The sequence below is a fragment of the Bidens hawaiensis genome, unplaced genomic scaffold (genome assembly GCF_021521415.1).
Source record: "Bidens hawaiensis isolate Kalapana, Puna unplaced genomic scaffold, B.hawaiensis_p1.1 tig00013805_1, whole genome shotgun sequence".
In the NCBI taxonomy this organism is placed as follows: Eukaryota; Viridiplantae; Streptophyta; class Magnoliopsida; order Asterales; family Asteraceae; genus Bidens; species Bidens hawaiensis.
This window is the reverse complement of record NW_027492179.1, coordinates 168,085-310,761: the sequence shown is the minus strand read 5'-3', so window position 1 is coordinate 310,761 and position 142,677 is coordinate 168,085. Positions and strand designations below refer to the sequence as shown.

General features: G+C 34.7%; 10 protein-coding genes, 1 non-coding gene and 5 pseudogenes across 16 annotated transcripts; 8 read left to right on the top strand and 8 right to left on the bottom strand.

Moving 5' to 3' along the window:
- Positions 1-1,711: 1,711 nt before the first annotated feature.
- Positions 1,712-6,738, bottom strand: LOC143544967 (cysteine-rich receptor-like protein kinase 2; annotated as a pseudogene). Its single transcript, XR_013137346.1, has 8 exons — positions 5,958-6,738; positions 5,645-5,656; positions 4,383-4,484; positions 4,173-4,312; positions 3,659-3,869; positions 2,946-3,180; positions 2,710-2,866; positions 1,712-2,068 (listed from the first exon to the last, which is right to left on the bottom strand). The product of XR_013137346.1 is annotated as a cysteine-rich receptor-like protein kinase 2 (transcript).
- A 2,230-nt stretch (positions 6,739-8,968) lies between these two features.
- Positions 8,969-13,031, bottom strand: LOC143544965 (cysteine-rich receptor-like protein kinase 2). Its single transcript, XM_077036935.1, has 7 exons — positions 12,090-13,031; positions 11,307-11,420; positions 11,093-11,232; positions 10,681-10,891; positions 9,916-10,150; positions 9,682-9,832; positions 8,969-9,301 (listed from the first exon to the last, which is right to left on the bottom strand). Exons 1-7 carry the CDS (start codon positions 12,868-12,870, stop codon positions 8,975-8,977), a joined length of 1,959 nt encoding a protein of 652 aa, XP_076893050.1. The 5' UTR covers positions 12,871-13,031; the 3' UTR covers positions 8,969-8,974.
- A 9,837-nt stretch (positions 13,032-22,868) lies between these two features.
- LOC143544938 (uncharacterized) lies at positions 22,869-26,167 on the top strand. The gene is made up of 2 exons (XM_077036911.1): positions 22,869-25,515; positions 25,592-26,167. Exons 1-2 carry the CDS (start codon positions 22,869-22,871, stop codon positions 25,963-25,965), a joined length of 3,021 nt encoding a protein of 1,006 aa, XP_076893026.1. The 3' UTR covers positions 25,966-26,167.
- Positions 26,168-27,327: 1,160 nt separating this feature from the next.
- LOC143544994 (small nucleolar RNA Z103) lies at positions 27,328-27,435 on the bottom strand (annotated as a pseudogene).
- A 641-nt stretch (positions 27,436-28,076) lies between these two features.
- On the bottom strand, positions 28,077-28,218 carry LOC143544995 (small nucleolar RNA snoR137). Its single transcript, XR_013137350.1, has one exon. It is a non-coding gene; the product is annotated as a small nucleolar RNA snoR137 (small nucleolar RNA).
- A 1,699-nt stretch (positions 28,219-29,917) lies between these two features.
- LOC143544988 (D-cysteine desulfhydrase 2, mitochondrial pseudogene) lies at positions 29,918-30,673 on the bottom strand (annotated as a pseudogene). The gene is made up of 3 exons (XR_013137349.1): positions 30,399-30,673; positions 30,186-30,315; positions 29,918-30,101 (listed from the first exon to the last, which is right to left on the bottom strand). The product of XR_013137349.1 is annotated as a D-cysteine desulfhydrase 2, mitochondrial pseudogene (transcript).
- Positions 30,674-47,114: 16,441 nt separating this feature from the next.
- Positions 47,115-49,280, bottom strand: LOC143544987 (putative pectate lyase 5). Its single transcript, XM_077036953.1, has 4 exons — positions 48,959-49,280; positions 47,877-48,617; positions 47,418-47,556; positions 47,115-47,339 (listed from the first exon to the last, which is right to left on the bottom strand). Exons 1-4 carry the CDS (start codon positions 49,156-49,158, stop codon positions 47,115-47,117), a joined length of 1,305 nt encoding a protein of 434 aa, XP_076893068.1. The 5' UTR covers positions 49,159-49,280.
- A 14,056-nt stretch (positions 49,281-63,336) lies between these two features.
- Positions 63,337-70,620, top strand: LOC143544963 (uncharacterized). Of its 3 annotated transcripts, XM_077036931.1 has the most exons (13): positions 63,337-63,432; positions 65,418-65,593; positions 65,709-65,829; positions 66,024-66,197; positions 66,614-66,811; positions 66,925-67,002; positions 67,287-67,627; positions 67,708-67,818; positions 68,166-68,650; positions 69,320-69,488; positions 69,605-69,844; positions 70,053-70,187; positions 70,345-70,620. In XM_077036931.1, the coding sequence occupies exons 3-13, from the start codon at positions 65,712-65,714 to the stop codon at positions 70,477-70,479; spliced, it is 2,184 nt and encodes a 727-aa protein (XP_076893046.1). In that variant the 5' UTR covers positions 63,337-63,432; positions 65,418-65,593; positions 65,709-65,711; the 3' UTR covers positions 70,480-70,620. The 3 variants fall into 3 exon arrangements, with proteins under 3 accessions (XP_076893046.1, XP_076893048.1, XP_076893047.1); XM_077036932.1 differs by lacking the exon at positions 63,337-63,432 and having other exon boundaries at positions 64,977-65,593; XM_077036933.1 differs by lacking the exons at positions 66,614-66,811; positions 66,925-67,002.
- A 1,525-nt stretch (positions 70,621-72,145) lies between these two features.
- LOC143544962 (large ribosomal subunit protein mL101 (rPPR4)-like) lies at positions 72,146-75,886 on the top strand. The gene is made up of 2 exons (XM_077036930.1): positions 72,146-72,469; positions 74,518-75,886. Exons 1-2 carry the CDS (start codon positions 72,230-72,232, stop codon positions 75,760-75,762), a joined length of 1,485 nt encoding a protein of 494 aa, XP_076893045.1. The 5' UTR covers positions 72,146-72,229; the 3' UTR covers positions 75,763-75,886.
- A 1,557-nt stretch (positions 75,887-77,443) lies between these two features.
- On the bottom strand, positions 77,444-79,221 carry LOC143544986 (protein neprosin-like). The gene is made up of 5 exons (XM_077036952.1): positions 79,009-79,221; positions 78,805-78,891; positions 78,439-78,645; positions 77,563-77,727; positions 77,444-77,503 (listed from the first exon to the last, which is right to left on the bottom strand). The coding sequence occupies exons 1-5, from the start codon at positions 79,219-79,221 to the stop codon at positions 77,444-77,446; spliced, it is 732 nt and encodes a 243-aa protein (XP_076893067.1).
- A 656-nt stretch (positions 79,222-79,877) lies between these two features.
- Positions 79,878-93,039, bottom strand: LOC143544961 (alpha-glucan water dikinase, chloroplastic-like). Its single transcript, XM_077036929.1, has 33 exons — positions 92,864-93,039; positions 92,430-92,760; positions 90,739-90,780; positions 90,537-90,637; positions 90,357-90,435; positions 89,831-89,922; positions 89,596-89,749; positions 89,058-89,444; positions 88,242-88,349; positions 88,052-88,150; positions 87,804-87,938; positions 87,605-87,693; positions 86,809-86,943; positions 86,424-86,586; positions 86,236-86,325; positions 85,966-86,151; positions 85,638-85,700; positions 85,131-85,193; positions 84,997-85,056; positions 84,751-84,903; positions 84,580-84,663; positions 83,916-84,092; positions 83,159-83,265; positions 82,871-83,084; positions 82,464-82,567; positions 82,232-82,364; positions 82,014-82,139; positions 81,820-81,930; positions 81,632-81,730; positions 81,380-81,553; positions 81,186-81,278; positions 80,453-80,568; positions 79,878-80,270 (listed from the first exon to the last, which is right to left on the bottom strand). Exons 2-33 carry the CDS (start codon positions 92,712-92,714, stop codon positions 80,066-80,068), a joined length of 4,227 nt encoding a protein of 1,408 aa, XP_076893044.1. The 5' UTR covers positions 92,715-92,760; positions 92,864-93,039; the 3' UTR covers positions 79,878-80,065.
- A 9,006-nt stretch (positions 93,040-102,045) lies between these two features.
- LOC143544937 (cysteine-rich receptor-like protein kinase 2) lies at positions 102,046-106,164 on the top strand. Its single transcript, XM_077036910.1, has 7 exons — positions 102,046-102,808; positions 103,745-103,858; positions 103,941-104,080; positions 104,396-104,606; positions 104,722-104,956; positions 105,033-105,183; positions 105,771-106,164. Exons 1-7 carry the CDS (start codon positions 102,046-102,048, stop codon positions 106,098-106,100), a joined length of 1,944 nt encoding a protein of 647 aa, XP_076893025.1. The 3' UTR covers positions 106,101-106,164.
- Positions 106,165-111,387: 5,223 nt separating this feature from the next.
- Positions 111,388-115,292, top strand: LOC143544936 (cysteine-rich receptor-like protein kinase 2). Its single transcript, XM_077036909.1, has 7 exons — positions 111,388-112,159; positions 112,433-112,546; positions 112,621-112,760; positions 113,059-113,269; positions 113,754-113,988; positions 114,070-114,220; positions 114,960-115,292. The coding sequence occupies exons 1-7, from the start codon at positions 111,394-111,396 to the stop codon at positions 115,284-115,286; spliced, it is 1,944 nt and encodes a 647-aa protein (XP_076893024.1). The 5' UTR covers positions 111,388-111,393; the 3' UTR covers positions 115,287-115,292.
- A 2,926-nt stretch (positions 115,293-118,218) lies between these two features.
- Positions 118,219-121,832, top strand: LOC143544935 (cysteine-rich receptor-like protein kinase 2). Its single transcript, XM_077036908.1, has 5 exons — positions 118,219-119,125; positions 119,781-119,885; positions 119,963-120,102; positions 120,386-120,596; positions 121,325-121,832. Exons 1-5 carry the CDS (start codon positions 118,366-118,368, stop codon positions 121,561-121,563), a joined length of 1,455 nt encoding a protein of 484 aa, XP_076893023.1. The 5' UTR covers positions 118,219-118,365; the 3' UTR covers positions 121,564-121,832.
- On the top strand, positions 121,667-122,427 carry LOC143544985 (cysteine-rich receptor-like protein kinase 2 pseudogene; annotated as a pseudogene).
- Positions 122,428-125,233: 2,806 nt separating this feature from the next.
- On the top strand, positions 125,234-137,293 carry LOC143544958 (cysteine-rich receptor-like protein kinase 2; annotated as a pseudogene). The gene is made up of 8 exons (XR_013137342.1): positions 125,234-125,980; positions 126,042-126,155; positions 126,248-126,390; position 126,779; positions 126,844-127,045; positions 136,141-136,375; positions 136,483-136,632; positions 136,952-137,293. The product of XR_013137342.1 is annotated as a cysteine-rich receptor-like protein kinase 2 (transcript).
- Positions 137,294-142,677: the final 5,384 nt, after the last annotated feature.

Below are 142,677 nucleotides of genomic sequence, written 5' to 3'. Positions count from 1 at the left end.
GTTCAAAAAAAGAAAATAATCTTTTCCTATACTGAAGGGTCAAACCGTAGATGACAAAAAAATGTGTAATTTAAGCCGTTCGAAAAAAAAAAGTAAAAGCAATCATTTACACTACACTTAGTTGAATCGTTAACTTCGATTGGCTAGCAAAAGGTCGGAAACGACGATTTTCTTCTTTTCACTGAAAATTTGCTTTTTATTTGTTGGTGCATTTAGGTTCTCTACATCTACAATATTATTAAATTTCAAATAAAATTAGTAAGTTTATAATCACGCCTTGATCTCTATAGTGATTCTTTAAGTATAGAGATTGACAATTTATTTTTGTGTATAAAAATTTGTGGGTGAAGAAAAATAAAAAAATAAAAACAAGAATAAAAAATTATTATCTATACAGATAGACATGGAGAATGAGACGTAAGAAGTTTTAAAAAACCGTCAAATTTTATGAGCCCTTATATAGTAATCAGCATAGAGTGGTGTTACCATTAGAACATTTATAAATAAAAAATTGTGTTGATTAGAAGATCAATCCCTAAGGTTCAAGAACAATCTGAAAGTAGGCTTTGAAATTGCTTTTGACGGTAATATTCAACATGGTTGCGTAATTGACTATTTCAGTTAAATAAAAAATTAAAAAATATATATTACTTGGGTTTTAGTGGTCCATGTCTTCAATTCTCTTTTGACTTTTGGTACACAATTAACAAATCTATAAACAAATCTGATCTTCATAAATAATGATATAGTTTATTAATATTACAATTTACAACTCATCATATATAACATTTTTTTTCATTAATCAGTAATCACTGAGTACATTATTTTGATGATAAAAAATAAATATATATATATATATGTTGTTTTCATTTTAGAAAATGTTTTGTTATTTTAGGAGATTATCATTTATAATAATATTATTTGTACCGATCAATAACTTGTATTGATGTTTCATTCTCATGTGTGTTGGTGACCGAGCGAGCTATTTCAAGCGAGCAAGATTCGTGCCAAAACTCAGGAAGATCAATACTTATTGTCTCGATTTTGTCAATTTAATATATGCGATAAGACATTTTAATATACCATAAAAATAACTAGAAGTTTCAATACATATAAATCTCTATAAAATAAGTGCGATGAACATTTCAAGATTAAGACACTTTACACTATTGTGTATAACATAATTAAAATAAGAGTAAAACAAAGTTTAAAATATTGCAGAAAATATACATTGTAAATGTTTCAACAAAGCAGTAAAAAACTATGTCACCAAATCAACAGAATCATTAAGAAAGAAACTATATTATTAGTATGGTATCTTTGGGTTGGGCACTTGGGCCGTATATACCCGGGCTGGACACTTAGGTTGTAAAGTCCGGGGTGAGAGAGTATGGGCTAGAATAGGAAAATTGAAACCAATTTTGTGCTAACTTAAATGAGCCGAGCCTAACCAAGCGGAGACAAGTTCAAGCCTGAGCTCATATTGTTTACAAACCAAGTCGACACAATCTCATCTACAAACGAGTTAGTTAATTTCAAGCGAGCTATTTCCGAGCTTTAGTCCTCCGGTTTCCACTCTAATCCCCTTAGTTTGCTTCCTTTTTCTAGAACAACCCTCCAACTTATTTTTTTCACATATCATGTTGTGTACACAACATGAACTTTAATAACAATTTCATAATCTTCAATCGATAGTTTTAACAATAACCTTTAATAATTTCATCACATTTTTAATATAGATTCAGAAACAGATATGAGAGGGTGAGCTAGAATCATCACCGTTAAAGCTATTGAGTAACTTTTGTGTGATGTTATTAAGCTCCATGGTTCCTTCTTCATCTATAAAAGGGGGAATAGAGGGTGCAGGCAAAGGTTCATCATTTACTGCTAACATTTTTAGTGTTGCTGACATGGATGGTCTTAAAGATGGAGCCTCCTGGATGCAAAGTAGTGTCACGTGTACCACTTTTATGGCCTCCTTTTGGAACTTTATGTTGGGATGAATATGCATCATTAAGTTTGGGTCAAATATATCCTCCACTCTACTTTGCTTGAAATGCTTCCATGCCTGTTTATCCATTGATAACACACGAAATGAATATATCAGAATGGGTCGAGTAAAGTTTAACTAATAAAAACTTTATAAATAATGTATAATTCAAACCAATCCATTAATAAATAAACATGTCAAAATTGACGAAGGTTGTCAACGAGTCAAACAAATGGGCACAAACACTTAAAAGGAAAGGGTTTTCTTGTTGTGTTCGTGTTCGTTCTGTAACATTCAAAATGATAATAAACGAGTGTAAATAAACGAAAATAACCAAAGAAAAAAAGTGTTGATTCACTTGTTACTCGAATATCAAGGTTCGATTATAAAGTTTTATTAGACTTATGCCCGATTGCACGATGGGCCAACTAGTGTTGCTAATAACTAATTCAAATGAGTATATAAATGAAAATAGATGAGTGAAGGTAGATGAACACACATAAACGAACGTTCACGAATGTTAATAAGCAAATGGGACGTGTTCATATTAGTTCATTTAATTCAATGACAAAAAATTCTTCACATTCATTAACGTAAGTGGACTTAACGTTTAATAGTTCTCAAGGACGTTGGGTTTGTTTACAGAACTGGTTATGATCACAAATATTTACTAGAAAGTGTGAGCCATTTATGGTGTGAGGTGATGTTTCAATACTTACCGTAGATACTAAGTTGTCAGTATATTCATATTTAGTAGCTTTGCTTATGTTGTTTGATACTCCGGTAACCACCTCCAAAAGTAACACACCAAAGCTATACACATCTGTCTTTTCAGTTAAATGACCATGGGCAAGATACTCTTGAGCCATATATCCACTAATTATGTTGAAAATAAAAAAGTTAGCTTGCTAATTTAAATTTAAATATTTTTTATAGATGAATTTAAGGTACTTACAGTTTTCCTGCAATGGCGGTGCTGATGTGGCTTTTATCATCTTGGAAAGATCTAGCCAACCCAAAATCAGCGATTTTGGGACGAAACCTTAAGTCTAATAAGATATTAGAAGCTTTAATATCCCTGTGAATAATCCGGTTCTTGGTATTTTCATGAAGGTAAACCAGACCTTCTGCTATACCGATTATAATCTTAAATCTCTTCTCCCAGCTTAATCCCCTGCCTTTAGTTTCATCTGTAACAAGTAACGCTGAGCATAAAAATCAAATAACTGAACCATAGCTGAAAAAACTTAACTGATTGGATCGTTTATGGTTACGTGTATAAATAACCGAATTACAGACTATATAACCAACATTTACATATTTTTTTTCAGAAATAAATAATGCGCTATGTGTAACAATTTTCTTATAATTTTTTTTATAAGATAGCATGTTGGTTGTTTATTCTTCGTTATACTTAACCAAATATATAATCGATATTATTATTTAAACTTAGATTTAATCCACGCATGTCCAACGCTGGCGAATAACATACCAAACCATCTTTTCCAATAACCGAATTAACAAAACCATGAATTACCAAAACCAATTGGTTACAAAAATCTAAAAACCAAAAAATTGGTAATATGCTTGATTTTAGCCCATTACTTATATAACTCATTCTCACTCCTAGTAACAAGTTCACATTTTCACTAGAGTGTTTGAGATTACCAAAAATGAAGAGGTCGAGACTCATGTTAGGTACATATTCATATACAAGAATACTCTCGGGCCCTGAACAGCTGCATCCTAACAGCCTAACCAGATTTTTGTGTTCAACACTGCTAATTATGTTCACTTCATTGTAGAAATCTGCTGCTCTAAGTCTGTTGTTGAGGAAAAGCCTTTTCACAGCTATCTCTCGTCCATCTGAAAGAATCCCATGAGACAAATTTCATTGTTAAGATTTTATATATTAGGGATAAAATCATGAAATAGTTAGTTCACATGTTTCAATAATAATCCAACAAATTCGCGTATTTTTTTTAAAAAGAATCCACTGAAGTTTCATTATTGTTTCAATCTTATAAAATTATTTATAAATGTTTGAGCTTTACTAGAGCCAAACCCAATCTCAAATTTCAGCTTGTTAAAAGTAAACAAGATCCCGAGCTTGAGCTAAAGCGGGCTTAGATCGCTTGTTAAGCAACCATAATTCATGTGGTTGTATTATACAATGTATTACCTTGTACACAGTCCCATATCCTCCTTGTCCAAGCTTATTGATTTCATCCCAATTTCCCGTAGCTTTTTCAATAGTGGAGTATTTGAAGTTCAAGCTTATGTCATTAAGAGTCTTTACCATTTCCTCAACATCATAAGAACCTGAAAGTTTTGATTCAATCAATAATCTATTTGTTTTGCGGTTTCTAAAACAAGATGGATATTGTTATACCATTTCTCCTGCGCTGTATATATCTGCGTTTCGTGATGTATAAAACAATCACCAAAGCAACCCCGAGAACCACCACAGAACTAAAAACAGAAACTACAATAGCTATTATCCTCATGGGCGGATCCAGCATACAAATGGGTGGTTCCGCGGAACCACCCGAGTTTCGAAATTATAGTGTATTTATATATAGAAAATAATAAAGGAACCACCTTATAAATTATACAGGAACCATTTTAAAAACATATAAAGTGCATGCCCGGCTGGTAGTTTGTGGGTTTTGTAACCCGGAGGTTGCAAGTTCAATTCCAGTTTTTAACAGTTTTTTTTTTTTTTTTTTTTTACTAAGTTACCCTAAGTCCGATGTTAGCCTGTTAGGGTTTTTTATAAGTTATAACATAAGCAAAGCAGGCAAGCAGCTCACTCAGCAGCTGCAGCGCCTCTGTCCTCTGTCCACCACTCCACAGTCCACCCTCAGCTCAGCCACTCCAGTCTCCGGCACCGGCACACCGCCGTCCGCCTCCGCCTCTGATTGAATCAGTCACACGTAAACGGTAAACCGAACTGGTTTCAAACCCCTGAACCAATCCTTGCCCCCATAAAAATCAATTCCAACAAAAACCGATATTGACCAAACTAAACCCGGTTGTCCACACCGTCGTCCGTCGCTGCAGACTGGTGTCCTTTGCCTGCTCACTAGTCACTGCTCCTTGTAGGTATTTTTTTGCTTCTTGTATGATTCATTTTATTTAATTGATCCAACCCAGTCGGCCAGTCCTTCTTAATTCTTATGACGATTCCCGAATCCAGGGATGCCCTCCACCTGTTCGACGATTTGTCTGAGTGAAAATTTGTTTTGATATTTGTAATTGTAACTTTATTTTTTATTTATTTCACTAAATAAACTTATGTGAATACCTTTATTTTTTTTATTTATTTCAAATAAAGCCTTAATGATTATTGGTTTTAATTTGTTAGTTTGTTAGTTTTTGTTAGTTTCTTAGTTTTAAATTTGTTAGTTTGAAATTGTTGATTTGTAGGTATTTTGAATATGAAGAGATATTATCAAAGTGAACCATCGAACCTTGGATCATATAAAAGGTATTTTGAATATGAAGAGGTATTTTGAATATGAAGAGGTATTTTCCCGAACCATCGAACCGACCCGAACCTCAAACCGACCCGAAATTTTATATACCCGACTCGGTGAAATTGAAACATATAAAAGTAGTGAACCACCCAAAAAAAATTCCTGGATCCGCCACTGATTATCCTCCCTGCAAGTTGACATTTAATGGTTTCATTCAAGTAGCAAGGTTACCTTAATTAGCTTGATAAATTACAAAAGATTACAATAAAGTGGCAGGTAAACAGATTATATTTCACAAACAAGTTATATGTTATCTTTGACCGGTCTAAAGAAGGAAAAGCTAGTTGCAAGTCAAATGTAACCTTTTATGTTAAAACCTCAATAAATCAATTTTTAGTTAACAAAATAGGCCATTACTAAAATAGCATACTATATATTTATTAATTGCACACTAGTTCTATAGTTTGATTCAATATAACCATTATTACCTCGATTGCTATTGCTAGATCTGCTTGTGATTGGTACGGGATTAAGAAAATTTGTATCCGAATACCTCATAAAACACCCCGTATTCAATACACGACCCTCAGACCATGGCAAACACTTTGTTATCGACAACGATGCATTCTCCAAACACGCCCTACAAGAACTCGAGCTCAAAGTTTCCCAACATTCCGCTAACACATAAACCGAGTCATTACTGCCTGACACCAACATCTCTTCCCTAGCAAAATAATCACTATTTCTTAATGCACCCGACATAGCATTGACCACCGACCGACTTGTTGACTCTTGAAACAACTCACTCTTTTGCGTTGTATTCCCACAAATTATATTATCATCCGGGCCTGTATACCCCTCAAAGAAAGTATAGTTTTCGAGTCGCATAAAACACCCGTCAAGATAAATGCGCCCCCCGTTTTGCGGGTAGCAATTCGGGAAATAAGTTTGTAACTGCGCATAGCACATGAGGCAATCTGGTGTAGAGAGATCCTGGTAGCATTGGGTGAGTAAATAGAACTTGTTGGGCCCACTACCTACCGTTACTGTTGAGACATGTGAAGTCTGCAAATCAGTGGTAGTTATTGTCGTTGCACGAACAAAGTTTTCAACGAATTGGGTACGGTTTTCAAAAAGTCCTCCATCGCAGCGGATTTTGATGACTTGGGTTCTAGCATCTCCATGGGATTTAGATACTAGTAGTAGGATTAAGATCAAAGTGATGAATATAAAAGTTGTATGTGTTGATTTCTTCATCTTCTAGCACATGTTACACTTGTGTATGTACTTGTAGCTGAAATATGATTAATGAGATACAAAACACAATTATTTATTCTCAATAGTCAAAAGCTTTAAAGTTGTTTTTACACACAATATTAATTAGTAGCATTTCACAGGAAAAATAAAAGTAGAAAAACACACAAATTACATCATCATTTAGTAGCCAAAGTAGAAAAAAAGTTGATTGTACTTTTAAGTTGGCAAAAGTCTATTAAAAGGTTCTTTTTGTTAGCAAAAGTCCATTAAATGGTTCTTATAAGCAAAAGTCTATTAAATGATTATTTTTTTCTTTTTTTTAGTACCACTCTAAACTTACCGCTAAATCTATATATTTGTCTATCACGAGACAAATTTTCAAATTTCAAGCACCTTGGTACCGTTAGATTACAAGTTTTTTGGTTATTACTTGCTTCTTAATTACACACTCTCACTAGCTCTACTCCTAAGACCAAATGTGGAGGGGGTTACTTAACCATTATTGCCACGTCACCGCCATATAATCATAAGTAGTGAAGAGGCTTTAGCTAACAAAGTTTATAATTATTAGTTAAACATTGTTTTCTTTTTACTTTATTCATGAACCAATCACAACCACTAGTCAAATGAACATGTGGCGGTAGCCAGTAGTGCATCCACTCGTGGTAACAACACATGTTTTTATACATGTTATGCAAACGTCAATTTACGAGTGATGATATTGTTTTCGGGATTCACAAATTAATTTTTTGATTCAGTGTTGATGTCCTAATAATTTAACCAACACATGTCATTGTGCCACCGCAACACAAGTTTTGTTACTCATTCATAAACTATTAAGTGAACGTTTACAGATAATAGTCATGATATACATATATGGTTCCATTTACAACGAATCCGCATTTTTTACCTATAACATATGGTTTTAAAAAGAGTGATATAAAAATAAAAACAACCTCTCGTAAGTCAAATAAAGTCAATTTTGAGCGGGCAATTACCGAGCTTTTTTCAAGTGAGTGAGTTTCGAGCTATTTGATTAACCCTAACTCAAAATGATCATTACCTAGAATCTCGATTCCATCAATTTAATATATGTGAGAAGACATTCTAAATTAACAAAAAGAAAAATAGAAGTTTTAAAAACATATAGATCTTTACAAAATAAGCACGATCAACATTTCAAGATTAAAACAAACTACCCTACCGAATGTATAGCTTACATAACTTAAGTTTAAAATAAAGTTAAAATTAATGCATAATATGTACATTGTCAAATCTTCAACAATTCACCTAAGAAATTGAATACTAGGTCACCAAATCAACCAAATAACTAAAAAAGAAACCACGTCATTTCTCACAGAATCCACAACGCTAGAACTCCACAAACAGACACATTAGCCCCACATCAGCGCCACATCATATTACAAACTTTTTTCAAAACCCTCATTTTTTTCCACAACATCAAACCTCCACAACCCCATTATAAAAATATGATAATGGTGTATATATGTGTGCGTGTGTGTGTGTGAGAGAGAGAGTGGGAGTGGCATGTGAAAAACCTCCACACCGTAGCCCATATCCAATTCTCTCGTCCGTCCTTTCCACAAACCTCCAGGATGTTATGTGTTGTGGATGCTCTTAGGGGTTGTTTGTTTACATCTGAGTGGAACCATTACATCCGATTGATTCATTAAGGCTGCTTGGTTCCAAACAGAAAAACATCTGAATGGTTAAAACTAGGTCTGAATCATTTAGACTTAATGTTGTTGCTGAATGGGACATCGGCTCATTCAGATATGACCTATTCAAATATGAATGAACCAAACAACCCGTTAGTGTGGTAACTTTGGAGTTGGGCCCTCGGGCTGTAAAAATTAAGGTTGGATCTGGGTTGAGAAAGAGTAAGGAATATGATGAACTTGGATATAAACATTAAAACTTATGTTTAACTTAAACGAGCCTAACCAAGCGGAGGCAGGTTCAAGCTTGAACTCAGATTGTTTACAAACCAAGCCGGCATGGTCTCATCGACAACCGAGTTAATTCCAAGCGAGTTAATTCCGAGGTTTTTTAGAGTTATTTGAATAACCCCCTTATCTTGCTTCCTTTTCCTAGAACAACCCTCCAACTTATTTTTTTCCACATATTGTTTTGTGTGCTAACATGAACTTAACAACCAACTCTAATAACAAACTTCATAATCTTGAATTATATTTTTAAAAATTTCATCAAATTTATTTATATATGTTCAGGAACGGATATGGGACCATGAGCTAGAATCATCACCATTGAAGTTATTGAGTAACTTTTGTGTGATGTTATTAAATTCCATGGTTCCTTCTTCATCTATAAAAGGGGGATTGGAAGGGGCAGGTAAAGGTTCATCATTTACTGCTAACATTTTAAGTGCTGCTGACATGGACGGTCTTAGAGATGGAGCTTCCTGGATGCAAAGTAGTGCCACGTGTACCACTTTTATGGCCTCTTTTTGGAACTTTATGTTGGGCTGAATATGCATCATTAAGTTTGGGTCAAATATTTCCTCCACTCTACCTTGCTTGAAATGTTTCCATGCCTGTATATTCATAAATATCACACGAAAATTGAATATATTATAATCAATCAGGTTGGTTATAAAGTTTGATTGGACTTATGCACGATGGGCCAACTAGTTTTGCTAATAACTAATTCAAATGAGTATGTAATGAAAATAAATGAGTGAAAGTAGATGAACAAACATATGCGAATGTTCACGAATGTAAATAAGCAATGGGGTATGTGCTCATGTTCGTTAGTTTAATTAAACGAAAAAAAATCACAATCATGAACGTAGATGAGCTTCCCGTTTAACATTTCTCAAAAACATTTGGTTTGTTTACAGATGTGGTTATAGTCACAAATATTTACTAGAAAGTGTGAGCCACTTATGGTGTGAGGTGAAGTTTCTATACTTACCATGGACACTAAATTGTCAGTATATTCGGTAGTTTTGCTTATGTTGTTTGCTAGTCCAGTAACAACCTCCAAAAGTAACACACCAAAGCTATACACATCTGTCTTTTCAGTTAAATGACCACGGGCTAGATACTCTTGAGCCATATATCCACTAATTATGTTGAAAATAGAAAATTAAAAGTTAGCTTGCTAATTTAAATTTAATTTTTTTAAAGATGAAATTAAGGTGCTTACAGTGTTCCTACAATCGCGGTGCTTATGTGGCTTTTATCATCTTGAAAAGATCTCGCCAGCCCAAAATAAGCTATTTTGGGACGAAATCTCAAGTCTAATAAGATATTAGAAGCTTTAATGTCTCTGTGAATAATCCGGTTTTTGGTATTTTTATGAAGGTAAACCAGACCTTCTGATATACCAATTATAATATTAAATCTCTTCTCCCAGCTTAACTCCCTGCCTTCAATTTCATCTGTAACAAGTAACAGTGAGCATAAAGACCAAATAACCGAACAGCAACTGAATAAAACAGAACTGGGAAATCGGTGGTTCGACTAGTAAGTTTTTTGAAACTGATTTCAAGGTTCGCTTATGGTTATATGTGTATAAATAACTGAAGTACGGACTATAAAACCAAAATTTACATTAACTTTTTTTTTGTATGTAAATTAGTAAGACGCTATATGTCAGAAAAACTTTATCATGCATTTTTATAAATAGCATATTAGTTGTCATTTATTCTTCCTTATATTTAACCAAAAGTATAAATGTTTTTATTGTTTGCGATCAACAACACCAAACCATCTTTTCGAATATTTGAATTAACCAAACCATAAATCACTGAAACCGATCGGCTACAAAAATTTAAAAACCGAACAGTGGTTATAGGTTTGGTTTAGCCAATAACCTATGATACCTATCCAACCCATGGTCACCCTTAGTAATAAGTTTACATTGATAATCATCAGATTACTAAGTTGACACAAGAGTTTTTGAAATTACCAAAAATGAAGAGATCAAGACTCATGTTGGGTAAATATTCATACACAAGAATGCTCTCGGGCCCTGAACAACTGCATCCTAATAGCCTAACCAGATTTTTGTGTTCAACACTGCTAATTATGTTCACTTCGTTATAGAAATCTGTTGCTCTGAATCTATTGTTGAGGAAAAGCCTTTTCACAGCTATTTCTCGCCCATCTGAAAGAACCCCCTGAGACAAATCTCATTGTTAAGAAATTCCACTTAAGTTTCATTATTGTTTCAATCTTATGAAAGTATTTATAAATGTTTGAGCCTTGTTAGAGCCAAACTCAAACTCAAATTCTAGCTCGCTCAGAATATACGAGTTCCCAAGCCTGAGCTTAAGCAACACTAATTCTAATTCATGTGGTTGTATTATACAATGCATTACCTTGTATACGGTCCCATATCCTCCTTGTCCCAGCTTATTGGATTCATTCCAATTTTCCGTAGCTTTTTCAATAGTGGAGTATTTAAAGTTCAAGCTTATGTCATTAAGAGTCTTTACCATTTCCTCAGCATCATAAGAACCTGAAAAATTTAGTCCAATGATTAAATTGTTTGTTCGTTTCGATGGTTCTAACACAAGATGGATATTGTTATACCATTTCTCCTGTGCTTTATGTATCTGTGTTTCTTAATGTATAAAACAATCTGGAAAGCAACCGCGAGAACCACCACAGAACTAAAAACAGAAACTACAATACCTATTATCCTCCCTGCAAAACACTCAGTGGATATAAATATTTTATTAGAGACATGTATGTAAGCTTTCATCTTGTTGAATTATGTTATCTCAAGTTAATATGTAAATACATTTCTCTTCCAAGCACCATGTTTTTGGTTACTTTGTTTTTGTTATGTTTCTTTTAATGATTTTATGAACTTTCCTAATTTCTTTAATACTTTGGAGTGAAAACTGATCAATTTATAAGATTAAGGTATAATTTTATAAAAATTAAACTATATTTGGGTCCTAAACTTTATCAAATATTAACCATCACTCCAATATTAGTTAAAAGTTAAACTCACTACCAAATTGTTAAAAATTTAACTTCCACTTTTAATCAAATGAATAATTAGATTATTAATTGCTCAAATAAGTGTGATCCCAATTATCAAAATGCAAGTTTTGTTGATTTCTAAATAGAGTAGTTTCAAGTCACTTATAATCCATTTAATGGTCTCATTCAAGTAATAGTTATCTTTGACTGGTTAAAAAGAAAAATAAAATGGGTCAAAATACACCAAATGTAACTTTTATGTTTAAACCTCAAAAACCATTTTTTAGTTAATTAAATAGACCATTGTTAAACTCACATACTCTTCATCTAATTCCTTTTTATCACCTCTAATTCTATAGTTTGATTCAAGATAATCATAATTACCTTTATTGCTATTGCTAGATCTTCTTGTAGTTGGTATGGGATTAAGAAAATTTGTATCCGAATACCTCATAAAACACCCCGTATTCAACACACGACCCTCGGACCATGGTAAACACTTTGTTATCGACGACGATGAATTCTCTAAACACGCCTTACAAGAACTCGGGCTCAAAGTCTCCCAACATTCCGCCAACACATAAACCGAGTCATTACTACCTGACACCAATATTTCTTCCCTAGCAAAATAATCACTATTTCTTAACGCACGCGATACAGCGTTGACCACCGCCCGACTTGTTGACTCTTGAAACAACATACTCTTTTGTGTTGTATTCCCACAAATCGTAGTATCATTCGGGCCCGTATACTCCTCAAAAAAAGTATAGTTTTGAAGTCGCATAAAGCACCCGTCGAGATAAACACGGGACCCAGTTTGCGGGTAGCAACTGGGGATATAAGTACGTAACTGGGCATAACATATGAGACAATCTTGCGAAGAGAGATCCCGGTAGCATTGGGTGAGTAGATGGGCCTTGTTAGGCCCACTACCTACAACTACCGTTGAGATATGTGAAGTCTGAATATCAGTGGTAGCTATTGTCGCAGCATGAACAAAGTTTTCGATAAATTGCGTACCATTTTCGAATAGTCCTCCATCACATTGGATTTTAATGATTTGGGTTCTAGCATCTCCGTTAGATTTAGATACTAGTAGTGGGATTATTATCAAAGTGATGAAAATCAGAGTTGTATGTGTTGATTTCTTCATCTTCAAGTACATGTTACACTTGTTTGAGTATCTAGGTGTAGCTGAAATATGATTAATGAGATACAAAGCACATAAATATTTATTGTAAACTTTTCATTCTTAAAAGTCAAAAGTTTTTGAAGTTGTTTTCATACTCATTCCTAATATTAAGTTTTTAACTAGTGGCATACCACAGAAAGAAAAAATGTTAGATAAAGACACAAATCTTAAATTCTTAAATTTCCCTAAGAGCTAAGTTCACATAGGGGTAGAACAACATGACCATTTGTGTATATTTTTTTACTTTAAATTACTTGTATATTATCTAGTTACAAGCCTTGCTACAAGCCTTTGGATATTATCTAGTTCTTAATTTTATATAAAATTTTAAGAAATTATGTATAGAAAGTGTACTAATTTATAAATATTATACAAAATTTTAGCAAGTTATGTACCGAAAGTGTACTAATTTATAATTAATAAATATATGAAGTAGCATTTTCCAAAAACTACTTTTTAGAAAGACGACTATCACATTTTAACTCTACTTCTAAATCACACAAAGTTTTATTTCACACTTTGGTACCGCTAACTCGCTAAGCAAATCACCTTTTGCTTAGAAACTTCATTATTCATTATTGCTTGATTTTTTCTCCTATGTGATATGATTTTATCTAGGAATTAGATAACGACTTGGAGAGAAATAGTCAAATTCACATAAGAAAATATTACTTCGTGTGCTTAAAGTTTTCTTATATTCAAAGTTGTGGGCCAATGACGTGCAATAAAAAAATTCTGAAAGTGGGCTATGGTGTAAGGCTGCTCGTTAATTTAATATAATGTTTGAACAAGTCTAATGGAAGAAAACGTTTATGCATATTAAAAGACGTTATAAGCTTTTTTATTGCTGTTAAACTTTATTTCTTTTTAAAAAAAGTGAAATCGAAAAAGTAAGTCGTTTTAGAATTATATTCATAGATTTTGAAATCATAAAATTTTTAGGTGTAGACGTAATGAAACCAAGAGTATTAAATGTAAACGGTATAAACATGTGTAGGTTGTCAAGACACGTATTCTCATGTTTGTTAGGTTGCTTTGCATGAAACAACATTTAACACAAACACATTAAAAGTTACATTATGAATTTAGAACGGAAAATAGATCGATTTGTTTGAAGAACAATCAATATGTAACCAGTACTGTACCAAAAAATACCAATAAATTAACGCGTAAAACCGTAACCAAAAACCCTAATGAACTTTTTGGTTCGCTATCGAATAGTACCAGTACCACTGAAAAATATCAAAACCGAATTGTGCCAATTCTGAAACAGAAAAAACGAATACTTTGTACATGCACCAACTCTGTTCGGTGTACTGGTACGTACTCAGTACTTCGGATATCATCAACAACAAATAGTTAACGATCATCAATCAAAACACATGAATCCAACTAAAAACTCAACTATTTCAACACCGTAAACAGTTTAAATCCTGCTAAAAAGATAATAATAAAAATACGAAACTAATAATTAGAGATCGGATTGCATACCTAATATATAATTCACGTTTCTAATTTCTTCTTCAATTCGGTAGCAGCCTGCGTTATTGAGCAGAGTAGATACAGTTATATATATATATATATATATATATATACACACACGGAGTTTTGGATGTTAGTTTGCATATCAATATTTTATTGTTGTCATAAAAAATATAATTACTTTTTCCTAATGTTTAGTTAAGATAAGATATTTTGAAATCTGAATATATAAACTAGCAATCTACCCCTGCATTACACGATAAATTTGGTTGGTAAAACCTAAATGTTGTAGTAACGAGTTAACATGAACTCTATCGGTATTAACAACGTCTTTTATGGTATCGAATGAAACCTAAAAATAGAGAAAACTCGTGTTTTTGCCCATGTGGTATTTTATTTTTTAACTGTTTTGATCCAATCGACAAAACATAATCATACTTCTCTATTAAACCCTCATCCAGGTGAGAGGTACTGGCACTAATTCATAATTCTTTTTAAGTTTTAAATCCCTTTTTTTATCCCCATTTCCTTTCAATTTGATAAAAAAAACTATAATATTTGTTAACATATAGTAAACATTATAATGTTATAAGATTAATATCCATGGTTAGTACCATAAACATTTTTTTTTTAGTTTTATTAGTTCTTTTTGTTTATCCGCTACATCGGTTAGTTTCAATTTTATTGTCATTGCCGTTTGGTTCCTTATGAGTTCTTTGATGTGTGTAAATATTTTCGATTAAACACATCAAATACGTGATATTCCATATAATCATAATAAGGGGGTGTTTCGGATTCCTTATTTGAACCTCCTTATGATTTATTCCTCTCACGACTTTTAACTTATCCAAACACCTTATAACTTTTCTAAAAAGTTATAAGTCATAAGTATAGTAAAATAAGCAATCCCAAACACCTCTTAAATCGTTGTATTTTGGTGTAAAAGGACCACATAGGTAATTATGTCCTATTGAATTGGTCCATTTATTTTTCTCGGTGCCTGATTAGCCTATTATGAAAGAATACATAAATCACATGATTGTAGGACTAATCGAGCGTATTGGTAGTTGCTGCTTTTGAATCCTCCGCTACATTCTTTATGTTATTTTAGAACGAAGATTTTCTTGTGTATTAGGCACCGTACTTTCCAATTTAGAGAGTCCCGTTGTCTCACTCTGGCTAGACTATGTTGTCTTAGCCGGGCCCACGTTCTCTTTAGAGTTTGGCTTGGGCGTTCCCCCGGGAAACTACACCGCCGGTCACCTGACAGTCGTTGTGCCACCACAAGAGCGACGTAACACACAGTGGGACTAAAACCCGGGTGGATGTTAAACAAAACTGAAGACACTGTACAGTTAAACGTTCTGACAAAAAATGAACACCTTTAAACGTTCAAGTTTAGAAGTTCTATACCAAAACTTTAGAAGTTCTAACAAAAAGGTTTAGAAGTTCTAACAAAAACTTTAAAAGTTCAATACCAAAACTTTAGAAGTTCTAACAAAAGGTTTAGAAGTTCAAGCTAAATTCCCACCCTTTAAACGTTCAAGGTTAAACCTTTAAACGTTCTGGCAAAATAACTTAAAAAGTTTAAGCAAAAAACTTTAAACGTTCAAGCCAAATTCCCATCTTTAAACGTTCAGCCTTTAACCTTTACACGTTCAGGCTTAAAACTTAAACGTTCAGTTAAAACGCATCACTCAAAACTCAAAACTGATCAATTGAAACTTCAAATTGATGATTAATTGGACCAATTTCAAAGTTTAATTGATCAATTAGTTCAACAATTTCAATTTCAATTGGTCAATTTTATCAACTGACCTGTGAACAAGTCGTGACGGAGGAAGATGGTGTACGGTGAACGGAATCATTGGATGGTGGATTGTGGGCAGAATCGTTGGATGGTGACAGATTGCAGAACGGTCATGGTAAAGGTGGACGGAATTGATGGGAGCAGTGGATCAGATTTGATGAAAATTACAGTATTGCCACCATGTGTTATTTGAAATCGACGGCGATACGAGTCGCGTACGTAATGTACGATTAAGGATTATTGTATTGGATCCTTTATCAATATATATATATATATATATATATATATATAAACACTATTTTTGTAAAAAATAAAATTAACTTTGTCCCTACCATTTATTAGTTTTGTTTCTTAATAAAATGGATTTAGATAGCTTTGTATTATTTTCTATAACTAATATTCTAAAAAAAATTAAAGATAAAGTTTGTTTTCTTGACACTCTAATGTGAATGCTACAAGCAATGTCTTGGTCTCTTAGGTCTAACCCATATAATACTCCTGAATACCTCATCAAACACCAATTGAAATTTCAACCAATATTACAATATCTTAGCAAGTCAACCTCAAGCCCAATTAATATCTTCAGTATTCTTCAAAATTAAAACCAAACTTCCAGTTAATTTCTCCCATCTTAAAACATCTTCATTTCTCTTTATTCTTCAAGCTTTCGTCAATGACAGTCCTCATCCTCCTCAACATCATCTTCTCCACCATAACCCTAACATCCAATATCCTATCGTCTCCTAAGAACAAATTCTTCTTAAATGCGTCTTTCTACAAAAAAGATTAGAATTTGTACGGACTACCTATGACACATAAAAAAACCGTCTGGGGTGACTGCTTTCTAGCAAAATATTTAATGAAATAATTTGGATGGAAGCCTCAAGATTTTCAAAAAATTGGACGGTTGTGTCAGTCTTTATCCACGTGTCATCTTTTAATTGGGCTAGAGATCTCGTCGTAACGAAAACCAAAGTGTCGTCCTAGTCCAAATTTGTTGGGACATTTCGGGAATCTTGAATATTTAAAGGCTATTTTTTCTCTTTCTCTTCTCGGATGGGCTCTTTTAGGAATTTCTCCTCTGAACAAACCCTAAAAGTAATTTTATAAATGGTCAAAATAATGGTCTAAAAGCCTCTGTGGCATCAAAGCTTTCAATGATACTAATTAAATAATAATTATAAAACTTTGAGGATTTACTCAGTTTGGTTATATAGATCATAAAGAAAAACTATGTTTATTTAGTAATGGTAGAGGAGAAACTACCAAATTTAGTACCGGTCAAAAAGAATTTAGTTGGTTGTCACAATGATGAGAAGTGAGTTTTAATGGAAGAGGTTTAGTTAATCTTCCTTTAATCACAGTTCGGAAAAAAAATCCCCCTTTAATCATTAGCTAATCATTTTATTTTATTTTTTTAATTTTTACTGCTGGTTTAATAAAAAAAAACTAACCCATATTTATATAAATTAAAATTTACTTAAATATTGTAGGTTTAAGCGATTGCTTTCGTAAAAGGTTGTGAGGTTTGACCGATCTTGTTCAAATGGGGGTCGTCTTTTACGCGGTTATGAGGTTTGATCATGTTCAAGTGGCTCCATTGCGCCACGTAAAGGGGCACCATTGCCTTTCTCAATAACACTTGTGTAATGAAACTAGCCAGCTGTTCGCGCGATGTGGCGGTGTACGCACAAACGCAACCGGTGTAGTACATTTGTAACCTCGCAACGGTACGTGCATAACCCGATGGTGGTATGCATGTAACGTGGCATCGGGCGAGTATTCGGTGCCGGTAAGCGCGGCACATAATGCCTATACGCGAGCAACCCGATATGTATAAACAATATCATCCACGTAACTGATGCTTGAACGCGCATAACAGGTGGCGACAAGTAAGAAGCAAATATGAAATGTACAATAATTTCAAATAAACTACTTTTAACCCAACTCTTTTTGACGGACATGTTCCGACCCGAAAATGTGTTAACCCGAAGCCCGTTTTGACAAGAACTCTTTCAATCTAAACCCATCCCGACATGAACTAAATTAACCCTTTTTGTATTAACATGTTCCAACCCTAACCTGTTCCAGCACCATTAGTCGAACATGTCTGACCCATTGTCGGTAATAATTGGTAATCATGTAACATGTTAGGTTTTTAAATATTAATAAACTATAGCAATACCATACTCAAATAAAAGTTAATAAAATGTTCGTTTTTATGGTGTAATTTTTTAGAAAAAATATTAACGTGTGAAAAAGTTACGGCCGTTAAAATGTCGTGAGGTAGTTGGTTAATAATTAGGGGGGAAATATGTAACTATTTAATATATTAACAAAACTTTATTGAAGTTGAAGGGCCATAATTGTATATTACTTTTGAATAGAGAAAGACTATTTTACCCTACATTCTTAAAATTATATGCATTGCTACTTGTACAGTTGTATAAAATGCAACAAAAGTGATACCTCTTATAATTTAAGATGTCCATCACTCATATATTATATATAGTATAGATAAAGCCCCTTTAAATTAAATAAAAATGAAAATAAATACAAAAAACAATAAAACATAAATCTGATTGGTTCACATGGGGCCCACCATATCTCTCCCTCATTCTTCTGCTAGAATCCGCTATTGTAGTGGTGAGGACAATGATGCCCCTAATGTCACCCACGCAACGCGGTCATGAACTCTGTTGGCTTAGCATGCACCCAAAGGAGGGCGATGGTCTAAGACTCATTCTTGTGAGAGGCCCGTAATTATTAGAAAAAATTATTTATGTTTTATATATAATTTTGTTTCAATACAAAAGCCAACAAAGCTAAGATGGCAAACTTACTTTCACAATCTTTTTAACAATAAGAGAGCTTACCAAGAAGAATATGACAACACAACCTTATAACGACAACAACCGAATAACTGCTACTGCCGACGGATCACATGGGAAGAGGTGAAAACTGCACTTAGGAAGATGGGAAGGGCTAAGGCGGTTGGCCCAGACAACATACCCATCGAGGTGTGGAAGTGTCTGGGAGAGGAAGGAGTCATGTGGTTAACTATTTTGTTCAATATTATCCTCAAATCTGGTAAGATGCTAGACCAGTGGAGGACCAGCGTTGTAGTTCCTATCTATAAGAACAAAGGCGACGCGCAACATTGTGGTAACTACCGAGGAATCAAACTACTAAGCCATACTATGAAGCTATGGGAAAGAGTGATTGAGGTTAGACTTAGACGGGAAACTCAGGTTACGGTGAACCAATTTGGCTTCATGCCGGGTCGTTCCACCACAGAGGCAATACACCTTATAAGAAGATTGATGGAAAAGTATAGGGAGAAGAAGCGTGACCTGCATCTGGTGTTTATTGACCTAGAAAAGGCCTACGACAGCGTGCCATGACAAGTACTTTGGGAGTGCTTGGAGGGTAGAGGAGTCCCGAGGAAATATATAGAAATAATTATGGAGATGTATACCAGGAGTGCAACAAGTGTCCGTGCGCCCGTGGGGGATACTGATTTTTTCCCCATAGAGGTAGGCCTGCACCAGGGGTCAGCATTGAGTCTGTTTCTTTTTGCAGTGGTCTTGGATGAGTTGTCAAAGTCGATTCAGGGGACGCTCCCGTGGTGCATGATGTTCGCAAACGATATTATGTTACTTGCTGAGAGAAAACAAGACCTAAACAAGAGGCTAGAGGAGTGGCGAACAACCTTAGAGACAAAAGGTTTGAGGATTAGTCGCTCTAAGACGGAGTACCTCCACTGTGATTTTGGTGGAGTAAATGACAATGAGGACGCCCAGATCACCATTGAAGGTGACGTGAGGTTGAAGACGCACTAAAAAATAAACCGATTATAACTATTAGATAGCGATAAGCGGGTATCGAACACAGGGAGTTTGTGGAAATTGTGTTACCAAGTAGCTTTATAATTAAACTATATTAAACTAAACGCAAAAGTAATTCAAATAGTTGGTTGTTTGGTTTTGATTAACGAAAATAACTGAAATAATTAAACGAGTTTTAAACAATATGAGAAACAATGCTCTCTCCCGATTTCAGGTTTTCAATATTGATACAGTTAACGTTTACTTGTGGGATGAACTACATAAACATAGTTCGTGAAAATGTGTTTGACAGTGATAAAAGAGGACTAAGTACTTGAATTATGAAAACGCAAGGTTGTCACTCAATAATCAGTTTTATATAGTTAACCCTAATTCTCTTCTACTAAATCTCGATTGCCTATGGCACCAAGAACGGATAATCAAGAACATGGATTTACACTATATTAACAATTACTAATCAAAATCATAATCACCATAGAAATTTAATCATAGAATCAAAAGACTATCCCACAAATCACATAAACGAATAACAAGTAATCAATTGAAACCCTTACAATTCGGGAGAGAACACAAATAGTACTAGCCACGCATCGTTTGAATCATCACCATATCGATTAGGTTATAGGAATGAATCACCAACATTAAACTAATGATCACAATCACCAAAATAGTGTCATTGGACTCCAAATTCGTCTCTAAGATGTTTTAGAATGAAAGATAATGAAAAGACAGCCCAAAACCTCATATAATATGTAAAAAACTCGGCAGTTACAACTCTGGACCGTGGCCCACGGTCTCCACCGTGGGTCACGGTGGATCTTGCTTCTTCAGTACCGTGGCCCACGGTCCCACCATGGGTCACGGTGAACTCCACGGCCACCGTACCAGCCACGATACGGTGGCTTCTGTTTGATTTAGCCATTTTGGGCCGTGGGCCACGGTGGACTTCAACCATGCACCATTATTTTTCACGTTTTTGACTTCTTTCGCGTCTCCGGTTCCTTAGGTTTCTTCGTTATACGTCATAATAGCCCCGGACCTCCTTTGAACCTACAATTCACCAACAACACCGTAGTTATCTAATTCAACAAAATAAACCAATTCAAAACATGATTATTACGGCATTAAATCAATTAAGGGTTGTCCCATGGACCACCCGTTAGAAGGACAAGTGGTTCCGCAGGTAACGAAGTTCAAGTATCTAGGATCATTTGTCCAGAGCGACGGGGAATTAGACAGTGATGTAACCCATCAAGTTCAGGTAAGATGGTGTAGATGGAAAGCAGCCACAAGTATATTATGCGACAAGAGTTTCCCAACTAAACTAAAGGGAAAATTATATAGAGTAGCAGTTAGACCTGCAATGCTATATGGAACAGATTGTTGGGCCATCAAGAAGGCACAAGTGCGGAAAATGGAGGTAGCAGAGATGAGAATGTTACGCTGGATGTGTGGGCACACAAGGTTAGACCGAATAACAAACGTTGTGTTTCGAAAGAGATTAGGGGTAGCTAACATATCAGACAAGATAAGAGAGTGGAGATTGAGATGGTTTGGACATGCAAAGAGAAGACAGACGACGAATCCGGTTATATCCGTAGAAAACATTACTATAGAGGGGAGGGGGGTAGAGGGCGACCTAAATTTACTTGGGATGAGAGGATTAGGCATGATCTGATAGACCTAAATCTCTCCGAGGACATGGTTGAGGATAGGAATTCTTGGAAAAGTAGAATTAAAGTTAAGGATTTTTAGGAGAAAGGAAGAGAAAGGAATACCTTAGGGGCTTCTATTTACCTTATTTTTGGTCACACGCCATTATGGTATTTTCTTTTCATATACATATATATATATATATATATATATATATATATATATATATATATTATCATTTTTACTACGTGCTATTATCAATTATATTGTTGTTGAACTTCGATTTCCTTTTATATTGCCTCATACATATGTTTTCTAGAGCTGAGGGTCTCTCTGAAAGCCACCTCTCTATCCCATTGGATAGAGGTACGGTGTGCCTACATCCCACCCTCCCCAGACCCTACTTATAGCTTTGCTATTAGTAGGACTCCACTGAGTATGATTGATTGATTGATTGACAAAAGCCAACAAAATAACTCATTAGTTAGTTGAATGGAAAGATTGCTATGCTATTTTATTAAAGTCATTGATTCAATTCCCATGAGTGGAGTTCCTTTTTTTATATATATAGAAAAAAAAAACTTTTATTTGTGCTTTATATTAGTCATTTTAATAATTTGTTTATTACTGTATTATTTTCTTGTTTTGGTTTATTTTAGGCTTTTGAAAGACAACTCTATTGAAAAATTATCAAATTATCTATCACATAATTGATAACACGATTTTAATGGTGTGTTTTTACTTGTCTCAGATCCCAAAATTTTAATGAATTTTCGGATCAGCCCTAATATTGGATGAAAAATTATCAAATTATCTATCACATAATTGATAACACGATTTTAATGGTGTGTTTTTACTTGTCTCAGATCCCAAAATTTTAATGAATTTTCGGATCAGCCCTAATATTGGATGTTATCCGACTGAGGTGACTTGGTCTTATTCGCCATTGACAAACCCCCACATGTACACATTGCAAGTGGCGAATTTCTTTATTCTTTTTTGAATATCGAATGTTTTGGACATGACAAGACCCCAGCCATGTGACCAATTATAAGTTTCTTTCCTAGAAATTGGAGATTGAAGACTCGTTGACTAAAAACTAATAGATTACTACGATATATAACATGCATATTAAAGGCTAACAAACAACAGTTTCAGACCGTTAGTTTATTTTCACAATGAATTCAAAGCAACCAGCCATCACCTTATCATCGTTCCCTCTTAGCCATTTCCTCTTTTATGCACTCATTATATTTCTAAATCCCACCTCCATCTCAGCTTCCAATGACCGCCGAAATGAGACCGATCATCAAGCTTTGCTCCAAATCAAGTCCATGATCGCTCAAGGAGCGCTAACCTCATGGAACAATTCCCTCCACTTTTGTGATTGGACTGGTGTTACATGTGGAAAGCGCCATAGAAGAGTGACTCGTGTAGTATTGGCCTCACAAGGCTTGGAAGGCTCTTTATCTCCTCATGTAGGGAACCTTAGCTTCCTGCGTGAGCTTAATCTCGTTAACAACAGCTTTAAAGGAGCCATTCCTTATGAACTCGGTCGTCTTTCAAGGCTACGACTTCTTTTTTTGTACGGGAACAAATTCAGTGGGATCATTCCGGCTAACATATCTGGTTGTTCTAATCTTGTAATCCTTGGTCTTTCCAATAATGAGTTAACCGGAAGCATTCCCAAGGAGATTAGTTTCCTCCCCAAACTTGCTATTCTTGCACTTGGGCATAATAACTTAACAGATGGAATACCGGCTTTCTTGGGAAATATCACAACAATGGAAAAGTTTGGCGTTGCCAATAATCCATTGGGCGGGAGCATTCCAAATACCTTAGGCCATTGGAAAACATTAGATGAAATTTGGTGTGGGAGTTGTAATCTATATGGAGACATCCCTCATGTTCTTTATAACCTTTCACTCTTAACTCATTTTAGCTTGTCTGATAATCAACTGACAGGTAGTCTCCCTCCAAACATAATCCTTCCCAATCTTGTCCACCTTCAGTTATGGGTTAACCAACTAACTGGGCCTCTTCCACCATCCATTTCTAATTGTTCGAGCTTAAAAATTCTTGAAATGAGTCTCAACGAGTTTAGTGGGAAGTTGGAAATCAACTTCGAAAAACTAAGAGAGATTAATTATATAATTTTAGGTAATAACAACTTTGGAAGCAAAGAAGCTGATGAGATGAAGTTTATTGGTAGTTTGAAAAATTGCACTAGATTAAAGTGGTTGGTTCTTCCTAATTGCAAGCTTCAAGGAATGCTCCCCACATCAATAGGTAATCTTTCAAATCAAATCGAGTATATAAATTTATACGAAAATCAGTTACATGGAAACCTCCCTAGTTCGATCGGTAATCTCAAACGTTTGACCAAGTTGTCATTATATTCGAATCAATTCACGGGTAGCATCCCCTCTACCATTGTAAACCTTCAAAAGTTAGTAGAACTTCATTTATATGACAACCAACTTTCAGGGAAGATTCCTGATGCCATTGGAAACTTATCATTATTAACCACACTTGACTTATATGCAAACATGTTGGAAGGGGCTATTCCATCAAGTTTGGGGAATTGTCATAATCTATTAAAGTTGCACCTTCATCACAATAAACTTGAAGGGAGTATTCCTACAAAACTTCTTCAACTTTCATCTTTATCCATAGATTTGGATCTTTCTAAAAACAATCTGGTTGGTCCATTGCCAACAGAAGTTGGATACCTCAATATGTTGAGTGCACTAGATTTATCTGATAATAATATATCTGGTAATATTCCAAGTAGCATTGGTGGTTGTGTTAGTCTTTCATGGTTGAATCTCAAAGCTAACTTATTCAATGGTACGATACCACCATCATTAAGTTCCTTAAAAGGATTGGTGGAACTCGATATTTCTCAAAATAATTTATCTGGCCAAATTCCTCAATTCTTAGAAGGGTTTTCATCATTAGAATATTTGAACCTCTCATATAATGATTTTGAAGGTGAAGTGCCTACTTTAGGAGTGTTTACCAATGCAAGTGCATACTGTATTTTGGGTAATAGTAGACTTTGTGGTGGCATTGTTGAGCTTGGGTTACCCAAATGCAAAGAGAAAAAGAATCATAAGAAGAAGTTTCCTATGTTTGTAGTAGTCATTTTGATTTCAATCACACTTTTCACCATAGCATGTTTAGCGTATGTCTGGCTTAAGAAGAAAAGCAGGAGTAAACCATCTCAATCATCAACAAGAGATCGATTCTTGAAAGTTTCATATGATCAACTTCTCAAGGCTACCAATGGCTTTTCTGAAGCCAATTTGATTGGTAAAGGTGGGTTCAGTTCGGTTTTTAAAGGTATTCTTGATGAATATGATAATATGATTGTTGCGGTTAAAGTTATACATCTTAAAAATCGAGGAGCTCAAAGTAGCTTTAAGAGGGAGTGTGAAGCATGGCGAAGCATTCGCCACCGGAATCTGTTGAGGATAATAACTTCATGCTCAAGCATTGACTTTCAAGGAAATGATTTCAAAGCTTTGGTATACGTGTTTATGCCTAATGGGAGTCTACAAAATTGGTTGCATTCAGGTGAAGGCACATCCCTCAATCTTCTCCAAAGAATAAATATTCTCATGGGTGTAGCATTTGCACTCAATTATATTCACAACCAATGTGTACCAATTGTTGTTCACGGAGACTTGAAACCTAGCAACATTCTACTCGACAATGATATGGTAGCTCATGTTGGAGATTTTGGTTTAACTCGTTTACTTGGAACTTCACAACTAGACAGCTCAACTGGGATTAGAGGAACAATAGGCTATGTTGCTCCTGGTAAATAAGACTTTTCATATGTACTTATACTCGTAGTATTGCTTTTATTTCTAAAGTACTTGCTTATAAATTGCAGAGTACGGTCTCGGAAATGAGATGTCAAGTAGAGGAGATGTCTACAGGTTTGGAATTTTATTACTAGAGGTTATGACAGGTAAAAAACCGACTGACGACATTTTCAAGGAGAGCCTTAGCATTCATAAATTTGCTGCAACGGCCTTGTTGGACCATGTAATGGATGCTATAGATGTTAATATTCTGAATGTTTATCTAGAGAATGAAACTTTTATGCAAAATAGGGAAGAAAATCTAAACAAAGTTGAGAAATGTTTGGCTTTAATATTGAAGATTGGAATATCATGTACCCTTGATTCTCCGTCAGAAAGGATGGATATGAAAAGGGTTGTACAAGAATTGCAACCTATTTTGGACACACTTCAAAACATTTAATGTGAACATTCTTTCAGGTCTAACACCAAGCTTCAATAAGAAGAAAAGAAGTCATCTAAGAGATGGCGTATCAAGTGAGTCTATTTTATTACTTTGCCCATTTGTGTTTGTTAAGTTTGTTTGATTTCTAATTGAATGAATACCATTTTTGTGTTGTAATACTTGCCTTCTTCTGTTACAATTGTAATACTTGCCTTCTTGTGTTACAATTGGAATATTATATTTTAAAATATGAGCGTGGAAAAATGGAGTAGTGCATCGGATGGGGTCGAATAAGAATATAATCAAACTAAATTTTGATATAATCCACAATTAATGTCATAACAAATGCATAATGAACACTAAGTAACCATCATAGGGATGAAGAAAGCTTTACTGAAAAATTGTTGATTGCTTGGCGGATGGTCACAAAAGGTGACAGAAATCGGGTTTACCAGCAGCAAGCCTGCTAAACGTTCACTTCCTAAACAAAATGACACTCTTTCTACTATGATTACACACATTTACTCTCTTAGATACACCTCTCTAAAGTAAAGGGTACAAAAGTGTCAGGTACCATAAAAACCTTGGACCAGTGACTCCAGCAAAACTGTCATTTAGCATTAGGATGGTTGGGCCAGGGCCCTCCGTTTTTTTTTTTTGCACAATAGTGTGAATTACCCGTTTTCTCCCGGCATTTTAATATGTAGTGTAAATTTACCCGTTTTCTTCCATCATTTTTACTACGTAGTGTAAATTTACCCGTTTTCAACCAAAATTTTAATCTCGGCCCCCTTCGTTTACGGTTTTTCTAATGCATATTTTCGTCCAGCCCGCTCAACATATTCATCCAAGCTTCACAATTGCTTGTCTAACTGTTTTCGACGGAAAACGTAATGTGAATTAAACTCATTAACATACTCTAGGTTTGTTTATAAGTTCTAAATATAAAGACAGAACATTATATTGAATGAGACTAATATTAAAAGACAATTACTGCGCGCAACGGATTTGTAGTTTGGTTAGTTAAAACTTCAAACACCAGGTTACTATCAACGCCACATACGCAGCATGTTGTGACTTGATTAGCTGAAAACGGGGCGAACGCCGTCTTTAGTCCCGTGTTGTGGCTAAATCGACACTTGCATCATGTTGTGATTTGGCTATTGAAATTGTGATGATGTGGTGTAGTTATAGATGGCAATTAAGCAAAGGAAGCATGTTTTTAGTATTTTACTTCACATCAAACATACTTACATCCAGTTGCCCCACTAGACATTTATCAAATATTTGAGTAAATGTTTGCGGATTATAATAGAAACTAGAAAGTAAATGTATCCAATTTACTTTTACCAGTTATCAAAATATAAATTATAGTAGAGAATGGATCAGATTTCTGGCTTGGTTTCTCTTTAATAAATAAAGAGAAATATATAATTGCACTCAGTATAATCAACTTCGATCATCTGGGGAAATAATCATCATTAACAAAAATAAAAATTATAACATTGAATTTAAAACTAAAACAAAAAAACTCAAAAAGAAGAAAAACAATGGATATATAAAAATTAAAATCAGACTACAAGAGCTTTCCAATCACATGCCAGAAGCTCATTTGGCCTAGCTTTTTTAGCAAAGCTTATAGCTTTTTTTATAAAATAAGCTTCATTTGGTGTTCGGTTTAGCTTTTTTAGCTTAGGCTTATAAGCTTATTTAATAAGCTTATTTGAAGATGGTTATTTAGTTTCCTTGAAGAAGCTTATTTGTTTAAGAGGGTAAATTACTCATTTGCCTTCAAATGGTGATGGATTAATAATATTGAAGTAACTTATTACTATAACAAATTAAAAATGATGGATTTAACAACTTATTAAGATGTATAATCAACTTGTAGAATATAAACTAATCCAAACACTTAAAAAGGGCTTATAAAATGATATAACATAAGCTATAGGCTTCAAAAGATATAAGCATAATCAAAAAAATATAAGCTAGGCCAAACACCCTTTCTCGTCTATCCTTAACAAGCCTTTTAAGTATTTATTACACTTAACAACAAAAATTTGGCTCGTTAAAAGCATTACACGTTTAAACCAAGCTTAGGCTCATTTAAAAATTTTCATAAAAATATTCTATGTGCCAGGAGACAGGTAGCATCGGTGCGATTGTATACACATCGAGCTGTTTAATACTAGCTATTGAATATTAATATATGCTACGGAAACTTGAATTACTCTCATTGGATTGTGAGAGAACTCACCATTATGAAGCAACATAATTGATTGATACTACTAGAACGAAATTATACATATGAACTCGATAATTAACTAATTATGAATCGGAAATAGAAAACCGGCAAGTACCGTAGGAATGCAGCGGCGGTGATAAGCAATTGATTTGGTGATAAAAAGGATGAAGATCTGGTTTTTATAGGCGTGATAAACCCTAATACTGCCTATTAGCCGTTGCAATGTGGTTGACTCGAGCTTATTGACTATTTGGGCCCTGGCTTCCAATTTTTCTTTGGGCTTGAGGTTTTGTGTAGGTTAGGGCTCTTCACGAGCCGAACCGAGAGAAGGCTTGCTCGTTGCTTGGCTCGTTTCCAACCAACCGAACCGAACGGCTGTAATTAGAACCGAGCGAAAACAGAAACGAGCCAAAATCGAATCGAGCATTTATCGATCGAACATCGAGCGATTTCGAGCATTATTTATTTCTTTTTCACTTTAAAATTTTTTAATAAGAAACAAATTTGAATGTTGTAAATAATATATTTTATAAATAAATAAGTAGTTTTTAAACAAACGTTTAATATATTGTAATTTTTTATTAAAAGTAAGTTTGAAGTGAGAAACAAACTTCTAGTATTCTAAAAACTTGAATCGAATAAATAAAACAATAAAATTGACGTAATATGAAAAATTTAAAGGGTTAAAAATAATTGTAACCTTATATATATGTGTTTTGTCTATATATTTATATATTTTTTCATATAATAAAATAAATTAAAAATATTCGAACCGAACCGAGCAGGCCTTTGCCCGTTACTTGGCTCGTTAAAAAACCGAACCGAGAAAAGCGGCTCGTTTTCAATCGAGCGAAAAAACGAGCGAGCATTTTTCGAGCAATTTCCGAGCGAGCGGAGAGCGAGTTCGAGCGACGAGCCGTTTGGAGGGCCCTAGTGTTGGTAAAAACCGGTTTTAAACCCAAACCAAACCAGTATGGTCAACAGCTTGAGGTTTGGGTGAAACCGGTTTTAAACCCAAACAGGTTCGGTTAGGTTTGCCTAAACCGGTCCCAAACCGGGTTTTTTTTACACCTCTAGGTAAAGTGTATAAAAGATAATGATTCAAAAATAAGTATATATTAAAATATTATAGTATTATAAAATAAAAATATATGTGATTGTTACAATACAATTAGCTTTATATATATATATATACACTAGGTTATGTACCCGTGTCTTACACGGGTTGAACAACTTAAATTTTGTAAGTGATAACTTTTGATAAATAAAGTTGAGTAATACATTAAGTAAGTACAAAGTTAAATGATAACTACTATTCACCAATTTAAAAATAAATTATAAATCTCTAAATATTTCTTTTGATACAACATTAAATAATACACTAAAAATATGATAGCAACTAACGTAAAATAGTATTATGAGAACATAAACGGTACAATCGAAACAATACGAACCAACTATTAATAGAAGAAAACGTTCGATTAGTTGAAGAATGTACAGTAAAGAAGAATCGATAAGGTTTTGATCGACAAAATATGGATAGAACGAAAGTTATTACAGTTACATGTGAAAAGAAGGAGGGTCGGGTTCAATTAAAGATCCATGTGTTTTTAACAATGAACTCATTGAATAATGAAAATGTTCAGTTTATAAAAATGTTTTATAAAATATAAAATACGTTTTGTAAACGCAATTATAAAATATAACGACCCTCTAATGATGCTTTCAATAATCAGATACAATAAAAACGTACTTTCTCGGATGTTGACGTTCTACCCAATTTACGAGTTCATTATGCATCATAGGCAAGTCAAAACATTGACATAACTCGGATATTAAACTTTGTTCCTTTTTTTTGTACCCTTCGACTGTGTCAGCCAGCATCACCGCAGTTACTTCCCAGGGGAGTCTAGTACAAAACAGAAGTGTTTGTTAATATTCCAATTAATTATTTACGATAATTATATAAACATTTTGCATAATGAGCACATACCCTAAACATAAGGCCCCGATTCCTAAACCAACAGCCGTTGTGCCAGTTCCCGCATCGACAATAATTTTCAGAGGCTGGTGTTTTCCAAGTATATGATCTTGTGACAAGTATTGTACAAGGCGAATCAAGCCTATAAAGAATAATATAGTCAGTCAAAACCTATAATTCCCATTTTTAATACTTTTAATAATAAATAGTGGGCTTGAAGCTTACCGGGCAGTGCAATGGCATCACCTGCACCTTCATTAACAATTACCGTCTTTTTTGAATTTGAAGACTGCCCATCGTCTATATGTTGAAAATTTGACTTCATACTGCGATTTGATGAAGCTTTAAGTAACTCATCAAGGTGTACCACACTACCACCTATTGAATTGGCATGTGATGATAACATTTCTTCCCTGTTAGCATATCTAGATCTTGGAACATATGTCACATTTCCATATAACATTGAGATTAAATTGTATCCTGTTAGTATTTGAGGTTGTTCTCCACGTCATTGATCTACCCCGACTTTTTTAATTCTTTATGTTTTATTTTTGTCTTAGTTTCGATACAATAACGCTAACCGAAACCGACCATATTCGCGTCGACTTACCGTATCAACGCTTGAATTTCACCACCCTCCGGGTTCTACCGAGTGGCCTGGTGTAACGCGCCGAGAAGAATACTAGCTTAGAGTATTTTGTAATTAGTATGTTTTTATTTATTTGTTTTTCTACCAAGTCGGTGAATTACTCTAGTATATAAACCAATTGAAAAATAAAACGAACCCTACAATGTTAAGTGTTAAGTATTTAATGGTATCATGTGGTGTAATTTCAAATTTGTGAGTGAACTTGTTTAAACACTATTGAACAGGTACTTAACATGTAAACGGTTATTTTACTTGCTTATACATGAAAATTAACAGATTAATTCGTGTCTACTTGTATAGGACACGAAACCTGTTAAGGCCATACCTGATACATGTTAAAGTCGTGTAGGTTCGTATCATGTATTCGTGTATCGTGTCTAAATTGTCAGCCATACTTATTATACTATTTTTCTTATTTCTATACACTCACATAAACTTAGTGCAAGATGAAATGTAGTTTTTCATATATTAAAAGTTAATGTGACATTCTTTTTTTTTTTTTTAATTTATGGTTAGAGAAAGTGAAATGGTGGAAGATGGGGGAGGGTTTGATAGAAGGCCTCTAAAAAACAATATAAAAGATAAACAACTCAGTCGTGAATCGTCTAGTTTGATCAAAGACCGGCCCATCTGCTTAAACGTGCATACATCTCCGCAAAAAGTTGGCCCGCTAATGTTAAATTGAACCTAAACTTACGATTTCCTTGTTAAGCACTTTTTTTTTGAACGTTGACTTTCATTAAAGGCTAAATAAGCCACAGCTCTCGAGCGAGAGCCCCAACCGCCCCACTCGGGCCAAGACAATGTTGTCTTAACCGGATTCACGCTTGGCATCCGAGTTTGGCTAGGCATTCCACGGGAAATTTCGAGCCCCCTACCACTTGACAGGAGTTTCCTTACTCTAATAGAAACCCGTGTCGCCATCCGGATTCGAACTTGAGCGGCCCAATGGCATCAAGTTCTAACCTTCACTTGGCTGGCCATCTAAGCAAGCCCAGATTGGTTTCCTTGTTAAGCACTTTAAGTAAATTATATGCATTTGTAGAGCATTAAATAATTGTACCTTAATATACTTTCTAATGTTGTATTATCCTTAATAATATTATCTTCGTCTACCCTTTTGGTTCACGAGAAGTATGTACAATAGGTTGTTTATAAAAATAATTTTAATGCTTTTACCCGGTGCATTTAGTGTTTGAATGGTGTACCACATTTATAAGTAAGGTTTTTGTTGGATCCCGGATTAACAATCAATAACAATAACAGATCTGTGAATATCCGATTAGAACACCTAAGGATCTAGCTCATAATTAACCTTGATTTAATGTTATGTATGTGTATATATTATCAATATGTTAGATGAATAATGTTAAGGTGAAGCTTGAGAGAGAGCAATTACTCAAAAACTCTTTTTCTCAAAACTTAATTAAAGTGAACAGTAGTTCACTATATATAGAAGGTGACCTGGTTCGCTAACATCCCCTAGCGAACCAGCTTCCCCTTCGTTACATAAATTAACATAACGAACCACCCTCTGATTCGTTAACATCCCCTAACGAATCAGGAGGGAATACATTATAATGTCTCAGTTCGCTAACATCCCTAGCGAACTAGACTTAACCTTAACGAACTAGTTAATAATAAACATTAAATATTACATTAATTAATAAATAAAACATTAACGATAAATACAAAGACTCTAGACGCAAAACCGTGCACTAACAGACACCCCCTCGTCTTGAGCTCTTTGTCTTTAACTTATTTGAAGCGCTTGGACTGCCAGTCTCTGCAACTATGAATTCCATGTTCATGACACACACGAACGACTCGTTGGAATTGCATAGCCAGGTCGTAATCTTCTTGGCGCTCGATCAAAATTTGCTTCCTATATAGCACATCATTGTCTGTCTCTGATAAATTAACCAACCACATCGGGTCGATTATCTTGATGAGCTCGGTCTGCAATCCTCGACCACGAACAATAACGGCCTCGCCAGTACGATTGTCATAGTACCAACGGTTGAAAGACAGATAAATATCTTGAGGCATTGTCTTCACAGGAACCTTTTTCATCGTCTTTGGCGGCTTCACTTTCAAGACAAGTTTCTTCCAGCCGGTCCTTGGATCAATCTCGTCAATGTGCTTACGTCTAGGGACCTGGGGCTTGAAGAATTTGAAACCATGATTGACCTCGAACAGTAAGTGTTGATGAAACCACTCAGTTGTTTGGTAACCCCCACGATTGATAAATGGACGTCTCGCGAGGGTACGTACATCCCAACGCGGTAGAGTTAAAACATCCATTATCCTCTCGTAATACTGGACACCCTTTTCCCACTTGATTATACATACTTAAAAGTCAGAATCATAAACCCATGAAACAATATCACCGTGTACCTTTGAAACAGTCTTGAAGGTAGTCATCTGATTAGCCTCAACCCAAGCAGCAGCAGTATCTTTTCGTTCTTGATCTACATAACGATAAGCACTGATGATTTTACCCACTTTATGACATTTGAACCATCTTTCTACGTCCTCATCAGTCACTTCTTTGAGTGAGGGTACTGTTCGCTGCACAACCTTTTCCAATTCATCCTCAGTCTCTTTAATTACTTCTTCATGAAATACCGGAGCACCTTGATCAACGTTTGCGTGTTGATACAAGTCCGGGTACTCTTCAGCTGTCACATCCTCCATCTCAATTTCTCCATCCTCATAAACAAAATCCGTATTCATAAATAACGGATCAACTTCCAAATCTTCCTCAGTTATTACTTCGACATTGGGCTCAGTCTCTAAAGCAGTCAACTGATCGTCATTCAGCCCAAGCAGAATCGAAATCTGCTCCCATGTCAAGGATCTAACCACAAACTCACCAACCTCTATCTCATCTCTGTTTACCACACTATGAACCACCCCTGATCCATCAACAAATATCACTGTGTTAGCTGCAATTATTTCAATTGGCTTGGCAGCTGTTGGATCTTGATAAATAATTATCTGCTTGCTCAAATCATCACCGCCACTAACACCTGCACCAGAGGATGAACCATGCGATTGTTTAGGCTCACCTCCTGCATCAGACTCGTCAGGATCATCATCGTCATTTTTGAGTTTCTTGAGGGCATCTTCTTTACAAGTTAATTGTAAAATCAACTCTTCTTGTTCCTTGAATTTCACCCCCTGAGACTCAACAATCGTACGCAACGACTTAGTCTCCTTCTAACAGAAAGAAATAAAACTCATCATTATTCGTTGATTCTCCATGAGTCGTTCTTGAGTTTGATGGTCAGCTACCATTTGATTTTCATATAGATGTAGCAGATTTAGCAGCATTTCAGTTTGACGACCTGGTGGCAAGTTGTATACGGATGGATGAACAGGTTGAACAGGTCCTTGAGGCCGAGTAATTCTCATGAATGAGACATCACTAGGCGGAGGTGGAGGAAGAGTAGTCGTTGACGGAGGAGGAGGTCTCATTGATGTAGTAGAAGATACTGTAGACAATGCAGCAGGAGGTCTCGGTATCTCGGTTAACGCCATTTGAGGAATAGGACCGAGCCTCTCGTGTGACACCAACGTCGTCGTTAAAGTAAGCATCGGAGTGCTAGTAGTTAGCGGTACCGCCGAGCTTTGAGGAGTTGATTGACGTGGTGGTGGGTTCCAATGATTACCCCAGCCCCAGCAGACACACGGGGCTTCTTTGATGGTTCACCAGTAGCTACAACTTTACCATTTCTTTTTCTTTCCAGCTGAGTTATCATGGTGGCAGCTAGAGCAGCATCGACTGCATCTTGTTGTTCTTTAAGAGCTCGTTCACCAGCTCCACCAGCACCATTATTCCCATCATTAATACCATCATCATCTCCACCATCATTGTTCCCACCTTCTCCCCCTTCACGCTCGGAATCCGAATCATCGTGGATCCAACGCTCATTAGGAGGACATACATAATCCGGATTGATTATATGACCAATCATCCGTTTGTCCTGTGGCTTTTCCTTTCTATAAATTAACATACGATGTACCGTTTCAGCTTTCATATGTTCCATATCAAGAACATCGTTCACCAACGTTCGATCAATCACCAAATTCGGAATTAAATCCTGAATAATTAGCTGTAAAAAGCGAGGATACATCAAGAACTTCTTTGACTGTAGAGTTTGCTGAACCTGCTCTTTCATATGATCAAAGATGAGTTCTGAGTAGTTGAAGGGCCTGTTCAGGATTAGGGCAACAAACGCCGACTGCAAACTTAGTCTACACTCATCAAACCCACCGCGACGTCCACTCATACAATGAAGTAGAACATGCAACAGATACTTGTATGGTGGACACAACCCATTCTTGTTCAACATAGATTTACGAATATCACCACCATAGTTCAAGCGTGTAAATAAACCTCTAACAAATGTCCTGTCAAATTCACTCGGGTTATCATCATTATCGTCAAATTGAAGTACCCGACGAATGACCTCAACATCAATCGTAATTGGAATCTGATTAATTGTAGCTCGAACCCATTTATCTGCCTCAACATATTCCGTCGTGTTCCAAAATTTCCTGATTATACTAAGATACACTTTAGGTTTAGCAGTGATGGCATAGTATATCTTTGAACGTCATAAGAAAGTCAACATAGCTCCAAACGTTTCCAAATCAGTCACATCTTGATCAACATAAACACAAATGTTGTGCTTTTTATCAAACGGCAATAAGATCACTTCAGCTTGTTGATCTTGTTGTTGTGGTTGTCCTTGTGGAGGTTGTTCTTGTGGTGGTTGATTTTATTGTTCTTGATCAGCCATGTTTTACTGTATAAAGAAAACCGAATATGAGAATAGATATCAAAATATATAATCAAAAGATATGTGTAATTAATCTATTTACGTATTAGACAATTTAAATCCTTTAATTAAATTAAATGAATATTGAAATTAATTTATTTTAAAAAAAAAAATTGTCATTCGTTGGGAATCACACTGATTCGTTATAATAAGATAACGAATCAGGCGATTCGCTATCAAGTAAATACTTTAACGAACTGAACATAGCGAATTACTATTTAATTTTGACGAACTAAACTCTAGTTCGTTATATTTTAAGCGAATCCATATCTGATTCGTGTAACATCTTATTCGCTTAGCTAGTTCGTGTAAAATCTTAACGAATTGGACACGAAACAGTCCCAATTCGTTAAGACTAACGAATGGTCATAATTAAGACTTGTTCTTTGACTTTACAAAGTCAAGGTCAAAATTATGATGAACATAGATAGTCAACAATATGAACCCCGGAACGATTAGGCCATAACTATCGTTGAATCATCGCAATAATGAGCTCGGTGTACTCGGAATTACGTTCGTAATCGAAGATGAATGAGATTAAGACTCAAAATCTCTAAGTACATAGGTTAGACGAACCTACTGTAAACACTAATAACACAAAACTATAATTAACCCGGTAAACAACAATCAAATCATAATTGAAGCCCACCAAAGGTATTGGAATATGATTCCGATCACAATGACATCAAAATCATATAGTTATTAACATAAATTATACACAAATGGATTTCAAAACTTCAGAAACCCTTAAATTCTTAAAAGTTCATAATTTAACTATCAATTCGTAGCCATTTTTGACGAAAATTATATCGCCACGATCGGCTATACCTTAGAAACTCAAATATATCATTGAAATATCCAAACAAGAAAGTCGAGATTTCAGAGAAAATTTGAACAAGGTTTCTTAAAGGTGAAGGAAGAAGGCGAACAGTGGAAGACTGTTCGTTTTCTTGTCTTATATAACAGTGTACGCAACCCGAGGTACAGCTTGTACGAATCAGACGATTCGTTTAAATTAAAGTTAACGAATTAGCCCATTCGCTAACTCAATTCGTTACCTTATGTTGGCGAATCGCTACTTGATTCGTTAAATTAAAGGTAGCGAATCAAGACATGATTCGTGTCATGATTCGTTAAATATGCATAACGAAGGGATGATTCGTTACAGAGTGCGGAAGCGAATTAGGTTAGCGAACCAGAAGCTAGTTCGCTAAAGAACCACCTAGTTCGTTATCCATAAATAACGAATTAAAATCTTTTATTTAATTTTAAATTAAATAATTAAATGAATTAAATAATTAAATAATTAAATAAAATAAATAAAATTAGGTTATCGAGAATCTTTTTATCCTGACAACCAAATACATTAAAAACGTTTCAGTTTTCCGAAACATAACTTAAAAACACAAATATTTTTGGTATTTTATAAAAAATAAATAATGAATTTACAAAAGAATATCCGAACAATTAAAAATAGATAATCCTTTAATTAAAAATTTTTTTTACTCAAAATCAGTACATATTTTTGTATTTTTGTTGAGTTTGAGCAGAGAATCATATTGACCAAATTGCCCTTCCATCACAGTTTTAGATTTCAGCGATAATATGTCTGGCGATAAGTCGGTCATTGGTATTGTTGTCCACATAAATCTAATAACACACATTCAAGTATTTTTGTGATATGATTAAATTGTTCAATTAAAGCACAAAATATCAGAAACTATCAGCCTCTAATCTCGGTTCAAGCTTAATTTGATTTTTGCCAAATCACCCCAACTTGACTTAACCCATTATATTGTTGATCAAAATTTTGATACCAATTTCGAAATTTTGAGCAATGCATCAAGTTTCCTTTACTGTGAGTGAGTATGAACGAGTCCATCTGTCTGCTTACATACATTGTATCCCCTGGGGTCCGTTTCTTATTGGTATTAAGACGCACGCAAGGGAGGAACAATTGTATGACTAACAGCGGATTTTGATCAAGTCAGTAATTTAAATTGTACGAAGTACAGCGGTGATCAAGTTTAATGACTTTGGGTTTGCTCTAGAAAGCGAGTGAAATATTCATGCTTATGAATACCCAGACGGTTAAGCCGCATAAAGACTCACAATGTCCAGAATCTTAACGCTTGTTATTTGCTTTATTTTATTTTTGGGTGATCAACAAATATAAGGCTTGAGTATGACTGGTTATTACATTTCTGTCATCCTCACCAAGACTTTTGCTAGAGACTAACACCCCTTTCAATTTGGTGTTTCTTTATGTTTATATCACATACTTTACTCACTGGGTTGTTTTAAGACCTACCAATGCACCAATGCAATTAAGCACACAGTCTTTTAAGCTTACTTTTTGCTGAATTTGGGGTCAAGATAATCAATGTACTATCATGTTCTCTTTTTGCTTCAAAAACTCAAAATTTTGAGGAGCATAAAATAAAGAAAAGATAAATTTAATCGCCCCAGTTAACTTAAATTTATAAATAAATGGCTAACCATCAATTCACAAGTGAATAATAGGACCAAGACATGCAAGCATGCTTCACAAACTTAAATAACCGACATAATTTTCAGCGAGAAAATAATCTAAAAATCTTTTTGGATTTTCTCTATACAAACATTAAAAACACAATATTTTTGTCTTTTTCAATTTTCTTATAAACAAAATAACCTTCACAATCTTTTTGAATTTTCGGATTTTTCTGTACAAAACATAAATCACATTCTTTTTGGTTTTTCAAAATTTTAAAATGTTTTTGGTTTTTATCTATACAAACGAAAAACACACTCTTTTTGTATTTTCTAGATTTTCACCCCCTAAAACCAAAATAAATTTTAAAAGAAAAATATGACAGAAAATAAAGATAGTCATCCTTGTTTAAGGATATCAGCAAGGGTCTTCAATCCGTTTAAATCAAGCAAAAAATTAAAACGCGTTTTGTTAAAAGCTTTAGTAAACAGATCGGCTTTCTGAAAATCAGTATGCACTTTCTCAAGATCGATTAATTTCTTTTCATAGCAATCCCATATAAAATGATATCGAATGTCGATATGTTTCGTTTTAGAATGTTGTACGGGATTCTTGGTGATACTAATAGCAGTAGAATTATCAATCAAAATAGGAGTAGTAAGAAACTTCAAACCGTAGTCGCGAAGATGTTGTTATATCCACAAAACCTGGGAACAGCAACTCAAGGCTGCAACATACTCAGCTTCGGCGGTTGAAGTGGAGACCGTTGTCTGCTTCTTACACTGCCAGGAAACAAGCCGGTTTCCTAAAAATTGACATCATGCAGTCGTTGATTTGAAGTTGATCTTGCATCCTCCATAATCTGAGTCTGAGTAGGCAGTAAGATCGAAAGTATCATCCTTGGAGTACCACAACCCGATGTCTGGATTTCCCCTCAAATACTGAAGAATTCTTTTGACTGCAGCTAGGTGAGTCACTCGTGGACTTGCTTGATACCTAGCACAAAGACAAACAGCAAACATAATATCAGGGCGAGAAGCCGTTAAATACATTAAAGAACCAATCATGGCACGATAAAGGGTAGGATCAACGGAATCCTCCAATTCATCCGGTGATAAATTGTGCCCTACTGGAAGAGGAGTAGAAGGGATTTTTCCGGTAGAAATCTTGAATCGGCTCAAGACGTCATTCGCATACTTAGTCTGGTGAATAAAAATTCCGTGATCAGACTGGTGAACCTGCAACCCTAAAAAGAAATTCATCTCTCCCATCGAGCTCATCTCGAACTTTGTTTGCATGGACTTTTCAAAATCCTTACACAATGTGTCGTTTGTAGACCCAAAAATAATATCGGCGACATAAATCTGGACTAGAAGAAGATCGTCACCAACAGTTTTATGAAATAAAGTGCAGTCAACAGTTCCTCGTTTGAAGCCATTATCTGTCAGATGGTCGGCGAGCGTGCCATACCAAGCTCTCGGGGCTTGATGTAGACCATACAGGGCCTTGTTTAATCGGTAAACACGGTCCGGATAATCAGGATCTTCAAAACCAGGTGGTTGTTGGACAAACACTTCCTCGTGTAATTCACCATTGAGAAAAGCACTTTTAACATCCATTTGATAGACCTTGATATTCTTATAAGCTGCATAAGCCAGGAAGATTCGAATCGACTCTAATCTTGCAACTGGAGCATATACCTCTGTGTAATCAATACCTTCTTGCTGATGAAAACCTTGCACCACTAGACGTGTTTTGTTTCTGACAATCACTCCTCGATCGTCCTTCTTACACTTAAATACCCACTTAGTCGGAATGGCTTTCTTGACTCTAGCAGGTTTGTTTATTAAGTCCCAAACACTTAAACGTGCAAATTGCTGTAATTCTTCTTGCATAGCCTCTACCCAAGAAGAATCTTCAAGTGCCTTACGAGCTGTCGTTGGCTCAACTTGAGATAGAAAGCAAGAGAATTTAGCAAGATTCACAATTCCCGAAGAATGTAAATTAGTGTAAGCACACAATATATTATTATCACTTGACAAAGCAACTTGATGACGTGTACGAACCCCCACATCAAGTTCTCCAATGATATTTTCCTGTGGATGATATCCATGAATCTGAAGAGTGGAATTCTCAGGAACAACACATTATCAAATAAGTTAGTGTAATGTTCACCCAACTCGGGAGATGAAACATTATCACTGTCAAGATCAATAACTTGAACTTCAGCTTGATCATCATCAGAAGAAGTAGAAACATTATCAATAGCAACTGGAAAAATAACTTGAGGTTCTTCAGTTGGAGCATATGGTTGAGCTTCAACTTCATTAGAACTAGAAGATCTTGGAATGATCAAATGATCTTCAAAGTATGCTCGAACCAGATCTTCATCAATATGTTCAGTCGAAGGAGTAAATGAATTAAATAAATTATCGTAGTCAAACATCCAGTCTGGACCTTTCCCTTGAGGAGAAGTTGTGTACTTTTGACAGTCCACATGGTACCATTCTTCGACACAACCAGATGTGAAATTAAAAACCCTTTTCTTTGGAGATGCATATCCCAAGAAATACCCTTCGATAGCTTTTTCTTCAAATTTACCCGAATCCTTCTTCAACATAGTACACGGACACCCAAATGGTTCCAGGTACTTTAAATTAGGTTTTCTATTATTTAAGATCTCGTAGCTTGTTTTCTTGAGTCATTTCACAGTTAGAACTCGATTAAGCGTATAACAAGCTGTATTCACTGCCTCATTCCAGAATTGGACAGGAAGCTTAGAATCAGCGAGCATTGTGCGTGCAGCTTCAATCAGAGTTCTATTTTTCCGTTCAGCAACACCGTTTTGTTGAGGTGCATAAGGTGCACTATATTCTCGGTGAATTCCCTTTTGAATACAAAATAAATCCAATATAGTGTTTTTGAATTCAGTACCATTATCACTTCGGATTCTCCTCACCTTTTGTTTATACAGTGATTCGATCTTAGTAATAAGATTTTGTACCAAAACCTGTGTTTGATCCTTCGAACTCATAAATAACACCCAAGAGTATCTTGAATAATCATCAGTCACTACAAGACAATACCAGTCTCTAGAAATACTCGCACGATTCACTGGACCAAACAAATCCATATGAAGTCGTTCAAGAGGAGTATCAATGGAATTCAATAACTTAGAGGAATGTGTCTTCTTCTTCTGCTTGCCCTTTTTGCATGCAACGCAGTGATCAGATAACTTAAAATTTTTTAACGAGACACCCTCAACTAAGTCATTTGCCATTAAATAATTCATCTTTCTGACATGTATGTGACCCATTCTACGATGCCATAGAATCGAGTCTTTCTCGGTTGCTTTCGATACAAAACATGTTTCGATCGATGTGGATACCTTAGAGCTCATATTTAAGACATAAATATCATTTGATCGTGGTGATCGCATGACAACCATGTCCTCGGGAATAACATAACCCGGTTTTAAGATAAGACATTCTTTGTCAGTAAATATCGTAGTGTACTTTTTATCACAAATCTGCGATACACTCAATAAGTTATGATCAACTTTGTCGCAATAATTCACTTTCTCAAACGTAATGTGACCATTTGAAACTTCACCCTCTTGTGTGATCATGCCCCCAGAATTCCCTGCAAACGCTACATAACCCCCTTGAATATTTCTCACATTTGATAAGAGGTTGAGATTTCTAGTGATATGACGAGAACATCCGCTATCCATGATCCAGTTTTCACCAGAAATGGTCTTGGATGAACCCTACACACAAACAAACATGATTAGTTCAAAAAGGCAGCCCAGGCCTCAGTCTTGGGCACCTTTTGTTTTTTTCTTTGATCATTAACGTGAACAGATTTCAACTGTTGTTCAGCCACTTGTGAATAAGTTACCGGCTTCCTAGACTTTCGTCTTAAGTAAGCTGCCTGAACAATGTTTGAATTCTTGTTCTGACATATGGGTTCAGTTGGAACAAATTTTGGTTTCACTTGACCATGTGTCTCATTGACATGAAGAACCTTCCGAGGATTCACATTAGAGAACAAAATATGAGTATCATCAGCATACGACACAGGTCGTTTCAGGATCTCCTTGACCAATGGAATTGGCTTAGATTTGTCCTTGATAAAAGGATGAAGATTCTGGTAGTTCTGCTGACTACAATTCCTCACAACATGACCTTGTTGACCACAAAGAAAACAACTTCGCATGTCTACATGATGATGTTGAGAAGTAATTGGAATAAATGATGCAGACGGTTGATGATGACTCACATTTTTAGTCATGCTCTTAGCAAACTCATAAGATAATTCAGATTTCTTCTTTAAATAAAAATCTAAATTAGAACAGTTCGAAAAACTTTTAAGTGTATCTGTTCCAGTTGACTTCACAAAGTTAATTTTCTTAGCTTGTTTTAAAAATTGTTTTGCCTTAGTCAATGAGTCAGATTGAACTGATGTTTTTGTTTGAGCATACACACGTTCAAGTTCTTGAATTTTTGAAGTTTCATTGATAAAAGCACTCTCAATAAGTTCAAGTTTGATAATACTTATTGAAATATCTTTTTCAGTGAACATCGTATCCATTCCCTTTAACTTAAAAACTCTAGCCGATGAAGACTTAGAACTCGGAGGATTAATGAAACGCATTAAGTCCTCGTCAGAAATCTTTGGTTTAACTGACTTCTTTGCCCTCACTGGTTTGGTTTTCACAATTTCTTCCTTGTTCAATTGAGATTTGAATGAACCATACACAGCTTCCTCAAACTCTTGAGGTTCGCAAAGAATATGATTAGAACTAGGAATGTTCTTATTCTTGTGTATAATCTCAGGTTCAAACACATTCTCAATAATCACTTTGTCAACATTTTCAACAAAGACCTTTTTACTTTCCACATGAGGTTTTTGAGGAGCAACTTGGGGTTTGACAATTTCAGGTTTAATCAATTTAGGTTTTTCAGAAGTCACATACTCTTTTTGAATCAAATCCTCTTCTTTTCTTGCAAAAGGATTAATTTTATAATCATTATGAAAAGGTGGTGGAATTTCGACAAAACCAATACCTTTCTTGGAATCTTTTTGTTTTCCAGATACTTCAATAATTTCATTCAACAGAAAAGATGAATTCCTAAATTTCCCCAATTTGTTCTTCAACTCAAGAACCTCATTCTCAAGCTCAGTTATCTTAGAACGATGTTTCAAAATTTCCTGAAACTTTTGGTCATTAATGGTCATTTTCACAGATAACTCGGCTTTGAGATCGTGGTTACTTGTCGACAATGCTTCAATCTTTTCTCGAGATCTCCTTTGAGATTCAAGAGATTGTCGATAAGTATCCTTAAGAGAAGCAATTTCTCTTATAAGATTATCATTTTGATTTTTCAATGCTTCTAACTTAGATTTGTTAGATTCACAGTCAACACATGATGTTTTAACAAATGAAGTAGCAGAAATAGAATTACTAACCTCATTGATCTTGGCCATGCAAGCAAACATTGATTCAGAAGACTTGTCGCAAGAGTCGTCAGAATCAGATCCAGAATCATTATCGGAAGACATCTCACTACCAGTAGCATCTTGACAATCTTTATGTAACCCAAACATAGCCAAATTTGCTTGAACATCATTGCATAGTAACCGTTGTGACCAATCAGTTCCATCTGCTAACATTGCTTGTGTTGTAGAAGAAGATGGTTTCTTTTCAGCATCACTTCCTCGTGGTGTAGAAGCATTTTGACTTTGACCACGAGGTCCAATGTATTCTTTCCTTGGTTTGTCACATTCCTTCGCGAAATGCCCAAATTCTTGACAATTATAACACTTTACTTTTAATTTGTCAAAACCCAACTTCTTGTTTAAAGCTGGGAGATCTTTTCCAATTCTCTGCATGAATCTTTTAACTTTACGAACGATCATAGCCATGTTCCATTTTAAATCCATGATTTCTAGATCATCTGGATCTATCTGATCATAGTCCTCATCTGTTAAATCACTTGTGGCAATCTTACTACTCACTAAGTTTTCATATGAAGACATAAAAGCCGTCAGAAAAGCAAAGTTTTGCTCAGCTTCCTTCATATTAACACTAGGTGGTGTAGCAAATGGATTGGTATTAGTTGAACTTCCAGAACCACCCGAATTACCAGCAGAGTAGAAACAAACTTTTGGATCATTAAACATAGTTGATTCTTTTTCACTTGCAGCATGAGTAAGAAAAGCAGTGATTGGAGAGATCGTTGAACTAAGAGGCATACTTCCACCATAGAAAGCTGGATCTTAATTTTCTTTGGAAGATTTTTGACACTTAAGATCATATTCTCTAGCTTCGATCTTTTGTAGAAATTCAAGTGCCGTCAAGTCTTCATTCACAAAATAGTCATTCTCTTTCAAAACCATTAGAAATGTAGAATAGAAACTTGGAAGCACACTTTTAATAGTGTCAATTTTATCTCTTTCAGAAATTTCCATTTTCATCTTGTCCATTTCAGCAATTAAATGACTAAATCTTGTAGTCATCTCTTCAACTGTTTCTCCTTTTAATGGATTAAAATTTCGAAACTGAAACTTGAGCATCAATTTCTTACTCTCAGCTGTGTTTCCCATGCTTCTCATACGCAGATGTTGAAATAAAGACGCACATCTCTTGATACTACCAACTTGATGAAAGATATTTTCTGGTAATGCCATAGTCAAAGTAGAATATGCTTTTATCTTGATTTCTAAAGCTTTCTTCTCTTCTTGTGAGTATTGAGAAACAGCTTTAGGAGTATACCCAATAGTATCATCACCAATCATTGGTGCAACATAAACTTCATCAAGACAATATGAGCAATCAGGATGAACAGAACCCAAATGTGCACGAAACCGAGGTTCCCACTTGGCAAAGTCACTGAACTTCATCAAACGTGGACATTTAGAATGTGAACCTATCTCGGTATCAAGTTGCAACATCTGTTGCATCAACATGTTTTGAGACGCTAATGCATACATACCGGCCATTTTTTTTAAAAAAAAATTTAAGTGTTTAACGAATCAAATAGTGAAATAGCTTAACGAATCAGTGAACAGTTATAGCGAACTGTGAACAGTTATAGCGAACTGTAAACAATGTTTAACGAATCAACCCTTAACGAAGTTAAGACTGATCAGCAACGAAGTACCTTAACGAATGAGGTGAGTGTTTTAGCGAATCAAAAGTCAACTTAACGAGTCAACTTAACGAATCACAAATAAAGTTAATGAATCAACCAAATGGCGAAACAGATAACGAATGAGATGAAAGTTTAGCGAATCACAAGTCAACTTAGCGAATCACAAGTCAACTTAACGAATCACAAGTCAACTTAACGAATTGACCAAACGAATCACAAATGATTAGTTTAGTGAATCAGATGATAATCAGTAACGAATCACTAAGAAATGCTTAGTGAATTAATATAACGAATCAGCTACAGTTGATTAGCGAATCACACTATAGCGAATCAGGTTGTTACAACCGTTTGTAACAAACTCTGACACCTTATGCTACGTGGCAAAGGTTGTTATAACACAAATCCCAAGAAGAACACGTGTCACACGAATCGGTTAATCTAGTTAACGAACTACATAACACGAACCAATAGCTCACACGAATTGATTAACGAACTAGGTAGCGAAGTAACACAGTTGATAACGAATCACCGTGAAACATATAGCGAATAACCATAAAGAAGATAACGAATTACGTTCATCTTCAAATCTTCAAATCTTCAAACAATTTTTCCAGAAATTTTGAAGATCAAACCCAGAAACTCAACAGTACCAGATTTGTAATACTCCTTCGTTTCTCAACCAAAACGCACAATCAACCTACCAAAATCCTCGTAATCAAATTCCGAATCCAATACACACCATCTCGTAACCGATTAACACTAATTACCTTATCAATTTGACCAAAAACACACCCCTGTTTCGGACATAAACCGAATCCAATATCAAACCACTCAAATCCAAACCAAACCTCAATTCCTCTAATCCACACATATCCAATACCTTAACCAACACAAACTCAATCCAAATTATCCATAATTCAATCAATTCAAACCAAAATTGATTCAATAACAATAAAACAGAAAAACTTAATAACAATAACAATTTAAACACCAAATTAAGTGTAAATCGAGCACCAACAGCTCTGATACCACTTGTTGGATCCCGGATTAACAATCAATAACAATAACAGATCTGTGAATATCCGATTAGAACACCTAAGGATCTAGCTCATAATTAACCTTGATTTAATGTTATGTATGTGTATATATTATCAATATGTTAGATGAATAATGTTAAGGTGAAGCTTGAGAGAGAGCAATTACTCAAAAACTCTTTTTCTCAAAACTTAATTAAAGTGAACAGTAGTTCACTATATATAGAAGGTGACCTGGTTCGCTAACATCCCCTAGCGAACCAGCTTCCCCTTCGTTACATAAATTAACATAACGAACCACCCTCTGATTCGTTAACATCCCCTAACGAATCAGGAGGGAATACATTATAATGTCTCAGTTCGCTAACATCCCTAGCGAACTAGACTTAACCTTAACGAACTAGTTAATAATAAACATTGAATATTACATTAATTAATAAATAAAACATTAACGATAAATACAAAGACTCTAGACGCAAAACCGTGCACTAACAGTTTTAATATGATTATTTAAAATATATTATTTTACATACAAATAATCAGATTAAAAAAAAACAATCTCAAGCACCCCAAAGTGATATGCATTGAATAAATATATAAATATAAATATACCATATAAATGTCAAGAATAATGTTAGCATACAAAATTTAGCTCTTGATTCATATGTTTCATTTAGGATTCATAAATCATGAACTCCCTAATGGCAATAGAAACATGTAATTGTAAAAAAATATATCATTTTGTGCTGACTTATAAAAAAATATCAAAATGACATGTGAACTAATAACACCTAAAGCCTCTCTTGCATTGAAGCACGCCAGCATTAGCTGTGATCGAGCCAACGAGGGAAGATGATCTTGCACTCAGGCTCGATGCTCTTGCATAACTCTTGGACGCTCCTTTTCCAGATGGTGTGAAGTATGCACCATTTAACATGAGGTCGCCTTCCGAACGCCAATTCCACCTTTTCCACTCATCCTCTGATGCCTCTTCCCGCTTTGTCACCTAAAAACACAACGTAACAAATTTATAACTATATGAAATGATTGTAACTTCTTCTTATGCATATGTACCAACTCTCACTTCTTTGCTATCATGAGAATTAGGAGCTAGGAATCTATTCCCTTGACTATTGATTGTTGGTGAAGCACTTCCTCCAATTGCATACATTTCCCAATGAGTGTAGTCATTGTTCACCACATGGAAATATCCATGCCTACATCTATTCATAAAAAAGAACAAGTTTGTAAATTATGTACATTTTTTATTTGTTGACTCTAACATGAAGGGGTTGTCTAATTGACTTGTTTTCATATAACCCAATCCAAACATAAATCGTTTAATAAACGGGTTAGATGCACCAACCTTTTTATGACGTGAACCCATATAGACAACCCAAAATCTAATTATTTTCTTACCTCGTGTAATGAGTAGTCACCCCTACTCGATATATATATATATATATATGTATTATAGTATAAAATTAATACTATAGTTTATGGAAAGAGTAGAAGTGACTTGGAGATAGTATGTAGGACTTGCCTTGGCATCCTTTGAACAAGACCTTCACCAAAATGGTTAAATGCAATGGTGACTTGCATGTTTTTGTCTTGAATTAAACTATCACTATGCCCTAATAACATGACCTTATCATGATGTGTCATGTAATTATTGGATATTGTGATGGCTGTAGATCCATGTATGGCATCGATCAAGCCATCATGACAATTAGACAATGAACAATGATCCACCCATATATTACTTCCACCGAAAATAGAGATCCCATCACCGTCCGATATTGTTCTCCGCCCATAATGATCTGGCGAGTCACGGACATCTGCATTCCCACCTTGCTTACAATCATGTATGTTGACACCATGTATGATGATGTTTGTTGAATATTGGATGGTGATGCATGGTCCACCGGCTATATGAACATTGGCACCACGACCATCGATGGTCTTGAATGAGTTCATCATGAGTTCTTGTTTAAGTTTGATAGTCATGTCATGTGCAAATATAATCCATAATGGTTCTTCTTGGATCACACCGTATCTTAATGTTCCTTGTTTAGGGTTAACCGGATCATCATTTTTAGAATCTGTCACAACATATATTTTACCATCACGTCCTCCAATCGCCTGTTTGCCAAATCCAATTGCACAATCAGCTAACCGTTGGCGATGGTTTTCCCAATTCTTGTCACATCGCCAACAATCATCAATCGGATTTCCTGTCCCACATGAGAAAAACCCCATATTTCTCCTAGATTCGTTTATACTCCTGCATTGACATAAACGAATATTTATGAATATAGGTGTCACTAATTAAAATGTTAATGTTTCATTTAAAAAATCATTACTCTTTCACTAAAATTAACATTTTTCTAAAAAATAAAAAGTTATGTTTTTTTACAATTTGAAGAACCAAACACACATTTTCCTAAAAAAACAACAAATTTCACATCAAATAAACAAATTTTAGCCGACGCAGGGTCGATGGACCCTCATAACCCTCCCTTAGTTCGTACATTATTTAAGTAAACATTCATTTATGCAAACTGAAAACATGAACACAAGCTAAATATAAAAGAAGTAGGTAGGTTAATGGTATCCAAGGTTTACCTATGAAAATGATGCACTACAAGCTTAGGATCTTGTACATGTGAAGATAAGGTAGAAATAGGGGCAATAAAAGCAAGAATGAGAGCTAGAAAGATTGTCAAACCCATGTCTTTCTTCCCTCTTGATTCAAAGAGAGAAAATAATGTTTCAAAAGGTATGTGGTGAATGACTATTATTAATACTGAATCTTGAGTGTGCATTCAAAGGCACATGCACCTACACACATGCAATAATAACCATCCAAGATAAATATTTTTTAAAAATATTATAAAACTGGAAAAATATTTTTTAGTGTATATATTTTCGTAAAGACTGGCATGAATAGGGATACGATTTATTTGTTTTTATTAGATAATTATATTTTTATAATTGTTTTAGTTGTGACACACTAATGTTGCATCTTTAACTATTTGATCTGTAAATCAAAGATAATAAAGTTTAAAGCAATCTTTTCATGAACATATGTAATATACCGAAAATCCGAAACAATAAAATAACAAAGGTCGATTGTTGGAATGATAAACCGATAGAACGTTAATAATCGAATAACCATGATTTAAATATATAAATGTTATTTTAAACCATAAATGATATAATAATAATAATAATAAAATCAAAATGTGGCAATCTCTGTACGCAACAAACAGTTTTTAATAATAATAATAACATCGGATGAGTATTTAGAATAAAATATGAAATTTAAATTTTGAACAAGTTTACAACTCGTAACATTCCAGCGAAAACTTGAGCAACATACCACTAACTTATTTAGGAATTTGATCACGCTTATAACTCGTTTAATATATATATACGATAACCTTCCAACAATGTTCATTGATCCAAAAACCTTAAATCTTAACCTTTTCTCTACCGCCAACACCCACCGCGGCCGCCCCGTGAATTTGCCGGAAACAGTACCACCACCTCCACTGCCGAATACGTGTCCGTGGTTATCATCGTCTAGTTGCCGGAGCTAGCCATCACCACCACCACTGCTTGTCGGAGAACTACCGCAAGTTTTTCCGAGTTACGCCACCGACCTCGGAACCGCGAGTGCAGGAACGCGCCACCACCACCTGACGGGCGCATCACTCGCCATCGTCACGCCACTGCCGTACGTGTTGTCTACTCCGACGTGCTCAGTCCGAAACAAACCGTTCATCTCGGCTCAAGGTATCACTACATGCGGTTTTAATTCTATTGTTACAACGCACCCTTTTTAAACCCAAAATTTGATAGAGTAGACTACCCAGATCTGACCGGATCTTATCCTCGAGTTCTGGTGCTGGGCAGCCCACGTTAGTATGGGTCGAATGAACCTTGGTATGGTGTGTATACATAGGAATCTGGTTAAAATAGTTTATCTAAAAAATTATTTTAACAGTTAACTAATTATATTATGTTAAAGTCTACTAAAGTTAGTATAGTATATAAGGTGGGTTTCATGAACTGAATGGGAAATTAACTTTGTAAAGGTTTCGTGAAGAAACCTCAAAAGCCTTTTGAAACTCATTGTTGCATCTGTTTCCTCCATATTCTTTTATTGACTTTCTTTATCTATCTATATACATATACATAAAAGAGTTGATTTCATAACGTTGATTTTCCAAATTATTATCACAGTAACTATTTTGTAGGCTAAATACATACAAATAAACACTAATAAACGTACATATGCATGGGGTTATTTTATAATCAAAAGGTTCAAAACAAGTCAATTAGTATATGCTAACATCAACAATAAACGTGGGTTCCAAAATATAATTGAACTTAAAAATAATATTGTAGGTTTGCGCAAGAGTTAAGGATTTTTGATATTTAGTGTGCTTTTGCTCATCGAATAAGGTACGGATTCCGTGTTTATCTTCTTTTAGCTTTATATTGTTTTCACCATTCTCGTAGTGTACGGATTCTGTGGTCTTTTACTTGTAGCGTAAATATTGTTTCATCATTCTCATAGTGTACGGGTTTCGTAGCCTTGCACTAGTAGCGTCATATTGTGTCTTCATTTTCATAGTATATGGGTTCTTGATTCTTTAATCGTATCGTAATATTGTAGATTTGTTTCATAGTATCGTGTCACCGTTATATATTGCTAATTGTCTTATTGGTCATTGTTTATTTGATAAGTGAAATTGTCATACATGCGATATACTATATTTTATTGCACTCATTATCGCATGTTTCTAATAGTCCATTGTACATTGACTGATTGTTATTGAGACATATTATATTGATATTGACCATCGTTATTGTATTTTATTTGACCACAATACCCGAGCATTTATCCACCTATGGGGACGTAGGGCGTCAATCGAGGCACCTTTGACGTGCTCTATCTGTGGCGGAGCGATTAGTCCACAGCGTCTCTATTTTATTGTGCGATGAGAGCATATACTGATTACTAAGAGGCGTATGGATCGATCCTAGGTAAACTGTTACTGGAGTGAGATGGTTAGGTGTGTGTCCACATTCCTATCTCACTTAATTACTGGTGCATTAGTCTGCAGCTAATGTACATATTGTTATTGTTACTGTTACTGTTACTGTTACTGTTACTGGCTCACATGGGTATTTCCAATATATTGTTATTGTACTGATTCATAACTGATCGTTCAGCGTATTGTTAGTGTTACCGGCTCATAGACTGTACTTGTTTCTCCTTTGATCGTTTATTGTATTGCATTGTTCTTCACCGTTTGTTACTGCTATTTTCCTCCGTTACTGGGCAATTTTTGGCTCATCCGTATTTCTTTGTGTTGTGTTTTCTTTAAATTGTTACAGGTACTCAAAGGAATCCGGGGAACGTGTGATAAGAGAGTAAAAGTAAAAGTCTAGAAGTTGGAAAAAGAGGAACTTAAATAATTTCTTTTGAGTGAAACAACTTTATTTATTTTCGTTTTCAATGATATTGAACCTTTTTGAGTTTTGAATGATTTTAAACCTTTGAATTTGGATTTATATTTATCGCATCGAGTGACACGTCAGCCCTAACCGGGCTGGGGTGTTACAACATATGTGTGTGCTTTTGTTTTTAATTATATAACCCCTTAGTTTTTAGTTATTAGAATAAATTATGAGTTTATCTATATCTAAATTTTTAGTTGATTGAAAATGGCCTTTAGAATAATGTATATCTGGATTAGAGATCATACTTAAACACTAGAATAAAATCTGGTAGTGATATAAATTACAAAGCAACTCTTTGATTATTGTTTGGCATTACATTTGAAAGTGAAAAGAAAAATTAAAGGAAGAATTCATATATCTTTTTAAACCTTAATGATGATATATTTAACTAATTAATATTTATAATATCAGCTATGTCATTTACCAACAGCTTAAACTTTAATCGAGCCACTAAATTACTTCGATTTTAAATAGTGAGCTCTCTTTCATAGATCCAGTTTAGACACATTTAAGTTAAAAAAATATGGGTCATGGGTCTCATCAAAATCAAATCCGGAAAGCCCTTCAATGAGTTATAACATTACACTTATTAATGAAACTCTTTGGCCATCAAACAATAATTTCCGCGTGTCATGAATCTTACCAAACCCAGATAGCCCTTAAACGGGGTTTTAATATCACATTTAAGTAAAAAAAAAAGATATAAGCATGTCATGGTTTCACGAAACTCGAATAGCCCTTAAATGGGTTATAACATCACATTTATTTGTGAAACTCTTTCATCATCAAACAATAATTTCTGTGGGTTAGGGGCCTTCTATTACCGCCCACCATATATTGTCAACCTCCTTTCCCATGCATCAACTACAATCGCCATCTACATCAATCACCCCTTCATTGTTGGATTTCTTCTGAATACCCGAATGAACATGTTAATCAGCCATCGTATCTGGTAGCCCCTTACATTCGCTTTTATTTATGAAACCCTACCCTGGCCAACTCATTTTCATCTTTATCACTCATACCACCACCACACCAACCTTGATTCCAGGCCTAGTACAATTGTTACTTGTGGCAAATTACTAACATACTATGTTATGTATAATTTATAACATTGATCTTAATGCTCTCTAATACAAACCCGTGTTAAATGTTCGTTCATTTAAAATTTAAAGAACAGTTCATGAACATAAACGAACATAATTGAACAAAGGTAATAGAACATAAATGAAAATATGTGAACAAACGTAAACGAAGACAAACTAATATAGAGAAGCACACTTAAATGAACACAAACGAACAAATATAAAACATTAAGTAGATGATTAAGTAGATGATTCATTCAACATTTTATCTAAAAATAAACATAAATGGATCAAATTAGGTACATGTATATTACAAACTATCTTATAATAAATTAAATTAAAATCTAAAAAAATATGACAAAAAAAGAAAGAAAGAAAGCTAGTTAAATTAAATAATATATTTAGGAAACGTTTTGTTTGTATCTATGGCAGTATCAAATGTAAAAATTAAATTAATTTAAATTGATGACATGCATATATTGGAGCCTCATGACACGTTGTCATAGCCCAGCCTGAGAACAAAACAAGAAGCCCATGAGGAATGAATTTTGAGGGTTTGTTTATTTATAAATAGATTAGCGTGACGCGCACTTTATGTAATTTATTATTCTTTTGTCGTCAATAATTAAGGTGACAACTAGCGGGAGTTTTGTTCAGGTATACGGGTTCGTTTTGTTCAGTTAGTTTTTGGTTTTCGTTAATTTTCACAGAATATATGTTTTGACTTATTTTCTTGATGAACATCTTTAGAATATATTCATGATTGTTTAATGTTTTTTTTTTGTTTATTTAATGAACATGTGTTGAGTATTTGCTGTAAAGTTCTGGGTTTTATATCGTTTAGTTCGGTGACAATGTTTATGATAATATTTGGTTATATTAAACCCCTTGTGATCTCGTCTTGCATGAATTAGTTTCGTGTCTGTTTAGGGTTGTTTGTTTTAACGTTTACTAGGTGTTTTTGATTATTTTATGGTCTAGCTAGCCATATTATCTGTTGACAATGAATTATATGATCTTATGTAGTTGTGTAGTTATCTCAATTTAATTACCCTTGATTGATTGCAGCTGATACGTACCCAAAGATATGGCTGGTGGAAAAGGAGATAATGCCAATAAATATACGGTGGCTGTCGAAAAGGGAGCAAAAGGTGATAATGCCACTGCTGCTGCTGTTGCCCGATCCACGAGTGGGTGTTTTTTCTTCTTTACGTGATCGAACTTATTCCAACCTTGGTTTTAAATGCGCACATCACATGATCCGCATGATACCGTTTGATGCATAGGATGATGAGAGTGCACTATATTTTACTGTCTAAAAATTAGTTAACAATTTAAATTATTATTTGTAAAACGCATCGTCGCACTTTTCAAAACCAAGATTCCATCACACACACGCACGCACGCACAAGCTTGATGAAAACTTTAATTACTAAACACGTACCGGATGTTAGTTTAAATTTCTGCTTACACCAACTTCGGTTTATTTTAAATAAAATGCTTATAATGATAACTTAGGTTTTGATGCGAAACCAAAGTACTTAAATTTTTATAAAAGCATTTTGTGTATGTAATTCTGTCATCAACATTGTGACTGCAGAGGAAAGGAAGAAGGTGACCGCTCTATGTCTTACCAATTCTAAAGATAGCAACTTCGGGGAATGGTATTCCGAGGTATGTGGTTCGTATTATGGTTTTCTAGCTTCCCATGTATTTTATAGGCTGCACTTGTGTAATTTAACTTGTAAAATACAAGATTTTATTCATATACATGTGAACCTTAGGACAAAAGTTGAACTCATATATTTAAGTCTATGGAGTGTTGCATAAAGCGTCCCGTTGTAATTGGATCTTAACTCATCTTTTCTGACTCCCAGGTTGTTACCGTTAGTGAAATGATCCGATATCATGACATAAAAGGCTGTTACATCCTCCTGCCATGGATAATGGGCATTTGGAAAATAATGCAAGTAAGGATTTTATTACAGATACATATTTTTGGTACTTAGATTCTCATGCGGCCATGTCCTAAGACTATGTGTAGTAATAACTTTCCACCCCTAGGCGTTATACGTCATGTGGTGCCCAGTCAGAGTTATAGTTTTTTGCAAAATAAAAAAGGTGTAGTCATAACTTTCCACCCCCTGGGCGTTATGCGTCACGTGGTGCCCAGTTACTATTAATTTTTTTTTTGTGTGTTTTATAAAATAATAATTCATTAAACTCACAAATAAAAACTACATTAAAATAAAAAAATACAACAATAATAATAAAACTAAATGCTGTATTTTTCAAAAAATACAAGAACTGTTGGCATCGGGATGGTAGATGGGTTCGGTTGTGGATTATTTGGGTCGGGATTGTTTGTGTTGCCTTGTCGGGCGTATGCGGCAAAACCGAGCGTTTGGTTGTTAAACGGAAACATTTTGGTTGGTGTTCTTGAATATATATGTGAGTGTTTTATAGAGATTTAGTAGAAGTGTGTATAAAAATTGAGGTTTAGGTTTGTTTTTATAGTATATTTGTGTTAATATTTAAAAAAGTTTTTTTTTTATAATTCCAACGGCTACTAGTTCAACGGTAATTTATTTGAAAATGGTGCCAAGTTGCGTTATGCTTAAAACGCTTGAAAAAAACCCAAAACGCGGGGGGGGGGGGGGTGTTCCCGGCATTACAGACCATAACGCATGACTACGCTTGGTCTAATAAGCTTGATCGATGGAGTAAAACTGTTTTCTGACTTGCTGTTGTTCATGCAGAATTTCTTTTGAGACAGAAATGGAGGAGCTGAAAGTTGAACTCTGCTATTTTCCGATGTTTGTGTCGAAAGATGCACTACAAAAAGAGAAGGATCACATAAAGGGTTTTGCTCCTGAGGTAAATTTACAATTACATCCTCACATTCATCTGAGCGGGCTGGTATTTTCTGAGAGTTATTTGTTTTTCCAGGTTGCTTGGGTCACAAGATCAGGTGACACTGATTTGGAGGTTCCTATTGCCATTCGTCCAACTAGTGAAACCGCCATGTATCCCACGTATTCTGATACGATCAGGGGACGCCGCAAATTGCCCTTAAAGTTTTATCAGTGGGCCAATGTCGTTCGAATGGAAATGAGTAATCCTACTCCATTTATCAGGTAATAATCTCATGACGATTGACGATTTTGATTACTGCTTTGCTTTTGTTGTCTCCAACTTTCGATTATTGTAGGAGCCCTGAGTTTCTTTGGCAAGAAGGCCACACTGCTTTTGCTACAAAAGCCGAGGCAGACGAAAGAGGTATAAACTATAAAGCCAAGAATTGAAAACCAAACCAAAATTGTTTTTATGTATGACTTCTGTAATTAATGAATGATGTATTTTAGGTTCTTGAAATCCTTGAGTTGTATAGACGATTGTATGAGGAGTACTTGGCCGTCCCTGTTGTGAAAGGGAAAAAGAGCGAGATGGAGAAATTTGCGGGTACGCTCTATACTACTAGTGTCGAGGTACTTATACAAATGCCATTTTTAATCCTTTACTTAAGAATGAATTGGTCAGCTATGCTTTCTTTATTCTCTAATGCATGCGCGCTTAAAAAGGGAACAGTGTGCGTGTGTGTGTGTGTTTTAATCATAAATTCACAAGATCATTGTATTCAAATGGCCTTGAGTGCGCCTTTGACAACATTGTGGTTTGGTCGAAGTTACTATAACTAATCTAAACTTTTCAGCATTACATGCTTCGTTCAAACCATAGTTATCAAATGCGCTAGGCGCACTCAAGGCGCATAGGCCTCCTAGGGCCTAGGCGCAAGGCGCAAAAAAATGGAGGGCCTGAAGAAAAAAAGCGCACTTGAATAAAAAATTTAAAATATTTTATGTATATGAAAAATAATACTATTCTTCAAATAAAATAAACAAAAGCTAATATATAACATTTTATATTATCTAATTAGTACCAAAAGTTAAAATATTCAAGATTCAAATTAATTCCAGAACTTGAATAACAAAATGTATCAATATAATGCCTTTAACCTCTCCTAGATCTAAGTTTTAATAGGACTCCTTGCGTTTCTTTTGCTCGGCTTTTATCTTCTCATGTTCTTGGCATAGACAATGCTGAAGCGCTCGCCTAGAAACTAAAAGCGCATTTATTGAGCCTCACCTGAAAAATGGGACTAGGCGCAAGAAGCGAGGGCTTTTAATAACTATGGTTCAAACCTACATGATCCATTTTGACTTGTTACCCAACCAATTCAATTTGCCATCCACACAAGTTTTTATTATATATTAAACTGCTCCCTGCAGGCCTTTATTCCAAATACCGGTCGAGGGGTACAAGGTGCAACTGCACATTGCTTGGGCCAGAACTTTGCTAAAATGTTTGACATTAAATATGAAGATGACAAAGGGAAAAAAGCTACGGCCTGGCAGAATTCCTGGGCATATAGTACCAGAACGGTAACTAAATAATCGGGTCTCTTTTATAATAAAAAATGCGTAACAAAGTTTTGATATAAAAATGCACTATTTTATAGATTGGGGTTATGGTGATGGTTCATGGTGATGATAAAGGCCTGGTGTCGCCCCCTAAAGTTTCAAAAGTACAAGTTATTGTGGTTCCCGTGCCTTACAAAGATGCGGATGTTAACGACATTGTAAATGCATGTTCTGCCACTGTGAAGACTTTATGTGATTCGGGTATTCTTGCCAAATCGGACCTTCGAGACAATTATTCACCTGGTTGGAAGTATTGTCATTGGGAAATGAAAGGTGTTCCCCTGAGGATTGAAATAGGACCAAAGGACCTTGCTAACAACCAGGTAATAAAAATAGATAGTTAGATAGATAATACTCGTTTAGTTTCAATCTTTAATGGAAAGCATGATCATGCTTGTTTTCAGGTGCGGGCCGTTCGACGTGACAATGGAGCAAAAGTCGACATCCCAATGACAGAGTTGGTCAATAAAGTAAAGGTTATGTTGGATACTATCCAGCAAAGCATGTTTGATGTTGCTAAGCTAAAACGAGATGCGTGTATTCAAGTTACGAAAACATGGGATGAATTCATTGAAGCACTAGGTCAAAAGAAATTGATCTTGGCTCCATGGTGTGTTGAAGATGTAATATATAGTCTTTACTTTAGCTCTCCAAAAGGACAAGCAATCACTTTTTGTCCAAATTATTTTATTTTAAGATGTTTAACACTTACAAAAATAACATCACTAAAGGGTTGTTTGGTTTATTTAATGAGCCAGATCTGAATAAGCCTCTGTCTCATTCAGCAATATATCTGAGTCTGAATGATTCAGACCCAATTTTTACTATTCAGATGTTTTTCTGTCTAGAACCAAACAGTCTGGAATCATATGAAAACATCTAAATGGTTCCATTCAGATGTAAACAAACAACCCCTAATTCATTTAGGAGGTTGTATATATGTATGCCATAATAATGACTCTTGGCAACCTAGAATCCATGTTAAATAATTAAATAAAGAAAAACCGAAACGGGTTTAACATGCCACTTGTTTGGTTTACATCTATTTATGATTAACAGGAAGTCGAGAAGGAGGTGAAAACAAAGACGAAAGGGGCGGCGGGGTCTGCTAAGACACTCTGTTCTCCAATTGACCAGCCAGAACTGGCCGAAGGTATGTATCGTCAATTTAACAAAGAAAGATTAGCGTAAACAGTTGAACCGATTTGGCAAACAGTGTGGGTTGGGTAACCAGTGAAAACTACGTCTTCACGTTTTGGATTGCTTATTGGTATGTATATGTACCTTTATCTTTGTTACAGGCACATTATGCTTTGCATCAGGGAAGCCTGCAAAAAAATGGACGTACTGGGGACGAAGTTATTAACAATTTCGTTATCTTGTCACTTGGATTGGAGTTCCATCCATTGAATGTTACTTGCTTTACATGAATTCTAGTTTGAAAACTCACACTATTTTGAGATGTCCTATACATATATGATTATTTTTTTGCTCGATTATACACTTTCGTTGCATGTTTTGAATTTATAAAACACTAGGTTAGGCACCCGTGTACAACACGGGTTGAAAAAAAAATAATTTTATAAGTCCATAAAATTCAAAGTGCAAATAACGAAAAGGTTTTATATATAAATTCATAAATAAAGTAAATATAAATGTAATCTACGAATACAATACAAAATTTATAATCTTAGGACGATGATAGTGTCAATATGACATACCTTGTGGTATCTTATATTAGGTAAATTAGTCACCATAATTGTAAATTATATATTAGTATATAATATTGATATTGGTAAGATATTAATAATATTTTGATTGTTTCTTATATTTATGGTAAATACTAATTATTATTAAGTAAGAAACAATAACCATTGTAAAAGGCAGTAGGATTAGGCGGGATTTTGAGAGAGAAGAGGGCTAATACGATGACATGTTATTAAGTAAGAAACAATAACCATTGTAAAAGGCAGTAGGATTAAGCGGGATTTTGAGAGAGAGGAGGGGCTAAGACGATGACACGTGGCAAATAAAACCTTTATTTATTAATTAATATAGATGATACAACCACACAAATGTCACGCTAGGGCATAATGGAATTAACTGGTCTTCAACAAAACTTGATAGCACCAAAAACTAACGGTATGCTTTGTGTAGAACAAAAGAAGATACAAACTTTGCAGAACACAAAAGAACGATATATTTATTATTCAATGAATGAAAAACAAGAACCAAATAACCTATTTAAATACTAGAACTTTTACCTTCTCCTAAACAAACTCAAATACTAGAACTTATAGATAAACATAACATGTGCTTATCCATTCTTATTCAAAAATAATTAAACTTAGACTCAAACTATTTACGTAACTTAATAATAATTCTAATAAACTTTAATTCAAATAAACTTTCAAATCAGCCCCTTAAAGTATTAAAACTTAACGATTCATTCCAGCAGGGCAAGTGCGTAAGCATAATATAATGATGGTAAGACACCAAGATCATCGCATGACACAAGGGCGTCTAGTCGAACACTCAAACCCATATAGAATTGTTTGTTTTGAAAAATATAAGAAATGGCTCGAAATATGGATTAGATAGATACTACGTTGGATAATTGGATGGTTAAAAGTGATGGGTTAACCTTTTTAATGGTATTTTGGTGATTAATCACCGAATATGTTTAGCAAAAGAGTGAATTGCAGTTTTCGTTCATGTTGTTTGTCCAAATTTTACAGTTTTAGTCCAATAATTTCAAATTTGTGATTTTCGTCCTTGTGGTTTCATTTCACTTGCAATTAAACCCGACCACACTAACCCCGTCAAGTCTAGTTGTTAAACCCATCAACGTGCCCCTCATGTGAGGGGTAGTTCTCCCCCCCCCCCCCCCCCGTCCCGAAGCACCCCAACCCATCATGTGAGGGGCCTTGCGAATCATAAGACATTACATTGTTGTTTTTAATTCAAATAAAAAAACATACAAGAGACAAACAGAGAAAAATGACAAATTAAAGCATCTTTATTATATCATGAATCTAAAAAAGACATTAATTAAAACTTAATCAGCCATACCTTCTACTTAATCAGCCATACCTTCTAATGCAATGGTATGAAAGTGATGGTTAAAACTAAAGATCCTTTAAAACATAATGTTCATAAACTGCTAAATATATATTTGTTGTTTTGTTTATAATCTTTACCTTAACTAAAATAAGCAAATAAGCATTGTAACTTAAAACATATTATGGACCATGATGGTGTGGATGAGCTGGTTGGAAAAAAGTTAGCTTTCAAATTTGATATTATAAACTATAACATTAGGCCATGGGGTATACTCTAACCCACCTTAATTCCACATAAACTTCACATCACTAATTTTTTTCTCTTTCACCCTATGTCATCCAAAGGAAATGGTTTAATATAACAAATCAATTAGTAATTAATACATAATTAATGCATATTGTTCCTTTTAACCCGTTAAAAGCATAACTCATGGGTCATTTTAACACACTTAACACAGGTGGGGAGTGGTTTAATCCATCTTTAAAGTGTCATGTCACTTTAACCTATGTATGAGTTAGAGTATACCCCATGGCCTTACCGACAATTACAAGTATATATAATTAATGTATAATGTATAATTAATAGGAGAGAGAGGCGGGAAGAAAGAATAAGAATATATAAGAGAATGACATATGGCATGAGAAAACTTTTATTTTTTATATAATATAGATATAACGACTAGTAGCTTTTATTACTAATCACTCATATTATCTATACTATATATAAAGGAGGAGGGAAGGACCTCTTAAATTTTAAGAGGTCCAAATTATTATGTAACTTGTACAACTTTGAATGCATATAATTTTAAATTTTTTAGGGCATTTTGGTATTTACACAATATTCACCAACGTTGTTTCATTTTCATTTTATACTTACAATTATTACCCTTCTATAGTTACAATAATTGTCCTTAAACTTTAGATAATTTTTGTAATATTTAAGAATAGTTATACATTCAACCCCTCATCTTTATCCAAAAAATTGACAAATTGATTTATTTGTTTGTTTTTGTCTATATCTTTAAATATAATATGTCTTTTTAAAAACCGAACCTGCCATTACGACGTGTTTATTTTTGTCGACGTTTTGATATAAAAAATTTCCAAAACGAATGCTTAGATTATAATGTACAAGTCAATAAAGCATTAAAGTACAACTTCTTTATGCAACTATATAAATACATTTTCATTCTCATTCTATTTACAATAATTACCCTTATTTAGATAACTTTTGTAATATTAAATAATTGTTACTCATTTAACCTCTCATCTTTACAAAATATGACAAATTTATTATTTTTTGTTTCCCTTTATATCTTTAAATACATTATGTTTTTAAGAAACCGAACCTACAATTACGAAGTCGAAGTGTTTATTTTTGTCAACGTTTGAATATAAAAAAATTTAAAACCCGATGTGTAGATTATAATGTATAAGTTAATAATAAAACATTTTTGTACAACTTTATATACATGTATCAACTGAACCAATTAAACAATTAACGTAATAAACTTTTGTAAAGTATTACACAATTAACAAAACTAACATACGTATAAGTATTGTACAATATATCACCAGATGATTGATAAACAAACATAAACAAGTATCGCATTGAAAATTGTTGTTGTCGCAGCATCGCGCGGGTTTCATACTAGTTTTAATTAAAATATGACAAATAGTAATCATGATGATAACAAGACATGGTTGAATAAATAATAAAGGTTGTAAGTGAATCTATAAAAAATGACTTTTATCGTGATAAGTGTACAAATAACTAGAAAAATTATGTTAACACTAGAATAATTATTAATACACTATAACTTTTGAACTAAACTAATTATTATTACAGTATATTATTTTTTATAATATAATTACTCTAGTTCAAAACTGTAATTATTTTAGTTACTTGTATGTTTAATATGCTAATTTTGTTTGTACCGGATCTCAACCCTATATAGGGATGCATAAAATGAAAACCTATTTGAGTTTTGAAAACGTTGATTGGATACAAATTCTACGAGTAAGGCTTGAGGCTTTTGTAACGACGGTGAATAAGCAAACGTTGATTGAAATATTCGAAGAGTAAGAATATACATCACAACAAATAAATGATGAATGCGATTGACTCATGATTTCGACAAACAAATAAATGATGAATGTGATCGCTTACAAAGTCTTCGGCCCGATAACCATTTTTTGCCAATGGCCCGACGCGACAAACTCTCATGTGCGGACTTAATTTGATATCATATGATCCATGGTGTTTGTTTAGCATCATCCATGGTAAAATACATTATGATCATTATTATTATTATTATTATTATTTTTTGTTTTATGATGATAAAAAATATATTTATAATATTCATTGTTAAATTATACTTTATATTAAAAGACATGATAAATTTCACAAAAACTTCAACTGAACCATGTGACGGAGATGTCTCAATCTTTTTCTCTTTTTTTTTTCTTGTATTTTAACTAATCTTTGTGCAATAATCTTTTGTTAGGGTCTACTAACTTATATTTAAGATTTAGTGCCGGTACAATTAATACCGACTGATTTCGCATTGGTTCTCTGCCGCAACGTGCAAGTTTTGTTTTGAATATATTAATTGTTGTATTAGAGCGTTGATGAATTTATATTTTTGTTTAGTTCCGGTGCCGTAACTCGATACCAACCGAAGTAGCATCAACTTACACATATTTTACCAACCGACTATACGCTATTTTAAAAATATTATATTTTTTTTTATCATAAGCTATAAAAGTACAAACAATATTCTGTCTATGCATGTTTATTGTCGTTAATATTATTAACTTAATCAATACCGACGTAATTTGGTTTTGTTAAGCATTTGTTATAAAGTGGACTCTACTCGTGGATCATCCGAAAGCAAGTTAACCTAACCGCTTCTCAATCGACTCTGCACACTCTGGTTCGCCTTTTCATCCGTTACAATTATAATATAATAATCGCTTTGATTTCACTTCTGATTCATCGATTATATATGTTCATAGATTGTTTGACGTCTTTTGATACACATATATCCGCATTTTCTTCAATTACCTAGATATAATAGACTATATTATGTTATTCAAATTGATGATGTACAGAGTTATTTAGAAGATTGGAATATGATATTGTAATTGAATTATTAGCAACTATACTGAAACCCTAATTTGTGTTTTATGTATGTACTTTGATTCAATTTGATTTCGGGGGTGTTTGGCCTAGCTTTTTTAGCAAAGCTTATAGCTTTTTAGCTTTTTTTTTTACAAAATAACCTTAATTTGGTGTTTGGTTTAGCTTTTTTAGCTTATGCTTATAAGCTTATATAAGCTAATTTGAAGAAGCTTATTTGAAGATGGTTTTTTAGCTTATTTGTTTTAAGGGGGTAAGTTACTCATTTGCCCTCAAATGATGGTGGATTAATAATGTTGAAGCAACTTATTACGGTAACAAATCAAAGAATGGTGGATTTAACAACTTATTAAGACGTATAATCAACTTGTAGAATATAAGCTAATCCAAACACTTAACCTAACCGCTTCTCAATCGACTCTGCACACTCTGGTTCGCTTTTACATCCGTTACAATTATAATTATTGCTTTGATTTCACTTCTAATTCATCGATTTTATGTTCATAGATTGACGTCTTTTGATACACATAATATATCCGCATTCTGTTCAATTAGCTAGATATAATAGATTATATTATGTTATTCAAATTGATGAAGTACAGATTTATTTATTGTTAGATACTTAGAAGACTGGAATATGATGTTGAATTATTAGCAACTATACTGAAACCCTAATTTGTGATTTTCTGTACTTTAGTGTTTGGTTTAGCGTTTTAAGCTTATGCTTATGAGCTTATATAAGCTAATTTGAATAAGCTTCTTTAAAGATGGGTTTTTAGCTTTGAAGAAGCTTATTTGTATTACTCATTTGCCCTCAAATGGTGATGGATTAGTAATTATTGAAGCAACTTTTACTCTAATAACTTAAAGAATGGTGGATTTAACAACTTAGTAAGACACATAACTAACTTGTAAAATATAAGCTAATCCAAACACTTAAAAATAGCTTATCAAATAATAGAAAATAAGCTATAAGCTACTTTAAAATATAAGCATAAGCAAAAAAAAAAAAAAAAGCTAGGCCAAACACTGATTTATACTTTTATAATTTTGAGAGGAATTGGAAGGTGGATACACTGAACTTTATGGAATTTAGTGTTACTGTTGGTAATCCCGGACCGTATTCACAAGTCGGTTAAGTTGCTTTAGTTTCCTAAAGTTAATAGTTTAGTATGTTAATAGGATTAGTAATGTCTTGGTCACCAAGTTAGGGTTAGATACTTAGATCTATAAGTAGGGCTTGGGTAGACTGAAGACGCGTTTGAATGCGTGATCAATAGAGAGTTTTGAGTTAGTTTTTTTTCTTTTTTTGCAATAGTAGAGTGTTATCGATTCTATGCCTTGAGTTACATTTGTACAGACAAAACCAGTACTATATTACCAAGAGTGTGTAAACTAATGGATTTTAATGAACATACTTTCTTTGGTATCAGCTTAAATCCTACATGATTTAAAGTGCTCATGTGAAGAATGTGCTTCAAAACATGAACATTGAATGCTTGTTGCTAGCTTTTTGAGTGATAGCTGCTTAGCAATTTGTTTTCACTATGATATTAGAGACAGAAAAGAAAAAGATACCTGTATAATATTTGTTTAGTTATGTAGCAATTCTGTGTTTTATTTAGTTAACTGTTTATTTAGTTCTAATGGTTAAGAGGCTATAATAAATCCATTAGCAATGTACATTATTCTGTCAATTTAGGCTTTTTAGTTGAACGACTAACTCTCTAAATGTAGCAGCCTTTTTTATACTAATATTAATTCTCTTTTTAATATCAGAAATTAATCTTTTGCTAGATGAGAAAACGGGCATGAAGTAGGAAATCACTTCTTTGGCAGGTTATGACGTCAGTTCTTTTGTTATACTAGGATTGTGTTGCTCTCTTTTATCATATGCGAAGTAGTTGGATGATATTATTATTTTGACTCGGTATACTGTTTACAGAAAAATAAAGGTAATTCTTATAGAAATTTATTCTTGCTTTAGATTTATTATTCAATCTGCATAGTATGGGTGACTTGTATATGTAAAGTTTCAGACTAATTTTTATTGGTTTTATTTTGAACCAGGAAATGCCACGCAAGGTAACATACGGAGTTGATTTCGATGACGACTATGATATTTATGATGACTACCAAGAGGACAATTACGATTATAATTATGGCAATGGCATAGATGCTCATGACACTGGTAATTGATCATTTGATCTTCATCCTGCAGAGTTTCTTGAGCTTATTAATCACCATATGATTCCACTTTACTTAACATTTGTAAACCAATAATCGTATCTGAATCTTTATGTTCTGCATATTGATTTTATGATGTCTATAAAAAATAAGCTTTCTATGTTGTTGTGAGTTGTGACTATTATACCTTTTGTATAGCTTGGAACTCTGTTGAAGTGAAACCTGAAATTAGACAAGAAGTCATTCAGCAAAATGTTTGGCGCTGCCCCATATGTACATTTGATAATGAGGAGTATATGTCATCATGTGATATATGTGGTGTTCTTCGCAACCCTTTGGTCAGAAGTAATAACAATGGGCAATCAAGCACAGGTATGCATCTTTGTTTAATGTTTTTGTGCTCTGTAATTAAATTATCTTACAGAGTAAACCAAAATTCAAAAAGAGAAACTAAGAGAAAGTCAACATTTTACATGTAATATTAAAAGTCAACAATAGTGGCTAATTGCTAATTTGGTTTAAAAGAAAAGACACACTGTTGTTAACTGCTATATTAGAAACTGACAAACTGTGATGTGACATATGTCTATATTAAATTGGTTCCTTCACTCACTATTAGCTGTACGGTAGTTGACATTTGACAAAACATTTCTGTCTAATACACATGCATCGGTTTGTGCTGGAGAATAATTTGAAGTTTAAGGAGTTTACATACCTTTAGGAATTAGGATTTAGGACCTATTTTAATTTTAGGTTTCCGCTTTATAGATTAGATTTTTTTAATGCAGCTGGTGGCAAATGCGTGAATTCAGAAGCATCAGTGATGGCAAAGTCTCTTTTTGCATCATTGGAAAACTTGCAACCACAGAAAGATGCTTCTCTAATGAAAGATGACAAACTTTCCCACTTGAGCGGAAGTACTCAAGCGCAATTTCGTGATTTACATAACGTCTTTGTTTCTGAAAAACATTACAAAACTAACATAGGTCTGTACATGCTCTTGACATAGATGGCCATTTTAAGACACATATTCTTAAACCCTTCTTACATAACGGCTAACTTTAATGATCCTTGGACTTTCGTGTTTTGACTACTTCAGCCCCTTTCAAGTTTGATGTCCCATCGCCGGATGATGTGGTTTCTCTGGGGTTGAAATCTCACAGAATAGGTTCCAAAGGTACTCTGTAATCCTTAACGTACTAACATGTAGAAGAAAACACTGTCATACTAAAGGCACCCAGATATACACACATGATCCATGTTAGCATGTAGATGTTTCATGTTAAAGTACTTGCTTGTGTTTCATAAGTCATAATGATATGCTCATGATCAAATACTACCAACTATACTAGCTGTATATATGCTGTTGCTTTATGTCATTTAATTTCTGTAATGCTCAAAATAAATGTTAAGTTTTCTACTTGAGACCTGACATGTTCCATTCTGTTCCTAATTAAACAGTTGCACCCAACTTGAATAAGCCATCAACTTCTAATGCTCTTTCCAGCAAAGCAATAAACAGTGTCAACTCTAGTTCAAGTGCAAAACCTTCCGCCATGTCAGCATCACTAAATTCAAGGAATAAGTTTAATAATGTGGAAGAGAGCAGTCATGCTTCCAAACTTGAGGCGCAAGCAGTTAGTCTTTCCAGTGAATTGAACAGCATGACCGTGACTGGAAAATCTGGAAATTCCAAAGTTAATAACAAGGAAAAGATAGCAACTCGTGCAGAATATAAACCTGAGAAGTGGATGTTACCTGAACAAACTGATGATCGTTTGACTCAGCTGAATCTTGCTATTGTAAGTTTGCTATGCTATTGATCTTAAGATTTATTAAGTTGACTTATAAGCTCGTGACACCATCCGTTTGATATTTGCAGGTTGGCCATGTGGATTCTGGAAAGTCTACACTCTCAGGAAGGCTGCTACACCTTTTGGGCCAAATATCTCAGAAACAAATGCACAAATATGAAAAGGAGGCTAAATTACAGGTATATTTGGTTGGTGTATTAAATGGGGCTCGTCGGGTTGGGCTGGAAATACAGGTCAAAATCGTGCAGGGTTGGCTTGGATACAAGCACTTTTTTGCATATAATTTAATTTGTTAACATATACAAATGTCATATTTATTATTACAGAAATCACCGGCATCTTGAACTTCTACTCTTTTGACCCGTTGATCCCATTTGACCTTTGCTATTTGTATTTGACCCATTTAGATAAAATACAACCCAAAATAGACCCATTCATAACTAAACAGGCAAAGTTTCCACCTATATTATTTTCTGCTGAACTTGGTTAACGTGATTTATGACTTAAATTTATAATTTTAATAAAGGGGAAAGGTTCTTTTGCTTATGCATGGGCGTTAGATGAGAGTGCTGAAGAAAGAGAACGAGGAATAACTATGACAGTTGCGGTTGCCTACTTTAATTCAAATAAATATCATGTAGTGATACTTGATTCACCGGGTCATAAAGATTTTGTTCCAAACATGATATCTGGTGCAACACAAGCAGATGCAGCAATTCTTGTTATTGATGCGTCACTTGGTGCGTTTGAGGCGGGCATCGATAGTGCAGGTGGTCAAACACGGGAGCATGCACAGCTGATTAGAAGCTTTGGAGTTGACCAAATAATCGTGTCTGTTAATAAAATGGACGCTGTTCAATATTCAAAGGATCGTTTTGATACTATTAAATTGCAACTTGGGACATTTCTTCGGTCTTGTAATTTTAGAGATTCTTCTGTGTCGTGGGTTCCGATGAGTGCCATGGAAAACCAAAATTTGGTGGGACCTGCTTCTGATGCACGGTTTTCCTGGTCAGTTTCTTTGTTTATTTATTTTCTTGTTTTGCTATCTGTGTTTTTTAAATGATATGTATTCTTATAGGTTTTTGTAGATGTGACAGTTTTTACCCACTTATCTGTAACAGGGTTGGATTGGGTTACGTTCTATTAATCAGAACCAAAAAAAAAATAAAAAAAAATACAAAGGAAATAGGCCAATTTAGTTGAAACTCAAGTGTTTATTAAATGCATGAAACCTCTTAAATAGGTAAATCATTTCATTAAAAAAATTGGTATTATTGCAATCTTATTTTGGCACACTGGTTTATAAGAAAAGAAATCATGGGTCAACCCAATCTGAACCGAAAGAAGCGTGTTTGACCTAGTTCTTTATAAATGGGTCACTCAGGCACAGTTTTTGGTTTCAGGTCGGGTTTTTATCCTTTTAAGGGTTTCAAATGGGTAATATTTTAAAAAGGCTGATAGGAAATAGGTCTAAAGTCGCTCAAGTTGGTTTCTAACGCATGAAACCCATCAAATTGTTTTATTTTTTAGATTTTTGTTGATTATAATGTTTTTACTTTTGACACACTATTATTTCTTGAAAACCAAATAGTTTGGCATAATGCTATATTTTAAGCAACATTGAACGGAGATTAAGAAACTACAAGTTAAACTATCAGTTTTTTGGTTATAATACAGGTACAAGGGCCCGAGTTTGTTGGAAACTATAGATGCTCTTCAACCTCCTGCTAGAGAATACACTAAGCCTCTTTTAATGCCCATATGTGATGTCATCAAACTTCCGTCTCAAGGTCAGGTATCTGCATGCGGGAAATTAGAGTCTGGTGCTCTTCGTAATGGAAGCAAGGTACTACGTTCACTTATTATTTAATGGATAAATTTATCACTGTAAAAACATAAGGGCTAATTGCTTTCTGGTTTCATTGTTATTAGTTAACTAATAATGCTATTTTACATTTTTAGGTTCTTGTTCTGCCTTCTGGAGAGATTGGAACAGTGCGATCACTGGAACGTGATTCTCTGCCATGCGGTATTGCGAGAGCAGGAGACAATGTAGCTGTTAGTCTACAAGGCGTTGATGCAATTCATGTGATGTCTGGTGGTGTGTTGTGTCATCCAGATTACCCTGTGGCGGTCAGTGATCATTTGGAGTTGAAAATCCTCGTTTTGGATATTCAAACGCCAATTTTGAGCGGCTCACAGGTAATGTTCTTACTTGTTATGCGTGTTTATAGTATCATAGTTTTAAAGATTATACTTTACATGTTAATATGGCTTGCCCTTACATTTCGACTCATTTCCAAAAGTTCTTATAAGCTAATCATATGCCAATTTGATCATTTATTTATTTATTTTTAATTTCCGGGGTCTTCATGATGATGGTTTTGTGATGGAACTACAAAATGAGCAGTTGGAGTTTCACATACACCATGCACAAGAAGTAGCAAAAGTTGCAAAGATCGTGTCGTTGCTTGATTCCAAAACGGGTAAAGTAACAAAGAAGTCACCGCGATTCTTGTTAGCCAAGCAAAGTGCTGTAATTGAGGTGCGCACAACTTTTCTTTATTCAATTTATATAAGAAACAGACTTATTGAAATAAAATTACTTATATTATAATTTTAGACCAAAAGCAGTGCCATATATTCTTTATGTTTTACATTTTGAACTACATTGTTCTTGATATTTACAACAATATCCTCAGGTGGCGCTTGGGGGAGCGGTCTGTGTGGATGAGTTTTCAAGTAGCAGGGCACTTGGCAGAGTATTTCTTAGATCTTCAGGGACAACAGTTGCAGTTGGTGTGGTAACCCGAGTCATAGCGGGCGAGCATAATTAGTTCATCATAAAAGGAGCCGTTTTGAGTTTTCCATGTTTTTAGGTAATTAATCGAGTGTGCAATTTTGTATCGATTAGGCGGTCCTTGTTTATGACAGAATCGTTGGATTATTTTTGTTTGTTGCGTTTTATGTTTGGTTTATATGGTTTTTAGTAAACAAATCATATCTTTTTGAATATGTTTGTGTAACTAAACGTAACTTGGCAATGTTTTTTATATTTTCTATCTTTAACAAGTTTCATATAAATCTTTATACGTTAAAATTAGAAAGTGATATATGTACAATGTACATGTTGAGTACTCACATGCTCGGAATTGTTTCAAGTGTGATCGACAAGTTACCACTCTCATGCATTGTTTCAGATTTTGAACACGGTTTGGGTGAAACTGTTTCCAGATTGATCTGATCTGCTGCTTTGAAGTTGGATTTTAAAACATATTGGTTGGAACTGAAACAAACCCGTATGTGTTTTCACTAATAATTTAAACCGGTTTCTAAACCTATTCAGTTTGAACTGAACTAGTTGTGGCTTTGTTAACTCGACCCAAATCGGTTTTCAAACCGTTTCCGTTTTGACCCAAAATCTGAAATTTAAACCGATCCGATTTTATTAACCTCTAGTTTCAAATACAAACACATGATAAAAAGACATTATTGGACCCTATTAGAAATCGTCCTAAGCTCATGTACATGACACCACATAATCATGTCATATAAGAGGTGCAAGCAAGCTAAAACCGGTTAACAGTTAACTGAACTCGACTCGAAATCGTAACCGGCTAATATAACCAGTAGAGATGTAGCCGGTTTGGCTAAAAAGAACAAACATAGGTTACAGACCGGTTGGCAACCATAAAACCGAACATTGTGAATAAGGTTAGACATTTTTCACTCAAAAACCAATTAGGAACTGAAGTCGGTTGCTGAAATTAATCGAATTTAACCATTTGACCAAAAAAACAAGAAAACAGTTAACCGGTACGTGCACCTCCTCTCCTCCACCTCAGAATCAGATGCCTCGTAATGGATTGTTCACGAGCTGAGTCGAACCGAGTGAAGGCTTGCTCATTTACAATCGAACTGAACCAAACGGCTGAAATTCCAACCATGCGAAAATCGGTGCGAGCCAAATCGAATCGAGCGTTTTTCGATCGAACATCGAGCGATTTTCGAGCATTATTTATTTCTTTTTCACTTTTAAAATTTCAATAAGAAACAAGTGTTAAGGTTGTAAATAATATATTTTGTAAACAAATTAGTAGTTTTTAGACAAATGTGTAAGATGTAAATTTTCATCGTAAATAAATTTGAATTGAGATATAATAAACATGTAAACAAACTTCGGGCATTCCGAAAACTTGAGCAAACAAATAAAACTATTTAATTGTTGGAATTGGGACAATATTAAAGGGTTTAAAAAATTGTATACTTGTATTCATGTGTGTTGTCTCTAAAGTTCTCAAAGGGTTCTCAAACTTCTCAATTTGCAGAGCGGCTTGTTTACAATCGAGCAAGCAATTTTTGAGCAATTTTCAACCGAACGACGAGCGGTTTGGACATCCTAACAAAAACTGGGCCTAAAGTCAGCTAAAAGTCCAAATAACCGAAGGTGCACCATAGAACTCATGTTCCCACCACCACCCGAAACCCAAAACCCTTCAATTTAGGGTTCCAAAATCAATATCCATTCATTTCATATGATTTGATCCAAATTAATCACACTTATCAATAATAATACAATACAATACAATGTCATCATCACTGTTTATTCAACGATTCGGTAGAACAAAGAGTCTAACGAAGAGATCCATGAAGAAGTATCTGGAAGAAGCTCTTTACAGAGGCTTACTCAAAGACGGAGGCTCAGATGTCAGCGTTCGACGGAATCTGAATGAGTTTATTAAGTCCAGAAAGAAAGCTTACAAATGGGAGGTGGATCACACGCTCAAACTCCTTCGCAATCGCAACCATTACGCGCCTGCTCTAAAGGTATTATTATTATTATTATTGTTGTTATTATTATTATTATTATTATGTGAATTGTTATATGATGTTTAGATATAGCATTTTGAGCTTAAAACAGTTAAATGCGAGATGTTTGTTTATTAAGCTTTTTATCGGATAAGCGAACCTAACCGAACATAATTTCTTACTCGTGTTTGTTCATTAAGGAAATATGAACTTGTTTGCGAACACAAATGAACCTAATCGAACATAATTTCTTCTTATTATTATTAATATTATTATTATTGTTATTATTATTATATGATGTTTAGATATAGCATTTTGAACTTAAAACAGTTAAATGCGAGATTTTTGTTTATTAAGCTTTATATCGGATAAGCGAACGGTTAATGGACCGCTAACCGAGCATAATTATTATTTGTGTTTGTTCATCAAGGAAATATGAACTTCTTTGTGAACAGTTTGCGAACACAAATGAACCCAACCGAACATAATTATTTATTTATTTATTATTATTTCTATTATTATTATATGATGTTTAGATATAGCATTTTGAACTTAAAACAGTTAAATGCGAGATGTTTGTTTATTAAGCTTTTTATCGGATAAGCGAACGGTTAATGGACAGCTAACTGAGCATAATTTCTTATTCGTGTTTGTTCATTAAGGAAATATGAACTTGTTTGTGAACAGTTTTATTTGATTTGGCTAATTGTAAATGGTTAGTGTGAACTGCTCGGTGCGGCTACCAAGTTTGTGTTGGTCCTTTTTTTGAACATTCGTATTCACATGTTAGTTTTACGTTTAAAGTAATCACATAGTACTTATATGTCTTTTGGTTTTATAGTTAATAAATTTGCTAAAATCTCTATATGATACGAGTAGAAAAGTTGCTAAAGAGTATTAGAAGCCTTTAATGAACATAAACGGACGTAAGCAAACAAATTATCGAACACAATTGAACAGTTAAATGGGAGATGTAGTCACTACTACTAGATGCAAATGCTTATTAGTTATTATAAAACTAATATTTGAGTGTAGGATGAGAAATCAGCTACTCGAAATGTGACCTTATTGTTTGTTATTTGATTTAGGATTAATAATCTGTTATGGTCGACTTTTTTATGATAATTAGTTGACTTTTAGACTTTATTACTTAAAAATAGGACTTGGTGAAATTATAGTTAATGGGCAGGGTTGCAATCAGTTTTTTGACTCCAATGAACGCGTTCACTCTAATTAGTATCCAAGTTTATATGCAATGCACAACCTGTTAAAGAGGTCAGAAGTACTATTTTACTAGCGCTCTTATTGAAGTATTGAAAAGTTCATTGACCAAGGTTTCAATCAATATTTTGGGGCCCTATTTCCGTTATGTTAGTTGTTGCTGAATTTGTTTAGCTTACATGATCATTCTTTGAAATTGTGTTTGTTGATTCTATTCATAAATTAATATAGGCAAACTTCATTGTGATTGATTAATGCAAACTCACTTATTTCTTTAGATTTAGCATCAATTTTTTTTCTTGATTTTGAAACAATAAAACCTTAGAAGTTAGAACACAAAAGATAAGTCCTTTTTAGGCTGCATAATCTGAATAGTTTTGGGTTAGAATTTGTTTGGTATTATATTATTATTACTATGTTTATATATCACTTGTTAGCTTGGTGTATTGTTAATTCTTAGGTATTAAGTGACTAGCTCAAGTTTAGATTTTGTTACTAACTCATGATTTTGTCGTATCCAATTTCTGGTTTTTTTTGCTAAAAGGTTTATTTTTCATTTTGTGAAATTTTTGTATAAGCAACAGAATGCATACGTGTGAACTTTATCTATTTTTTTTGGTTGAAGGATACTAATAACAGAGTAGAACCTAAATTAACATTTCTACATAAACTTATGGTCTTATTATGGTAATAGATTTAAAGAAGTTTGACTTTTGAGACTTTCTATTCCCTCTGATTAAGTAGCCATTTGAAAGTACGGACATCTGTAGTCATCTATTTTAAAGCTTTTAGATCTATTTCAGTGTATCTATAACAGTTATTTTTATTGCTGTATGATTTTACAGCTATCAGAAACTATGGCAGAAAGGGGAATGAACAAAACAGTCACCGATCAAGCTGTACACATCGATCTAATCGCCAAAACAAAAGGAATAAACGCTTCAGAGGCTTATTTTGTTGATCTCCCAGAACAATCAAAAAACCATTTCACATACGGTCCACTTCTAAACCATTACTGCAAAGAATTAATGACAGATAAAGCCGAGTCTATGTTTGCAAAAATGAAAGAATTAGAGTTAACTTTAACTTCAGTTCACTACAATTGCATCATGACTCTATACGAAAAAACCAATCAACCAGAAAGAATTCCAGAAATCATCATGGAAATGAAGGCATCCGAGGTCAAACTCGATACTTTGACCTACAATCTTTGGATGAGGGCTGTTGCTGCGTTAAATGATATCTCTTCGGTTGAACGAGTAATTAATGAATTAAAGAGGGATGAACAAGTTTCTGAAGATTGGACTACTTATTCCAATCTGGCATCGATTTATGTCGACTCTGGTTTGACCAGCAAAGCGGAAGACGCTCTAAAAGAATTAGAAAAGAAAAATTCCCACAAAAATCTTTCTGCATTTCAGCATTTAATCACATTATACGGGAAAACCGGTAACTTAATCGAAGTTTATCGCATATGGCGTTCCTTAAAGCTAGCTTTTCCCAAAACTGCAAACATTAGTTATCTAAATATGATACAAGTTTTGGTCAAGTTGAATGATTTACCGGGAGCTGAAAAATGTTTTAGAGAGTGGGTGTCGGGTTCTCCATCTTATGATATTCGGATTGCAAACGCACTTATAGGAGCTTATATTAAATCTGATTTATTTAACAAAGCCGAAGAGCTTAGAGAGTTGTCAAAAAGGAGAGGTGCAAAACCTAATGCTAAAACATGGGAACTTTTCTTGAATTATCATTTGGAAAAAGGTGAGATTGTTTCTGCTGTTAATTGCATTGATAATGCAATTGCTTACGGTACATCAACTGGTAAAAAGTGGGTCCCGGAGGCAACGGTCGTTAGGAAGTTCATGGAGTATTATGAGGATTGTAATGACGTTGATGGCGCAGAAGGGTTTGTGAAGGTTTTGCAGAAAGCTGATGATAATGTTGGTGGTGAAGTGTTGGAATCTTTGATTAGGATTTATGTGGCTGCTGGAAAAACGAGCCCGGTTTTGCATCGTCGGGTCAAAATGGAGAATATCGAGTTGAGTGATGAAGGTAAGGTTTTGCTTGAGAAGATAACAGTCAAGTAAGCATTGTTGTTCTTAACATTGATATGAAGTTTTTGTTTGGAATGAAAGATTGTTAAAAGTTCCATTTGTTGGCTGTTTGCAATTGGATCTTGAAGCAGCAATAAGAGATTTACTTTTGTGTTTTCATTTTAAATTCCATTATGCAAGATCTCATGAGTTTACAAATTTTGTATTGTGTAAGCTATGCCTAAATAATTTATATATTTTTGTATAACTAATTGAAATTATTAAATGTTACCAGTAGTTATATAAGTTTATATCAAAAGTTATAATGTATGAAGTTATAAAAATGTCAGGTTTATGCTCTGTGTTAAGTTTAAAGATTTGTTTATTATAATTAATGATTTTGAACTGAAAACATATACATATACATTTAGTTTGTATGGCTATGATATACTTAGAATAAGGTGGGAATATGGTCATCAAACTGGCTGCAGATACTGTGGTAGGTGACACAAACAAAGTCTCTTAAACACCTAAAAGTCTTTTGTTCGAGTCCCACAACTACAAAAAAAATTTGTCTTTAATTTTTCCCCTCAAAACCAGGCCACGCACTCACCAATCACTAGTTCAACCAAAATAACATTATTTTTTTGTTTATTATATATTAGATAATTGATACATCAAACATATTTTTGTTAAGGGCATTTTGGACTCCTTCCGGGCCCTCCAAAAAAGAGATAACTGTTCCAAAGGCCATTAAACCCGCTTGTAACGTCATAACAATTGGCTTTTTCTGCACGTACAACAATATCAGACAAATTTGGGCTTGTAGTCGTTGTCCCATCATTCAACTCTATGATATTAATAAACGCAGCTTTCCCAAAGCCTTCTCCCGAGAAGTGACCGCTTCCCATTTGAGTTGATGTGTGTTGACCCGTTAGCCCACTGTCAAACACTTCTCCTCCAAACTGAATCATTGTTGCGTGATCCCGAAGGTCTGTGAATAGAGTCGATGGCCAGTACCCTATATGTTCACCATCCATACTTAACCACCAGTTCCCGGTCTTTGGGTCCTGTAGATGTCAACATCAAAACAAAGATCAACTCGAGTCTAACACCAGCCAAGAACCTTAATGACCCATGTTAAATATTGAAATACTTACCTTATATATCCCTAGGTTGATATTAACCTCGATAGCGTTATACGTTGATACACCGACAATAGCTCCTCCAATAGTGATCTTATTACTCGTTTGGACGAATCCTGAACACAACAAATTGTAACATCCGGGTTTATACCCATCGCCCTGTAGTCCAACAAATGAAACAATGTTACATTTTAAAAACTACAAAAATGTTAGTTATCAAAAATAAGACTTACTGTCCAATAAATAAAAAGTCTAGGGGAATTGTCTCCAAATAGTCCAGGGTAAACCTGAAATAACAAAAAAAAAAGTGTTTATGAGTAACATATAAATAGAAATAGAGAATAAGATATTAGATGTTTTTAAAATATAAACAAAATTTAGAGAAAAATGATGTTTTTTCAGTTAAAATATATAGATAGAACCAGTGTTGTAAAATCCCGCTTAATCGCTAATCTTTACCCCACCGACTTGTCACCGATTAATCTCGATTTGTCCAAAATATGTCAAAATTGAAAATTTTATACATAAAATTTGTAATATATATGTATATTTGAAAATTTACATATAAATTCAAATCTGATTAATCCCGACTAGCACTTGGAGATTTCTACAACACTGGATAGAACCGTGTTACTTTGAGAATTTGTAATCTCATAATAAAAAATAATTTAAATGAAGTAAATATAAAAATGTAAGGAAATGAAGGTACCATCCAACCAGCTTCAATAACGTTGACATCATGATTGGGAATATTAGATATAACCCAAATTTGTGCATTGCTATAATCATCTTTATTTGCAATCTTTGGAGCCCATACATTGACAATGGCTTTTATTCCATGATATTTTTTCCCCAATAAACATCCCAATGCATGCTATCAAATGCAAATATGCAATAGCCACATATTAAACCTTTGTCAGGATAATAATATATCAATGTTGTTTTTTAATTTTCTTCTTATTAAGACCGGTATATGGTAATGTTTTTCAGACTGGTCGGTTTGTAATGGTTTTCACAAGTTGCTTAAAATTGATCAATTCATTGTGTTTGATCCATTGGTTAGTAACTAAATCGGAGACATTGATGATTTCCGGTCTAAACAGCCAAACTCACATTTAAATTTGGCTAATAAAAACACAAATTAATACACTTTTTAATTTTACGAACTTATTAAAAATCCATATCTTTTGAGGTTATGTTAATAAGTTATAATTAATGTATTGTCTTTATTAAAAATATATGTAAATGGTAATTGCCACCAGGCCTTTGGTAAGGGGTTTTCCCCATGGGTTTTCTCTTGGGGTGGTCCCAGGTTGCGGTTGAAACTCCGTCTCAAGGCTTGAACTTAGGTATTGATGATTGGTAGTCTGTAGTCCTAATGGCTTGAACTCGAGTATTGATGATTGAAAAAAAGGTGTTATATTTTATAGACATTTTAATGGGACAGATAAAAAACAATCTATTAAGAAACCATAATGAAGACCTTTTTATTTTTTGTTTTGACTTAAGATGTTTTAATAACTATATCCCATTTTAAATAGTAGAATGGAATTAAAATAATTTCTAATTAGGATTAAACGGTTACCTCATGCCTTGAGCCACTTGAGTCATTTGTGGGACTAATTTTCTTTCCAAATTTAGAAATAGGACGAAATCTTAATATGTCACTTGCACTTGTTCTTCTTATTGGTATTGTTCCATTTGGGCATGATTCACCATTTGAGCTCCACAACTGCTTGATTTCCGATGTTATTGTCTTATTATCATGTCCTTTCGGTAACTTCGGGGGACCCTAAGAATAACAATAAATTAAATTCATATAATTAATTACCTTCAATATTGAATAATTAGAAAATGACAATGTTGTATACCCCTAGCTCTCACGGTACTTAGTATATAACATAAACATGATTTTAATACTAGTTAACGTAAAAAGATACTTTAAATATACCAATGGCATTGTTCCTCTTAACTCAGGGAGATCAAAAGCTGGTTGAAGATGAATCAAAACACAATCTATTATATCACCATCCGGGCTCTGCTTACATAATAAAAATTAATAAGTAATATTAAAAATATAAAAAAGAATAAATAATTAAATAATAATAATAAACAAACCCATGCATAAAATATCAAATAGAGTCTAAAGAGTTACCTTAATTGACTTAACAAAAGGCTTGTTGATCTTCCTAAGGCTAGCATTTATCAATTTCATCTTCTTATACTCGTCACCCGACATTGAACTTTCGTTTTCTTGCCACAAATTTCCGATACCCTTCACAACGTAAATGGGCGAAAACAAGAAGAAAGAACACACAAGAACGGAAATGAGAGAAGGAATAATCTCATGACAGTAACTAGACCTCATTGTATATTATTGTGTTGTTCTTTATGAACAAAATTTGACTTGATATAAGGAGAGTGACAACTTTTCCAATTTTGAAAAGAATCAGAATTAAATACTGGGTTATGACCAATTAATGCAAAAGTAATTAGTATTTAATAATCTTTCCAAGATATTTAATGATTATCAAACACATATATGAATATGATGTATGTAATCCAATCCATTCTACCTTTAATACTTAATAGGAGACTTGTTTAATAACAGGTTGGGAAAAAAGTTTGATTCCAACCAAATGGTGGTCAAGGAGTACGAACCGAGAAGACTATGGACGTGGCCAAGGTAGAGGTCGGGGTCTGGGAAAGGTTAAGATGGTGAATGGTTTCATCGTGATAAGAGCCACGTTAAATGTTTCAAGTGTGGTGAGTTTGGTAACTTTGCGGATGAATGTCCAAAGTGGGGAAAGGGGGACGAAGTTATCTTCGCATGATATGAAGATGAAGAACCTGCATTGCCGTGAACGTGAAGGATGAAGGCCATCTGGTTAGCACGATATTGATGAGGTCATATGAATTTTCCGCTAGCGGGTTCTATTTATTAGAGAATATTATAGAATACAGTATTTTCTAATACGCTAAAAAGAAGTATGAATTCTTGTAAATAAATTTTACAAACTAATATACCAAACTAATATGACATGAGGATGACTAAACAAAGATGATTACATTTAATTTAGAAGATAAATAAACTATGTTCATAACAACAATTTGACCTTATAACAAATTTATTCTTATAATTATTTATATTTCTATATATGAGTTTTGTATGGACTAAATAATCAAAGTCGAGTCAACATGTACCGAATAGATCACATTTGTGGTCTTGTTTGGACAACATATATCTTCCCATCTCGTACCACACCTTCAATGTCTTGTGGAGATCCATATAACTTCTCGATAGCATCTCCTGTGCGTGCAATGCTTGAGAGAATCGATTTCTGGAAGCTTCCATCGATCATTAACGGGTCAGACGAGTAATCAAGTACAACCTTTTCTTCTTCATCCATAGGTACACTGCACATAAGGAAAATATTTATTAGTATTTATATCTTTTTCCAATGTATATATTAAGTTCTTTTTATTTTTAACTTGGTTATCTTTTAATATAATTAGCTCTAAATTTTATCTAGAAGGTAAAAATGTTGGAACATTAAAATGGAATTAATCATGTTATATATTTTTCATGGAAGGTTTACCTATCATAAAGTCCTGCACCGGCATAGCCTTCAAGATCTTCACCATTGGAATCAGATCGGAAAATGATGGATCTTCTTATGAAAAGCCCAATGGGCTTGCTTGGGTAACCCAAAACCTGCATAATTTAACATGGTTAATAGTTGCAAATGATGACAACCAGGCTCCTTATCCAAAACAATGGCCCGGTTTACATGCTATATCCAACGGGCCAAATGGGTAAGTTTTATTAATAATAACTGGAACGGGTCAAAAGGTCGAAAGTCGCAAAGTGTATATAAATGCTTACAACCTCAAAAATTGCTATATATTAAAAGAATATAGTGCTTTAATTGTATAGTTTTTGTTATCATCGCTATTATCTTTTTAATTCTTTTTAACAATTAACTTATTCCTAAAATGAAATTTGGAAACAGACAGCAGTAATTATCAGGGCGGCACGGAGGGTGTGCGAGCCGCACCATCGGCCGGGGCACATAAGTTTCGGGGGCACAAACGTTTTTATACATATTACATATATATGTTGTTAGTGTTAAAAATAAGGTTATATGCAATGGTATATGAGATAATTACATACTCATAATGGTTTCTGCTTATAATAAATCGGTCGATAAAAGTTATGTCCATGTACATTAGCGAATAAAAAATTTTCGTTAAGGCCTACGGGCCTTTTTATTTTGGCTCGGCCGAGGAATTCAAATTCTCGGAGCCGGCCCTGGTAATTATAGTATGTACCTTGGGAGAATCAAGCTTGTCTTTCTTGGCAATGAAACTTAAAGCCCGACCTGGATAAGCTCCGACCAAAGTCTCGCCAAGTCCCTTTACAACCTGTTAGCACAAAGGAAAGTTATAGACAGGTGTTATAATTTCATATCCTAAACTAGGGGCTGTTTAAGGCCAATTTAATAATGTTAATATTTTTTAATAACCTCAGCATATATCTCTGATGGATCTCCTGAAGATGGATTTGTGGTATGAATAACAAATGCATAGTCAGCATTTATGATTTCCTGAACCAAGACAGCCATGCACAAGAGGTCATGATCTAGCTTCACTTTTCGTGTACTTAAGTACGCTCTCTCGTTCCATTTTGAAGCCCAAACCTGGAAAATGACAACCAAATCCATTCCTCGTGTGTAAGCGAAGTGATAAGAAAAACTTTAAACTTTCAAAACACTAACCTTCTTTATAGCAATCCATGCCTGTTCCCATCTTTGTTGACCTTCATCCCCGGGCCATGGCATACCAGAGCTTTGCATTTTATTTTTCAGCTCTTGTACCTGAAATAACAATCATCATTAGCATTTTTTTCATTTTCACAATTTTGACCATTGCAAAACTAATAATTTAACGATAATACGGAAGTTACCAGCTGGGGTGGTGCAACAAGCTCCAAAACCGTCTTGCGGATCTTCTCAAGGACATCAAAGTCTCCCGCTGCTAATTTTTCCTTCAATACTTGTAACTTTGCAGACACTCCCTGTAAATTTAATGCATTCTTTATAAACTGACCATTCATTCACAAATTTTAAAATTTTCTCAAAATTTAAAGATATGAAGTACCTGATTTAGTTCATCGGAAAGAACTTTCTCAAAACTTCCAAAAGGTAACGCGACTGAAGTAGGAATGCCAACCCAAGATGGGACTTTTCCTTTAAGGTAAGCAATATTACGCGATTTAGCTCCAACCTTAAAGATAGTGAATTACAAAATAAACACTACATGTTAGTGGGATAAAGAAAATCTTATAATGTATATAAGAGTGATAGTGATAAACTAACCATTTCACTTGTGAACTCCTCAGAGGATATAGCAAATTTACCAGCAAACTGTTTTTTGACCAATTTTATGTTTGGTGATTGACCAACTTCTTCTGTATTATTTGATTGCTTTAGATCTCCCTCTTGCACCTCACTAAGATCATACACACAACGCAGGGACAGTAAGTTGAATAAGAACAATTAAATCGAATGTAAGATGAGATAATTAGTTTACTAAGACCCGAGGCATTACCTATAAGTTATATCAGCTGATGTAGGTTTAAGTTTCAACAATTTTCCTTCTTTTGACCGTAGATCATCCAAAATATTGGGATCAAAACATGTTGCAAAGCAAACCTGCCAGGGAAAACATGAACCATCATCAGAAGGAATGCCTCAAAGGTAGAGGTGGCAAATTTGACACGTGTCAAGCATGTCACACGTAGCCAAAATGTATTTTTATTGCATATGTCCTACATAGTTTTACTCATAAAACTTATTGGTGTAATATAGAGTTTTGTAGCCATATTCAACCCACTAGATAATTTAAAAAAGCATTTAGATTGGTAAAGTGCTTCATGTCAATCCGGCCCGTTTTGACTTGCTACCTGACCCGCCCATGATTCCAAGGGTAATGATGTTTTCATGTTAGACCAATACCTTGCTGTTTCTTGCTCTAACAGAAACATGAGATAAAACATCTGGCATGTCAGGTGTTACTACAGCAACGGTACCTTCAGGAATTTCCTCCTCTCCCCTCACAGACCTTGCCACTAAAATAGTTGGTAATTCATAAGTTTTGTTTTGAACAGAAAGTAATTCATCAACAACCACAACATATCCAACAGCTTCAACTGGGCTGATAACCTGCCAACTGTCCACAGGAAGAGAAGTTGAATGACACTATAAGCTGCAAACTTGATTAACCATAAAGGATGTAAAACCAACCTTCCCAAATGAGCCACATTGCGAAGAATTGGGTCAAGTCGATTAACCAATGATGACAAAGAAGCAGCTGATCCAGCACGGATCATTTCTTCAGTGAATATGCTCACCTGCAAGGATTTGAAAAGCAAGGTGGATCAAGAAAAGTTGCATAAAGCCACAAAAATGATGCTTCCAGCCTTTGGCCTAATGAGAGTCATGTCAAACTAGGACTTCAGTTGGAAATGTATTAAATGTAATGATGTCATCAATTTAACTAGTGACATAAATACCCTTTTAAATATTAACTGCGTATACATTTATAAATACACCCTCCAATTATGATTTAGTTACCAAAAACTTACCAATTACCCTTTTTTCTATTGATAGTTACTGATTCCTATTTAAGAAATTTTTTTTAATACATTTACTGTTTAAATATTCCTTTAAAGAAGTTAATACCATTTATAAGTTATCTTCAGTATATTAAAGATGAAAACAATGTTGGCATCTTATTGGTGTCTAGTTTTTTTTTATTTATTATCTCATCATAAAAAAGAATGACACATATTCTTAAAAATAATATATATACGTTTTATAATTATATTTTTAATGCAGATTTAATGTACAACCCCTATATTATCAACTATTACATGATTTCCGTCTATTCAACTATTATAGTTATTATCTATAGTATATCAGCAATCACTGTATTGCAAATCCTAAAAATATAGCACAACACCAGATTTAAAAGAGGAGAAGATATGCTGATATCACATACCGCCCATTGGTCCAAATTTAGTCGGGCCCCAAGGTACTCGGCAGAAGGTTGCAAAAGTTGATGATACAACTCTCCTTTGCTTGCAAGTGCAAGTCGGGTTCTATCAAGGACTGATTTTGCATATAATGCCCAACTACCATCACCAGTCTCCAACATGACAAGTGCTTGATTCCATCCCTTTAAAGCAAACAGAAGCAAATAAGTCGCATTTAGAAATTTTAAAGCAATAAGCCAATAATTCCCAAAAGTTTATTTCCATATTTGAAGACAAACAATTTAACTGGTAAATAAATTGAGTGAATTTAACAATTTTGCTAGGGTAAAATGCATAAAAAGGTAACATACTTCAGCCTAATTTCTATTTGGATAAATAAACTCATTAAAAGTTTATATATAGGGATCAGTTTTATATCCCATATCAGGGTGTCATGTCAATACCACATCAAGAGAACGATCAACAGGGTCAAAGTGACCAAAATGTATACTGTCATGTCAACATCTTGATGTGGCAATCAGGTCAGCTTACCCTAAGTTAACACTTTTGAAAGCTGGTTGCCTTAACCAAATTTGCTTTATATTATCTTTTTATGCATTTTACCCATTTTATAATCCATCTTCAACACATAGAATGGAGTAACATAATAAAACAGGGTACTGAAACTACCTTTAAGCAATAGATCAGATCCTCATTGTTATCTGATGAGAGTATGAGATTCTCGAGAACAAGAGTGATTAAATACATAACTTTCTGCCAAAACATTGAGGTGAACCATAAGATATTTATTACAAACTAAACAAACAATAATACAAAAAAATTGCGATATATATGATTCACCTCTGGCTTAGCACTGTTCAGATCCTCATAGCTCCTTTCAATGGCTGTCCTTACAGTAGAATCCAGGGCAATGTCCAAAAAGAGAAGATCTTTGAGTCGATCATTTGGTTTGGAAAGTAATGGCCTAAGTACCTCACGTGCCTCTAGTAGTCCCTAGATGGAAAAAGAAATAGTTCATTTATTATGACAAGAGAAAATAATACATCGTAGTTTTATTTGCATGAAGATTGAAAGTAGGCATTGGACCTCAAGAAGGCTGTCCACATTTTTATCTTCAACATGCTCTAAAACAAATTGAAGCAGTTCCTGCATGAATCTTTTGTGAGTTGAATAGAAATCATGAAGTTCAAGAAATTCATCCCTTGCGCGAAGATAATTACCGGAAATCCAGATGGCAGACCAGAAACAGGATTTATATTCACCCCAACCATGAATCCTTGACCCTGAAAATTTAAACATTAACAAAAAAAGAAGAAGAAAAAAGGAGGTAGCGTTTATCTAAAGCATAAAACTCAGGGTAAGTCGCAAGAAGTTCTAATGTGCTTAGGAAGATTTCTGTTTTCAGCTAATGAACTTTGTTTTCACCTATAAAAACCACTGAACTTTCAAAATCTTTTTGACTTATCATATTCTTTTAAGTTAAACTGGTTTCCAGAAACCACATCAAAAAATAAGCCAATATGGTCAAAGTTACAACACATCAGTTGCCACATCATCACTTTTGACCTGGTAACTGGATCAGACTACCTTAAGTCAAATTTTATATTAGTTGGTTACCTCAAATCAATTATTTTGGAAAGTTCAATGGTTTATATTGTTAGAAACAAAGATTGCTACTCTAATTTAAAAGTATCGTGTTGAGAAGACCAAGATACTACTATCTTTACCTCTGATTTATAGCCCATGCAGTTTGATATTGCAGATTCAAGATCTGCTCCTGAATGAACTGCCTGCACCAAATGAGAGACAGATTTGAGAAGATTGTGCTAAAACAGAAAAGAGGGGGGGGGGGGGGCATTGCTTTTGTTTTGTTTAATACATCCGAGTCACTAAAATATGGATTTTGTCTTGTTTGGGTTATCACTGAAAATACCCCATAGTGACCCAAACAAGACAACTCAGATCTACAAAAAGAAGTACAAAGACTACAACAAGACAACTTAACATACATTCACATTTTATGCAACAAAAACAATACTAGCAAAGAGTCCAAACCTTCAATGTTCTCATGTAGTTTCCCAGATCACGCAAAAGGCCTTCCTTTTGGCCACTTGAGAATTTTGGCTCATTGCGAATGGCCCGATCATAACTTAGAAGTCGTTCTTTTGTTATTCCATTCTTATTCAGTGTGTTCCAGTAAACACTAATGTCAAAGTCACTTTTAATATAATCAATTAGTGCCTGTAACAACGTGAGTGACAACATGTGAAATTCAGGCATGTTACAACTCTCAAAGAATATATAGTATCTTAACATGCAATATACCTGACAGATCACAACATCATCAGGACTGGTGTTATTATGCAGTTTCTGATGCCATTCTTCCATCATTCCTCCTGCACAATCATTATTTCTCTACAGTTGCCAAATAGGTGAACTAATATCAGCTTTGACAAAATAGATATTTATGCAAATTTAATGACACAAAAATGATAAAAAGAAATTTTTTCCACCTGGATGACTAGGATTTCATCACGGATACGCTGGCCAACATCCCCTTCACCTCCACGCCCGACAGTTGACATTATCATTCTCAGAAGTTCACTATACTGTGGATAATTCACGTATACGTTTTGAAGCAAGTCTGTGAGCCTATCCTGAGCTCTGCTTATCTCACTGCAGCAAACATAGACATTAAGAGTTTAGACAACGCCAAAATCAGGACGTTTGAGAAAGGTGTTTTTTGTGGGAAAACAAATATTTGTTGTGTGCACACTTGATACATCTAACCACTGAAGATGCAGCTTAAATGTGGACATTTTGACCCATTTATCTTTTAGGTCAAAGAAGAAATGAGTGTAAATATACATGTAAAGAAAGTTCAGCTGGACACCTTACCGTGGCTTTACATTGTAGTTTTTATTCCATATAAGCTGTCTTGTGGCCATAAAACGCATCCATACAAGAATTGCTGCCAGACCCAACTCACCAATGTCCTTGGCTTCTTCCACTAGATCTGCTGCAATGTTAAATCTGGGAAGTGCAGGAAGAATTCATTAACTGTGATTAATAATAATAATTAACACAACTAGTAACATCTTGAAAAGGAGGCTTCACTATAAAAAGACACCTAAACCATGAATATAATGTAGCTCATTATGAGACTTTAAAATTTTTCAATCAATCTATAAATAGTTCCTATCCAACCCAACAAATTGCTCAAGATCCAAACCCTAAATGTACAAATGTCTGATAACATACCTCCCTCATTCTTAGCCTACAATAGAAGCTATCAATTTTGCAGTGCTGTGTTGCAGATATGGGATTTTTAGGATAGAATATAGACATAGTTAGTTAAGAATTATTTTATTGATTCGGACCTACTGTATAGATGAGCCGTGTCCCCCTAGCGAAACCTATATATAGAATACAACGTAAAAATAACATCTAAAGGGCCAAGATATAAAATAGGGTCCAACAAACATTACTAAATACAACTGATAAATCTAACTATGTATATCTTTCGTCTAATACAGTGTCCTAGAGAAAATAATTGTAAATGATAGAACGTGTGGAATAAAACAGCATAATTTCTAAAAAAACCCTCGAATGTAAATATAAATATAAATATAAAAAATCTGAAGTAAAAAATTATAATCAAAATCTTGTCAGGTGAAATTAACTGAGTACTGACCTATGCATAAAAGATTTTTGTGCTTCACTTTCCAGACCTGCTATTTTATCTAACAAGGCTTTATCGGTACCTTTTCCATCACCAGCATCCTTCATAAGAAAAAAAGGAAAACAGAAAAAAAATATTATGGAATAATTGAAATAGGAAAACAAAAATGCATGTAAACTATAGTAATTAATTAGATAATATAGAGAGGAACCTTTGTTGCCTTCTTGGGTCCAATGAATTCAACATAAAAGTTTGAACCATTATTCTTGATCCATTTAGTACCAGAAAAAAGAACAAATGGCATCCCGACAAAACCTTCTTCAAGTTCTAATTCTAACAACTGTATCTGTTACACAACAAAGCAGCCATAATTGTAACATTGAATATTAATAACAATAGGGCCTTCATTTCCTCTGAAGTCATATAACAGATATTCAAAAAGGATTTCTCTTGGCAGACCTTGTTAGTAGCACCATCAATAGAGATAGTAGAAAACTGTGTGTCAGCAGCTGTCTCTAAAGGAGTGGACCCTTGTGGTAATAAATGATTAGGTGGTGCCTACAATACATGCATTAGTTTAGTACTCAAATAATTTAACTTTCATCAAATGTTTGATGCAATATCAATCAGCTTTAACTAAGAAACTTGCCAGCCATTCCCCTGCTTTCTTTGACAATGCCCAGTGAAGGGTGAGCGGCTCCTTTATGCCTGTAGCCACATGAACTCTTATCTTACTAGAAGCCTTTGTTACAAGCACCTACAGCATACAAAGGTTTTAGATGGAATGCAATTGTTTTCATGTAGATTTCGCAACCTCAACCCATTTCCTTGTGAATTAGTCAATTCAGGGGTGTTTTTTTCTCTTCACAGGTCAAATAAAAAGCTCAAATATATGTGACCTACTTTATAGGTCACCCAAGTATGCATCTAGTTTCATTTATACCAAATTCGACCAAAATCATGTTAAAAGACAACACGCCCATAAATATTTTAGAAAGAAAACAATTTTAGCCTTTAAAACTTTGACACCCCATCAAAAGTATGTATTTGCAAAACTTTTAAGTGCATTTTCGTCATCAAGCAAGTTTTGGCCAAAATTGGTATCAAATAAAACCTTATACATGCTTGGGGTGGACCGTAAATTGTATCTATATATGGGTGGCCATAATGAACAAAGTTGACTACTAGGGTACGCATACATTTTTTTCCAACAGTAAATAAAGAAAAGCTAGCAGGAAAAGAAACAGTTCAAAAGAGTAGATAGTCCCCGAAAGCTGCTTTCATGCATAAAACTTCCTAAGCCATTTTACTCAAAAACTTTGATCATTATTAAAATCATATATCTTTAATCATATTTGAAACATTAGTTATTTGTAAATAACTAATTATCCCAGCCCGTACCAAAAAGTTACCCCATTTTGCCATCTCTGCTTTCCTGAACACATATAAAGTAATAAATTCTTACCAAAAGCTCCTCCTCAGCAAGTTTATATGTCTTCTTGTTTAGAATATCTATATCACTTTGTTCTTCTATGCCTTTAGAGTAAAGTTCCACTGCAGATAATGTTTTTGGTTTCATTGACGCTTTTTCCTCTACAGGCTTTAGGGAAACTGGAATATGTTTGTTAAGAAGTTGCATGAGGTCCCTTTTCTTCCTCTGAATCCGTTGAGTGGAGTAAGTTTTTTTCTCCACGGGCTTTTGAACCTTAGCTTCTCTATTTCCTTTGGAAACGTCAGTATCTTGTTTGGAATTTGTACCATCTTTTTTGGTTAATCTTGTGCGTATGTCCTCTAAGGAACTGCCTTTAGAAATTTCTTCATATAGCTCTGCACGAGCTGCTTCATATTCCATCTGTGAGTTATTATTTTAGTACTGTGAGCAACCAAATGCAAAGAACAGGCATGCTTCAAATATTCATCATAAAACAGGCCATTGGTTTCAAACATATTCAAACACAAAACAAGACTAAAACAACATAAAATATATTTGAAAATTTACTTGCCTTTTCCTGTTCCAGGGTATACATTTGTTTCCCCTTCTTCTCCCATCTCAAAAAAGCTTGAATTTGTACAAGATCCTCAGGAATTACAACATTTGAAACTGGTGTTTCCCTTGAACGCAGTTTAACATGGAAGTTTTGACCATTATTTTTGTACCTAAATTAAGTAGGGCAGGGTCATTAATGTAAAACTGAATGTACACTTTAACACCAACAAGCCTAAAAGATATAGCCTTACCATTTATTCTTTCCTTCATCTACTATTAGGAACTCAAGAGCTTGGAGTGAAGGATCATCAACTTCTACTTTCACAGATGAATTGGAACCAGACTAGGAGGAAAAGATGAATAGGAATAAATCATTGGTGTTAATACCCACATATGAGAAATTTTCCTCATGAATTATCTTGTATATTGGCAAGTCACCAATTTAAAGTTAATAGAAGTGTAAATTTCAAAGTCAAACCATTTATATGAAAATGGGTCAATTCAGGTTGTATTTTGTTAATAATGAGTCAAATGCAGAAAACTAGCTAAAACTGAAAAATGTCAAAGGGGTTAAACGGGTCAAAATTCGCCTAAAGTGCAACCAAATGCCTACAATGTCCTAAATTATTTTACTTAAACAAAATTCTTATTAGTTCAATAACTGACCCGACCAACCCATTTTGCTTGCACATAAAAAAAATAACGATTTTGTCACAAACTCGTGTTTCGACCGTCCATTTTGGTACCTCTAGAATTTAATGTTTAATTGTAGCTTACTTTTACAAAGGGAGTTCTAAGAGCCCTGTCCTTGTACACTTTAGTCCCTTCAGGACGACGGCCGGGAAGTACCCATTTCCTGGAGACATGAAAGATAATAATAAAATATTGACAGGATGTAAATAAAATCTATATCTAGTAGAATTAGCATCACAGAGACTTTCATGAGCCACATCTTACTCTTTTATATTTTTTAGCCCTCCCCAATGTAGATATAGATTGCCAGAAGTGTTAGTGAGCTGAATCTCAACCACTGGAATAGAAGAGACTTTAACATCGACCTGTAAACAAAAAGATGTACAGATTTTTTAGTGCATAAAATTCTACTGAGGTTTATAATTAAGTAACCAAACTGCCATCTCATATTTTATTCCATAGATACCTGCATCTCAATATCTCCTCCCAGATTGTACCTTTCTCCTAGCTGCTACAAGGAAAAAGAAAATATTCAATTAAACCATAAACCCGAATTACTTTACTGTTTATCAGTCATGCGACAAAATATGTCAGGGAATAGTAGTTGTTCCTAAGGTTTTAACGCAAATAATCTTCTCAATGGAGGACTGTTTGGACACTGAGACACATATCAGGAATCTCAGAGGCTAAATCCAAAAAGGTATTGCTCACTAAGACTTAAAGAATCATTGGGCATAGTTTATAGCTGGTTAGCTGGTTCAAGTAGGTTATTGTCATGTATGGATTACTACCTTGAAATCATCCAACTGAGTTAACAATCCAAAATGTTTAATCTCCTAAAGTGACCTAACTACAACACATAACCAGTTGTTTTGTAACAAAATCAGAAATGCATCTCGTCCAATTAATAACAAAGGTTGTATTTAAATTATATATTATTTGTGGGAAGTCCTGACTTCTACATGTCTGATTTCATGATGGTTGATGAGTACTTGAGTATATATTTAATCCTGATGTTTGGTCCCTTCACATGAAACTGCTATGTCCAAGGGAAACAAGTGTGAGTCTTCTATAAGTTACCATAAAGAAAATGTAAGCTGCTTTTGTACATCTAATACTTTATGTAAACAATGTTAAGTTTTACAAAAGCCCTCCTGTTTTATCTTTAAGAATATCAATAGTTTATTTATCTGCAAGCAGTGAAGGACACACTTCTAGCAAATCACTTTACTAGGTGCATGTGTTCACAGTATTCCCTTTTCTGAGCCAAAATGGCCAATTATTGGACAATAAAATCACATATCATAATACTTTTAGAACCTTTTCATCTATAGCAGGCTTAGCAGCATATTCATTATGTAAAACACATGCAAAACCTATGATCAAAAGATAACCCCTAGATATTAGCTCACCAGTGCCCTTTGGCATCACATCTAAATTTCAAAATACATACCCTCTTTGTTTATCTTTAATTCCTTCAAATAAACACAAGCAATTAAAATATAGGCATGAATTTATCATCCTAATTTCAAAAAAAAAAAAAAAAAAACAGAGAGAGAGAGAGAGAGATAATAACACACAATTGCCATAATCTACAGTCATAATCCACTCCTGAACATGTAACTTGTCAGTCATGTCAAAATCCCCGAATTGATAATAAAATGACATAAAAGTATGGATGAACATCTTTTACCGAATATCAGTTCCGTACCGAACACAATAGGTACCATTACCAGAACTCATTTTTCATGTTTTCGGTATCGGTACCATTCGTTTTCAGTATTTTCAGTGGTACCCTATGCAGTCGATATCAATATCGATGCCATAGCGGTTATCGGACCTCTAGCAGAATTTCGGTCAGAATATCAGTACCAGTAATATCGGCGATATTGACCAATTTTGACCAATATATCACCGATTTTCCCGATATCAGTTTTTAAGTCTTAATTGTCAATTATTAGTGTTTTATATTAGTGTTTTAAGTCTTAATCAGTTCCAATTAATAGTAGAGAGTATACTAAAATTGCTATATATATAAATTCTGCATGATATTAAAATTACCGATAACTCAATATCATCTGATATTTTTCAGCATTAACTGCATAGGTAGTACCTGTACCGAACCGAGTATTCAGTATATATTTCATTCAGAAGTACCTCGGAAGTCGGATCAGTAGCTAAAACCGCTTGCACAATACCAGAAACCAAACGCTTCGTGTGCGATCGCGATCTCCTGACAGCTAATCTACCACCACGGAAACCACTGGCTAATAAATAGGTCACAGCAAACGAAGAAGACGACGAGTTCCGTATCCGCGAAGTCGCTTGAGGTTGAATCAAAGTATTTCCGGCAATGCACGTAGAGGAATCTCTTTGACTTTGATGCTTTAAAATAACCGTGGATTGAAGCAAACTGTGTCCTATTGAATTGCTCATGCTCATATTCTATTCCTTCAATAGATTCAATATTCTCACTGTTTAACAAAACCTAATCACAGAGCTAAGAATATATCAGTTATTCAGTTAATCAGTTATTATAGCAGTCGTACAGTCACACACACAGAGAGTATAAGTTTAATTGATGCACGTACACTGATTAATCGAGAAGAGCATCAAATTATGCAGGAAATTGAGATGAAAAGGATGAATGAGTGTGAAAATGAAGAATTAGATCTGAAATTGGTACCTGTGATGAGCGTTATAGGGATCTGCAATGCAAAAGCGTATAATATCTGGAAACGAGAGATGAGTGATGGAGGTTGAAAAGCTTACTTAAAATGTACAATGCGGTTAACTGGTGGTTAGGGGACTTTCAAATATTAATATTATTATTATTATTAGTTAATATTATTATTATTATTATTATTAGGAAGGATGGAGGTCCTTTTAGTTACGTTGATTGATAGAGGACACCTTAGTGTTTAAGATAGCTCCAAAATAGTCCATGAAGCTGAATAGTAATGCTCCATACTCCTCAATATTTAAAGTGGTGTGTGCGTTATGTGGTTCGGTTGGGTCAAAACTAAACCAAGATCAAAACTTTAGTTTTTGGATTTTTAGAACTATTCTGTTTCTGCTTTTCGTTTTTTTTGTTGCGGTTCGGTTTTGATTTTTTCGGTTTTTGTCATTTGAGGTTGAAAATTTTAGCCCAAAAAACAGTTGACAAAAAATAATAAATTTAAGTATAAATAAATTTGTTAATTGTTAACTAATAGACTAGTATACACTTGACCAAAAGTATTTGAATTACATGTTTATAAAATTTTTATAAATTGCTTAAAATAAAAAATAAAAAGATAAAAATATAGAAATTGGTTGGGTTCGGTTTTTGTTTTAGTGACACAATGGTGATGATGAGAGACTAGGTGAGTATGTGACATTCCGTTGTCGTGCTTTCAGGCGAGTGTTTACCGGCGTTGGCCTTATATTAGAGTTTTTTCCGGATCAAGAGGCGAGTATATCCCGATATAATTAATTTAATCAGCAATGAGCAACCTATATAAAGAACTTGTTGAGTGTTCCAAAAAAAAAATTCCTATTATGTTATGTTTCTATAAGTCAAGGGGTGTCATTATATTATCATACCTAAATCAAGGGTAATTACTTTTCTTTTTTTCTTTTTCGAAAGAGGGGTAATTAGTGTAACTTTTACATGATCAAGAAAAAAGACCCGCCACGTGGCGTATTGTCAAGCATGCACGTTTGAAAGGCACGGAAATAGAGCTTTATCACGTGCGTGATGCTCAATAAAGAGAAACTTCCGAAAAGTGGGCCATCGTTGGTGGGCCCTAATTTGCTTTGATATTTGTTTAACGACTTATAATATTGGCCAATAAAGGCCCTTTACTTTCCTTGGAACTTTCAGTTAACCCCCTGAAGATAATATGTGCAACTGTGCATGTTGGATCTTTCTTAAGGTTTTAGAAAATATCTTTCACGAATAAAGTTTTCAGAAAACTTGAGTGGGGTCCCATGAGTATCATTTTCCACTTTATTTGTGTTACATATTAATTTTTTTCATATTTAGAATTGATATAAACCATAAATGTTGTTTATGTTATCTGTTGGACTAGAACCGAGAGAAAACCGATTAAGTTAACGTAATCGATACAATTGATGAAATCTAACTGGAAAACTAGCACAAACTATGAAACCAATAACGGGTAGTTCAAATTTGTTTATGTTTTTAAGTTTGAAAATTACGGTTCAGTTTCAGTTATGCTTCGTTCTAAAACCAAACCGAACCACACTGAACTTCTTTATAAATATTGTTAGGATTTACGACTCAAGCTCATTATTGTGGTTGGAAAGTCAATGACGAATACTTTTGGGCTTTTGGCCAAAAGTAGCTTAAAATCATTGTTTTGGACAAAGTTTATTTCAGCCCAAACAATTTAAGCCAAAATGTAAAGCTAAAAATGATTCATAACCAAATCAGACGCATACGTAAAACTAAAAACAAAACTAAACAATCTTCAAAAATGAAAAATGAAATTTCGGTCCATTTTGAACCCCAAACCGACTCATGCACACCACTAATTGAAGCACATATTCAAGTATGTTCTACGTACGCGTTTGATAGAGGCGACAATTCCTGTCATGACCTAAACATGACATGAAAAAATCGTCAAAATATGTCAACTGAGTATTCAAGTTGGTCATTATATGTTAGAGGGACGATTTGTGTATACTGAATGTGAAGGGCGTAAAATGTTTTTAATTTTATTTTTGCACTTTAATTCATTTGATGATATTATTGATAAATGATAAACTCGAATGTGTTCAATTGTGTAAGTTGAAAATCATGGGGCCCAAAATGGTGTTTTGCATCTTTTTGAATCCGTTTGAAGTTATTGATAGATCCAAGATTCTTCCTTCAAAACACTACATAAATTATTTTATTATCTTGAATAATATTTTTTAATATATAAAAATCAGTTTCCCTTAATTGTTAGATGTTATTCAAAAATCTACACGGAAAATATCTACTGTATTCAAAATATGTTTGATTGTAACAATTCTCAACTGCTTAAGGGCTTTGATCTTAATATCTTCATGTTTCGTGAATCGTGATGCTATAGACGATGAGATCCCGTGAATCTATCATATTGAAAACATAAATGACTCGTGAGATTGTAAAATGTCATGTATATTGTAAAAAAAATGAAAATGCGTGTGTTTCTTGTGACTCAACTCGAATTCTATTTTTCCACCCTTGAATTCAGTTTTAATTGTTTCACACGAATCATTTTTTTTTATTTTTATTTTTTTGCATGTAATTGCACAAAATGGTGATCGATAAAAACGACGGTTTACAAATAAGTTATCCGGCTCTCTCTTTATTCTTTAACTCCTTATCAAGCTTTCAGGATACATATAGTATTACTATTACTTTAGCTAAATGGAGATTGGAGATGGGGTAATGAAGAGCTAAAACAAGGAAAGGCGATTGAACATGAGGATACAAAGTAACCAAGATTTTTATATAAAAACGTGGGCTGATAATTAAATGCAGCTTGGGTTGACGTAATTGCATGGGCTCATTGGGCTTTTGCTTGAAGCACAACAAAGAGATTTATATTATTTATATATATCTCATTGGGCTTAATTATGTTATCATTATATTAAAAGAAGCAGCCCACCAGAACTGTGGGATCACGGTTTGATTTATTGTTACTTTGATGCTTTATGTTTATTTTCGACATATGAATGTTTATGTATTGTGACAATTGGGTTGGTGTTTATTTTATGATAATTTTTGGTTGTGTTTCTTTTTGGTTAAACTATTGTTGAATTTTCCGATGAAGTAGTTCTTCTCCATAGAGACTATAGATAGTAGATATCCTGCTGGTGTCGTTAGATATGATTCGTGTTTAAAGTTAATCAATTAATAAATATAGCTTATTATAACATCTGACCAACTGTACCACCAATATTTTTCGTTATGACCACAAGGATTTCATAGAATTGTTTTTTGGTTTCCCCGGTGGAGACTTCCCAAGTGATCACCATTCATGTACTATTTCCACCTAAACAATGTGGAGTTCTTGTGGATCCATAGCCAATACGCACAAAATGCGTTAGTGATATTTTAGGCGTCAAATTTCTTAAAGCCCAGTATCTCTCTTATTGACAAAACCAGAAAGATGTGGGATTTGCCTAAAACGTTACAATTATGCATATGTAACCAATCGGATATTTATACCAAACATTTTGTTAAAAAGTTACAACCCTACTTACATTAATGATATTGGTATTCAAGCATTTGAACATCTTATGCATGAGATTTTTCTCCGATTCTATGTGATTGATTATGCGCTAATTCGACAAACGATTTATTGTACTCCACTCTATCATGCCTAGTACACTATATTTAGCTCGGTTAAGGACCGGAGGATGTGTGTGTAAGTACATGGATCGTCCTCTAGGCTAATGACACGATCAAAATAAGTTATGTCTATGTAGTTTACTAAACATTGTTCTCATTAAGTCATGCAACTAAATAACCAAACCCAAAAAGTCTTGCAACTAAGTAACCAAACCCGAAATCAGAAATACTTAGCATGTTCCTTGTATTAAACAATATAAATCTACCAAGAATAAGATATGCAATCCCATAAATTAAATGTTTAAAACAATTAAACTAGGGTTTAATTATATAAAATAAGATTTTTATTCTAAAAAAGTGGGTCCCACAGAGATTCACAATCCCATAAAGCTCGCCTTCTTGTTACCACGTAGCACCTGGATCTCAATCATCCATTGTTATTGTTAACTTAACTATTAATTAATCACTCAATTATTCTTCCACTTCTTAACTGTGTCCAGTCTATACGTACACATCCTCTATATATATCTCACCTACCTTCAACGTTCTTAAGGCGGGTGCATACCTCTTCAGTTATCAATATCATTATCAATTCAAACGTACATGCTTCTATCCGTTTCTGCAAGCTAGGTTAATTTCGTGATCTAAATGTAGTGAAGTTAAAGGTATGAATTCAGATCTACGATAAATTTTAACTGTTTTTTTATATATTAATCATGATTAAAGCTATAATGATTTGATTGATGATCATTGATGCTACGTAACTGTGTGCTATCGATGTTGTTATAACCGTTTTATGTAGTGATGACGATATTGACGACGAATTGATTAGAATTGATGATTTAGATCTTCAACTGCTTTGGATAGTTATAGACGTTATTAAACTACATGAGCATATTATGAGGTTATAATCATACCTGCATTGTTAATTATAGGAATTATATGACGTTAATCAGTCAACGAGTTGTTTGTTAGATTTTACTATTTTGAATGATGATCGTAAGTAGAGGTACAAATCATAACCGGCGTAGGAGAAACCTGTTAATTACTAACGGATGGTTATAAGGTACGGGTTAGGGAAATTCACATAGAAATTATTTAACTGGTATCGATTAACCAAACGTAGGTTAGTATGCTTAGTGTAAATAAGGTTAATTTCAAAAGGTTATTTACGACTAGTTAGGAATTAGCCTGATCAATAACCGGCCTTTGCAATTTGTATCACTAATCGTAAGCTGTGGATTGAATTTATCAAAATTGTTTTCATATGTAGATCGAACGGTTTTGATTCGTCCACGAGGTTTTGATAGAAATTAATAGATCATCATCATATATTAGTTCGTGGTTTATATTGCAAGAAAATGAGATATTTTCTGGATGAATTAATTGCATTGATTAGACCTGTAGAACTCTATGAACAAATGATACGTCTATAATAAAGTGTATAAGTTTATTAGATAGATTGGATTGATCTTCACAACAAAAGTTCGTCTGATAGAAAGTTATTAGTTCAGATCTAAAATCATGCCTAATTGCGTACATTGTAAATTAGCAAACGTATAAAATTGCTTTCAGATGAAAGAAACTTGATACTCATCTTATTTGTGATAAGTGATTACCTTGATAAGGCCTTTAGATACAATTACGGACCAAATATATAAGGTGTGGGGTCAATAGACCCCATAAGTTTTAAATGTTACTTTTATATTAATTATGTTATCGTTTTCGAACCACTTTTAATTATTTGTCATGGGCCCATGATTATTGAATGAATTAGAGAAACAAATTTTTGAGTTCCCCACTGATTATGTGAGCTTGTATTAGGTGTGAGGTTAAGCGACCCAATAGTCTTTCAAATTATTTTGTTATTACATAAAATTTTTTAATCTTTATTAATATTTTAGAGGTGTAAAAATGTATCACATATACTAACGATTTTTAAAAAAATTAAAATATATGTAAAATTAGTATATGTATATATTGATTTCGAAAATACATTAATTATTGTTTAATGTAATTTCCATTACTATTTGATTGAAAACAAATATTACATAATTAGTTTCAAAGTTTATGAAAATAGGAGACATATTAACGTAAATATTTTGTATATTTATATAACAACAAAAATGGGAGGATTGTGTCTTCCCCAATTGTCCTTCATGCTTATCATGTTGTACCGATTCTATTGTCATGCACATGTATTTCTCATCTACTACCACCTAGTTTTTTAATGATTTTCATCCTTTTGGCATTATTTAATTGTTAATTGTTATTATTATCTTTAAACATGTAATTTGTTTACTGCCGTTGCTATAACGAGTGTAATCGAAATTAAACGAATTCACGTTGACTCGCTGTTTTAACTCATGGATTTTACTGACCGAGTAAACTTCGTTTTTAATATGTTTTTTTTATCATAGATCGTAATGAACGTAACCAAAATCAATCAAATTCGTGCTTACTTGCCCATGTTTTACTGACCGAATAAACATCATTTTAGATATCTTACTTCTTTTGTATCATATACCGTAACAAACGTAATCAAAACCGATCGAATTGGCGTCGACTCGCCACTGTAATACTCGGGTGTTACTGACCTGATAAACATAATTTTAAGTATGTTATATTTTTCTCATAAGCTATATGATTTTCTTTTGTTTTAGTTCCGGTGTCGTAATGAACTTCTGGGCGTTACTATTTTAATTTTTTTAGTACCATAACGAAGCTAAAAGTGTCACTACTGTTTTCTGCGTTTGGTTACTTGATTATTTTTTTTATAAATTAGTGTCGGTATTATAACTAACTTAGCCCATAACTACCGAGTGCATACCAATGCACCACCGCAACGCGGAGGGTGCAAAACTAGTTATGTAATAAGGGAGGGAGATGCCGGATAAAAAGATAAATAGAGAGAAAGGACACGAAGATGACACATGACATCCATCAAAGACTTTTATTTATTATATAACTAGTTTTAATCCCCCGTATTACGGGGGTTGTTTTTTATTATTTGTTTATAATATTTATTTATTTTTTGAATTTTTATTTTTTTATTGTATGAAAGTTAATAATATACTTATGGTTTGATAATAATTTGTTTAACAAATAAATGAAATGTTATAACCTGATTTAAAAGTTATATGGGTTTGATGAGACCCAAGACCCATTTATTATTTTTTTTACTATAATATTGGGTTTTTAATTATAAATAATATATATCTTTTTTTAAATAAATCAGATATTAATTTTTAGTATATCCATACTTTATAGGATTTTTAAATCAAATATTTGGTGAGATTGGTTTTTAATTTAATGAGATGTTATAACCCATTTAAGAAATATATGGGTTTAATGAGACTCATACCCATAAATTCGGGTCAAATGCATGAGAAGCCACCATTTAAAAATCAAGCAAATCTTGTGACTCCAAAAAAAGAGAGAACGACCATATCGTGACACATAGGATTTTATGTTTTCGTTTATATATATTATAGATAGATAGATATAAATATAGATATAGACATGTATAAATTACTTATGCTATCTATTTTGGATCGCATATCTTGAACAGATTTCTGATGAAATCGGAACATAATAATATTGCAAAGCCTCATTTCTTCATTTGATGATTCAAAAAAGTAAACTTTTGGTGCGTATCACTTTTTATTAATCACGTGGATACGTAATCTCAATATATCGTTTATTTAACTCTTTTAGAATCTGTACAACCCATTGCTAAATGTCAACCCTAGGCCCACAACCTTTTGATGATCAATCGAAATACAAGGTGTCATGTAGTCTGAATCCAATATTTGGTTAATCGGTAACAACTTCATACATATAATATAATGCACTTATATTCATGTTCATACAAATTCCATTACAAGACATATTGAACATGATAACACAAAATCTAGGTGTACCTACAATAGATAAAGGTTGAAAAAGTTGCAAGAACTTAAGCTACTTTTTTGCTAACGATATAACTTATATTCTTTTATGTATTATTGTTATAATGCTATTAATTATCTTTCATGCATGTATTTTAATTTATTATAAGTAACATAAAGAATCAACAATGGATGACGTAATTAAAAACATTCTCTTGTTGAATCATTCTTGTAGTTCTCTGTTTAATAATTATTATACCATTAAAAAATGTTACATTTTCTTGTTGAGTAATTCTTATAAATTATATATGTGTATGTTATTGATATATGTTCATTTAACTACCTGATTAAAAAGGTTATGAAATGATGCTTTTATACTTTTTCCAGACGCATGAAATGCAAATTATTTGAGAAAGTACATAAAAATAGTAATATAAACCACATGGGTCGGTACCTATTGTTGACTTTGTTTACTACTTACAATCACGAAGCCAACACCTCTGCTATAACAATACGAGCCATTTCTGGTTATTAAAATGCTCATGGCTTCCAACTTTCACACTTTCTACACACATGGTTTTGTTTTTGTGCAGTTTTATATTATTTATTCAAAATTTTAAGGAATCTTTATGAAGCACTCCATAGCATGTATTCTTCTTTTCACCCCAAACTCGTTACAAAAGTACCTCGAGTTTGGACCACAATTACATCAAGCTTTGATATCATTTCAAGGCACATAATCAATCAACACTTTCATTATTGTAAGAGAAAATTGATTCAAAAACTCATTACAATAATTCTCTATTAATCATTTCTAAAGCTTCTAACCAAACCTTATATTTATAATCTAATCAGACATTATCATATTAATTATATATTACAATTAGAAAACCTATCAACTTAGGCCCTTCTATATTCATGGGCGTAGCTTCTTGGGAGCCGGGGTGGCCCCACTCACTGCCGTTTTTTCGGTTAATAGGGTAAATTTCATGATTTTTCCTGAAAATTTATATAGCTATTCCCGGGTCACCCCCAATGTATATTTCCAAAAGGCTATTGGTCACCACTGATATTTTTTATATATATAATACCCCATCGTTTGATTAATTTTTATAAAATCTCTTAATTTTAATAAACAAAAGTTACAAAATAGTATTCAAATAGTAAAAAATTTGTTTTTATAAAACTCTAAATTGAAAGGGACTATTTGATCCGACCCGACCCGAACCACCGACACGAACCGAATCGTCGACCGGAAAATTTTTGAGTCCGTGACTACCAAGCTTCACCATTGTCTATATTCACCGAGTAAATACGGTTCGAAAGCTAGTACCTAACAAAAAAGTGCACCCTTTTCTTATAGTCAAAAGATTCTTGGATCTGAAAACAGTCCATCAAACTCTAATAGCTCATTCATCTTACACATGTGACATGTCCCATAATTATAAACATGGTTTCACACATGAATATGAATCAAACGTACACCTTTATATCGTCCTTGTTCTTATGTCACATTAATTGAATAATTTCAATTCCTTTGTTTCTCTAGCCAAAGATGAAAAAACCAACACACAAAGCTTCCATTCTCGCCATTTTAATCATAACTCTACAACTAGTATCAACAACAAAAGGTGATGCAAGAACCCAAGTCCTCAAAATGATATGTGACCCAGAAAACGAACACAATCAAACCCTCTTCATCCCAAACTTCGTTGGCATGATGGGCAGCCTGGGCGCCCAAATACGCACTTCAACTAATGCAACCGCCATTGTCGGTACTGGACCCGATGGTAACTACGGTTTTGCTCAATGCTATGGTGATTTATCACAACTAGATTGCATGTTATGCTATGCAGAAGCACGTACTGTTCTCCCTGGTTGTTTCCCGAACAATGGTGGTCGAATCTATCTCGATGGTTGTGTAATGCGAGTTCAAAACTACAGTTTTTTCCATGAGTATACTGGGCCTGATGACAGTTATGTTTGTGGTAATGCAACTAGAAAGAATGTAACGTTTCAAGCTGCTGTGAAGCAGACGGTGTCGAATGCTGTGACGGATGCGTTAAGGAATAGTAAGTATTTTGGTAGGGGTGAGATGTTGGTGGATAGTGGGAATGAGTCGGTTTATGTTTTGGCGGAGTGTTTCAGGACTTTGAGTCCGAGTTCTTGTCTTGCGTGTTTGGATAATGCGTCGATGCAGATATCGAAGTGTTTGCCGTGGTCTGAGGGTCGCGTGTTGAATGCGGGGTGTTTTATGAGGTATTCGGATACTAATTTTCTTAATCCTGAGCCGGTCGCAAGCAGCTCTGTCAACAGAGGTAACAATAATGCTACTGAATCTAATTATTTTACTAGGACTGAGCTGGGCTGGGCTGGGCTGGGCTGGTGTGAGCTGGGTTGGGCTTGGGCTGGGTAATTACAGTCATATTTTACTAATTTTTATGAATAGTTGATTAGTTGTATATGATTATAATAATGGGGAAGGTTAACGTACAAATGATATTAACGTGCTAAACGAGAGAATCAAGTAGAGTAATTATATATACAAGTAGAGTAATTATGTTACATCATACATAATTACTCTACTTGTATATATAATTACTCTATCTGATTCTCACGTTTAGCACGTTAAGTTCATTTGCATTTGATCCAAACCCTATATAATAATGTTCTTACAATAAAAACAGGTTCTATTTAATTTAAAAATGATTTTGTAGGACATAATAAGCTTTAAAAACATAAGTTGAGGTCTTCGATTTTTAAACCTGTGTGATCGAATTTCCTTTGGTTAAACCGTTAATTCATGACTCTCTCATTAGAAAATTAATCGAAATGCAACTTCTATTGCTAACTGAAAGAAACAAGGAAGCATTTAAAAATAACTGGTGTTACTACTATTATAATGTATACTCAATTAGATTTTTCTAACATGGTATACCAATAACCATTTATTAACAAGAAAAGGTAGTAGGTAATGGCTTAATACATTGGTAAAATATGATGAATGTGTAGTTAAAATCTAAGTCAAAATTATTATATTATTGAACCTTTACTTCAAATCATATATAAATTTACCACAAGAGCATTTGGAATATGTGACTTGCTATATTGGATTCTCACATGGTAATGATAACATTGTTAATAAAATTTTAAGAAACAAATTAAATAAAATTTTAACATTGTTAATAACATTATGATATCACTAAAAGTTTTCTAATACATCTATGATGTTTTCTTGTTCATGGGTTATGCAGGGAAGATAATTGCAATTGTTGTATCTGTTGTTAGTTCTGTGGCACTTATCATAGTTGCTTCAATGATTGCTGTATATATTTGGAAACACAGATATATACAGAAGAAGAGAAAAGGTATAAAGCCAGTTATTAAAATTATTACATTGTTAGGCTTGTTATAATCTTGTAAAAGCCTAATGATTGTTCAATGTTTTAGGTTCTTATGATGCCAAGAAAATGGCAAAGATGCTAATTGACAGTAGCTTAAACTTCAAATACTCCACTATTGAGAAAGCCACAGGAAAATGGGACGAGTTAAATAAACTGGGACAAGGAGGATTCGGGACCGTCTACAAGGTTGTAACTCAAACTAAATCTGATAATTTTGACACATGTACCTTTGAGCGGGTCGTTTCAGGTTACACTTACAGGTCAAATGTGTCAAAAGTCATCTAAAGTGTATTTTTAAGAGAAAATTGCACAAAAGAGAAACAAACTTTACATTTTTTCCTGATTTTAGTAACCAATTTACACTATTAGCAAAATAGAAATTAACTTATAGATGCTAAAGTAGTTTGACCTACTATACAACATGCACATTTTGCCACTTCTGCTTAAATTTTGTTATATACACTATTATATAACTAATGCAGAACTTTTAAATCTTCTCAGGGGGTACTTTCAGATGGACGAGAAATAGCTGTGAAAAGACTTTTCTTCAACAACAAATTCAGAGCAGCAGATTTCTATAACGAAGTCAACATGATTAGCAGTGTTCAACACAAAAATCTTGTCAGGCTGTTAGGGTGCAGTTGTTCAGGGCCCGAAAGCATTCTTATATACGAATATTTGCCCAACATGAGCCTCGACCACTTCATTTTTGGTCAGTTTAATATTGTCAATCATTATGTTTTTTTTGAAAGTTTGTCATCTTATATCAAAATTTTATAACTTTTAGTGTTATGTAATACATGTAATGAATTTTTTAACTTCTGCAGATGCAATAAAAGGAAGGAACTTAAACTGGGAAAAGAGATATAATATCATCATTGGTACAGCAGAAGGTCTTGTTTACCTTCATGAAAATACCAAATGCCGGATTATTCACAGGGATATTAAAGCTGCTAACATCTTATTAGACTTGAAGTTCCGTGCTAAAATAGCTGATTTTGGGCTGGCCAGATCTTTTCAAGATGATAAGAGTCACATCAGTACGGCGATAGCAGGAACACTGTAAGTACATTAATTTCTTGTATTAAAATTTTTAAATTAGCAGCTAGTTTGTTTATTATTTTTTGAACATCAACAGAGGATATATGGCTCCAGAGTACCTAGCTCACGGTCAGTTAACTGAAAAGGCAGATGTTTATAGCTTTGGTGTTTTGGTTCTAGAGGTGGTTACTGGAATAGAAAACAATAAAAGCAAAAACACAGAGTATACGGACAGCTTAGTTGCTATCGTAAGTATAATGTTTTCCTTTTCTCTTTTTATTATTGTTTTATTTTTGTCGGGATATTGTATGCATAAGCCACTTAGATTTTGAAACAACATGCAACTCGCTTAAAACTAAGTGAAGAATTAATAACAATTCTTCAGTCAGGTAGGCCCAATTGGCAAGTTTGATGGTTTAACGGTTCAATTTTAGTGGTTTGAACAGGCTCTTTTATTTTATTTTATTTTTCAAAATCATATGAAAAAGAATATATAAATAATAAGGTTAATGGCCGGTTCTAAGTTCCAAACCGGACCGCTCTGTTAAATTGTCAAACCGCCAAAACCAAACTGTTTGGATCTCAAACTGACCGAACCGGCCACTTGGTTCGGTTTGGGTGGTTATGTAGGTTTCAATGGTGTATGAACACCGTATTTTTTGGCATATCTAGAGTTGTAAAAATGACAAGAAACTGCCTTAGTATGATAGTATCACTATCAACTCTATTTGACTGGATTCAGGGGCATATTTGTCTTTTAACAATTTCCCCACAAGCATAAACGAAACTGATTTGAGAATACTAATCATTTTGTGTTATTTACGTATGAAAACAGGCGTGGAATCATTTCCAGCAAAATAAGGCGGAAGAAATCTTCGACCCAAACTTAATCATAACACCAATTACCAAAAAGGAAGCGACAAAAGCGATACAAGTAGGACTTCTTTGCACTCAAGAAGACCCGTCATTAAGACCGTCAATGTCAACAGTACTAAAAATGTTGGCAAAAGATAATGAACCATTACCTGCCCCTTCTAACCCTCCTTTCATGGATGAGGATGCAATGGAACTCAATGAGATCACACAAAAGTTACATTACTACTTTAACACTGATAATTCTTGTTCAATTGCTACAGTTGACCACAGTCATTTTTATCCTAGGTAATTAACCATGGTTAGTTAGTTTCTAAATCAACTATTTATGGTTTGGAAGCAAATGTCAATTATGAGATCTTTGTCTGTGGAAGAAGTAACTTCCCTTCTTTATTTTTTAAGTTATCTCAAGACTCTAAGTTTTGATTTGTTTACATTTGTTCACATTTGTGTACATGATTTGTTCAAAGGGGTAGTCACCTTGTTTTGAGATTCATAAAATACCCAAATATTCATTTTTTTGGTATACTAGTACTTTATTTTATTATATAATATGATTCTTCTTACACTTGGCTTGGGTTATGTACTCATGTGTTCTTTATCTTGGACTATACTTTGCCTATTCATAGACTGTTTAAATTAATCGAGATATCGAGCCAAAGTATGTGGGACGGTTTGAGATCCAAACGGTTCGATTTGGCGTTTAACAAAAGGTTTGGCCTTGTCATGTTCGGTTAACCGGTTTAGAACTTGGAACCAGTTACGAAACAACCATTTAACTTTTTATTATGTATATAACTTTCTGTTTTAAAACTTGGAATCAGTTGAGAAACATCCATTTTACTAATAGCCCACACGGTAAAGGTGCAAGTCTTTTAGGCGAGTGAAGGAACGAAGGATCCCCCCCCCCTCTTTTTTGCGCAAGTGTAAATTTACCAGTTTTCCTTTGAAAATTTTTATATGTGGTGTATTGCATCTGAAAAATTAAGCCCCCACCCCCAACCCCAGTCCCCCACACCGACACCGTTTTCATCTGAAAATTCAATCCAGTTCCCCTGTCTTTTCGTCCAAACTTCGTCACGGGATGAGTGGTTTTGGGTTCAATTCCCAACAATGAATAATTTGTTTTAATTTAGAAGTGAGTAGAGTTAGAGATCACACCGTTAAAAAAATAAATATGTAAATTTAATTTTGTTTTATAGATGTAAATGTAATTTTCTTTACAATTTACATTGAAAGTCCTTGGTGCAAATTCAATACCAAACACACCTAACCGTACTAGTCCCACAAACTATTGACCGTCAAGCCTTCGATGGTCATCTTTAGATGTAATTGGCGTAACCAAGGATTTAAGTGGGCCATATCCAAATATTCATTAGTCAATAGATGATCAATTCTTTGAAGTCGATAATGCTTATAATAAATTATCACTTTATATAAATATGTATTATATATCAAAAGAAAAGTAAATGTTACTTCTCAATAAAATGAAGTAGATACCTTACTTTTATAAAGGTTTAAACCGAAGATCAAATCTAACCAAATTACATATTCGGTTTTCGTTTTGTTTCCGGCTTCAATTGGTTTTTGGTTTCATAAAATTGAGTTCAATTCGAAGCAAGGTTGCAAAAGTCGTTAGGCGGCCCCTAGACGGCCGACTGGGGAGTTGGGTGTACTCGGAGTACTCGAACATGGTAAATATAAAGAAAATTAATTTTTGAATATTATATATATGTCAAATATCATAAATTTACTAATATTTCTAATAAAATAAGTAAAGATCAATATAAATAAGAGCAATACATTTCTAAATAATAAATTGTTTTAAAAAATTATTAGTTATTAAGTAAAAAAAATATATTTATTCTTTAATATTAAAGATTTACGAGTTATGCTTTATTTTTAAGCCAAAATCGGCTCAAGTTCACCGACTAGATGCGATTATGACGGAGGTTGACCACATTTAATCAGTTCTTAGCAACTAGGCGGAATTAAAGAAACTCTCCTCGGCGACATACCTTGCAGCGAGTTCTCGGCCTTAAAGACCTACTTTTACAACATCGATTCGAAGTGAATAAATCGAATAAGTTGAATGTAAGTTTCTCGTTTATCCTATTCTAGTCGCATATTTAGCCAAACCAATCGAATCCAATAACAAATAGTGATAAATGAAATTATTTGGTTTCTTCGGTCAAAAACCAAACTTAACTCAATTCGAGTTGTTTTTAGTTCTCGGTTCACTTTCAATGAAAAACCTATTATATCAAATGATAGACACCTCAACTACATATTAAGTATTATTCTATAAGTTTATATGAACTTTAAAAATTAAACTATTGATACAATCAAAGTAAATATCTTATACATTAAGCAAACATATAAACATAGTTATTAGATTAATAATAACTCTTTCGAGAACGATATAAAGGTGCCGGTTAAGGACCGAGATATTTGAGGTTGTAGGTTTGAAATCCGATGGATCTACTTGACACTTTTCTGTTTTTAACCAACTATATCTAAACACTTATACACTTATATGGCCGGCCATGGATCTATTCCTTCGTGTGTATATATATTTTGTCGGGCCTCCCTATCTATTCCGTGGGGCTCCATTTTTGTATGTAATATTATTTCGTCGGGACCAACATAATAGATATGAACCCCAAGAAAATAAATATGAGGCCCGACAGAATAGATATGAACCTCACGGAATGATCAATAGCTGATCATTTTGAATGTATACATGTTTAGATGTGGTTGGTTTAAAAAACGGAAGCATGCATTTCCATTAAACTCCCATGGGCTATAGATATTTCCAAATCTTTTAAAAGAGAGAAAAAAAAGAAATAGAAATTGTCGGCTATCGAGTCAACCCATAAATTCCGTACACATACATATATAAGCTTTCATATACTGTGCTCTGTTTCTGTTCAAAACCGCAGCGCAGCCTGCCTGTGGCCAATTGAAAGAATAAACGTGAACTCTCTTCCTCTCTCTGTATTTCAACAAATGTAACCAAATTAAAGGTATGTAATCCGATCTAAAGCTGTTATTAATTTCGTTTTATTATTACTTTTTAGCGGGAATAAAAAAGCTTATTAGTTAGATTCTGTTGTTTTCATTGATCATCGTTAACTATTTTGTAGTTGTTATTATTATTATGTGCGAATCATGAATCGGTTTTGATAGAGATAACAAACGAATTTGATCTGCTTATGTCTGCGTTAACTTATTATTATTATGCGATTAATTTGATTGTTGTTACGGTATTCTACTGTTCGATCTTCAATTTCTTCACACGCTAGATTCCTGTGTGCAAACGAGTACTCACCCCTACTTGAACTCGGATTGATAAAAAACTTGAAACAAGCCTAACTTATTCGATGAGCCTCGGATAAAGCTTGTTTACTCTTTTGATGTGTGTGTTTTTTTTTGAAAAGTTTTTTTTTCTATGTATTAATACAATACTACACAGCCGAGCTGGAGCTGAGCTTCGGCTCGTTTAAGGTACAACACTAGCTCAAGCGGAGCTTAGACTCGTTTAAGGATTTGTATCAAATTATATAAAATCAATTATAGCGTATATAAATTAATTAATAATAAATAATAAACAAGCCTCGAGCTAAAACGAGTCAAGCTAGAGCCGAGGTCACCCTTAATTATTGTTGTTCAAACGTCTGTGTTATTTGCCATGTTAAATTCGTAAAATAACTTATAATAGCAAATAAAAGCTTATTAGCTCTTCAGCTTTTTTTTCATTTCTACAATACTTTAGGTGTTAATGGTGAGCGATAACCAAACGTTAAACAGAAATTGGTTATCGGTTATTTTTGTGTACCTCAGTTAACCGGAATTAACCAAATCGAACCATTTCACAATGTCATAGATTACAGACGTTTATACCTTAATATTATGTGTTTATACCTCCAATTCATGTATATATTAAGCAAAAGTATTAGCCAAAGTCTAACGGAATAATCGAACTGATTTTGGTTTTAGTGAATTGGAATAATTGAACCAAACCGAACCGATGTATGGTCACCCACTTACACATATATGTTTTTGTCTGTTAGACGTGTTCAAATCGACAAGCATTCGCTGTAGTTTTTTTTTTATTTTTTATTGTATCTCATCGACCCACAACTTTGAAATTCGAAAGGGTGTTAAGTTCCTTTATTTGACTACGGCTCTCCGTCAACCAGTGGCGGACCCAGGATTTTTTGTCAACGGGGTCCCAACTTTTTCGGTTTACAAAATTTTCAGGTCGGTCGTTATTCGGGTCGGGTCGAGACGAGTAACATAATAAAACACGGAAATATGGTGTCATTGGAAACGAGTAAGTAGAAAGAATCTAGATTAGAAACTAGATAGAACATACATTTTTAATTCATTTTTATTCATACTCGAAAAACATAAACATAAGCTATATATATATATATATATATATGGTCTTACATAATAAGATAATTAATAAAAGAATATGTAAAACCCATGTTGTTATTATATATGTTGGATTGTGATAATAACTATATGAGAGAAACTAAAAAAAACACAAATACCCTAACTAAATAACTAATATTGACTAGGATATAAAAAAACAACAAAAACTGAGTATGGAGAGGCTTGAACCTGCAACCTCTCAAAGAAAAAACAAGGGAATTTCCACTATACTAGTTTAGCCTTAATAGTATGGGTTCCAAGTATTAATTTTTATGGGGTCCTTACAAAATTTAGTATACCGTCTCTAAGTATTTTTTAAAAAACATTGGTGTCCCGGGACCCCGATGGGACCTATGTAGGTCCGCCCCTGCCGTCAACTCACCAAACGCCTCCATATTTTATTAATACTTCATACATAGTAACATAGATAAGAATGGTAATCTCTGGATGGGGGTAAATATGGTAAACACATAGCATGTTATTTTTTTTAAAATTAAAATGAAACTATAAGAATACTATACTTAAATAGTTAAATTCAAGAGAATACAAATGCTAGTAATTATGGCGTAATTTTTTAAAAAATTATTTAATGCATGAAAAAAAAGTTATGAGTAGATGGGGGTAAACATGGTAAGCACCTAGCATTTTATTTATTTTTAATTAAAATGAAACTGTAAGAATACTATACTTATATAGTTAAATTCAAGAGAATAAAAATGCATTAAATAATAACGTTATTTTTTAAAAACATTATTTAGGACATGAAAAAACGTTATTTATGCCTGTTTAAAAATCACGTGTATGTGCGTGTGGTGGTTGGGGTGGGGGTGGGAGTGGGGGTGGGGTGGGGGGGGGGGGAATATGGAGAGGTTAGTTTAACAGTGACATTAAAAAAGATATATGAGCAGATAAAAGTGTAAGTATTATTCAAATAATTAAAAAATATAATTGTGCATAAAAGACTATTTATCCCCTTACTCTATTAAATAATAATTGCACACTAAGCATGATACCTCTTACATTTAAGATGACATTGTTTCATGCATCATATAATATAGGATAGGTTTATGTCTTTTGTATCTCATTAGTCATATTTGATATTTCAGCTACAGCTACATACTTACAAGTGTCTTATGTACTAGAAGATGAAGAAATCAACACATGCAACTTTGGTTTTCATCACTTTGATCATAATCTCACTACTAGTATCTAAATCCAATGGGGATGCAAGAACACAAGTCATCAAATACATCTGTGATGGTGCATTTTCTGAAAACCGTACCCAATTCATCGAAAACTTTGTCCGTGCCACAACAATAACTAGCAATGAAATCCGGACTAAACATATCTCAACGGTAACGGTAGGTAGTGGGTTTAACAAGGTCTATCTACTCACCCAATGCTTCCAGGACCTCTCTTCACAAGATTGCATCATATGCTATTCCCAGTTACGTACTTATTCTCCCAATTGCTACCCGGGTGGGGGCCGCGTTTATCTTGACGGGTGTTTTATGCGACTACAAAACTATAACTTTTATGAGGAGTATATGGGCCCAAATGATAATACGGTTTGTGGGAATACAACACAAAAGGGTGTGTTGTTTCAAGAGTCAACGAGTCTGGCGGTGGTCAATGCAGCCGCGGGTGCGCTAAGAAATACTGATTATTTTGCAAGGGAAGAAATGTTGGCGTCGGGTAGTAATGACTCGGTTTATGTGTTGGCGGAATGTTGGGAGACTTTGAGTCCGAGTTCTTGTAGAGCGTGTTTGGAGAATGCATCAACGTCTATCACGGAGTGTTTACCCTGGTCCGAGGGCCGTGTGTTGAAGACCGGGTGTTTTATGAGGTATTCAGATACAAATTTTCTCAATCCCAAACCAATCACAAGCAGATCTAGCAATAGCAATAGAGGTAATGATGGTTATATTCAATCAAACTATAGAACTAGAGGTGGTAAAAAAAATATTAGTGTCTAATTAATTAAATAAAAAGTATGCTATTTCAGTAATGGCCTATTTAGTTACTAAAAATAGGATTTTTGTGGTTTAAACATAAAAAGCTACATTTGAGATGCAACAAACTTTTCCTTCGTTTGACCAGTCAAAGATAAAAAAATAACTCAAATGAAACCATTATAGGTAGCAAGAAATAAAGCTTACTCAATGTCTCATGAATTATTTGCAGGGAGGATAATAGGTATTGTAGTTTCTGTTTTCAGTTCTGTGGTGGTTCTCGGGGTTGCTTTGGTGATCGTTTTATACATCAAGAAACACAGATATATACAACGCAAGAGAAATGGTATAATAATATCCATCTTGTGTTAGATACCGTGAAACGAACAAACAAATGAGTGATTGGATTAAAATTTTCAGGTTCTTATGATGCTGAGGAAATGGTAAAGACTCTTAATGACATAAGCTTGAACTTCAAATACTCTACTATTGAAAAAGCTACAGGAAATTGGGATGAAATCAATAAGCTAGGACAAGGAGGATATGGGACTGTATACAAGGTAATACATTGTATAACACATCCACATGAATTAGTGTTGATTAACAATCGAGCCAAGCCAGCTTTAGCTTGGGCTCGGGATATCGTTTATTATCAATGAGCTGAAATCTTAGCGTGAGTTTGGCTCTTAAAAAGCTCAAACATTTATAAATAATTTCATAAGATTGAACCGACAATGAAACTTAAGTCTATTTGGATGTTAGAAAAAACTTAAAAAGTACGAGTGACTTTGTTGGAATAATATTGAAACATGTGAGTTGTTTCATGATTTTAACCCTTAACAATGAAATTTGTCTCAGGGGGTTCTTTCAGATGGACGAGAAATAGCTGTGAAAAGGCTTTTCCTCAACAACAGATTTAGAGCAGCAGATTTCTACAATGAAGTGAACATAATTAGCAGTGTTGAACACAAAAATCTGGTTAGGCTGTTAGGATGCAGCTGTTCAGGGCCCGAGAGTATTCTTGTATACGAATATGTACCTAACATGAGTCTCGACCTCTTCATTTTTGGTAATTTCTAAAACTCAATAAAATTAGTAATCTGTTATGAAAATGTGAACTTGTTACTAAGGGTGACCATGGGTCGGGTAGGTTATGGGCTAAACCAAACCTATAACTGATGTTTCAGTTTTTATATTTTTGTAACCGATCGGCTTTAGTGATAAACGGTTCGGTTAATTCAATTATTGAAAAATATGGTTTTGGTATGTTAGTCGCCATCAATGGACATTGGTGGATTAAAGAGATAATAATACCCATCATATTTTTGGTTAAATATAAGGATGCATGAACGACAACTAACATGCTACTAAATAAACTTACAAAATTGTTTTGACGTACGTCTTATTTATGAAAAGTAAAAAAATTGTCTATGTTGGTTATATAATTTGTAATTCGGTTATTTATACACATAACCATAAGCGAACCAATCGGTTCAAGCCGTTCAGCTATGGCTCGGTTATTTGGTTTTTATTCTCATCGTTACTTGTTACAGATGACACTAAAGGCAGAGAATTAAGCTGGGAGAAGAGATTTAAGATTATAATTGGCATAGCAGAAGGTCTGTTTTACCTTCATGAAAATACGAAAAACCGGATTGTTCATAGGGATATTAAAGCTTCCAATATCTTATTAGACTTGAGGTTTCGTCCCAAAATAGCTGATTTTGGGTTGGCTAGATCTTTTCAAGATGATAAAAGCCACATCAGCACCGCGATTGCAGGAACACTGTAAGTGTTGTGATTTCATCTTTAAAAACAAAAGTAAATTAGCAAGCTAACTTTTTTATTTTCTATTTTCAACATAATTAGTGGATATATGGCTCCAGAGTATCTAGCCCTTGGTCATTTAACTGAAAAGACAGATGTGTATAGCTTTGGCGTGTTACTTTTGGAGTTAGTTACTGGAGTCGCAAACAACATAAGCAAAACTACTGAATATACACACAGCTTAGTGTCTACGGTAAGTATTGAAACTTCACCTCACACCATAAATGGCTCACAATGAAGAATTTTTTTTTTTTGATTTTAGTAAACGAATGAATATAAACACACATGCCACGTTTGTTTATCTACATTTGTGCAAATTCGTTTATTTTTGCTCATATACTTTCATTCATTTGCATACTCGTTTAAGTTTGTTATTAGTTATTAGCAATACTAATTGTTAAGTTTATTATTAGTTATTAGCAACACTAATTGGAACAGCGTGCTTCAACTCAATCAAACTTTAGAAACTGAACCTTGGTATTTGAGAAACAAGTGAATCAACACTTTACTTTTCTTTGTTTATATTTGTTCACTTACACTCGTTTATGTACATTTGAATGTTAAGCAACGCACATAAGCAAACATGCACATGTTCCTTTTAAGTGTTTAAATCCATTTGTTTGCTTGGTTAAGTCAATAGAACGAACATGAACACACCTCGATTCACATTTGTTCGGTTCATTTATAGCCTTCCTTCGATTTTGACATGTTTATTCATAAATGAATTGGTTTGAATTTTTTTTTTTGATCTAAATCCTCATTATATAGAAACATAGATATTACATCAACATAGCAGGTAGGCGGGCAACAAGCTGCGCCGCCACCCTTTTCTGAATTGTATACTATATATAAAAGGAGTAGTTAAAGTTAACTTGACCCGACCAATCCATTTTGATATATTTAATTCCCGTGTGTTGTTTATGGATAAACAGGCGTGGACGCATTTCAAGCAAGGTAGAGTGGAGGAAATATTTGACCCAAACTTAATGATGCATATTCATCCCAACATAAAGTTCCATGAAGAGGCCATAAAAGTGGTACACGTGGCACTACTTTGCATCCAAGAAGCTCCATCTTTAAGACCATCCATGTCAACAACACTAAAAATGTTAGCAGTAAATGATGAACCTTTGCCTGCACCCTCTAATCCCCCTTTTATAGATGAAGAAGAAACCATGGAACTTAATAACATCACACAGAAGTTACTCAATGACTTTAATGGTGATGATTCTAGTTCACTGTCCCATATCCGTTTTTGAATGTATATAAAATTGTGATGATTATTGTTTAAAATATCAATTCATGATTATAGAGTTTGTTATTGGAGTTGCTTGTTAAGTTCATGTTGCTTATACAACATATAATATGTGTAAAGGAGAAGTTGGAGGGTTGTTCTAGATAAAGGAAGCTAGTTAAAGTGAAAACTGGAAGGTTAAAGTTGCAACAGCCAGAGCTATTTGAATAACTCAGAAACTCGATAAAATAAGCTCGGAAATAGTGCTTGAAATTAACCTAGCTATTGATGAGACAGTGACGGCTCGGTTTGTAAACAATCTGAGTTCAAGCTTGAACTTGCCTCAGCTTTGTTAGGCTCGTGTAAGTTAACCCAAAATTGGTTTCATATGCTAACCTATTTTTACTCTCTCACCTACACTTTACAACCTAAGATCCATGTTGTGGACTTCAAAGGGGGCTTTAAATGTTGGTGATTACTTTGCTAGGGAAGAAATGTTGTTGTTGGGTAGTAATGGCCCGGTTTATGTGTTGGCGGAATGTTGGGAGACTTTGAACCCAAGCTCTTGTAGAGCATGTTTGGAGAATGCATCGTTGTCGATATCACAGTGTTTACCCTGGTTTGAGGGCCGTGTTTTGAATACGGGATGTTTTAAGAGGTATCTGGATACTGATTTCCTTAAACCCGTACCAACTACAAGCAGATCTAGCATTGCCTTCAATATGAATCAAGCATGTCCCTTTTGAGCGATGTGAACTAAAGTGATCGAGCATGTCTATATTGCCTTAAACATGTATGTTGCATGCAGTGTCACCAACATAGATGAGAACTAAAACATCAATACAAGTTATTGATCAATCTAAATGATAAAAATAAAAAATGTAAATATTATAAAATATGAATACATTTTCTAAAATGAAAACTAACATATATATTAATTTTTTTATCCTTAAAATAATCTACTCAGTGACACTGGACAGTGATTGATGAAAATAATAAAAAGTTATTTAAGATCATAATTAATTTGTTTCTAGATTAGTAAACTGAATAGTGTAGACTGTAGATCCACCAAAAGTCAAAACAAAAGGTCTGGTCCACCAAACCCCAGATAACATCTAAAAACAAACTTAATAGAACCTATTAAGTTAATAGTCACTTACGTAATCATGTTGGATTACAATCACAAACAAACTTAATAGAGCCTATTTTCAGAAGGCTTTTGAACCTTTGGGATCCATCTTTGTAATCTACAAATTTTTGATACATGTTTTGAAAACACAACGGAAGCCATATATTGATTTCCCGATAGAACAAATGAATCGGCGGGTTTGAGTTAAACGATTAAAAGTTAATTATACTGCATAAGTTAACAGTTGAACTAAAATGAGTGTAAATGACTACTTCTAACTTCTAACTTAATTGATAATAATCTATTTATATTTTAATTTAACTAACTTATAAAAAAGTAATAAATGAAGTTCTTCATCCATATATTCTTCCTTTGACCGCAAGATTTGAATTCTATATAAGTCTATCGATTCCTCCCATTTTACCTACGACTAATGAGCATTCTATATATTTATTCATCTCTTGGAGCAAGATCTAATGATTCAGATGTAGGCAAAAGGTATGAGTTATAATTATTTTAATTAATTGGATTTTTGTTATGTGTATAATTATTATGAGTTATGTTATGTAACATATTTCGATTGTAATGATAAGTTCAATCCATCAACCAATTTACATACCGTTTATCGTGCCAATACGTTTGATCTATATAGATAAACATGTGACACGGGTGAAGTACGTCTAAGTTGCATTGTTTCAAGCGTGAATGGTTTAGAGTTGATTACTTTTACATAAATTACAGATATATGAGTCGTGATTTGCTTCACAAATATCAATCCGCCAACTTGGTGAAAAGGATTAGCGTGATAGAAATTTTATTTTGTTCTGTTTTGAGTAAGTTGTAGTTTTAGTCCAAGTGGTTTGGTCAAAATAACCAGATTACTTCTACCCAAAAAAAATCCCAGCCACTCCCACATATCCTCGTCTTTTTATTGGTCATGCTTTGTCTTGTCAGAAAACATGGGGGTGTGAGGTGGTAGATGGTTGGATCTGGTTGTTTTGGACGGGCGGCATGCATTGACTTTATTAATTGCCTTCGTGTGATTCGGCAGGGTTGTTGTTTTAGTTATACGTTTTGCAAATTAAAACATTATGTAAAAATAAATTGGAACCTATAGTATTTAGCTTCCAATAAGATATCTATCCATTCCTTCGTTTTCTACTCAGCTTTGATTTTGTACGAAAGCCCTTCATAGTTAATATAGTACTTTTAATACACCCGTGACGAGTCTTAGTCCAGTCCACAAGCGCAACACCAGCTTCCAACCCATCACCAACTTATATTCACAGACTGATCTCGGCACAATCCAACATACAAAACAAACACAATTATATTAATTAGAATAAATATTATTATTAACAACAAAACAAAAATAGAACTAACAACCTAGCTCATTCATATTCTCAATAATATTTGCTATTGAACTTAAATATCCATATATGTCAACATTTTTTTAAAATAATCGGTGTTTTGTAATTTTTTAAATCCTTGCTTGATCTTGTTTTGTGGTTGGTTTACAAAATCCTAGCTGTTCAGGAAAAAAAATTAGTATCTAACATATCAATAATCGTGGACCTTGTTAGCATTTATTATTCCCATGTTTTCCTCGTACAATTATTGTTATCCAACACATACAAATATTAATAACTCAATTATTAGTAAAGTCAAACAATGCAAATGCAAGATTAGCATAGAGTTGTGTTTTGTTCATGATCATATTTAATAAATATTTGTCACTATAAAAAGCCAATCAATTCAATACAGTACAATTCTAAATAGAGAACCATATAACATATGTATTTTTTTCTTTAATTATGATACAAAAACAGTTATCTGACTCTGCTCACCCTACGCTTTTTTCCTACTCAATTGCATCCGCATAACACTAAATATATTAAACAGTTTTTACAGTTCTCTGCTCAAAACTAGTTTTGTATTATTCCAGTTTTCTCGACTAAGTCTCGTATACTAGAAGATGAAGAAATCAACACATACAACCATAATTTTAATCATTGCTTTGATCATACAAGTATCTAAATCAAATGGTGATGCTCGACCCAAAATGATCAAATTGCAGTGTGATGACACCTTAGACGCCGATCAAGCGGTATTCCTCCAAAATTTTGTTCATACGATGGATATAATTACAACCCAAATTCAAACTTCACATAAGGTGACAACAGTGTTTGGTACTGGCTCTAACATAATCTATGCTCTAGCCGAATGCTACGGTGATCTCTCTTCAGAAGATTGCATCTTATGCTATGCCCAACTGCGTACTTCTGTTCCCGGTTGTTACCCTGGTGGAGGGAAGTGTTATCTTGACGGTTGCTTTTTTCGGCTCCAACTTTATAACTTCTTCGAGGAGTATACGAGCCCGAAAGATATTACAATTTGTGGGAATACGACAAAAAAGGATGTGGTGTTTCAAGAGTCAACAAGTCGAGCGGTGGCCAATGCTGTATCGAGTGCATTAGGAAATAGTGATTATTTTGCTAGGGAAGAAGTGGTGTCGGGTAGTAATGCCTCGGTTTATGTGTTGGCGGAATGTTGGAACACTTTGAGCCCGAGTTCATGTAGGGCGTGTTTGGAGAATGCATCGGTGTCGATAAAGAAATGTTTACCATGGTCTGAGGGTCGCGTGTTGAACACAGGGTGTTTCATGAGGTATTCGGATACCAATTTTCTCAATCCTCTAACGGTCAAAAGAAGATCAAGCAATAAAGGTAACCCTAGTTACACTAAACCAAACCACATAAAATATCATAATAAAATAACAAACATGGTTAGGTTTTAACTCTAATTAGTTGGTTGTGTTCGGTTTGTAACTTGGAACCATTTAACTCATAGCGTTAATGCATGTATCTTAGTGGTTTTTATTTAATCTCTTCCCTATATATGCGAGAGAGTTCCAACATATATCGCCTTTATATAGGGTGAAGTTAGACTTAAAGTTAATTTTACCTAAAAAGGAAGTTAAAAAATGATGTATTAATTTTGTAGGCGTGGTGTCAACTTATAACATCATGTCTAAAATTTTTTTAAACACTATACCGAAAAAACTCTATTTTTTACACGCTTTAGGCAAAATTGATTTTTTTAACATGATATATTAATTATGAATCTTCTTATTGTTGATGCAAACTGAAGATGTTGTAAAAAAATGGTAAGGTTGATGTTGAACATGTAAAACTTTCCGACTCACTCAAACAATCTGTGTGATTTGTCGCTCCTCAAAACTGTAGTTAGCAGTTCAGCCTAGAATTTCACTAAATTCCAAACAACGTATGATTAGAATGATAAGAAATAGCATAATAACATAAACACTGGCCAGAAAATATTCTTAACACGATAAGGATATTGTCATATTGGTATTGACAGGGAGGAAAGTAGCAATCATCGTTTCGGTTGTTAGTGCTGCGGTGGTTATCATGGTTGCTTTGATGATTATTGTATATATAAAGAAACGTAGATATATACAACACAAAAGAAAAGGTACACTACACATTTAATTTGGACAAAAATATATGTTCGACATATGAAACAAACTATCGAATGCTTATAATTTCTAGGTTCGTATGATACTCGCAAACTAGTAAAGATTCTTAACGACAGTGGCTTGTACTTCAAATACTCCACTGTTGAAAAAGCTACGGAACAATGGGACGACTCTAATAAGATTGGACAAGGAGGATTCGGGACAGTGTACAAGGTTAGTTTGATTTTAGGCTCATATACGCTTACGGAAAACCTATATTAGTTTTCGTACGTAATAATTTATTTGTTTTTTTTACCAACTTAATCTAGGGCATTGAAACTGTTATGCTAGAGTGAACTATCAACATGTAAATGTTTGCCCATATTCCTCCAGGCTATTTTTTTTGTGGTTTTACAATTACATGTGCTTACCCATGAGAGATTATATAGAACTAAATCAACCAATTTATAACTAAACGGGTGGAGATTATTAACGTGAACAATTAAATTTATTTCAGGGGGTTCTTACAGATGGACGAGAAATAGCTGTGAAGAGGCTTTTCATTAGCTACAAATTCAAAACAACAGATTTCTATAATGAAGTTAAACTAGTTAGCAGTGTTGAACATCCAAATCTGATTAGGTTATTAGGATGTAGTTGTTCAGGACCCGAAACTATTCTTATATATGAATATCTGCCCAACAGAAGCCTTGACTACTTCATTTTTGGTACGTTCTAAATTGTTAATACAAATTCGCTTCGTTTAGTTCTAATTTGATCCATTTGGGTTATTTATACAGTAGTTGTTTTCTTTTTCGGTAAATAATGTAATTTTATATCGTTTATATATATATGGAAGGTATAGAATGAAAACTCACTCGCGTTTTGAAAACCAGACGTAACAATCATTTTTATGTTTTATTTTTTAAACATATGTAGTGTATGCTATTATATTTAATACAAAATATAGAAATTTTGAAAAAACAATTATGTTGCTAATTGTTACAAATGTGTTACACATTTTTATTCACAACTACCCTAACCAACTATTTTAATTTAAAACATATGGTGAAAAATTAGTTTCTCCGGTTTTCACAGCTCGAGTGAATTTTCATTACAACTCTTCCTTATATATATAATAATGGCCGAGAAGTGCTTGAGATCAACCCAACCCATAGCTACAATGACCCGTATGAACCCAAACCCATACGATTATGTAACCCGACCTGTCAATAATTTGATTATGCATGTAGGCTTTGTGATCAACATGACTTTTTAATCCATTTGACTTTTTTGGCCCATTTTCCTTCAAGCAAACTTTTGTTATTTAACCTATTTGACATGTTAAAGACGATCCAAAATCAAACCAACCCATTTAAATGGGCTTGACCCGGACAAGTGACTTTGAAATCAATAATCTGATGATTTGAGATGTAACAATTATGAAATTGTACAGATGAATTACTAGGAAGAGAAATAGGGTGGGAGAAGAGAGTTGAGATTATTATTGGTATAGCAGAAGGCCTGGTTTACCTTCATGAGAACACCAAACGTCGGATTGTTCACAGAGATATCAAAACTGCTAATATCTTATTAGACTTTAGGTTTCGTCCAAAAATAGCTGATTTTGGGTTGGCGCGATCTTTTCAAGATGATAAAAGCCACATCAGCACTGGCATTGCAGGAACACTGTAAGTGTCTTCTTGGTAGATCATCCCTTCATTCAAGTCATTTTCGATATTAAAAAATGTTAACTTATATAGTCTACTAATTTTTTTTTAATTATACTAGTGGGTATATGGCTCCAGAATACCTAACCCATGGTCAACTAACTGAAAAGGCAGATGTCTATAGCTTTGGTATTCTAATTCTGGAGGTCTTCACTGGAATGCAAAGCAACCGAAGAAACACCGCAGAATATACCGACAGCTTACTGTCTATCGTAAGTATATACACTTCACATTATAATTGCTCCTTTTGGTTTCTAGAAAACTTTCAAGTAACAATCACAAATCCTTTTTACCAAAAACTTAAAATATCAGTTGACAACATAAATTATTTTTACATCAAAATGAGTTGATTCAGGTTATAAAAATATATTTCCACTATGAATGCACAGGCATGGAAGCATTTCAAGAAAGGTACACTGGAGGAAATATTTGACCCGAATCTAATGATGCACATTTATCCCAACACAAATTTCCAAAAAGATGTCATCAAAGTGGTACATGTAGCACTTTTGTGCACCCAAGAAGATCCATCTTTAAGACCATCCATGTCATCAGCACTGAAAATGTTAGCAACAGACAAGGACTCGCTACCTGCCCCGTCTAACCCCCCTTTTATTAACGAATTAACCATGGAACTTAATGACATTACACAAAGCTTACCGAATAACTGTGAGGGCGATGATTCTATTTCAGTTGCCACAGTTTCTCAGAGTCATTTCTACCCAAGGTAACTAAAAATATTTAGCTAAAACATGTTGGGATAATTTAGGTTGTATTGTGATATGTGATTTGACATTTTCATATTGTGAATCCTTTTTATAGGGCATGAAAAGAAGCCAAGGTGAGGTTTGTTTCTTGTTACAGAAATAAAAGAAAGACGGAAAGTGATATAAACGACATGAACCTCGGTTATTTTGAAGAAAATATTTATGACATTAGAGGCGGCAAAACAAACAGGTCAGGTCGGGTTGGAAACATGCCACAATGTTTAGGTCTAAACAGATAATGCTTAAATAATTAATAATTAGTGTATCAAATATGATTATAAACTTGTATTATTTCAATTCTAGTATTATATTCTAACTTTTTGAGTAATATAATTTAGGTTAATTCGAAACCTAAACCTAAAATAAGCGGTCAAATCACCATCAGAATCATTTGTAATAACTAAAATCGATCGCCTTCACACATTCGAATACCAGACTCCGGCCACAATTCATATTGATGTAGGAAAGAGGGAGGAACGGACGAACCGCCATTGTGCGAGAGAGGGGAGGTTGGGTGAGGGCTAGCGTCTCTTTCAGGCTGACCGAGACCAACCCAAGGCATCCTTTGGTCTAGTTTTTCAATTTAATCGAATATAGAAAAATCTAATATTATTAGGACCAACAACATTAATGGCTATTGAACTTTTCCACCACAGAACCAGAATTTTTTCATACGTTTAGGACCCAGAAATTAAATGGCTACGAATACTCACATCATATTTCAAAATTACATTTAACACATACATGCATCGGTGTCATTAATGGCTTTGACCATTTCAATTTTGTTAGTTATCTACACGGCCTGTATACATGTCATCCTTAATCTAATCTTACACCGTTTTTCTTTTCAAAACGGCCGTTTTAAGATTTATTAAACGGCCGTTCGAAGATTAAGATGCCAAATCATATACCCATTCTACATGTCAAACAACCGTTTAAGTTTAGGGGCGGCGTAGGAATAGCTAAACCCCTTTTGCGTCACTATTTAGCGAGTTTCATTACACCAACTCTTTAATTAATTATAATATGTTTTCAAGAGTATGATGATTTAAGAGTATCTAAATCCGTTTATCGTTAGAAAATAGCGGGACTTGAGGTCACTAAGGCCTCGTAAATTTCTTCGACTCAAAGATCTAAAAATGAGGCTTAGAGAGTGATTAAAGTTAATTAAGAAATGGTAATGTGAAATCTGCTGGAAAGAAGTTTTAATTAAAAATTCATAAATATTTTTTAAATAACACTTATTTAGTAAATTTTCATTACAATCATACTTTGATGGGGTAGTAAGATGGTTAGGGTGTAGAATATACGTAAGTGATTCAACCCTTATAAAGTGTAAAATTTTAGAAGTTTAAAAGCAAAAAGAAAAAAGACTATTTATGAAATTAAACAATAATAAAAACTAAATAAATGGAATTCTAATTCGTCCATTGACCAAGACTTTACATGCAAAATTGCAAATTGCCAAATTCTATATAAATCTAGACTATCAGCCAACTGGTGAAGACTAAATGCTCATTCCACCCCTCTCTTGGAGCTAGATTCAACATGTATAGGCAAAAGGTATGAACTCTAGAATTGTTTTTATTATTTTTTTAATTTCAATCAGAATTAAAGATTACGGCATTGATTAATTTTGAACTATCACAAGATCTGAGTGGCAAGGCACCTAAATGGTATCTAAAGTTAAATGTTTTGAATGTCCACCACCATTAAAATAATATTAAAATAATTTTGCTCTAGGTTCAAATAAGTTTGATTATTAACTTGATCTTCGTAACTATATATATCGAGTTCCCTCTCTATCGCGTTTTTGTCAAAGTCTCGCCACTTGTTATAATTACATATACAATATTGTACTAGAAGAAGGCCACTTGATTTGTATTTCTAGTTCTGCCTTCTTGACTAGGAAACTTAGTTGAAAACGACCAAAAGAACAATATTGACCTCTCATGACTCATCTCTCTAATCATATTTAAACTTATGGCTTTATCAAGTTTTGAATATATTATAACTTTCAAATACTTAAATTTTTATTATAAAATTGTATCGTAAAATCTAAAATTATTATTCTTTACTTTAATTATAGTATTGCCATATTTTTTAAACATCAATTGGGATGGAACAATGATTACAAAAATGTATCCAAAACCATCAATACATCTAAACTAATTACAACGATACGTCTTATATAATTTACGAGAAAGTGTGTATTACAACGGAGCATATAAAACCAGAAATATGATCAAATACATTTTATTCTTAACATGAAAACGGTGAGAATCAATTTGTTGTTATTATTAGAATTATTTTTATAGATGTTTGCTGTTATTTTTTGTTCGTATTTGCTAATTTTCGATTATGAGACGTTATAAGTATTTGCCGATTTATATTTTGTTGTTATTACTAGATTTTTTTCTTTTGTTGTTATAAGTATTTGTTGTTATTATTTTGTTTTTGATTTTGATTCTTTTGTTGTAATTTTTAGGTTTTTTTCTTTGTTATTACAAATCATTGTTTATGTATATCGGCATTGTAGTTGGTATTGTTTCTTACGATCTCATTTTTTATAATTGGTATTATTTTCTTATTCTCATGTTAAGACTAAAATGTACCTGAACCATTCTCTATAAAACCATGTGCATGCTAATACATAAAAATATCCTCCCCCTAAAGCTCACCTACGATACATGTAAAACATCCTGAATGCTTCTTATGCTTTATATCATTTCTAATTTTATTTTAATAGGTTTCCAGGTAATAACTACATGTATAGTGAGCAGTTACGATTATGTGGAATATCATATTAGTTTCTAGGTAGACGGTATTTTTAAAAACAACTTTTCAACGGGTGTGATATAATAGAAGATGAAATCCGCACATACAGCTATAGTTTTAATCGTGTTGCTCGTACTAGTATCTAAATCTTATGGGAATGCTAGATCGGAAATAATCAAATTTCATTGTGATGAAACCTTAGCTGAGAACCCAGATAAATTCGTCCAAAATTTTGTCCATATCACGGACATAATTGGCACCCGAATTCAAACTTCACATAACGTAACAGCAGCCGTGGGCACGGGTCCCAACAAAAACTATGCTCTAGCCAAATGCTACGGTGATCTCTCTTCACAATACTGCATCTATGCTATGCCCAAATTCGTACTTCTTTTCCCATTTGCTACCCCCGCAATGGGGGGCGCATTTATCTTGACGGTTGCTTTTTACGACTCCAAACTTATAACTTCTTTGAAGAGTACACGGGCCCAAATGACACCACGGTTTGTGGGAATACAACAAGAAAGAGTACATTGTTTCAAGAGTCAACAAGTCGAGTTCTAGCCAATGCTGTGTCGGGCGCATTAAGAAACAATGACTACTTTGCTAGGGAAGAAATGTCCAGTCGTGATGATTCGGTGGTTTATGTGTTGGCAGAATGTTGGAAGACTTTGAGCCCGAGTTCTTGTAGGGCGTGTTTGGAGAATGCATCGGTGTCGATAAAGAAATGTTTACCATGGTCTGAGGGTCGTGTGTTGAACACTGGGTGTTTCATGAGGTACTCGGATACCAATTTTCTCAATCCTGTAACGGTCACAAGGAGCTCTAGCAACAAAGGTAACCACAATTATACTAAAATCATATAGAGCTTTTGTGATGTTGGTTTTGTTTTTGGCAGTGAGGATAATAGCTTTGACGGTTTCGGTTGTTAGTGCTTTGGTGGTTATTACATTTGCTTTGATGATTATTTTATACATCAGGAAACACAGATATATACAACACAAGAGAAAAGGTACAAGTTGTTTCTGTTCTACAAAAAATTGTAACAACAAAAAAACATGTTCTTTTCTGTGAAACAAACTAATTATTGCTGGCAATTACCAGGATCTTATGATGCTGGGAAACTAGCAAAGGTTCTGAATGACAGTAGCTTGAACTTCAAATACTCCACCGTCGAAAAAGCTACAGAATACTGGGATGAGTCTAATAAGCTTGGGCAAGGAGGATTCGGGACTGTGTACAAGGTTGTTACTTACTTATACTACAACCACGTCATCAAGTGTGTGTGTGTGTGGTGTTGGGGGGGGGGGTATAGGTTAAGGTCAAAAGGAGTAAATGACTCGGAACACTTATTTGCCAAAAGTTTGGAATTTTTATAACAAATATCTCATCTAGCTAGTATTAACAAAGTTTCTTAACTTAAGTCATTCATATGTTTTTGTATGATAAAAAACACTCAACTTTTAATATTATTCTATTGTTGTGAAGTATTTTATAAATGCTTTCAAAAAAGGTAACTTTTTAAATTGTTTCATTTGGGTCATTCAATTGAAAAAACTTTGAAAAAAATTCACAACAATAAGACACTATAATTAGTTTATTACTTCTGTTCTTTTTTATTTCTGATCATTAGAGGGTCAAATATGATATAATCTAACTTTTAGTTACTTACTTAGGACATTTTATGCATTAAAGCACAGTTCTAAAAGATGGACGGGAAATAGCTGTGAAGAGGCTTTTCTTCAACAACAAATTCAGAATAGCAGATTTCTATAATGAAGTTAATATGATTAGCAGAACACAAAAATCTGGTTAGGTTATTAGGACGCAGCTGTTCAGGACCCGAAAGCATTCTTATATACGAATATTTGCCCAACAAAAGCCTTGACCTCTTCATTTTTGGTAAGTTGTAAAAATATTAATACACTTACAATTCATTTTGTTATGAACTGTGTATTTGAGTTATGTTACCCGTAACTAAAATGACCCTATGAACCAAAAAGTACAAACCCATTATCCAACCCGACTGATGATGATTATGGATTATGTATTAGTGAGCATTATTTTTACCCGTTTGGCTAGTTTAACCCTTTTTCCTAGTGTTTGAGCCATTAGAGATACTGCATAACCAAATCAACACATTCCATACTGTGACAATCGTCAATTTCAGGTTAACTCCGTTAACGCAACTCCGTCAATTCAAACTTTAGATTTATTGAATCTAAACGCAAACCTCATTACATTTAAACTAGGGTTTAAATGACGCTTAACACTTACTACATGTGTAGTAGTCTTTCGGGATTTGCACCGAAACGCAAACGATTGAGGAATAAACGAAACACACTAAAACACTAATTATGTGATAATTATGTGTTAGGATTATGTGTTATGTGATAATATTATTGTCATGTTAATTTAATGTGCAAGTTATGATAGAATGTTCTAGAAAAAGTAATACTTAATGTTAACTTAATGTGCAAGTTATGATAGAATGTTCTAGAAAAAGTAATACTTAGGAGTTGAGGGGCCAATGTGTAACATATTAGTCTATAAATACATGATAACCCAAACCCTAACTTCTATTCTTTCTTCCTCACAAAGTTCCGATCGGAACCTAATCCTAACCCTAACCTTGCGATCGGAACCTATACACACACACACACTCAAGATTTTTCAAGTTTGATTGAAGATTAAGGTGCTAGGAAGAACGCTAGAGAGTTTTCTACGACGCGCATCACTCGGTGATCTAGATCGGATATTCTTCGCAAACAGTGAGTTCACTTACCCCACTCTTAAACTGTTTTCAAACGTTTTTCACTTGGGGGAGATAACATACTCCGATAAACATATTTTCTGAGATAAACGCATATGAAAGATTTTGTTATAAATTATATATCACTTGTAAAGGCTAAGCGGCATACGTAACATTTGAAGTCCCACACATCGGACCGGTTAATATTTGGAATAGCGAGTCACTTTTGGGTAGTACTACTGGGTTTGACAAACCCCACCCGACGCTAAGCTCAACTGGAGGTTGAGTGGGTGTTAATTTTGGCTAACACTTACCATGGTCTGGAGGACCTGGTGACGGGCGCTTGATAAACAGTCAGCTTCGGTCGCGAACCACTTAGCGATACTTGTTGTATAGATTAGCTACCTATCGATATATAATTTGACATAACACTATCTGGTAATGCAAAACACTTAAACGCTGTAACGTGGTTACACACTCAAACGCTGTAACGTGGTTACACACTCAAACGCTGTAACGTGGTTACACACTCAAACGCTGTAACGTGGTTACACACTCAAACGCTGTAACGTGGTTACACACTCAAACGCTGTAACGTGGTTACACACTCAAACGCTGTAACGTGGTTACACACTCAAACGCTGTAACGTGGTTACACACTCAAACGCTGTAACGTGGTTACACACTCAAACGCTGTAACGTGGTTACACACTCAAACGCTGTAACGTGGTTACACACTCAAACGTCGTAACGGGGTTACGCAACATTTAAACGTCGTAACGAGGTTACGCAAAACGCTAAACGATTTATCTTATTTTACTTGTGAACTCACCAACCTTGTGTTGACACTTTTAGTATGTTATTCTCAGGTAGCCGAGGCGGGCGCGCGGTTTAGGAGCATGCATTAATGAAAACACTTTTATTCTGCAAACTTAATTTTAACAGTTACATTTGGTTTTAAGTCGTCCTGCGTGACGCAACTTTTGAATTAAGGTTTTATGCTTCCGCACTTACTTTCATTTAAACGTTTTTCTTTGGTTTGGTTATAACTAATGATTCCGATCCTGCCAGTTCACACCCTCTGACGGTAAAACTCCGTTAGTGGATTTTGAGGGTGTGACAGATTGGTATCAGAGCCATTGGTTATAGCGAACTAGAAGCTGCATGCATACTAGACTATAACCGCGACGACCCATTAGTTATAATGATTCGCATTGCATAGTTTTGTGTACTCTTTGTTATCTTATCTCTCTACCCCTTCTCACTACGCGCGCATACACGGCTTACCTGTAGAGATGTCGACGCCATCCTCATCATCGTTCGATCCGATGACTCATGCTCACGGGAAGGAACCGCAGTTACCTACCGCATCGCCACCCCGAGTAGTCCCGGAACTCGAAGCTCCCGCACCGAAGAGGTATCGCTTATCCGGAGGCATGTACGAAAACGAAGTTAGCTGGGATTGGTACCCTAATATGATCCGACGTATGATCTATCGTGAGCAAGTTCCCCCATTACCACCCCCGAACCATCCTGCCTTCCCCAACACCCTACCACCCATAACCGAACCTGTAGAGCGAGTTCTCGCAGCTGTTGTTACGTGCTTGGAGCGTGACGTGGGTTACATGCGCTATACGAGAGCTAACGTTTCCGGACTGTTGAAGGAAGGAACGGAAACTAAGGAAGAAATTGCTCGCATGGCAGCGACCATGAAGGAGATGCAAGAGGCTAGTGACCAACAGATGAAGATTATGAGGAAGATGCAAGCAGAGATGATAGACTTGCAAGAGCAACTCCAAGTAGCAAGGACCCGAACCGAGATAGCTTTAGAGCGCTGCGATGTCTTGCAAATGCAGATTGCTCAGAACGCAGCCGAACCCGAGGCAGAGCCTGAGGCCGAGCCTGAGGCAGAGCCTGAAGAGGAACCTGAAGAAGATCCCGAAGAGGAACCTGAGGAGGATCCTGAGGAAGATCCCGAGGAGGAACCTGAAGAAGAACCGGAGGATGGAACTGGCTAACGCGATGGACTGGGAGGAGTTCAAGAACATGATGCGAGAAGAGTATTGTCCGAGGGAGGAGATTTCAAAGTTGGAGTCGGAATTTTGGTCATTGAAGATGGTGGGTTCGGAAATCGAAGCTTACACTACCCGTTCTCACGAGTTAGCGGTGATGTGTCCACGGATGGTAGATCCGCCGAGTAAGAGGATTGAAATGTACATTGATGGGTTAGCACCACAGATTCAGGGCATGGTGACGTCTTCCAGACCAGCCACGATACAGCAAGCGATCCGGTTAGCTTACAAACTGACGGATCAGGCAGTGGCCCAAGGTGCGTTACCACCTAGGGGTTCAACCACTAAAGCCCGTGACAACCCGAGTACTGACAGCAACAACAACAGCAACCTGAGCAGCGGAAAGAGAAAGTTCGACAACATCAGATCCTCATTCTCGAACCTCCCACCGCAACACCACTACCGTAAGCCCGAATTTACTCGGAGTTTCAATACTCAGAATCACAACAACAACAACAACAACAACGGTAGCGGGCAGGTTTTGAGCGGATATGCTGGGAAATATCCAAAGTGCAACAGGTGCAACTTTCATCATGTTGGTCAGTGTGACCGTGTCAAGTGTCAAAGATGCGGAAAGATAGGTCACCAAGCGAAGGAATGTAGAGTTGACCTTGCGGCGAAGGGTGTTCCTAAGCCACCGATGACGACTAAGGGATGTTTTGAATGTGGACAGGAAGGTCATTTCCGGAAGGATTGCCCCAAGCTGAAACAGAACGACAATAATGGGGGTAATGGAAGTGGCAGTAATGGTGGAGGAAATGGCAAAGGAAGAGCGTTTGTGATTGGATCGGGTCAAGCCCGCAATGATCCGCATGTGGTGTCTGGTAAGTTCCCTGTAAACGATTGTTTTGCTTCTGTTTTGTTTGACGCTGGAGCTGATAGGAGTTTTGTGTCAAAAGCTTTTAGCCAACTTTTAAACCTTACTCCAACCCCGTTAGACGCTAAGTTTCCTGTTGAATTAGCTAACGGTAAAACTGTAGTAACAACTCATATACTTGCGGGATGTAAGTTGAAACTGTCAGGTCATGTCTTTGACATCGACCTTATTCCTTTTACGCTTAGTAGTTTCAATGTCGTTGTCGGCATGGACTGGTTATCCGAGAACCGAGCGGAGATTATATGCCATGATAAGATAGTCCATATTACCACCCCTTCCGGCGAGATCATTTCGGTCCGAGGCGAGAGAAGCGGCATGACCACCAGCGTTATTACCCTTTTGAAGGCACAGAAGTATTTACGAAAGGGTCATCCGGCAATTTTGGCGCAGATTGTTGAGAAACCCGCGGAGGAGAAACGAATTGAGGACATACCGGTTGTGCGAGACTTTCCGGAAGTTTTCCCGGAGGATTTGCCCGGACTCCCTCCTATTCGTCAAGTCGAATTTCAGATCGAGTTGACACCCGGTGCAGCACCCATAGCACGAGCCCCGTATCGGCTCGCACCGGCGGAACTTCAGGAGTTGTCCACCCAGTTGCAAGATTTGTTGGATAAAGGTTTTATCCGACCTAGCTCATCGCCATGGGGAGCCCCTGTCTTGTTTGTCCGAAAGAAAGAAGGGACTTTCCGAATGTGCATCGACTACCGGGAGTTGAACAAGATGACGGTCAAGAACCGTTATCCTTTACCCCGAATTGATGATTTGTTTGACCAGCTTCAGGGATCGAGTTACTACTCGAAGATCGATCTACGATCCGGTTACCACCAGCTGAGAGTGCGCGAAGAAGATATTTCAAATACGGCTTTCAGAACACGGTATGGTCACTACGAGTTTTCGGTTATGCCTTTTTGGCCTAACCAACGCACCAGCCGTATTTATGGATCTCATGAATCGAGTATGCAAGGCGTACCTCGACAAGTTTGTGATTGTTTTCATTGATGATATACTCGTCTACTCCAAGAACGAGACTGACCACGAAGAGCACTTAAGGATAATTCTGGAACTACTGAAGAAGGAACAACTGTATGCTAAACTCTCGAAATGTGAATTTTGGCTTCGCGAGGTTCACTTTTTAGGACATGTGATCAACGAGAATGGTATCCATGTCGATCCCGGTAAGGTAGGGGCCATCAAAAACTGGGAAGCACCTAAGACTCCGACTGAGGTGCGACAATTCCTAGGACTGGCCGGCTACTACCGGCGTTTCATCGAGGGATTTTCAAAGATTGCTCAACCCCTCACCGCTTTGACTCACAAGGGCACTAAGTACAACTGGGGTGACGCGCAAGAATCCGCTTTTCAACTGTTGAAAACCAAGCTTTGTAGCGCCCCTATTTTAGCCCTCCCCGAGGGAACGGAAAATTTTGAGGTACACTGTGACGCATCTATACAAGGTCTCGGTTGTGTGCTGATGCAACTCGAGAAGGTTATAGCCTACGCCTCTAGACAACTACGGATTCACGAGAAAAACTACACGACCAACGATTTGGAACTCGGAGCTGTAGTGTTTGCTCTTAAGATATGGAGGCATTACTTGTACGGTACCAAGTTTACCATATACACCGACTACAAGAGTCTCCAGCATATCTTCGATCAAAGGGAGCTGAACATGCGACAGCGTCGTTGGGTCGAGTTGCTTAAGGATTACGATTGTGCTATCAAGTACCACCCTGGCAAGGCCAATGTAGTGGCCGACGCCCTCAGTAGAAAGGAAACCGATAAACCCAGACGAGTGCGAGCATTGCAACTCACAATTCATGCCAGCTTACTCGACCATATTCGCGATGCACAACTTGAAGCTTTGAAAGATGATAATCTCCCATCAGAACTCATGCGGGGCATGGACAAACAACTTGAAACCAAATCGGACGGGGTCCGATATTTTGAGAACCGGATTTGGGTTCCACGATACGGAGAGTTGAGAACTCTAGTGATGGACGAAGCACACAAGTCTCGATATTCTATCCACCCCGGCTCAGATAAAATGTATCATGATTTAAAGGAACTTTACTGGTGGCCGAACATGAAAGCCGACATTGCCACCTACGTGAGCAAATGCTTGACTTGTGCCAGAGTCAAGATAGAATACCAGAAACCATCTGGTCTACTGCAACAACCGGAACTCCCAATGTGGAAATGGGAACACATCTCAATGGACTTTATTACGGGTTTGCCTAAAACACCAACGGGATGCGATACCATCTGGGTGATCGTTGACCGGTTGACTAAATCGGCGCACTTCCTAGCGATTAAGGAAACAGACAAAATGGAAAGACTGACTCGTGTCTACATGAAGGAAGTAGTGTCGAGACACGGAGTGCCTGTCTCGATCATTTCCGATCGAGATTCTCGTTTTACCTCACACTTTTGGAAGTCGCTGCAAAGCGCACTGGGCACACGTCTCGATATGAGTACCGCATACCATCCTCAGACGGATGGGCAAAGTGAACGAACTATTCAGACCTTAGAGGACATGTTGCGTGCATGTGTGTTGGATTTCGGAAAAAGTTGGGAACCCCACTTACCTTTGGTAGAGTTTTCGTATAACAACAGCTACCACGCAAGTATTAACGCAGCACCGTTTGAAGCACTATACGGACGGAAGTGTCGATCACCGCTCTGTTGGGCAGAGGTGGGTGACAGCCAAATCACTGGTCCAGAACTGGTACTCGAAACTTCGGAAAAGATTGTTCAAATCCGAAACCGCATGGCAGCAGCACGTGATCGCCAAAAGAGTTACGCTGACAAGCGCCGAAAACCTCTCGAATTTCAAGTAAACGATCGAGTGTTACTCAAAGTCTCACCTTGGAAAGGTGTGGTTCGCTTTGGAAAGCGAAACAAACTCAACCCACGATATGTTGGTCCTTACCGGATAACGGAACGCGTTGGTCCCGTGGCGTACCGACTGGACTTACCAGCAGAACTCAGCAGTGTACACAACGTTTTTCACGTATCGAATTTAAAGAAATGTCTATCCGATGAAACTCAAGTAGTCCCTTTGGAGGAACTGCAAGTTGATGAACAATTACGCTTCGTTGAAGAACCAGTTGAGGTTTTGGATTGGGAAACCAAAACGCTCAAGCACAGCAAAATTCCAATTGTTAAAGTTCGTTGGAACTCGAGACGTGGACCGGAGTTCACGTGGGAACGCGAGGATCAAATGATGAAAAAGTATCCTCACCTTTTTGAAGGGCTGACCAAACACAGAAAACCGTGAAACCCGGCAAACCGTCAGAAATCACCGAGGGTATGAATTAAATTTCGGGACGAAATTTCTTTCTACTAGGGGATGATATGACAAACTGAAAATTTTTCTTACTTTTTCAGACACTCATCACGACTTGACTCAAATTTTCGGGACGAAAATTCTTTAACATGGGAATGATGTGACAATCGTCAATTTCAGGTTAACTCCGTTAACGCAACTCCGTCAATTCAAACTTTAGATTTATTGAATCTAAACGCAAACCTCATTACATTTAAACTAGGGTTTAAATGACGCTTAACACTTACTACATGTGTAGTAGTCTTTCGGGATTTGCACCGAAACGCAAACGATTGAGGAATAAACGAAACACACTAAAACACTAATTATGTGATAATTATGTGTTAGGATTATGTGTTATGTGATAATATTATTTTCATGTTAATTTAATGTGCAAGTTATGATAGAATGTTCTAGAAAAAGTAATACTTAATGTTAACTTAATGTGCAAGTTATGATAGAATGTTCTAGAAAAAGTAATACTTAGGAGTTGAGGGGCCAATGTGTAACATATTAGTCTATAAATACATGATAACCCAAACCCTAACTTCTATTCTTTCTTCCTCACAAAGTTCCGATCGGAACCGAATCCTAACCCTAACCTTGCGATCGGAACCTATACACACACACACACTCAAGATTTTTCAAGTTTGATTGAAGATTAAGGTGCTAGGAAGAACGCTAGAGAGTTTTCTACGACGCGCATCACTCGGTGATCTAGATCGGATATTCTTCGCAAACAGTGAGTTCACTTACCCCACTCTTAAACTGTTTTCAAACGTTTTTCACTTGGGGGAGATAACATACTCCGATAAACATATTTTCTGAGATAAACGCATATGAAAGATTTTGTTATAAATTATATATCACTTGTAAAGGCTAAGCGGCATACGTAACATTTGAAGTCCCACACATCGGACCGGTTAATATTTGGAATAGCGAGTCACTTTTGGGTAGTACTACTGGGTTTGACAAACCCCACCCGACGCTAAGCTCAACTGGAGGTTGAGTGGGTGTTAATTTTGGCTAACACTTACCATGGTCTGGAGGACCTGGTGACGGGCGCTTGATAAACAGTCAGCTTCGGTCGCGAACCACTTAGCGATACTTGTTGTATAGATTAGCTACCTATCGATATATAATTTGACATAACACTATCTGGTAATGCAAAACACTTAAACGCTGTAACGTGGTTACACACTCAAACGCTGTAACGTGGTTACACACTCAAACGCTGTAACGTGGTTACACACTCAAACGCTGTAACGTGGTTACACACTCAAACGCTGTAACGTGGTTACACACTCAAACGCTGTAACGTGGTTACACACTCAAACGCTGTAACGTGGTTACACACTCAAACGCTGTAACGTGGTTACACACTCAAACGCTGTAACGTGGTTACACACTCAAACGCTGTAACGTGGTTACACACTCAAACGCTGTAACGTGGTTACACACTCAAACGCTGTAACGTGGTTACACACTCAAACGCTGTAACGTGGTTACACACTCAAACGCTGTAACGTGGTTACACACTCAAACGTCGTAACGGGGTTACGCAACATTTAAACGTCGTAACGAGGTTACGCAAAACGCTAAACGATTTATCTTATTTTACTTGTGAACTCACCAACCTTGTGTTGACACTTTTAGTATGTTATTCTCAGGTAGCCGAGGCGGGCGCGCGGTTTAGGAGCATGCATTAATGAAAACACTTTTATTCTGCAAACTTAATTTTAACAGTTACATTTGGTTTTAAGTCGTCCTGCGTGACGCAACTTTTGAATTAAGGTTTTATGCTTCCGCACTTACTTTCATTTAAACGTTTTTCTTTGGTTTGGTTATAACTAATGATTCCGATCCTGCCAGTTCACACCCTCTGACGGTAAAACTCCGTTAGTGGATTTTGAGGGTGTGACACATACACTCTGAAATCATTAATTGAGATGTAATTACGAATTTGTACAGATATAATAAAAGGAAGGGAAATAGATTGGGAGAAGAGGGTTAAAATTATTATTGGTATAGCAGAAGGTCTTGTTTACCTTCATGAGAATACCAACCACCGGATTATTCACAGGGATATTAAAGCTCCTAACATCTTATTAGACTCGAGCCTTCGTCCCAAAATAGCTGATTTTGGGTTGGCCAGGTCTTTTCAAGATGATAAAAGCCACATCAGCACCGCCATTGCAGGAACACTGTAAAGTATCCCCTTTTCACATAGAATAATCATGCAAAAGATATTTATTATATAAATTTACTTATATAGTCTACTAACCTTTTTCTTTTTAACTTTAATATTATCAGTGGGTATATGGCTCTAGAATACATCGCCCATGGTCAGTTACCGAAAAGGCAGACATCTATAGCTTTGGTATTCTAATTCTAGAGGTAGTCACTGGTATAGAAAGCAACAAAAGCCCAGACAAAGAATATACTGAAAGCTTACCGTCTACAGTAAGTATATACACTTCATCTCATAGAGCCACAAAAAGTATTCGGGTCAACTCACCCTGTCCTATTTCGACCCATTTGTAAAGTTACTTATTTTGACATGTTACTCAACCCCACCATTTCCCACCTTGTGGGGTCGAGTATTAAACACATTATGTTTTTTATGTCTTATCATAGACATTAACTCTCTATATAGAGGCATATGCAACCCTTATATGAATACAATCAATCACAAATTTTGTGATTCAACTCCGAGCGAGTAATTAAACAAATGCAAGCATCTTTAAAAAGCATTTCTATTGGGTTATTTGTGGATGAGCAGGCATGGAAGCATTTCAAGCAAGGAACAGTGGAGGATATATTCGACCCGAATCTAATGATGCACATTTATCCCAACACAAATTTCCAAAAAGATGTCATTAAAGTGGTAAACGTAGCACTTTTGTGCACTCAAGAAGATCCATCTTTAAGACCAACCATGTCAGCAACGCTAAAAATGTTAGCAAAAGATGATGGCTCGCTACACATCCCTTCTAATCCCCCTTTTGTAAACGAATTCACCATGGAACTTAACAACATTAGACAAAAGTTACTGGATAACTGCAATGGTGATGACTCTAGTTCAATTGCTACAGTTTCTCACAGTAGTTTCTACCCGAGATAACACAGGTCAACTAATACAAGATTTCAAGTTCTGTTTTTTTACAAATTTGTTCACATGAAGCTCTTTTTTTTGGAAAGATTAATCAAGATTTATCCTAAGTTTTGTGTTATTAATTGTATTATTGTAATTATCTATTGGTAGTTAAGCAAGTTAGAGGGTAGTTACTGTTAGAAAGTTAGTTATTTAACTAAGCTCTAAGGGTTGTGTCGGTTGGTTTCTAGCCTTTCTCACCCTATATATATGGGTAAACATCTGCACGTTTATGTAAGAATATAGTGTGTTAGCATTAGCGTTTGTGTAAGTGTATTGTGTGTTCTTGTTTTTGTTCCCATCGAGAGTCCCAACGCATAATTTGTGCATACTCGTATTGTTCATTTTTAGGATCCTAACTAATTTCTGTTTGAACTAGGGACGATTAACCTAAAAATCTCTAAATCCTTAATTTCACAACTATAGTGATTGACTTTCCAACGAATCATGAATATACTGTATCCCAAACACCCCTAATTTACAATTTTATAACTTATATCTATTGGCTCATCCGTTGAGTAGAACAAAGTTGTGCGCCCTAGTTAAATAACCATATGAAAAATCAAACAATCAGAAAATAACCACAAGAAAAAACAGAGGAAAGGTTATTCTGATACGTCTTATATTCGAGATTGATTCAACAGTCGAACACAATCTAGAAACCTGAAGGATCCATGGCAGAGAGAAATAAAGCAAGAGATAGATTTCATAACTTGATCAGACATACATCCGTCCTCAAGATGAAAACCCATATAAGAATTTGAAAAAAGTTTTAAAATTGCATAAAAAAACAACTTATATGAACCTTTATTATACTAACATATTAGAGATGCATCAAGCAACAAAAAAATTCATCAAAAATCACATTTTTTTCATAATTTACAATACCCTAATATCTTCATATGTGATATTATGGTTCAACAATTTAATATATGTCACATCATTAAGAATCATTTGATTTCAAGGCCCCCCTTCCCAAAGATTAAAAACCTTTATGTGGTAGTGTCCATGTCAACTTCTCTTAACACATCAAAATACAAAAAAAAAGGAAAAAAAAAAAAAACCTAGTTTTTATGCAATGACTTTCAACAGCAAAACAGGGTAACATGTCGGTGTTTTTCCACAAATTTTTCCATCTCTTCAAGTTTCTTCTCCTTGCGTATCCAATTTACAACATTCTAATCATAGTTCAAAAAAAAACTAGTTTTTATGCAATGACTTTCAACAGCAAAAAAGGGTAACATGTCGGTGTTTTCCACAAATTTTTCCATCTCTTCAAGTTTCTTCTCCTTGCGTATCCAATTTACAACATTCTAATCATAGTTTTTTACAATAACAACAAAAATAATAATACCTATCTTTCTGCCTTAGTTTTTCAACCACCAAATCAAAACTATCTTCAAGTGCCTTATGAGCCTTTTGGTGATTAATAACAATTCTCAAAAGTTAAATTTGATTTCCCTGAATAAAAACATATAAAAGAAGTTAACAAATGTTCAAAAGATTAAAACAACAAATATGGAGGATTGAAAACCTTTCGAACGTCTGATAAATATATTCATGTCTTCTTTAGTTGTCATGTAGCCATAGAGCTTTCGTTTATCATCGACATCTAACAAAACTGGATTAAGATCCCATGCAGCTCGGTTTGCACCTTTGTCTTTGAAGTCATTTTTCAGTCGTGCTAGATATTTGAGTCCTCAGGTGTTGGTTAGTAAAGTCGAACGACTAAAAAAGGACTTCGAAGACAAAGGTGCAAACCGAGCTGCATGGGATCTTAATCCAGTTTTGTTAGATGTTGATGATAAACGAAAGCTCTATGGCTACATGACAACTAAAGAAGACATGGATATATTTAGAAAACGTTCTAAAGGTTTTCAATCCTCCATATTTGTTGTTTTAATCTTTTGAAACATTTGTTAACTTCCTTTATATGTTTTTATTCAGGGAAATCAAATTTAACTTTTGAGAAATGTTATTAATCACCAAAAGGCTCATAAGGCACTTGAAGATAGTTTTGATTTGGTGGTTGAAAAACTAAGGCAGAAAGATAGGTTTCATTAATATTTTAACGTGCATTATTTTTGTTGTTATTATAAAAAACCATGATTAGAATGTGTTTAATGTTGTAAATTGGATACGCAAGGAGAAGAAACTTGAAGAGATGGAAAAATTTGTGGAAAAACACCGACATGTTACCCTTTTTTTATGTTGAAAGTCATTGCATAAAAACTAGTTTTTTTTTGTAGTTTGATGTGTTAAGGGAGGTTGACATGGACACTACGACATAAAAGTTATTTTTCTTTGGGAAGGGCAGGGCCTTGAAATCAAATGATTCTTGATGATGTCACACATATATTTAAGTGTTGAACCATAATATCATATATGAAGATATTGGGGTATTGTAAATTATGAAAAAAATGTGATTCTTAGATGAATTTTTTGTTGCTTGATGCAAGATGCTCTAATATGTTAGTATAATAAGGGATCGTATAAGTTGTTTTTTTTATGCAATTTTAAAAGTTTTTTCAAATTCTTGTATGGGGTTTTCATCTTGAGGAAGGATGTATGTCTGATCAAGTTATGAAATCACACGCAATTTGTTCATGAATGAAGCAACATGCATAAATAAAGTTTTATAACCATATTATCGTAACTAACCTTTGGTGATGAAAACCAATATTTGCAGACATCTAAAAATCCTCATACAGATTATTATTTGGGACTTTTTATCATGTATCTACCAAATCGCCCATGAGTCCTCCCCCGATTTAAAGTGGTTAGCACTTGAAAATCCTGCTTTCAGAGCAAGACGCTCTAACTCCTCACCTATATACTATTTGCAAGTAGTGGAGTGAGTATGTTACTCATATAAAACTTAATGGTATCACACTGTAAATATAACAGTATCTTAGGATCTCTAGCTCATCAAATATATTCCAACAGATGGAACTTTAAGGCCAAATCATGCCTACTTAGCGACATGCTATCATCATTATTCTGTTTTTTTTTAACACATAAATATAAATTAATTAACAAAATTAACGAACCTGTATAGAATTCTTGAATTGAGGTATTTAGATATATTGATATTCCTCTGAAAGACCATAACTAGCTACTATAGGCACAACTACATTGTCTACTACAAAACTCGTAAACTTCACAGGATGTTGACAAAATGAAACTTACAAGGCACAACATAAACCAAACCTGAATAGTTGTCCTAAATTCAGCAGTGGTCTTGTTGAAATCAAGGTTGAAGCTCGATACACCTCCTTTATTTTATTGCCTTGTATTTGTCAATAACATTTCTTAGCCCATACCCATTGTAATTGGAAGTAAATAATCATTCGAATGTAAACCCTAGATCTATAAAAATAAATAAAACTAGGGTTTTCCTAACCACACCCCACACTGCACCATACGCCGCGTATAGCCCTTACCGTGGCGGTTTATTTGACGTGACTGATTTGATCGATGACCTCGACGTCGACGGATGATTTAATTGGCGAAGGCTCTGATACCATTGTTGGGTTTCAACGGTGGTTCGGAACAAACGGTCAAATAATTTTTAACCCGTTTTAAGTATTAGATCCGTTTAAATAAATATTAATCATATTAATATATAAGACGAACCAAAAACGCAGCGGAAAATAATAGATTAAAACGAACCAGAAACCCGAACTCGGGTCCGGTTACAACTAATACGAGTACGAATAATAAAATCAAACCATAGATAAAGTTTTAGGCTTTTATACCTCGTTTATCAAAACCGGGAAGAACACCGAGAGCTAACGAACGTAGCTAGGTATGACACAAACGAGATCCGACAATCTCCGGCGACAAACGGCGGCGACAGACAACAGTGAACGGCAGTGGTTCAGTGACGGTTTCCGGAACAACAGAAGGTTGGTGACGGCAATGGACAACAGCGCCGGTGGCCAGAAGCAAGCGGCGGTGGTGATCTGCGGTGACCAGTGGTGGCGCAGCCATGAGATTCGGGCTCACCGGAAAACCGGGTTTGCGGGAAATCAAGGCTGCGGCTAGTGGGTTATGCAAGCAAGAACACCGGTGACCGGAGAATGCCGGCGGTGGTGGTTGCAGTGGTGAAGTGATGACGGAACAGGCGAGATCGGCGCTGTTATATGTTGTTACGGAAATGATGGTGATGATCTATTATATTAATATATTTTATATAATATAAGTATATTATATATATAAAAATAATTTAGGGTTTAATCCAATTAAACCCAATGGGCTTTTAGCCCAACCACCAAAACAAAGTCTGATCCACCACCCAAGCTTTCTAATTGATTGTGTCGGGCCTAGTTAACAATTAAGTGAGCTTAAGGTTCGTTACCCTCGGTGTAACTCATACCGGGTCATATTCGGGTCGGTCCGCGTTGACTTGGCCCGAACCAACCATATTTTCCAACAGTCTCCCACTTGGACGGATTTGGGTCAAGTATCACAACACTAACAGTTAGAGGCGTTCTAGCTACACATAGCTGTCCCCAACCAAATATGACATTTTTAAATCCATAACCAAAATATCTTGGAATACCTTATTGCAAGATAATGAATTTATAGTAATCGTTGTCATCTATTCTTTCTGTATAAGACATGAATTGAACAATGAGACATGAATCAAATCAATCTCATATAGTGTTCAATTATTGTAGTTCTCGATATAGAGTCAAAGTGGTCCAATCAAACACACAGTAAGTTTGGGTGAGGCCTCACACTTTATCAGTTTGAATCAACGAGGGCGCCAAGATGTCAAACTGTTACATTTTCATGTAAGAGTACAGAATCCCATCTTGACTACATACAACTCCCACTGAACTTTAGAACATTCCCAATCAATGCCTTTATGGCTGGCAGTTACGCAACAACGGTTAACATGATCAAAGAATATTCCTCGGTAAAAGAAAGTTCTAATATGTATCTCAGGTCTAAGGATACTAAATGAGCATACTATCATCAAAACATCTTATGATCAAGATCCATGAAGATGATTTGATGCAAGTTACATCCAACGTCATTCACAATGAGGCCTGTGAATTTGGAAGTCAACTACTTGACTCCAAAGTCAGAATAGTCTTAATTCAAAGTCATTCCCAAGAGTCTGACCGACTACGGATAATTATAGAATACAATCTTCACGGATTAAACGTATTAAAATGAACACAGTTGTATCATTCAACGTTTGCATTTAACCATTAAATCAAAGGTGAACTTAAAAGTACAACTGTTTAAATGTTCATACATCCAAATACTAAATCAAAATAAATCACTAGCAAGTCTAAGCCCGATAGCATCTCTATGCTTGTCCTGAGTTATCGTCTTAGTGA

Excerpts from the sequence above, each read along its gene's own strand:
- LOC143544965 (XM_077036935.1), bottom strand. The coding sequence starts at position 12,870 with ATGTACTTGAAGATGAAGAAATCAACACATACAACTCTGATTTTCATC. Across the intron at positions 11,421-12,089 it reads ATCTAGCAATAGCAATAAAG|GGAGGATAATAGGTATTGTA; the intron begins GTAATTATGATT and ends AGTGTTTTGCAG. Across the intron at positions 9,302-9,681 it reads CTGACAATTTAGTGTCCATG|GCATGGAAACATTTCAAGCA; the intron begins GTAAGTATAGAA and ends ATGAATATACAG.
- LOC143544938 (XM_077036911.1), top strand. The coding sequence starts at position 22,869 with ATGAATTCAAAGCAACCAGCCATCACCTTATCATCGTTCCCTCTTAGC. Across the intron at positions 25,516-25,591 it reads AATAGGCTATGTTGCTCCTG|AGTACGGTCTCGGAAATGAG; the intron begins GTAAATAAGACT and ends TATAAATTGCAG.
- LOC143544987 (XM_077036953.1), bottom strand. The coding sequence starts at position 49,158 with ATGCACACTCAAGATTCAGTATTAATAATAGTCATTCACCACATACCT. Across the intron at positions 48,618-48,958 it reads GTAGTGCATCATTTTCATAG|GAGTATAAACGAATCTAGGA; the intron begins GTAAACCTTGGA and ends ATGTCAATGCAG. Across the intron at positions 47,340-47,417 it reads ATTCTCATGATAGCAAAGAA|GTGACAAAGCGGGAAGAGGC; the intron begins GTGAGAGTTGGT and ends TTGTGTTTTTAG.
- LOC143544963 (XM_077036931.1), top strand. The coding sequence starts at position 65,712 with ATGCCACGCAAGGTAACATACGGAGTTGATTTCGATGACGACTATGAT. Across the intron at positions 67,003-67,286 it reads TCACAGAATAGGTTCCAAAG|TTGCACCCAACTTGAATAAG; the intron begins GTACTCTGTAAT and ends CTAATTAAACAG. Across the intron at positions 70,188-70,344 it reads AGCAAAGTGCTGTAATTGAG|GTGGCGCTTGGGGGAGCGGT; the intron begins GTGCGCACAACT and ends CAATATCCTCAG.
- LOC143544962 (XM_077036930.1), top strand. The coding sequence starts at position 72,230 with ATGTCATCATCACTGTTTATTCAACGATTCGGTAGAACAAAGAGTCTA. Across the intron at positions 72,470-74,517 it reads ATTACGCGCCTGCTCTAAAG|CTATCAGAAACTATGGCAGA; the intron begins GTATTATTATTA and ends ATGATTTTACAG.
- LOC143544986 (XM_077036952.1), bottom strand. The coding sequence starts at position 79,221 with ATGAGGTCTAGTTACTGTCATGAGATTATTCCTTCTCTCATTTCCGTT. Across the intron at positions 77,728-78,438 it reads CAAGTGGCTCAAGGCATGAG|CATGCATTGGGATGTTTATT; the intron begins GTAACCGTTTAA and ends TGCATTTGATAG. Across the intron at positions 77,504-77,562 it reads TTATTGAAGCTGGTTGGATG|ATTACAAATTCTCAAAGTAA; the intron begins GTACCTTCATTT and ends TTTTATTATGAG.
- LOC143544961 (XM_077036929.1), bottom strand. The coding sequence starts at position 92,714 with ATGAGCATGAGCAATTCAATAGGACACAGTTTGCTTCAATCCACGGTT. Across the intron at positions 83,266-83,915 it reads TAAATTTGGACCAATGGGCG|GTGAGCATATTCACTGAAGA; the intron begins GTATGTGATATC and ends AAATCCTTGCAG. Across the intron at positions 81,279-81,379 it reads CATCAGAGATATATGCTGAG|GTTGTAAAGGGACTTGGCGA; the intron begins GTTATTAAAAAA and ends TTGTGCTAACAG.
- LOC143544937 (XM_077036910.1), top strand. The coding sequence starts at position 102,046 with ATGAAAAAACCAACACACAAAGCTTCCATTCTCGCCATTTTAATCATA. Across the intron at positions 102,809-103,744 it reads AAGCAGCTCTGTCAACAGAG|GGAAGATAATTGCAATTGTT; the intron begins GTAACAATAATG and ends TGGGTTATGCAG. Across the intron at positions 105,184-105,770 it reads CGGACAGCTTAGTTGCTATC|GCGTGGAATCATTTCCAGCA; the intron begins GTAAGTATAATG and ends GTATGAAAACAG.
- LOC143544936 (XM_077036909.1), top strand. The coding sequence starts at position 111,394 with ATGAAGAAATCAACACATGCAACTTTGGTTTTCATCACTTTGATCATA. Across the intron at positions 112,160-112,432 it reads ATCTAGCAATAGCAATAGAG|GGAGGATAATAGGTATTGTA; the intron begins GTAATGATGGTT and ends AATTATTTGCAG. Across the intron at positions 112,761-113,058 it reads GATATGGGACTGTATACAAG|GGGGTTCTTTCAGATGGACG; the intron begins GTAATACATTGT and ends AATTTGTCTCAG.
- LOC143544935 (XM_077036908.1), top strand. The coding sequence starts at position 118,366 with ATGAAGAAATCAACACATACAACCATAATTTTAATCATTGCTTTGATC. Across the intron at positions 119,126-119,780 it reads AAGCAATAAAGGTAACCCTA|TAGCAATCATCGTTTCGGTT; the intron begins GTTACACTAAAC and ends CAGGGAGGAAAG. Across the intron at positions 119,886-119,962 it reads TATACAACACAAAAGAAAAG|GTTCGTATGATACTCGCAAA; the intron begins GTACACTACACA and ends TATAATTTCTAG.